General features: G+C 34.0%; 2 protein-coding genes across 4 annotated transcripts; both read left to right on the forward strand.

The window, feature by feature from the left end:
• The first annotated feature begins 22,767 nt into the window (after window positions 1–22,767).
• Window positions 22,768–61,965, forward strand: LOC143226704 (uncharacterized). 3 transcript variants are annotated; one of them, XM_076458042.1, is made up of 12 exons: window positions 22,768–22,978; window positions 31,704–31,778; window positions 33,083–33,261; window positions 39,889–39,998; window positions 40,787–40,869; window positions 47,618–48,005; window positions 49,246–49,359; window positions 50,282–50,517; window positions 52,006–52,124; window positions 52,898–53,011; window positions 53,606–53,679; window positions 59,623–61,965. In XM_076458042.1, the coding sequence occupies exons 1-12, from the start codon at window positions 22,883–22,885 to the stop codon at window positions 59,814–59,816; spliced, it is 1,782 nt and encodes a 593-aa protein (XP_076314157.1). In that variant the 5' UTR covers window positions 22,768–22,882; the 3' UTR covers window positions 59,817–61,965. The 3 variants fall into 3 exon arrangements, with proteins under 3 accessions (XP_076314157.1, XP_076314166.1, XP_076314175.1); XM_076458051.1 differs by having other exon boundaries at window positions 49,249–49,359; XM_076458060.1 differs by having other exon boundaries at window positions 47,633–48,005.
• A 10,553-nt stretch (window positions 61,966–72,518) lies between these two features.
• LOC143226712 (uncharacterized) lies at window positions 72,519–88,192 on the forward strand. The gene is made up of 3 exons (XM_076458075.1): window positions 72,519–73,162; window positions 79,627–79,765; window positions 85,836–88,192. The coding sequence occupies exons 1-3, from the start codon at window positions 72,854–72,856 to the stop codon at window positions 86,078–86,080; spliced, it is 693 nt and encodes a 230-aa protein (XP_076314190.1). The 5' UTR covers window positions 72,519–72,853; the 3' UTR covers window positions 86,081–88,192.
• Window positions 88,193–144,179: the final 55,987 nt, after the last annotated feature.

Here is a 144,179-nt window from a genome sequence, read left to right on the forward strand (position 1 = left end):
TTATATTGCATTGGAACTAATTAGTGGTTTCATTATAATGAAAAAGAAACAAAATGTAGCTCATACATTCAACCTTTAACAATATTTTAGAAATGGAAAATTTTAAATGTAATTACAAGTACGAATCTTCTCTAATTTTAGTCAAAACTGAATCTATCTTCTTTTCATCAAAATCGAGCACACTTTAGAGTTAATTAAATAACTAAAATTAAATCATAAAACATTAGTGCACCGTCTTTCAAAAATATTTTGTCAAAAACATTAGTTTAAAGTCCATTTTTTTACTTTAAATCATTTTAAGCGTTCTTTGTAATTTTAATTTTCTTGGTAATTGCTTTTAATTGGTGATTTTTGTGGTGAACATGTAACAATTAGTGAAGTTTATCCTAATTGTGTAGACTGTATAACCTCGATGTGTTTGCTTCCTGTCCTATCACCACCAAAATGCACTTTGCAAACTGGGCTGTAGCAGAGCTAAATAGTTTGATTTGGTGTTTCATGGCGCAAAGCAACTGGGCTATCTGTGCCAGCTAAAAAGAGAGAGTTAAATGTCGTTATTCGGTGAGTCAAGAGTAGCCTAAAATTGATGGTGAGCGCTTTGATTATTCTAATTCTAAATTATCAGTTGTATAGCTTTGCGCCAAAATTCTGAAACGAACAAATCCTTCTAACGCAACTTGGAGAAATGAGTACATTAAAAAAGTGGACTTGACTGAAAAAAGCTCACCTCGTTGATCAGTGATAATTAAGTTGTCAGATTTTCATTGTTAAAATCCAGGGTTGTTTCCCCATAGTGAGTAATAGACAGATAACCTAACCTATTATGTAGTTTTGAGCTAAAACAAACAGGTTCAAAAATAATATATGTTTAACACTGATATCGAAAACAATATCGGATAACTAATGCTATTTAGATAATCTGCTTGTGTTTTAATCAATATGACGTGATAATTAGGGAGCTCGCTTCGTAATCTGATGGTGAGTTCCATTACACTATGTAAAAAAAAATTACTTTTTCTTGTTCTTGGGCAGAAAGTGTTATTTCCAAATTGCTTATGCTTAAAGTAAATGGAATATACCTATTTTTCTCTTCAAACTTTGCTTTTGTGACCTGGGTAATGAAATTTTCAAACTTACCCATTTTCCAGAACATTCCAGATAGATTCAGTGCTGAGTAGCTGATAGTAAATTTTCAAGAACTTTCTAGAATATTGTAAAACTTACGAGAATTTTCAAGAACCTTTTAGAATTTTCTAGAACGTTTACAGGAGCTCACCACCCACCACTTCATTTTAGTTCTAGCTGTCTAAGTGAACACATAGACCTAACTGATTTTATGAGAGATGGCATCAAGAAGCTGTAAGCATTCTCCAGACGTATTCTGCTATGTATGTGGCCAATTTATCAAGATAAGAGCGAAAAAGTAGTCTGTGACAGCATCTGCTAAAATGTGTGAAGCCTACAAGGCATATTTCGGTATGCTTGTCAGGGATCAAGACAAACCCTGGGCACCTCATTTTACCAGTGAGCACTGCAAAAAAAAAAAAAAAAACCAACAACAAAAAACTCTAGAAGGTAAGACGGACAATTTTTGCTTTCTTGAATAATAAGATTTTATATTATACAAATTTTAGACCTTTTAAAATTTAAATATCTTTTAATTTATCTTTTTAAATTTCCAATAGTATAGAAAAAATACCACATATAAATTATTTTGCATGAACCTCTTACACATTAGTTGTGGATGAAATAAATTTATTCTTCATAATAACAATTTTATTTTGCTCTTTTGAAGGATGATATAGAGGGGAAAAGAGAGCCATGAAGTTCGATATTCCAAGAATTTGGCCTCAACCCACTGACCACTCAAGCAATTGTTACTTCTGCATGGTGGACCCTTCCAAACGTCTGGCTGGCAAGAATGCATCTGCTACCATGTATCCAGACCTTCCATCATCCATCGCCCCAGTGCCACACTGCCCTGAGCTCCCTGTACACACTCTGCCAAAGAGAAAGCACTCATCCTCGGAAGAGAGCAGCAAATCAGAAGAGGAGGTAGACGTTGAAGATCCAGATTACAATTTCAGAGGTGCAGCTGGTGAGAGAAACCCAAAGATACCTCAATGACTTGATCAGAGAGAGATCTTGGTCTAACAAAGTCGAATGCAGAGACTGTATTTGAGGGCTGATACGTGAAAGTGATTTACATTACAGTCGCAAATTTCGAAAACCTACTCACTTTTTAACATTTTTGTTCATTTTTATATAATATTAGTATAAATACATGTAAATCTTGATTCATATGTTGTTTTATTCAGATCTTATGTAAATGAAAATGTGCAAATTTGTCAGTTTTTACATACAAAATAGGTTAATTTCTAAATTTCATTTTCCAGATCACAAAAGCAAAATTTGAAGGAAATAATGGCTATTTTCTGTACTTTTACAACATAAGCAATTAAGAACTAACACATACCATCCAGGAACAAAATTTGTGTTATATAGTGTTATTATTATTATTTTCTTATTAAGAGAGTTTCAAGAAATGGCAGTGGATGATGTTAACTAATTGCTTTCTCTGCTAAAACGGGAACGGCTACCACAAGGAAAGACAGAAATCACCAATGATGCTTCAGAATCTAAAATACCCCAACAGTCAAGAGTGGCCTCAGAATTTAAAAAAAAAATAGTCTTCCACATATACAGTTAATTATTGGTTATTTTTGTTGATGTTGAAGCATTAATAGCATAAAGTCTTTTTTCACAGTGTTCAGTCAGTAAAGCAAATTAAATAAATATTCCTATTTGTGTGATTAATAATTATTTGGAATTGTATCTTGCAAAAATAAGTTAAAATTTAAGGTGCACTTTAAAGATACTTTCTTACAGTTGTCATAAAGTTTGTTTTGAGTTTTGCATAAAACTACACAAAACTATCTGCGCTATCCGTTCCTAATTTAGCAGTAAAAGACTATAGGGAAGCAGCTAGTCATTAACACTGACCACCAACTCTTAAGCTACTTTTTTACCAATGAATAGTGGGATTACTCGGAACATTATAACGTCCTCACAGCTGAAAGGGCGAGCATGTTCAGTGGGACGGGATTCGAACTCTCAAGTTGTAAGTTATGCACCTTAACCACCTTGCCATGCCAGTCCTTTGTCACAAAGCATAGAACCTAAAGTTTTCAATGAATAAAAATTGAGATCTATAAATATAGGTATCATATGTTTCTGAACAAAACAAACAAACAAACAAACAAACAATATTCAATTAAAGAACAATTTATTTGTGCATAGAAGTGAAGTAAACTTACATTTAACTACAATGAAGCAATATACTAGTTATACTTTTAAATAAACAATAAAAACATTTTACCCCAAGTATTTAGTGTTTCTTTCTTGGACGGTTTTTTTACGTGGACAAGAGTAAATAACCGGGAAGAGGTCCTATGGTCACCCATCCAGAATTTAGAGCATTGACCAGTGGGAGATCAACCTGTTAGCAGCATCACTATCTGCACGGTAACTTGTAATTGAACTTTTGCCCCAGAACTCGTTTTAATTACCACTATAATAACATCTGAAAGGTCCACAAGAGTTGATCAATTTCAATTCATTGTTATTTCCGTTTGTCAAGAGAAATTGTATATTGTAAAGCAGTGCAGTTTGGCTTTGGTTTGGTTTGTTTTGAATTGCGCGCAAAGCTACACGAGAGCTATCTGTGCTAGCTGTCCCTAATTTAGCAGTGTCAGACTAAAGGGAAGGCAGCTAGTCACCACCGCCCACCGCCAAGTCTTGGGCTACTCTTTTACCAACGAATAGTGGGATTGACCGTCACATAATAACGCCCCCATGGTTGAAAAGACGAGTATGTTTGGTGTGATGGGGATTCGAACCCGCTACTCTCAAATTACGAATCGAGTGCCTTAACCACCTGGCCGTGCTGGGCCTTGACTCCATTATTCACTTCTGTGCAGCAGATGTTATTCAGGGTTATAAACTTTATTATAGAAATTAAAATACTATTGTGAAGAAATTTTATATTTTGTTTTTTATTATAACTCATCTTATTTTAGCCATCTGATGTCCATGCTGCATGTGCAATAATGGCTGACGCTGCACTTTCCATTGTAACACGTTTCACCAAAGAATTACAACGTCAATTTTTAGATCATATATCTTAACACTTTATTCACATATCCTATGCTGTACGTGGATATTGACTTTTAAAATTAAATTTAAGGAGATCAAAGTCACAAAAGTCTACTGGAGCTGCATCAGAATACATGACTTGTATGTGATTGACTAAGATTACTGTCATTTCAATCTATTCTTCCATTTTTTTCATGAAGACAACTTCTAAATTGAGTTGCAGCTGAAAGCTTGTGGTCTTTTGGATTGCTTATCATTTTAATAATGGTACAGGAAGAAATACCTTGCTTTAATTCCATGTTATATTAGCATATACAAGTTATTTTGTCCCTAAGAGGTTCAGTGGTAAGTCTGAAGGTTTACAATGCTAAAAGCCTTACTGCGATACTCGTGGTAAGAAGAGCACAGATAGCCTAATATGTACCTCTGTACTTAATAACAACAACAATAACAAACAATTGTCATTATACATTATTGTGCAAAAGTGTTAGGACAATAAAATGTTTTGTCATTCTTTCATCCCACTACAGAATGTAAATTTCAACATTATGGTAATGCTTCACTGATCCCTGTTGACAATTACGTGAGCTATGGTGAGAACACTTATCGTTTTTTCGTATTTCCGTACACTTGTACCAAGGATGTATCATAATGGATGTGCTCAAATGAACATATCTATGAAATTTAAAATCTGAAATAACTGTCATGGTACCTCCCGCACTGTTTTAATAATATAGAAAGAAGCTAGCATAGGGTAACGGAATATGCTAGGAGAAATAAATTTAATAGCACACCAAAAATAGACCTCAATAAAAACAATGTTTAACACTATATATTAAGTGTTCTTGTCATGCTATGAATCCAAAAGCGTACAGAACTGTCAGTAGAGCAGAGAGTTAGCAAAACAGCCTTACATTATGCTGGTCGGGCTCTCCGACAAATTGTTGTAGACTTTAAATGTACCCTCAAAACTGTCAAGTATATCCTAGATCACGAGACCGAAATAGAAAATTTGAAAATAGGAAAGGAGGAGGCAGTTTTTGGGACAGATGGAAGATTGTTACTAATCTTAAGCAGTTAACAATCTTTATATTGATCTTCAAATACTGCCAAGATGCTGAAACTTGCTAGAAAGTACAAAATCAGACTATTGGTGATTGGAAAAGAGTGTTTTGGACAGATGAGTCCAAGTTTAAAATATTTAGTTCAAAGCGTAGGTTGTACATCCGGCGGAAGAAAGATGAAAGATCCTTATCTCAATGCATAGCACTCACCAAGAAGCATGGGGGAAGAAGTGTGATGGTTTGGGGATGTTTCTCTGCTGAGGCAATAAGGGATATTTGCAAAATAGATGGAATAATAGACCAGCACAAATACCATCAGCTGTTGATCCGATAATATTAATGTTAAGAATTTTTGTTTATGCAGCTTTCAGTGCAGATAGAAGGTTGCCAATGATCTTAAACATGAGATAAATGAATATATATTAAATGATAATAAAGTGTCCAGACTTATGGGATGAAAAAGACTCAATGATAATGATTAATATTTGTTTACGTAGCAGTTAAAAAAACTCTACTTTGATCTTCAAATATTGCCAAGAGACTTAAATTTACTGAAAAATTCAAAAGCAGGACTATTTATAATTGCAAAGAGGTGTTCTGGATGGGCGAGTTCAAGTCTGAAATATTTTGTTCAAAGTGTAGTTTGTATGTTTGGTGAAGATGGGAGAAAGGTACTTACCTCAATGTATAGCACCTGCCATGAAGCATGGGAGAAGCAATGTGATGATTTAGGGATGTTTTTCTGCTAAGGTGACAGGAAATATTTGCAAAACACATGGAATACTAGACTCGCAAAAGTGCCATAAAATACTGATCCATTAGAGTATACGCAGTGGTTTGCATGTCGTTGGTAAAGGATTCTAGTGCCAAGATTATAATGACCTCAAACACTCATGCAACTTATGCAGAAATTATGTAGCTAAAAAAAGAAGCTGCTAAGATCATTCAAATGATGCAGTAGCCCACAGAGAGCCTTGATCTCAACCCAACTGAGCAGATTTGGGATTTGATAGATCAAAAATTACTTCCAAAGAAGCTTTATGGGAGTGTATTAGAGATATTTGGAGTAAAATCCCAAAGGATACTTTGACTAAATATACTGTAACAATGCCTCAAAAACTGTCTACAGGTATTAAAGCAATAGGTATTAAAACAAAATATTTACTGTTTGTTGAACTCAAGCACTTCCACTAAGTTTCTGTTGTGCTAAATATATAATATTTATAAAATGTTGATGTTTTACTTGCATTTTTCCTTTCATTGTTCTTTGAAAGTTGTCTGAAATATAATATTTGATTTTCTCTTAATATTTTTACACTGTAGACATTGGGTTTCATCATTCATATAAGCACTTAAGTGAACTCACCTTCTGAACAAAACTGTCTAATACTCTAAAACAGGGGTCACCAAACTACAGCCAGCGGGCCGGATACGGCCCTCGAGGTCATTTTGTCCGGCTCTCCAGCAGTTAGCCGCTAGGAAATAAAAAGTGACATTTTATCAAATGTCCGACTGTCATAACAAAGTAAATCAAACCGATGGTCGCTTTAAGCTGGCAAACGCAAGACGTTACGATAAAAAGAAACAAGGCTGTCACGCGCAATTTTAACCAATAGGAAAATTCTTCTTTTGTTCTTGCTGCCCGTTTATTCATATCGAGACACGTATCTATGAAAGCATTAGGATTTCGAAAACAAGTACAGACTTAACTCTCATCCTATCGATTCGTCTTGTAAATTCAGCGGCCTAGGGTTACCGCTTCAGCAAGCTCATTTCTCTTAGTAGTCGGGTTATGCGCTTTTCGTAACTCATTCTTAGGTAAGTGTCGTAGCAAAAGTACGTTTCAATATATTTTGTTTGTGCGTTCTTGGACCAGTACAATACTTTTCTCACAGCGTTCTGTGATTTTCATTTTCAGATCCTGTTTTTTTTTCACCCATCGTTATGGCTGCTTTTAAAAGAAGAAAAGTGGACTCTGAGTGTCGTGTTTTCAATGAAGAATGGGAAGAAAAGTACTTCTTTGTGGAAACAAAAAACCAAAAAGCTACTTGTGTGATATGCACCGAAAGTGTTGCCGTTTTGAAAGAGTACAATCTTCGGCGTCACTATGAAACAAAACATCTATCAAGATATTTGAAATTTTCAGGAAAGTTCCGTTCTGAGAAATTTGAATCCATGAAACGTGTTTTTGAATCTCAAAAGAATCTCTTTACAAGAAAGTTTGCTGAAAATGAATCTGTCACTCGTACAAGTTACAAAATAGTGCATAGGATGGCAGAGCGAGGAAAACCTTTTACTGACGGCAACTTCATCAAAGAGTGTATGATGGAAGCAGCAAATGAGCTGTGTCCTGAAAAAGCCAATTACTTTGAAAGTATCAGCCTTTCAGTAACTTCAGTTGTACGGAGAGCAGAAGAACTTAGAGAGAACATCGCATTACAGATACGCCAAAAGCTAGAAACTTCCTATGATATTCTCTGGCACTGGATGAGTCTACTGATCTCTCGAATGCGTCACAACTTCTCGTGTTCATATGTGGAGTTAATTTGGACTTTCAGATCACGAAAGAGTTGACATCAGTTTGCAGCATGCACGGAAGAACAACTGGAGAAGACAATTTCAGGGAAGTGCATAAAACTTTGCAAGACTATAACCTTCAGTTGAATCAGCTTGGAGGTGTAACAGTTGATGGAGGAAAAAACATGGCTGGAGTAAAGAAGGGTCTGGTGGGGCTGATCAGGAAACAGTTGGAAGGTCTTCAACTCCCAAGTGCTCTGTTTATACACTGCATCATACATCAGCAAGCACTCTGTGGAAAAGACTTAGATATTTTTTGCGTACTGAAACCAGTCATTTCTGCAGTGAACTTTATTCGGGGTCATGCGCTTAATCATCGTCAGTTCAAGACGTTTCTTAAAGAAATTGATTCGAATTTCTGTGACTTGCCTTATCACACGGCTGTGAGGTGGTTTAGCTTGGTAAAGTCTTGTATCGTTTTTATAAGCTGAGAAGAGAAATAGATATATTTCTTATCGATAAATATACAGCCGATCCACTTCTGTCGGATCCAACCTGGTTGTCAAAGTTGTCAATTTTGATTGACATCACATGAATGAATTGAACTTGAAACTTCAGGGTGAGAATAACTTTGCCTGTGTTCTCTATAGAATCATTAAAGAATTTCGGAGAAAGCTGTCATTGTTTGAAGCATATTTGGAAGAAGGAAACCTCTCTCATTTTCAGTGTTTCAATGAGTTTCATGCTGGAATCACATAAGATGTCAACCTGGAGTTTCAGAAGAAGATTATTGGTGATTTAAATAAGCATTTTGTAGAGAGATTTTCGGATCTTGACAGAATCGAAAGTGACATTCTCCTTTTTCAGAATTCTTTTGATTGTGTCATTGATGACGTGCCAGTGTAAATTCAGCTGGAGGTCATCGATTTGCAAGGAAATGACTTGTTGAAAACAAAACACAGAGAGGGGCAACTTATTCAATTTTATAGCTGCATATCTGAAGATGATTTTCCAAAGCTGAAGCAGTTCGCATCTGGTGTGGCACCAGTGTTCGGAACAATTTATGTCTGTGAACAAACATTTTCAAAAATGAAGTATGTGAAGTCGGTACATCGATCAAGGTTGACTGATGAACATTTGAAAGCAATTCTAATGATTGGATGCAGCAATTCAAAACCGAACATTGAAGATATTTTGAAAGCCAAACGCCAATTTCATAAATCTCACTGACATTTTTGCGACTTAGTGGAATTCAAATATGTACTCACTATGTGCGATGTGACAATTGTTTTTGCTGATGTCACTTTCTTTGATAACCTTTTGGTAGATAAAAATGTTGGTTGTATTTCTGTTTGTTTTTTATTATATGTGTATATTGCATGCTACTCCCACATGGCTAATGTGGCATCCTAAACTTAGTGTTAAGTCTTTTACAGAGGGCTTTCGTTCTAGTTATGAGTATTGAACATAATGATCATGCGGCCCGCGCTTCACATTCCCAAGTAATCTGGCCTCCTGCGAAAAATGTTTGGTGATCCCTGCTCTAGAATACAACTGTTACTTTATAAAAATAATCTAACTCTGTGAATCAATGAGAAAACAGGTATGCATTTCAGAGTTATATTTAACAGTGCATCAAGCTTTGTTTTATAAAATATTCTCAAACAAATATTAGTTGTACATTTCATCAACAACAGGAACTTTATAAAATTAATAGACGCCTCCAAATATATCTGAAAGTCACAAGAAAGTTCTTTTAGTACTAAATCAGTTGGATTTTACAAAAGTACTTATGGTTATTCATATAATATTTTATAATAATTAGTAAATTAACTTTCTTTAGCAAGTGTGGGTCAATAACGTAAATATACTCTTCAAAACAAGAAACGCAAAAGGGATATTTTTGTTATTTTAAAGAGAAATATATGTAATAACGTTACAAGCTCAGAGTATGTGATGTTACACGTGTTAAGGGACTGATTGTCAGACCAAAATGACAATAAAACTTGTGCACTTTGAAAACGGAGGAAAACATCGGATTTTTTTCCAAAACGCATGCGTGTCCAATAAATTTGTTTGAGAGATCTGAATGTTCTGCAAGTGCAACATGTGCAAAATCCCTATAAAAGTGACGGGTTTTCGGTTTCCATAGCTCAGTGTTAAGCCACCGACACGCAATACAGTTACGCCAAGACTGACTAAAGCACAACGCAACAACGCCATTGGTCACTTGGAAGCAGGCGAATCTCGATCAGATGTTGCCAGAGCTGTGAATGTCCACCCAAGCACCATCACAAGGCTATGGAATCGTCACCAACAACATGGATCAACTCGTGACCGTCCACTATCTGGCAGATCTCGTGTGACCACGCCCGCACAAGATCGCTACATCCGGTTACGTCACCTTCGGGATAGGACCACCACTGCGACGTCTACTGCCTCAACCATACCAGGGCTGCGTAGGATTTCCAATCAGACCGTACGCAACCGTCTACGAGATTCTTAGGCCTCATGTGCAACCCATCATGGTGAACATCAACGACGTTTTTCAACATGACAACGCCCGTCCTCACACAGCCCGACTCACCACTGTCTTCTTGAAACACCACAACATCAACGTTCTTCTCTGGCCCTCCAGCTCACTAGATTTAAATCCCATCTAACATCTTTGGGACGAGTTGGACCGACGTCTGCGACGGCGACAACCTCAACCGCAGACTCTACCTCAGCTTGCAGCAGCTTTGCAGGCTGAGTGGACAGCCATTCCACAGGATGTGATTCGTCATCTCATCGCTTCCATGGGCAGGAGATGCCAAGCAATTATTGATGCTCACGGGGGGGCATACTCGTTATTGACGTTAAGTGACGTTAAACTTCACCTAGTGAGCGTGGACTTCACCTTTGCAGACTTTGGATGTTCAGCAGTGAATGTGCAAAGTTTCACACATGTCATACAGAACTACCCGGAATAAACTCGTTAGCAATTTGTCTCATATTTTGCCTTTTGCGTTTCTTTTTTTGAAGAGTATATAAATATATATGTGTGTGTTAAAATTTTCATTGTTAGCGAAATCTAAAGGTTCCCAAGATTATAGTTCCCCACTGGGATAGTGGTAAGTCTATAGATATACAACGTTGAAATCAGAGGTTCGATACTTCCCAGTGAACACAGCAGGTGTGTTCATCGAAGTGACTTTGCTATAAGAAAAATATTCACACACGGAACACCGAAGATTATGAACACAGGATTTGTCAATTTTCAAGCCCTTTTGATCATGAAATACCAATGATTTGGTTAGGGCAACTGTGTATACAGTCTGTTGAAACTGAATCCACTTTACAGTTACGTAGACTCGGTCAACTTGGGGAAACTTAACAAAAGAGCTGATAAAATAAACATGTGATGGCCTTAAATTCATCAGTAAATTTAATTTTACTTCACAGCTCCCCCTATACTACCGGTTGTGTACGTTTTTTATCTATTGCTTGAGCCCTGTGTGCAAAATGTCTGTAGAAAGTTCTGTCTCAGTTCTCATATAAAGTTATTTATAACACCAACATCTTAACTCCCACGCTTTATACTATATAGGAATGCATAACAATGGAAATTGAAAAAGGGTCTTGTACATTTAGTTTTATTTACTTCCACCAGAATGTGTGTGTGTGTGTTTTCTTATAACAAAGCCACATCGCGCTATCTGCTGAGTCCACCGAGGAGAATCGAACCCCTGATTTTAGCGTTTACTTCCACTACAAGCAAAGCCAGTTGAATCTTTTAGTTCTACATAGATTTTCATACATTGTGTTTAAACAAATTGTAAACATTCACAGTTTTAAATTTACAGGTGAAAGGTTTAAGAGCTGATGGAGACTGCAGGTTGATAATTTATATGGTCGATTTTTAATCAAGTAAGCACATATTTAAAAACAATTGTTTGTTTGTTTGTTTTTGAATTTCGCACAAAGCTACTCGAGGGCTATCTGTGCTAGCCGTCCCTAAGTTAGCAGTGCAAGACTAGAGGGAAGGCAGTTAGTCATCCACACCCACCGCCAACTCTTGGGCTACTCTTTTTACCAACGAATAATGGGATTGACCGTCACATTATAACGCCCCCATGGCTGAAAGGGCGAGCATGTTTGGCGCGACGGGGATGCGAATCCGCGACCCTCAGATTACGAGTCACACGCCTTAACACGCTTGGCCATGCCGGGCCATTTAAAAACAAAGAACATAGTTATGGGTAACACATTTCGACATACAATACGATTTTTGTTTTTGTTTTTTACATAAATGCAAGTAATTTTCAAAAATTCTTATAGTGGAGACGCTTTATGTTTAACGAAAGTGTAATTTTCCAAGAAAAAAGAAAATTTGTATTGATGTATATTTAAAATTTTCCAGATTAATAATTTGACAGATTTTATAGCTTTATCTTTTCAAAAAATCTTAATCTAAATTGAATATAAAATTCCAAAATGGACAGTTGGTTAGGGCGCTCTACTCTAATCTGAGAGTCATGGATTCGAATTCCCGTCACATTAAACATCCTCTCTCCTTTAGCCGTGTGGCGTTATCATGTGCGGTCAATCCTAAAATTCACTGGTAAAAGAGCAGCCCAAGAGTTGGTAAGTATGTGATGATGACTAGCTGCTTTCTTTTTAGTTTTAAACTGTTAAGTTAGGGACGGCTAGCGCAGATAAACCTGATGCAGCTTTGCGCGGAATAAAAAAGGAACAAATCAAAATTAATAATTAATGTGTATCTTGCCTGGTGAGTTGTAATAAGATTGGTTTGTTTTGAATTTGGCGCAAAGCTAAACGAGGGCCATCTGTGCTAGCCGTCCCTAATTTTGCAGTGTAAGATTAGAGAGAAGGCAGCTAGTCATCACGACCCATCGTCAAATGTTGGGCTACTGTTTTATCAACTAATAGTGGGATTGATCGTAAAATTTTATTTACGCTTATAAACTTCCATGAAGGAATAGCAAATGGAACATTCCATAAATGAAACTACTCATCAAAACAAGCCTGATTTACTCATCAAGGACGAGATGTAAACCAAGCATGAAGACGAAGGACGAAAAGAGTGGAATGATCAAGGTTACCAAAGAAGGAAAGGAAACAGAGATAACTAGATAATTACAAAAGCCACTGCTGAGCTAGTCAGTAAGGACAACCAAAAGGACTTGACATGGAGTGGTATGAATAATAGTCAGGAAAGGAGGATGAGGGACTAGAGACCAAAAGAGAAGTAGCTTGTGGTTGTTGTAATGGCATCGATGCAAACAGTATCCCACTAAAATCAAAGCCATTGGGAGACAACAGGAATGAGAGACCACTTTACTGGAAGGATTTTGTTTGGATGGGAAAGGTCATCTGTGACAAGATTGAAACACCTGCAACGTGACATACAATTATGTGGATATTTTGCTTGTGGGTCAAGAAAATGAGATACAACACATAAAAACATAAGGATCGAGAATGGGTACCACCTTGGGGACTGAGATAGATAACCACCGTGGAAATGTTGGGACGAATCATGACCATATAATGTCTGGCCAGATAAAGGAAATGATACAAAGTCTGAGATACAGTTAGAAGCTCCAAAGTGTTGATATGATAAGACTCCTAAGCTGTAAACCAGCACTTCAAAGCTCCCTGTTGATCAATCCATCTTTAGATATAAGATTCATATCCAAACAGGATGAAAAAGTGGGACACCCGCTGATCTGTGGATCCTGACCAACCATTATAGAGCCTGCAAAGGATCCCATGTAAAAATCCACTGATCGTGAAGAGCCACTGAACAGCTGACATATGAGCCTGAATAAAAAGGATTATGGTAGCCACAGAAGAACACAGCCCCAAAAGTAATAGCACATCAGGAGTTCGAATTTGATTAGCCAGCCCATTCAAGCTATCTCCTGGAGCAGTTGAAGTGTATAACTTGTTCAGAATGAACTAAAAGTAGCCAATCATCCATATAATATTGAAAACGCGACCCAAAAGCATGACAATGATGAGTAAAAGTTCAAATGATTCAACAAAAACATATGGGGCCAAACCTTAATGGGAGTTTGTAAAACTGATAGCTCACTTCCTTGATGGACAAATCAAAAATATGATTACGACTGCAGAGTTACTTGGATATGTAAGAGAGCATTCACGATATCTTGGTCATCCACATACCTCGAGTAAAACCCACATGAGGGTGAGAGAGAATTCCATGATAAAAGAGGGAGAATGAGAAGTTGAGTGAAGTGGAACAAATCTATGAGAGACTGCAAGTCACCAGTTTTATTGGAGATTGCACATAGTCTGGAATAAAACTGAGATGAGTCACAGGTTCAATGGCCTGTCAATGATGGGATCCTGAGGGAGAGGACAGGAAATGAGTACCTATGAAAAGTAAGCGTAGAACGAGATTGTAGTGAAAGTCCATCTGATAGAACCGAAATAACCCACTGATTTGTAATGAAAGATCACCAAAGGAAAATAAATTCTCACAATCGAGCTCCCACTAAACCTGAATTCACTTGGCAGTCACTGATACTGTTGGCGTTGTGTCAATTTACATGAAAGAAAATGATGAAGTACAAAATTTCTGGAAGAAATAAAAGGTAAGCATTGCGGACTGAAACAGGAAATGGGACTATGAGCTTCTCGAGGTTTTCACTGTGACAAACAATTTACCAATCAAGAAATGGTTGAGGATTACGCACGTAATTTCAAAGTGTCATGATTGATAAAGACCACCAAAGAGAAGGGGCAATATGTAAATTTCTGAGTTAAGTGGGTGGTAAAGGAACCAGGGAAAAGGCCATATTGAGACACACAAGTTCTCAACAACAGAAAAAAACACGTGTGCAAGTCAGGAATCGAAGATGACAAATGATGCTGCCCTCCATAAACACTCAAGATATTAGTGCAGCGCTTAAGATAGATGATGTATTGTAAATAAATACCATTAGAATAAAGTAAGATTAAGACGAATATGTGAAAACTGGATATTGGTTAAACCTTGCAGAAAATCAGAGAGTATCCCAAAGTTGATAAAATAAGCCTCAAATGCTAAGAACAATCAGCTTGATGGTATACCAAATCAAAGTGTTTATTAGTCCATGAGGGGAAGATATGCTCGCACCCTCAATCAATTGGGAAATAAAATGCCCCACAAGAAATTTAATCTCTAGAGAAGATGGAAAAACTAAATAAGGAGAACTATCATGCAACATGAGAGTACAGGAATAATAAGAAATCGAGTAAGCGGATAAAACTTGAGAAATGATATCTAAACACACCTTTAAGGCCTAGCTGATTCCGTAGATGGGGCACAGGAAGACGTGACAAATTTGATGGTAGAGAAGGATATTAAAATCTTCGTTATATTGAACAGATTTGATATGTTCTTGAGAAAGTGCAGGAGAAGGTGGTTGACCCATATGGTAACCTATTTCCTGGTAAATAATCACAGACAAATCCAACAACAGGTGACCACATCTACCACGAATGAAAAGGTGGTTTATAAGAAGTGTGATATTCAAGTGGTAACGTTGACCTCGAAATTCATGGTAAATAATAAATCGAAAAAATTATTTGATAAATGAATACAAAAGTGCGAGACAAAAAACAAATAAACAAGAAAACAATAAAGATTGGATAGTAAATTTAAAATAAAGATGCCCGTTGCATAGTAAACAAATGCTTAATAAAAAAGATCACTTCGGAAATATAACTATTTTTATAATTAGGAGCATGCTAAAAAAATTCAAACGTCTAACAAAGTCGTGCCAAAAAAGAAATGATAGTCTAGTATAACTGAATATAAATAATATGCGTAACAAGAATGTGCAGCACTTTTATTGGTGAAGGGTTTTGCATGATAATTTGTATGAGAGACTCGTTGGAAACAAATATTTCCAGTGGAGAAGTGGTAGAAAACTTGTGGTATGCGTAAAAAACATTTTTGCATATAGAGGGCAGTACCAAACGTAAATAGCTGTTGTATCTCAGAACGGCTGGTATGGGTATTAACACTTTTACTGATAAGGAGAGAATAACGTTTCGACGTTGACTGTTCAAACACTCTCTCTTTGTTAACCTAAAGATGACCTAGGAAGGTCGAAACGTTATTCTCTCCTTATCAGTAAAAGTGTTAATACCCATACCAGCCGTTCTGAGATAATTTTTATTTCAAGTGGGTTTCTCGTCATTACAAAAATAGCTATTATTGGTTAACCTGAAGATGACCTAAGAAGGTCAAAACGTTGTTCTCTGCTTTAATTTGGTAAATGTGTTAATACCCATACCAGTCGTCTTGAGATACATTATTGCTTCAAATGGTTTTCTCGTCATTACGAATTAGGAGAACAACTATTAATGTGAATGGAAGTAATACATAGTACGGAAACAAATCATTGGAACGAATAAAATATGTATATTTGTAATAATTAAGTCATTATGCAAATAAAATAAATAAATTTGTATTTTTTCTGTTTGAGGTTGTACATTTCTCATGTCCACTTCCGTGTTTACAACTTTAGTAATCTTTTTCTTCTACAGAAGGATAAAGTGAAATATTGTCAAAGTTGAAAGTATTATGCAGAAAGTGTCAAAATATCTTGTTTTACATTTCAGTATCTAGTATATGACATTTACTTAACCTTTGTTGGAAAATTCGGAAGGATAGTGACCCAAAACTTATTTTCCAGTTATATATTGGTATTTGAAAGAGAAAGAAAGAAAATGTAATGTAAAATTTACAAAAAATCAGTTTAATATCATATAATCACTCAACTGAATATTAAAAAAAAAACCCAACAAACTAATGGAAGTACAATAAACATTAAACAAAATACCGTCATAAAAAAAAACAACAGGTGAACGACTGATGAAGTGATATATTTAAAATAAAATAATACTTGCTAATTAATTAGTGCTATGTTCCAAAAATGAACTTTTTGTCTTTAATATTTTACTACTGATTAGAAATTTACTTTTCAATCACTATACTATTCTTTTGCAACTTTTCACAAAATGTTAAATCTTCATTCTTTGGGCTCAGTCTCCGAACAACTCTCGTACAGAACCGCAAACTAAAAATCTAGTACTAGTCAGAGTACCTATCTTATTCAAGTTACCACACTTTTCTTCAAATTTAAATGCAGAAAAAAGCTCCTGATGTACATATTACATTTAAACTTACCCTTGGCCAGTTTGTTTTATCATTGTGTATTTTTCATAGGGATCGCCCACAGAAACAATACCTTTTAACTTTTCCATAATTTCGTTTTCTTTCTCTTTGACGAAATATTATAAAACAAGAATTAGTACATCACACAAATATGCATTTGTCAACAAATATTATTTATAATGTAATGATTGTTGTATAGAACATTCGGCATTACACTGTTAAAGTTATGTGTGAAGTTCAATCTCTTACTTAGACAAAGAATCAATGTCTCATGTTTTTATTACAAATAACACCTCTTATATTATTCTCTGATGTTAGTGCAACAGAAAGCTAATTAATCACCATAAAAAATAAGAAAGTCTGCACAAATAATCCTGACATTTAGCTCGTGCTCCAGTCAACAATAAATAATTCCACAGATAATCAGTGTTAATTGGGTTCAAACGAAAGTGTTTTTGTTTTTTTATATAGTCTTGTTTTATTGACTAAGGGATTCTCAATAAAAACATTACATTAGACAGCTTAAGTTAAAATCTAACCAACAATTCGTGAAGAAGTAGCTGGCATAACCAAATAGCTATCGATACTGTAAACACTGCATAGTAAAATATAAGGTTGCTTAAGTTATATAAATAGTCTCTCCTTCAGGGCAATCTTGGTTGCATCTTTTGTAGTCGGGAAATCTATGTACCTCAGAAGGGCTGGTGTGGGTACTAACACTTGTTAATACCCATACCAGCCATTCTGAGATACATTTTTATTATTTTAAGTGGGTTTCTCGTCATCAAGAGTCGGTATATCTGTCAAAGAAAGCAGGTTGAAAGTTGTTAAGTAACCAGATCTGTAATTTTCTTAACGTGGGTAATAAATCATCAGTTTCATACACGTACCGATATAACAGAAACCCGTAGAACCAACAACTGCAATTACATCAGGGCAAATACACAGTAACTGTGAAAAATTAACACTGAAGACCTACTTCTTTAATTACTGATTCCACATCATGTTTAAAGATGCAGTTAATTAATGACAGAATCAATCTTATAAAGACACACAATATCATCTTTGTTGCTCTAATTTCACATATTTTTCACAGTCAAATACTTCTGACAAGAGATAAACAATCAAGCTAATTTTTTATTTAGAAAAGTATAAAAAAAAAGTATTTGTTGTTCATGACAGAGATTACTGTGGTTTTCAGTTTCCAGCCGACGTTGTTTTTATAAGCTATTTTATAGTTGTATACTTTTGTGTCAGATATATCATTTTGAGAAGAAGTGTAGCCATGATAAGTGATGTAATAACCGATTGGAAAAATTTAAGAAGCTTATGTTTGAAGCAGCCTGATTTAGTTAGTTTGATATACATTGAAGCTAATACTATCGCTATGTCACAAACAAAAGTAAATATCTTTTCGAGTGATAGCGATTTTTCTATCCACTGTGAATGAATAAAAACTATTCGGCTAATATCGTACATATTACAACAAACCGCCACGACTACCTGTACGACTATCAGCAAACATATGTTGTTCTTATAAAATGTTGAACAGAAGATCTGTTAAAAAACGAAAGCATTTTCACCAAATGTTATTTTGCAGCATACTTGATAAGTTTTTTTTATTTAAGAAAGCTTAAGGTTAATAGTTCCAGTTCCTAAGGTTTTACACTTATCAGTATCACGTTTCTGCAATGTGAGGTAGTTACTGATTGTGGTGAAAAGATACAACTAATTGTTTAGAAAAAACATTTACTCTAGATAAATAAAAAGGAATATATTTTTATTCAATCAACGTCTTGTTTTTGTGGATTTATCACAGTTAATACACATAAGTATTTGATATTAGATTATTCGTTAAATTATAAAAATGCTTGTAATGTTCTATTTCTCAAGTCTGTCGTAACAGGCATGTGACAATGTATAAAATATTTTTATCGTTTTCTTATTGTACTAATATTATATTTGGTTTAAAACTGTGTAGGAAATTACGCATGGTGGTTGTTAAAAGAGATAAAAGAAAATGTTGAAGGTAAAACCACCGAGAAGTTAACTACATATAGTATTAATATATCTACTATTGTCGATACAACGTTGCGGGCAATGCCCTTGTTCAGGTACCACTAACTGATCAGTAAATCCTTAAACGAAAATATCCTAAATCGAACGCGTATAACAATACTTAGAAAAATCTGTAACAATATGTGTGTGTGTATAAACACATAGACACAAAACCTCTCCACATATATATATATACACATACATATACATAAATGTATTATACATACATATATAACCATATATGCATTATAATTTTTAAAAATGAGCAGAGAGATACATAATTCACTGTATAAAGCCATTTAAGTGTGGGAAAAACTAAATATAAAAATATTACAAGAAACTAAAAATGTTCATTTAGTCTACTGAGGTGAAAAGTTTCCAGGTCAAAAAACGTTTTTCTTGTAATTTACCGCTATGTTTATTTGTAGGGGCGTTCTTCAAAATAAGTATTTTGAAACGGTCAAGGGTATGGTTGTGCAAATTGAGGTTTATCTGTGTTACAATTTATTATATATCTGAGATGTTTTCGGGTACGTTCTGCTAATAATCTACTGGTTGCACAACTTGAGCAAACAATAGAATACATGACGCACTTTGATGTGCAATTATAATGATCCTTAATGTAGAAACTCAATTTAGGACACTGCACGGATGTTTGCACGGTATGATGGCCCCTTAACACTACTTTACGAGAGATGTATCATGACGTTGTTGGAACCTTCACGGTTTGTTTGTTTGTTTGGAAATTTCGCACAAAGCTACTCGAGGGCTATCTGTGCTAGCCGTCTCTAATTTAGCGGTGTAAGACTAGATGGAAGGCAGCTAGTCATCACCACCCACCACCAACCCTTAGGCTACTATTTTACCAACGAATAGTGGGACTGACCGTAACATTATAACGCCCCTACGACTGAAAGGGCAAGCATGTTTGGTGCAACGGGATTGAACCCACGACCCTCAGATTACGAGTCGAAAGCCTTAACCATCTGGCCATGCCGGGCTATTCATTATGTAAGTAACTTCCATTCTTCATTGTTTTAAACGCATGACATTTCTGACTCCGTCACTACCATTCCTGGATATTATTCTTTCTATATCTTCTGATAAAATAACAGCTAGTTTTCAGTATAAACCTGCAGAAACCACAACTGTTTGCACTTTTATTCCAGCCATCCCGTACATGTAAAAAAGAACAACTACAAAATCCCAGTTCATTGAACTGCGTAAAATGTATTGTGAACCCAATTATTTCAATCCCCGTTCAACAGAATTGGAATAATTTATTCGTTGACCGTAAGTACTTCATAAATATTCTGAAACCAACAACACCTCTCAGCTCAAGACCACAACATTTCATATCTCACCGAAATAAATTCTAAACTCTCTGTACCAGGCCACCTATTATTCTTACATACTACATTATAACAAATAAATTAAAGGCATTATTCTTCAGAATTTTCACATTTTAAAATAATCTAACACCACTAAACACATTTTTCCATGTCCCTCCATAACTTCCTTCCGTCACGATATCAATGTTGGAAATTATATTGCATAATAGCCTCAAACTTCAACAGACACATATTTTATTGTAGGTAGCTGTCCTTGTAATAGAAAGTGCTATAACACATGTGCTTACACTGACCCAAGAACATCAGTGCAGGGTCCTAAATCGAGTTTTTACATTAAAGATCAATATAACTACACATCAAAGTGCGTCATATATTCTGTTGTTTGCTTATGCTGTGCAAACTTATATATAAGAGAAACCAGTAGATTATTAGCATAATCTACCCGAGAACGTCTTGGAGATATAATAAATTATAACGCAGATAAACCAGTCACCTGACACTTCAATTTGCCCAACCATTCCCTTGACCATTTCAGAATACTTGTCTTGAAGAAGGCCCCAACAAACAAACATAATCGTAAATCACAAGAAAACAAAATAATTTTTGACCTAAGAACTTTCCACCCCAACAGATTAAATGAACTTTTTAAGTTTTTTTTAATACTTCTCGCTTTAGTTTTATCCACGCTTAAATGATTTTTTACAGTGAATTATGTGTCTTTCTATTTATTTTTTAAATTACAATGCATATATGGTCATAGGCCCGGCATGGCCTAGCGCGTAAGACGTGCGACTCGTAATCCGAGGGTCATGGGTTCGCGCTAAACATGCTCGCCCTCCCAGCCCTGGGGGTGTATAATGTGACGGTCAATCCCACTATTCGTTGGTAAAAGAGTAGCCCAAGAGTTGGCGGTGGGTGGTGATGACTAGCTGCCTTCCCTCTAGTCTTACACTGCTAAATTAGGGACGGCTAGCACAGATAACCCTCGAGTAGCTTTGTGCGAAATTCCCAAACAAACAAGCATATATGGTCATATATGTGTGTGCGCGCGAGTACGCATGCGTGTATATATCTGGATGTACCTATATATGTGTATATACATATATATATATATATATATATATATATGTACAAATATATATATGTAGGGAGAGGTATGTGTGTGTGTTTATATATATATATATATATACTTATACAATTTCCTATTGTTTCAGATGTTTATAAGTTCTGTTATACGCGTTCGTTTCTGACATTGTCACACGGTGTTCGATTTAAAATGTTTTCGGTTACGGATTAACCATTCAGGTAGTGACATCTGAAGAAGAGCATTGCCCTTGACGTTGTATCGACAGTTGTTTATGTACTGATATTATAGTATAGTTATAATAATAATTATGTAGGTATACAAACATATCACAAATAAAATATAAAAATAAAAATAAAGAGATCGATAATATGTTTTATGATTAACTGAAAACGCTCTAAAAATAGAAGCTGCTAAGAAACGAATGTTTTATGAATAGTGAGTTAGTTAGATGTACCACCCAATTTTTTTGTTAATTTTGGATTTTTATTGTTAATAAGTAGAGCTTACATAATCAGTGATGTCGAGAAACCCACTTGTTGAGAAATTTATATGCAAAAAGGGACCCAAACGAGCCGTTTTTGCATATAAAAGAGCTTACATACATTTTGTCTAGTTACAGATAGAGAGTTTGAGTGGGTTGTCTGTGTTTGGGGTTCCGTCTTTCTATAAGAAGTGTTATACTGGAGGATTTTGGTGTCGATCATGCGTACATAACGTAGTGATGTGTTGTGAACGTGTGAAAAGGTCTTCCGGTTTCTCCTATACATGCTTTTCCATATATATTACAAATGATTTGGTAGATTATGTTTTCGATGAGGGACATTTCTCCTGCTCCGTTTTCTCTGTATTCGTATTGATTTTTGGCATGTTTTACGCTTTAGAATGAAATTTGTTTGTTTGTTTTGGAATTACGCGCAAAGCAACGCTAGGGCTATCTGCGCTTGCCGTCCCTAATTTAGCAGTGTAAGAATAGAAGGAAGGTAGCTAGTCACCACCACCCACCGCCAACTCTTGGGGTACTCTTTTACCAATGAATAGTGGGATTGACCGTCACATTATAATACCCCTACAGGTGAAAGGGCGAGCATGTTTGGTGTCACAGAGATTCGAACCCGCGAATTACGAGTCGAGTGCCTTACCACCTGGCCATTCCGGGCCACGTCTTAACAGAAAAATAAATAGTTGTTGTTGTTTGTTATTAAGCAATATCAGCTTTAATTTCTCACATTATACGATTTAAACTAAAAAGCTTTAGAACATTATTTTTTTATGCTCTACTGTTTTGATTTCAAGCATGTATTTTTTTTTTTTTGTTATGCTAAGTCATATTGCTTTTGACCAGACGGCGTTAAAATCGCAGTTAGTTATTTGGATGGAGTGTTTACACTCTTAAAAATATTTAGTTATTGATTTGTTTAATATTGATTAAAAGCCGTTAATTAATACGGCTGTAAGAATGGTTAAAGTGTTTTTAAGGCGTCTTGACGAGAGGCATAAAGATATTGAAATACCTAAAGGGAAAACCACGATAGGAAGAGGGCCGTTACTTGCTGTTAGTGGCTTTGTAGTTTGTTTTTAATATATATATACTTTTATATTTTTAAATTTTTACAAACAATTTTTTTAGTGTAAATATAATAACTAGAATTTATTTATTATTTATACTACTAATAATGTTAGTATAAATATAATAACTAACATTTATTAATTTATTCTGAAATCTACAAATGTAATATATTTGCAAATTGTTATTTATTGCTCCACACTAAACACAGTGCTGGTTAATTGGGAAGAATTTTAATGAGTTAACTTAAGAGTTTTACCGTATAACTAAAAGTTGATCACATTTTTTCTTTTGTGGAAAAAAAAAAAGAGGCTTTTTATGTTATTATTATTGACTTAAGAAGGATTGAGGTAACACTAACAGAAGACGATATGGCCTGTTGAAGTTATCATTCCTTCAGGCCTTACTCATCAAAATGGCATGAAATGAACCAAAAGCATAAACGAATATATTTCAAATCCACATATATCAAGTAAGAGTTTATTATAAGTCAAATAATATAGTAGCAATATGTACTACATAATTAAACCATTTCACAAGTTTGTAACACAGAAATTTATTTATTCATTTTGAATATAAATCAGCATTAACTGAACAGACATTGTTTATCTATAGCATTTTTATGTTCCATAAAACTTTTTAAAATTATTTGATACCCAAGTGCATAGTCAATTACAGTTTAAAAGAACATTGTTCCAGATAATGGTTACCTTTACATTAGAACTGATTCCTTTGTTGTTTTGTAAGTTTGTTTTTACCTTGAAGATTATTTGTTGCAAATAATTTTTAATGCTGTCTATGGTATTGTACATTAGTGTGTTTTAGTTAAATTAGGTAGGATTTTATACTATGACTAGTGTACAAATAAACTTGTGCAATTTCACTTCAAATTGATTGAGTAACTCAATGTATATGGTAACTAACATTAATTTTGATACTTCACTGAATGATTTGTACTCCCCCAGTTGAAAAAAGCAACTGGTTTGTTACTAACTGTTTACTAATAATAGTATATGACTAATGTGCTACTCTAGATTTTGATTTTTCTTTATCATATCAGAAATGCCTCTAAAACATTTGAGGCAAATTATGAAAGGCTTAAAACTTTTTATTTTACTATTTAATGAAACCCCTGGACAATATCTTTTCATTCTTGTACCTATGGCTGTAACTTTAAAGAGTAAAGTGAATAGGGATATAATGAAGGGTAAATTTTGAACTTCAGACATGTAGAATACATTACTAAATGGAGATTTGAATCTTTGATAATACAAATTTGCATAATTTAATGATGTTATCACCATAACTACCAGTTTTTATTTAAGTGAAAACTATTTTATTTTTCATGTAATCCATATAACTGAAATTAAACATTCACATACAGTTAAGAAATGTTATATGAAACCTTCGTGTTTGGGATTTGTCCAGTCTATCACCTGTAGAACTGGGCTTTTTATCTTACCAGTATAAGTAATGTGTCATTTACAATTGGCCAATCCATTGTTATCTTTCTCCTGACTATCCTACTGTCACTCATTTCTCCTCTTTCTTTGCCTGGCTGTTCAATAGTAGATTAGCTGCTTTTATTGTTGGTTATTGTGTGGCCTTGTCAATACCTCAGGGTATTTACCTCTCCAGTTCTTTCTCCTTTGTTATTTTGTTCTTCTCTGTAGATCCTTTTGTTCTGACTGGGACTTCAAAATCATTCTGTTCATTATTACCTGTGATTTTTTTAAATGTTGGTACTTTTCACCTTTGAACTTCCTTTTAAAACCTATTTCTTGTTACTGTCACAAGTAGTTGCCGTCCTTTGGACATTTATACTTTCAAATTTTCCTGTAACTTCTTCCATTGCTCTTATATTTTTCTTTATCTTCATTAGTCTTCTCTCCTTAAGACCTTGGCTATTCAGGGATTAGAGGGGCTTGTTGGCTCCTCTTAGTCAGTAAAGTTACGTTCCTTTTGAAGTTGAAGGTCATTGAGGATATACCCATCTAGGTTGCTCCCTATTCAACTTTGAATTTTCCAGAAGAGTTATAGTTGAGAGGGATTTAAAGAACATTTCTGAGTTGGAGATTTTTGCAGATTTGTCCAGCCCAGGTTTTTCAGCAGTGTGGTGAATCTCCACTTACAAAGATGAAATTATGGTCTCTGCTAATGTTCTGATATTGAAGTTTACATCACTTTGTTCTCCTGGCACAGTCAAAGCAGGCTATCTGAATTGTGAGAAATGGCCATACATTCACAACCCTCTCGGATGTTTCCAGTGTCAATGGTTCGGTCATTCATGAACATCATGTCATGGTTCTTTAACATGTGCTTGTTGTGGTGGCAAAGACCATGATGCTTACAAGTTCAAACTGGAAGTACACTATGTTAACTGTAGTAGTCTACATGCCTCTTACTCTATTTCCTGCCCTAAATGGTGGGAGGAGAAAGTGGTGCAATACTTGAAATAATATCTTCTATCCAGAGGCTTGAAAATTGTACCCCACTCCATCTCAGACATATGCTCCTGCACTCTGTTCCACTGCCACAGTGGAAGTGCAGACAGATCTCTCAGTGCTTCCATAGAATTGTTTGCAAAACATCTGAAAAGTATTATGCACTCCATGATTAAAAGAATTGAGTAATCTACATCTACTTTTATTTCTGTCTCCACCACTCCTTCCAATGACTGCCCAGTTCTACTTCCTTTGGTTTCAGGTTTGGGTGTTTCCTTGGGTCCATCCTCTTTGGCAGCCCTGAGAAGCAAAACAATTATTCATTCATGCCCTCAGTTGTTGGAATCTTTGTCTACAGACAGAGACCTACCTATCTGACTCAGGGCAGGATCTATGGAGGTTGACAGGCCTTTGTTCAATAAAGAAGAAAAAGCATGGTTAAAAACAGAAGGGCTCTTCACCCCATTCTCCTTCACATAAATAAATATGGCCACTTTGATCCAGTTGAACTGTTGGGAAGTTTTCAGTTGAATATAAATGACATAAAGGGTTTGATGGTATAGTTATAATAATAACACATCTCGTGTCAGTCACAATACAGTCACCACTTAGCAGTTTCCTTTGTACAAAAATGATTGGTTGTGTGATGGACAAGTGCTCATAGAGGGGTGGCACAGCTGATTGATCAGCAGGTGCCCACCCTCTCTTTGCCACTCAATACACCCTTGAAGGCTGCAGCCATCCATATTTTATTGGGTCATACTATCACTATATTATCTCTATCTGGCTTCAGAAGAGACCAATGATCAGTCTAACCTTGATGCCCTCATTGAGCAGTTACTGTCTCTCTTCTTAATTCTCAGAGATTTTAATGGACTCTCAGGGATGGTTTTGATATTGATGAGAGAGATATTTCCATGGAACATATGCTCCTGGATCTCAACCTTTCTCTCTTCAGTACTGGTTCTTGTACTTATTTTCATGCACCTAGTCAATCTTTTATTGCTAATGATCTCTACCTGCTCCCCTTCATTTTTTTCTTACTTTTCTTGGAAGGTTGACAATAATTCACAGGGCAGTGATCATTTCCCTGTCATTTTGAGAGATATTGACCATGGTTGATGCCATTCAACCTGGGTGCCTCAATGAAAGTTGGACCATGCCAACTGACTTTCTTTCACTGCTCTCTCAGAACTTGAGCTTGCTATCATTTGTAAGCTGTTGACAGGCAACTGCATGGCAGCAGTGACTGACTCTATTGCTCAGGCAGCTGCTCATTGTATTCCTAAAACCTCAACACATTTTCCACAGTATCTTCATCTGTGGTGGAATTCTGCCTGCCATATGGCACAGAAGGCTTAAAAATTGGCTTGAGATACCTTTCATAGCTATCCCATACTTTTAAACTGCATTGCTTTTCAGTGGGCCTGTCCACATGCTTGGCAAGTCAGATGTCAAAGCCAGAAAGAATCTTGTATTAAATACACCTCTAGCATCTCTTCTACCATCAGTTCCATAGCCATATGGAACAAGATTTGAAAGATCAGTGGACAATACATTTGTACCACTTTCCATTTTGCTCTCTGATGGCAAGGAAGTTGTTGATGCAAAGAGCATCTCCAATACTCTTGATGAAGACTTTTTTCATGCATCTAGTACTTCTGCTTCATTCCTTACCTTCTTAGCCATCAAGACATGGGCAGAGTGATTGCCTCTTTTTCTTTTGGGCTGATCATCTCTACGGCTGTAATTATCCCTTTATGCTGGTGGAAGTAAAGCGTGCTTTTCATCGGTCTGGCAGTACCTCAGTTGGACCTGATGATATTCATTATGAGATGCTGTGCAATCACTCTCTTGCCTCTTTTGCTATTCTCCTGGTTATTTTTAACTGGATCTGGTAGGAAAATATTTTTCCTGATGCTTGGCACCATGCTATTATCTTTCCTTTGCCTTAGCCTGGGAAGGATTTGAAGATTCCTTCAAACTACTGTCCAATTGGTTTGATGAGCTGTCTCTGTAAGATTTTAGAGAGGATGGTTAATGCTCATTTTGTTTGGTTCCTCAAATAAAACAACCTCCTCTCTGCAACCTGGTGTGGGTTCCAATGACAGTGCTCCACCATAGACCACCTGATTTACTTGAAATGTCAATCAGGAAAGCATTTCTCAAGAGACAACATCTGGTTTTTGTATTTTTTTATCTTGAGAAAGCTTATGATACAATGTGGAGATATGGAATCTTGAGAGACCCCCACTTGTATGGGTTGAGTGGCCATTTACTCATTGTTATTAAACATCTTTTTAATAGACTGGCAATTCAAGTTTGTGTGGATTCGACACTTTCCCATTTTTTTCTCACAGGAGCTTGGAGTCCCTCAGAGCTGAGACTTGAATGTTACACTTTTCATTATAAAGATTAATGCCATTAGTAGACAACTCTCAATAGAGTTGGAAATGGTCTCTATGTCGACGGCTTCCACATCTCGTGTCAGTTGTTGAGTGTTGAGCATGAGGTTTATTGAGAGGCAGCTACAGATTGCCTACAATAGCTTACTGATGTGGATCACAGCAAATGGTTTTACCTTCTCTCACTTTAAAACTGTGTCCATGTACTTCTGCTGCCAACAGGTATTCACCCAGATCCTGAGTTCTGTCTTAGAGAATCTGTGCTTCCCATGGTCCCTGAGGCAAAGTTCTTGTGACTTATCTTTAACTGTGAGCCACACATCAAGCAGCTATGTGTCAAGTGTACAAGGACACTGAACATCTTTTGTATCCTGTCTTCTACCTCTTGGGGAGCTGATCAATGTTCCATGCTAAGAATGCAGTGTGCCCTCATTTGATTAAAACTGGACTATGGATCTCTGGTCTATGCTTTGCCAGGACCTCAGCCTTGAAGATGTTGGACTCTGTTCACCATCAGTGGCTTTGGCTCTGCACAGGGCCTACCACACTTCTCCAGTTGCAACACTGTCTCATGAATCTCCTTCACACCTTTGCTGTCTTTATTGTATGCATTAAAACTTTGACCCTTACCACAGCATACCGCCTGGGGTTGTGTTTTTCTTCCTCAGTGGGCCATGCTTCTTCAGAATAGATGGTGTGCCATTTTTCTTTTTGGCCTTTGTATCCAGGCACAGTTGGATGAATTGAGTCTGTCCTTGGATAACTGTGTCTACTGGTCAGCCCATTCCACCATGGTTAATTATCATCCCCAAATTTGAATTTTCTTTGAGTCATCTAAAGAAGGCAGATACTCCTGAATGAAAGTACTGTCTTCTGTTTGCTGAACATTTTTGAACCATCTTTCCATTCTCATTTATACAGATGGTATGAAATCAGGTGATTTTGTTGGCTCTGCTATGGTCTGTAGTGATTTTGCGGCTGCACACAGAATTCCCTCTACAGTTTCTGTGTTCACTGCTAAACTGTATGCCATTTCTCTTGCATTGGATCACATAGAAGCTATGCATTACATGAACCTGTACTATTTATACTGACCCACTTAGCTCTTTATTGGTTTTGGAATCACTTCATGTTAAATTTTATCCTGTTATTGTTGATATTAAAAACTTATTGGCTCATTTCTCTTTATCATGTATTTCAATCTAAATTTTCTGCATACCAGGCTACGTCAGTATTAGTGGGAATGAGCTCACAGCTAAGTCTGTCTGCTCTAGTGCTATAACTACTGTGCCTGTCCCATACATGTATTTTCTACACCTTTGTCCTTCCTCTGTCTGTGTACCAGAGAAACAAGTCTTGCTTCAGTCTTTGGTCTCTTTTCCATGGGTTTTGCCCTGCCTGTACTTCTGTTCCTGACCTGTGTGAGCTCTTCATCTGGTTGTTTGTTTATGGTTTGTTTGTTTCACATGTTACTCTCTATAGTTCTACCCTGTTACTCCATTCTTTCTTCTAATTACAGTAAGTTTTTTTTTCCCAGGTTGTTCCATTTCTTTCTTTTGGTTTATTTGACCTGTTTTATTTCTTCTGGTGGACTGGGAACTCCATGTTTTTTACCTATCCTATCTGGTTATCCCTTTGAGTGTATTGTAATTTGTTCCTTGTAAAATAGTCTTCTTATAACATCAGTCCTCTCTCTCCTGGCATCCGGTCTTCATTGTTCTGATTTTTATGCTATCTTTTGTCATTTCTAATGTTTTTTTTCAGTATTTATATCTGGTATTCATTCCCCACACTATTGCTGCCTGAGTAGGTTGTTTTGCCCTTTCTCCTGTTTCCTTCCCTTCATTGTCCCACCTCTATTCCTATATGTTTCCAGATCATCTCCTTTGTCCAGTTCATTTCTTGCTCTGTTGCTTGGCTTGTATTGTCTCCTTTTGTTGTTATTGTTCCTGTTTCATGGTTCCATTGCATTCCTCTTTCCTTTACCTTGCTCTTATTATGCTCATGGGTTGGTTTGCCAGACACTTGGAATATTTTGATGTCTCCCTAGCCAATTGCAATTTACCTGTTGTGTCTTCACACATAATTCAACATCTCACTCTGTGTTTTGCTGCTTGTCATTGCTGTTTTTTGAAGGAGATAATTCAGGCTGGTATGTGGACAACTCCCTATCCTTTCTTTACTCTTTCTCTGCACAACTTTGCTGTGTCTTCCTTGGGGAGATATCTTCCACCTCCTCTGGTTATTCTTTACACATTTGTTCTCTTGTGACTGGGATAAGTTGTCTTTTTTCCAATTTATTATTGTTTATACATTATATTTCCTACCTTGTGGCTGGTGTTGCCTGGCCAAGTATGCTGAATTTTATATCTTAGCACTGGAGATGCAGTGGTTTTGGAAGAAAACTAGACACTCTTCTGGTGATGTATATATACCTATATGTCACATTTTTTTATCACTATATATATATATATATATATACATCCCGAAGACCTGTTGACATGTTAAACATACATATATTACAGAGCATACTAAAAGTTGAGATCTAAAAAGTATTGCACACATTTAGGAAAAAATAGACTATTTTTTGAAATGTTTTTATCTGTCTCCTAAAAACATTGCAGAAACCAGATAATCTAACTGTAGTATGATATTTTGTAAACTACAGTTATTGTATCCAATTCAGTCTAATTGGTTTATATTTTTGAAGTTTTATGTTTATATGATGTGGTATAGTTTCAGCATCCTGTGGAACTAATGAAATTTTATTTAAATGAAAATATGAACTATGCATTAGCTAAGCATTTAGCTATTCAGTCAAGAAACATGGCCAGATATTTATTGTTTAGCTGAAAAAATCTTCATTATAAACACATTTAACCTTTTAATTTTGACTTTAGTGTAGTAAAATTTGAATACATATAAATGTTTTTAAACATATTTCAAAAATATATGAATTGTATTAATAGCATCTATGTGTTAGTGTGTGATATTCAGATTCATTGGTTTTGGTAGAAAGTTATAAGTATCTGCAACATACAGCATATTCAAAAACATTAAGTGAATAATTTTGAACATGGAAAGAAACTGTCTAGCTTCAATATTTGTTGCTTAGAAACTGGTAGTTGGAGCTTGAGAAAACACGGGAAAAGGCCTAAACAGAAATCATAGTATGGTAAAAACGTAATTTCATGATAGAAAAAAAAAATCTTAGTTTGTGTAAATGAACGGTGGTTTTTCATTATACCTTTCATACTACTTGCACAAGTTGTTGTGCGTTTCTCCTCTAAATGCACATGATTATATTTCAGGAGGGCATTATACAAATATAAGCTCCACTGAACATTTATTGTGGTATGAAACCATTGTTTCATTAAAGTTAGAGAATTAACAGATATTTATGAACTTTCTACATTCTGCTTACAAGAAATCCAGTAATTAATTATACAACATGTGCATGAAAATTTGAAAGATGTATACATCATTTATATTTATAGGAATGTGAAATTAGAAGTTGTTCAACTGCAACATTAATATTTAAACATTTAACCATATATTGTTTGAAAACTATGTAGACATATTTTTTTCTAAATAAAATTTTTAATGTTCAGTTTTCATTTGTATTAATCTTCATAATGTTTTAAGTGTAACTATTGTTGTTAAATATAAATAAAAACTGCCTGAAGCAAGTGGCTTATAAATTAGTATGTAGTTAGATGACATGTTTAAAAGTCATGAAAAATATTGCACAGCTTATCTTGTTAATTTGTGTTGCTGAGGCTTACATAAAGTTTTGTAAAAGAACTTTACCAGAAGTTTTTGACATCAGAAATTGACTGTTTCTGACTGTTTTCTTTCTTGCAGTGTGGAGATAAAAAAGTGTCACGAAACCATGCCATTCTTGAAGTGGGTGATGAAGGGGTAGTAAACCTATTAGCTGTAAGTAATAACAATTTTTTTCAGTTAAAGGATAAATTGTAAACATAATTCCAATATGTTTTTTAGTTTCAACTGTCTATTTATTGACGTATATGTACTATTTGAAACTGAAAAGAATTGGAGATTACACAGTTTTGTTTATAATGTTATTAGATAACTAAACAACTTTGGATTTGACAAATTTCAGAGTTCTTGATTAATAGCAATTACAGTGAAAACTGTAGCTGTTATTATAAACAGTAGAGAAAGAATGTGTTGGTTTAATTTTAGGATTCATACCTTATTCCAGGATTTGGTAAACTTTTAAATGGTAAAACTAAGGTTAGAGTATGTGTAAGTAACAGTGTGAATTAATGGGAACATAATATATAACCTCTTTATAAGATGGCCTTATGTTACCTTATTTTATACCTGATTCTTAGTTTGAAATTACAAATTGGAATCTAATACAGAGTAATGTATGTGTAGCAAAACAAGGATTAGATTCTTGTATTTGTATAATATGAATGTGCCAAAGCATTATATCATTGCACTGTTGGATATTTTTTCACTAAATTATTTGAACTAGAATCAGCATTAAAAATATGTGAAATTATTAAATTTTTATACATGTGACGAATGAATTCCCAATTTAAAGTTAAATTTTAAGGTAGCATTAAAAGAAAGCTTTTGTCAAAAAGTAATTTTTGTAATATTCTAAATGTTTTAGTGAGACATTAAGAAAAATATATTATTTTTTGTAATATTTAGTTTTTATTTTGACATTTAATAATGCTTTTTTATTTTGTAAAGATTAACACAAATCTAGCGTCTAAATCAGAAAAGATGATGTGTTTTCATATCTTTGTACACAAAAAAGTTAATGAGCTAGTTTTTCAATAAATGATTATAGTCTGTAATCTTTCATATTTTTTGTTTGCCTGATTGTAAAACTTAAATTGTTGTTAAAGTGATGTTGTTTGGTATTGTATTTTTTATTCCTATGATTCTTTTTACTTGTATTGTGCTGTGTGTTAAGTGATAGCTGTTTAGTTTTAGAACATGTGTTACGTTTGTCACCAGTGATGGTTTAGTGAATAAAGGGATTATATTCATAGGTTAAATATCCTCCTATCACCTCATCTGCTTTTGTTTTCTAACAACATACTATATTGTGAATGATGGCTGTTTTAAATGTTGATGTATATTCTTGTTTTTATTTGTTTTTTATTATGTAGCTAACTAACCACAATTGTAGTACTATAACTGATGTGTTTGTTCTATTTTAGTCTTTCTTTGGCAAATCTCTTTTTTTTTTTAAACAGACCCATGTAAATCCTTGCTTCTACCAGCCCCAAGCTAAAGGAGAGTTTCGAGTTCTTAAGAAGGATGATAAAACCCAAATTCTTCCAGGTGATGCATTCCTGTTGTTACCTGGCTCATTCAGATTCAAAGTGGTTGTTAAAGAAGATAAGAAGTCCACTTCGAAAGAGGTTAACAAAAAGTTCGTAAGATGTATTGCTTTAATTTAGATATTGGGAAATTATATTAAGATTTGAAACCTTTCAATGATAAAATTCTCTACCGAGGTTTTGTCTAGGTAATATAGAGAAAAAACAAGCTTTAAAGAATTTAGTGTGCACCAGGAAGCTTCAGATTCTTCAGGGAAACAATAGCCATAAGTAATCTGGTAATTAAGTGATTAAAATTAGTCAGACAATAGGCATAAATAATCAGTTACATATGATCATGATGTTACTATGAGTTTGAACACAAACAGTAAGACACTCAGTCTTTTTGATTAATTTGTCAATTTTTGGTTTTATCAGGTTCAGTTATTTATAATTATATAATAATTACATTATTCTGCTCATTTAATCTTGGTTTAACTTTATTATTTTTTACACCTTCCTTGACTCTTCTCTCCTGTTCTTTATTAGCTCTGGATAAGATTTTAAACTTTCCAGAAACAACTGTTTCTTAGCACCCCTGATTGTCTTTAAGGTCTTGAGAACTGAAAATTTAAAATCAAATTATTTACCAAGAATTTGTTGTTGTTTAAAACTTTTCTATGGGCTAATTACAACTAAATAGCTGCTTGTAGATAATTTTTTCAGCTAGCTCAGATGTTGTTGTTCTTATTGATGTTATGATTTAGTTTTCTTTAAGGTTTTTATTTCAATTCCTTAATCTTAGTTAGTTGTGGAATGGGTGTAGACTACTTAGTGGCCCTCACTCTTACTTCAAAATTATAATTAAAAAAAAAGCTTTACCAACAGATATTATAAATAAAGTTATCCACAGTTACTTAAATAGGAGATTCCTTCCAATGTCATCCACAGAGGAAGTAGGAAAACAAAAACTACTTTTGTTTTACCAAATATCAGAAAGCATTTGAAATAAATAAAAATCAGTTTAAAAAAATTGATTCATTGGAATTATCCACAATCAGTATTGAGATGTATATTTCAGCTAGTGCATAAAATAAGTTTTTTTTTCGTATAGAGATTGGATGTGTGTGTGTGTATATCAATCAAGCATTGAAAGTAATATATCAGTATCACTTTTCTAAAGGTATTTTATGTTATATAGGTTCAACCAGGTGGGTGTTAAAACATGTACAAGAGCTTGCAACTTTGAGACCCAGGTTGTAATCAAGTATTAAGAGACATGGTGACATGCTATACAGTTGCAATGAACCCATAAACAGAGAAAAATGATAAAATCTGGGATGGGGCTAATAAAAAACATGAGTTAATATTAAAAGAGAGTCTGTTAATTGATAGACTTAAATTGAGATTAAATGAACAGGAGAGGCAGTTGTTCTATTTCTAAAGTTGTAAGTAGTATAATTTTATATTCATTTGTTTATATTCCTATGCAATTAATATTAGACAATAATAATAATATTAAAGAAACATACCACACAACTCAGTGTATGGTATAGTTTTTATTAACTGTATATTGCCAAAATCATAATGAGGCCAAGAAAGATTATCATATGGTTTAGATTTTTTATTGTATTTTAAAGGTACCCTTATTAGTTTTCCTTTTAATTTTTATGGCATGAAGTGCTTCAGGTGCAAGTAGTATATTAAAATGGTTATGCATTCTAATCTTGCTGTCATGTGATCATGCTCTGTTTGACAACGGTACATCTTGACATCAGTCTTTCATCATGGTTTTCATTGCAAAAGCTTCAACATAAGGTTCTGATATTCCAAAGCACACTTTTTCCTACTTCTTTTAATAATTTATCTAATGTATTGAAGATGAGGGTTTATCAGCAGCTTGATTTCACATAAATCCATAAATACAGCATTTGGAACTTGAACACTGCATCTTTTTATAGAATATCATGAATATCAGTTTCATTCATCAGCTGTTTTGAGTTACATGATGTTGAACAGATATTGTGGAAGCATTTTGTGATTACGTGATTTGTGTTGGTTCTAGACAGAAATATTTCTTGATTATGTTGAGTGTTGCTGCCTGGTACATGAGGATGACTTTCACCACTGATGTTTTCATTAGTGAATCCTCAACTGTTTTTATGAGAAGCCACACTTTGCTTACTATGTCTGTTGTATATATTGTTTTTTCTGGATAACTTTGCTGTTTGAAGTTGATGTATATTCATTTGTTTTCTAGTATCATTAAATACAAAGGAAATTCTAAATCCTTGATCTGAACACACCCCTTGTAATTAAAATGGCAATATATTTTTGGTGGCACTGTAATACTTACGAATGCCAAACAATGTTAATGTATAGTTTTGATAATTGTTATTCCAACATGACTTTATATTAGCTGTGTTTTTTATGTGACTTACTGATTTGGATATTCAAAATTGTTTTGATATTATATGCTCAGTCCTCTGTAAATATGCATAGAGACTTACTAAAGTGCCCATGTGCTTTGTGCATGTTAACTAATTGTAAAATGTGCCATTCCATTTCAACTACAAGCACACAAGGCAGCTTAAGGAACTTAAATAAGAAAAGCATATTGTTTTCTCTTAAACCTCTCTGTTTTTTGCATTTTAGAGAAGGTTTTATGTAATCATTAGTTTTATTCTTTATAATAAGAATAAAAAAACATATTTTAATGCTTTCCTTAATGAAACATTAGTAGGTTTGAGTAAGTATTTGTGTTTTTTGTAAATCAGGTGGTGAGATGGTGGTGTTTTTTGACCCTGAAAAATTTATAATTACATTTTATACATTTTTGAGACGTCCTGGAATTTTGTTCTTGGTTGAGCATATGAATCCAGTAGGTATGATATATCAAAACTGACTTTTTAAAGATGTTTATCATGCATGCTTGTTGGTGGTAGCATTGTTCTATGTTATTTTATATAATAATGACATCAAAAAGAGTTGTTACTGTGATTCATGTTTTTTGATTAATTGTTGTATTAATGAAACTAGCTAATTTCCTGTGGTGCCAGTGCATTAAATCTGAGTGTGATGTATTCATCATGTCATATTTGCATCCTGAGAATGGTGAAAAATAAAGTTCTCAGTGAAAGGAAATGGAGGTGAAATAGGAAAATCATGACTCTTCTTGCAAAACTACATGCACATAGGATAAAAAATTTGCACAGTTGAGGGTTGCATATCTTATAATAAAAAAGTTTTTTCAGTATCATATAAGCAAGTGTTCCATTATAGTATGATATGAAATAAAATAGATATCTGATACTGCATCTAAGTTGGGAATCAGGATATTTTATATTTGGTAGAAACTGATTTCAAGAGATATATTGGTGCCTATCTCTTTTGTCTTAAGTTTTCATTTGATATATATTTTTAACTTAATTGTTACTTTCTTGTGTCTACCATGTGTCTTTCATTTAGTAATCTGTAAAATGATGATTGATCAATAAAAGGAATTTCTTGTTTCTGTAATGAAGGATTATTTGACCAGTCAGAAAAAAGTGAAATAGATTGTAAACCAAGGAATAAACAATAACAACAGGGAATAACAGCCAGATGTTTTATTGTAAACATTGTTCATGGATGGATTTGAGAAGTTCATTTGTTAACAATTTTTAATGGGAACAGTTCTTATTAAAGAGTCAATCATTAAAGTCTTTTTATTTTATCTTGGAGTCTGCATGAGGTTTCAATTTATTATGCTACTTCTTAACCAAATGTTATCATTAACATTTTTGGTAAATCAGTCTCCTTTTAGAAACTGTAAAAACAGCTGCAAAAACTCGTAAGATACACTAATAATCTTTGAGGTATTCATTCTTCTTACTAAGGAACTAGTCCTTGAATCTCTTCAGATATCCAACCAACAGCTTGAAAATTATAGTATTATTAAAGAACACACCCAACAGATAATCTTCACAATAAGGAACTCAAATTTCTTTACCAACACAACTTAATTTGAAAATGAAGTTAAGTGCTATAACCTTTACATTATAATTTTGAATAAAACACCTTTGAACCAGCCACCTGAAACGGGTTTGGTTATGTCCGTGATACATTTATAATATAGCTACATTACACATAAAGATTACAGAATTTAAAAACACTTGAGCAGACAACATCCAGCAATACAATTAACTACAGAAAAATAAGATAAACACTCTTTTCTATATGTGATTGTATTAAGGCACACAGCTCACATCTTTGATAAGTAGTCCACATATATGTTTGTAAATACTTCTACTACAGACCAAAATCCAATGATATAAAGATGAATAGCATAAGCTGTCTAGTTTCAAATATGAACAACCTTTGTGACACAGATAATGCTAAGTAGAAAACTCATCACTTCAACACTGCTTAATAAATATTCTAAATGCTTGATGAAGAAAGAAACAACAAGGATATGCAAACAACATAAAGTCAGAACACTATTCAGAAAGTGCAATACCAGACCACATAAATATTCTTTGAGGTGCTAAAGCAACACTTACTACATCTTTTGTGTGAGGGAACTGTAATACATTGGACAAACAAAAGGAGCAAAGGAATTCAGAAGCATAAGAGGCATATAAAACTATAATATTGATTTTTATGTAATAGCACAACATGCAGAGAAGTTCATACAGTAAAATGAATTAACATTAAAATAATGGGACATGAATCAGAGACACAAATAAAGCCTTCCATATCCATTAACTGATAACACACTTATTCAGCCTGTCATAAAAGTTGGTAAAATCTGTATACACCTCCTGAAACCATTTAGTTAGTTGTTTAATTTAAGTCCACATGGGATGAGTGATTACATATGAATGGATTGCATACCTGCCTTTTTAAGAAGAAGAATCTGGATCAAATCCTGGTTTGTGATACTAAATACAGTCCTTTTGAAGATTACTTCTAGGTAGTGTTAAGTTTGGTATTTTTTCAGGCTTTACTGCCATGGTTTACTTGTATATATATGTGCTCTATTAAAAGTTATGAGAAAACAATAGCTTTTTGGACAAAAGAGTCATTTGTTTGAATACAAATATGTTTGTTCTTTTGTTTCTTTCCTGCTGTTCGGTGTGCTTATCTAGTTGTGATCTAAAATCTAGGGTTAAATGTTTTCTTTGTTCTTAATAAGCGAGACTAGTGTATTAGGTTATTTTTGTGCATGACTATACGAATAGCACTGTGCTTGTCTCCTGATGGGTTAAAAGTTAAAATCTGGAGTGAAGTTCTATGCTGTGGATAGAGTACAGATACTACATTGTGTAACCTTAAACGAAGAAAAGTACAATGCAGTGTTAAAGTTTTGGTAATCTCAATCTAGTTAGTTTATAACTTCAAGTTGGAGGGTGTGTTAATAGTTTTAGATGGACTACTTTTGTTTTACTTGTAGTTTATGTTATGTGGAATGCATATTAAAGTTTTTCTTCATTAAACTTGGGCAATGCAATATTAGGTAGGCCTTGACATGTACATCTACAAATGATACATTGTTGTCAACATTATGATGACCTTAAGAATTTGCTTAGCTGTTAATTATTACTTATTAGTTAAATCTAGATATTTTGGAAATTTTATAAAAAAAGAGATTGTTACCTGAAGCATACTTTCATCTTGATGTATTTTAAAATAGAGTTGAACTACAAAGTTTTGAATGCTGTTGGGTAAGTTATTTCTTAATGTTAACATGTGTATTGTCATGTATTAATTTTTGTAGAATTGCTGATGTTATTCTGAAAAATTTATATTAATTTGAATAAAAATTACTTGCTTCAACCAAAGTGTAGCTAAATATACATCTATTTTAGTGCTATAAGCTATATTTTTCTAATGCTCATTTTATTCAAATAAAATAATAATAGGCACAGGATAAAAATAATATTATATAAAGGAGAAATTTCATTGTATATTTGATAACTGTTAAGCCTCTTTGTATCGTATTTTACTTTGGTGCTGTGCAACAAATTGCAGAAAACAATGTGAATTTCTTTTGTACAGGTCTAAATTTAAAGAGATACAACAAATCCAGAAAATCGTTATTAATCTTGGAAAGGAGGTGAAATTATTTCATTAAAAGGTCTACAGAAATTCTTCAGGAATATTCTTCACTTAAGACTGTTTAAGTATTCTGGATATAAGCTTGAGTATTCTTGATATTAAAAGTTCCATTATATTAAACATGGATGAGTCTTCAATAATATTACTAGTAATAAGTGATTAGGTATCCAGTTTTGTGTTACATATTATATATATTGACAATGACAAGTTTTTATCTCTGTGTACATTAAATAAATAGACTTTTCTCTTATGTTAAACTTTTTTCTGTGAGCTTTCAGCCTTTTACCAGAGCTGTTACTCATGTCCAATGAAGGCTTCAGTAAGAGGGCTGAGAGTTTGCATTAAAAGTATTTTAATGTAGTTAAAAGTCAGTGTATAACTTCTACATATTAAGTTACTTACGAGTCTTAAACAACAGATTTTACCTTTGCTGCTTTCACTGAACTTTAGGTTTGTTTCATAAAAAAAGTCAGAAATCAGTAGGAATAAGTGTAAAAATGTGGTTATGTAATGCTTTTTAGGAAATATAGCACTGTGATAAATTTGGAAGAATGTCTTGTATTTTCACTTAAGTAATTTTGGAAGCATTGGTAAATTTTGTTCAGTATTTAGATCTGTAGTTTTTTATTATTGTTCTGTAGGACCAAGAAAAATGAAAGTTTGAATGAATATTCTCATTCTGTTATGCCTGATCTCTCTAAACAACCTAGTCAATCTAGTGAAACAGAAAAAAAGGAAGGTAGTTTTCAAGGTAAGTTGATTGCATTTTAACTACATATGTAACACATTTAATATAATTTTGACAGGTGTTTGAAAAACTTTACTTCCCACTGAAAATTTTGTAACAAGTTCAAGAACAGTGTGAATGTTAACACTATTAAAATAATAAGCTAGAAATAATAAAAACATCCTGGTTGAAATCATTATTTACAAAAAAATCTCAAAAATATGAGTGAATTATGTGTGTGTGTGAAGGTATTTGCATGTACAAATGCCAGTGTTAAAAACTGCTATCATATTAGTTTGCTCCTTAAGTACATTTTAATGTTCATGTTTGTTTTCTTGGTCATGTTAAATGTTTTAATTTATTGATAAGATAATTTGTACAAGTTCAGGAATTTCCTATTTAAGCATTTAAATTTTTAAAATGCAAATACAGTATATGTACTTGTTTGTCTCTTAGGCCATATCTAGAGATTTAATTTCTCAGATGAATTTTAGCATCTAGAAACTGTGATTGTTTTAAGATTTTCAATGGATCAGAAACATAGAAATCTATGATGTAATTTTGGAAACTCAAATGTAATTAAAAAGAATTGTCTTATCACTCATCATTTAAATAAATACTACTAGACATGTACGATAAACCTGTACTGTTAGTAATATTTCTTTTAAAGAAACTTAATTTAGTAGCATGTCCATAATAAATCAGAATAAAATTAGTTTGTTATGAGCTTGTAAGTGATAAACTCAAGTGTTTGTTGTAACAAAGTATTTGTAGTTTAATGATCTGAAGTATTTGTCTGTTTGTTTTTACAGAGAAAAAGGAGCTAGAGGGAAGTAAAGATGATCTGAAGCAGAATGGGTTCAGCAAGCATCAGTCAGATTCATCATTAAACAAGGTAGTTTGTGTTTGAGAGTGTGGTTAAAAATCAAAAGTTTTGAGAAAAGTTGTAAAAAGCATAGAAAAATATTACTTTTTATAAATTTTAACATGAAGTTTATAAGAAGAAATTCAATTGGTTATTGAATATATTTATAATCCATTTTACAGTGATAAAATCTGAATAAAGAAATATGGAAATTATAAAAAATAATCACAGAAGTTTAACAAACTGTAAGCATGATAGCCAATTTTTTGCAACAAGGTGTGAAAACAATTTTACTTGGATATATTTTTTAAAAATATAGAAACAAGTAAGATAATATGCTTTGAAGAGAAATCTAGATGCAATGGTTTGAACATTGATTTATTTTTATGACCCTTTATCACACTAATAACAGCTAATGATGTTCAGTTACGTGCTTTTCTGAACCAACTAGTGATTAGTTTCTTAACTGGAATGTCACAGGCATGTGGAATGATCTTGAAATAATTATTCATGTGCAGTGTTACATGCACTGCTGATCCTGTTAGTATTAATTAGTTAAAATTGTGATGTTACATGTACACTAATGAATCATCTTTTGATAGTTACACAGTTTCAGTGTTGCATACATTGTTATCCAGCTTGTTACAACCTTCTACAGACCTCAATTGAAATTTAATTAAACTACTTTATTATCAATACATATAGGTAACTGTGACATTTAACCTTGTTCATAAACCAATTTTTAATGTTATATAAGTTTTAAGCTAATACTTTTATAAGGAAATATTTGAAAAAAATTCTCAATCTTTCATTGTTTGAGAACTGTGATATTTGCTCTCTTGGTCTTCCCATTTTTCTAATTTATTTTCCACCTCCCTCAAAGCTAGAACATTAGACCCACTTGTCATGCCCACGGGTCTCTTTCACAAATTGCCAGTAGTTTTCTTTCACATTTTATATTATATTGTTTATAACCAGTGGAAAACCAGGGTTTTGATTTATCAAATGACATATGTTCTTTTCTGGACAGAAAATTGTCTATTTCATTTCCAGTTCAAACTTTGTTTCCACATGAAAAACATTGATTAGCTTAGCTGAGTTTTTCATGGATCTTATCTATCTCATAGTTATATAGCAGAAAAAATATGATAGTTGTAGAATGTTGTGTGCTTTTTAAGTTACTGTTCTGTGTTCTTGGTTGCAGTTTTTGATTAAATAAATTTAGTGTGGTAGTACCATTAACATAAAAAAAAAAGGTTGGCTTAAGTTTCATTGGCAATCAACAGCAAATAAATAGAAAACTCAGGTAAGTATTGTGTTTCTTGTTTCTCGTGTATTTTTTATGCATTATTACAAAGGTAACTAAAATGTAAAAATTAAAACTTGTTATTTCAGACAAGCTTAGATTAGGTAATGTGTATAACTATAATAATTCTATGAGGTATACTTGCAAGCAGCTTGTGCATTATACAGTATGATAGAGTAATGTGAACTACATATTTGTCAGTGGATTTACAACTTGTATTGCAGGTGTTTTAGTTAGATACAGTAATTTTAGGCATAAATAGCTGTACATGGTTACCAGGTTTAAGCTATTTAGAATAAACAGTTGTGCATTCCTGTTAAAATTTACCATCATTCAATAAAGAAAATAGGATAACTTATGATTATTTCCTAATTTTTTTATGGTGGTTATGAGGTCAGTTAAAGAGAATTTAGATTATTTTTTTCTGGCTTCTTCTTTTACCAGGTCAGCCTCAGTAGATGATCATTTTGAGCATCCACCTCCAGTTCCTTTTCTGCAGTTAATTACTTAGGTTTGTGTGAGGTTTTGTGAGTCTCTTCTATTGCATTTGACTTTACTTCATCCTTATTAGTAGAAAGAATATAAAGTGACTTCTTTGTTTTTCCTCCTTCTTCTGATATTGCTGTTTGTGCTCAGTTATGTGATACCTATACCTTGTTTCCCACATGTATTAAATCAGCATACTTTAGCTCATAACTGCCAGGAGGAGGCCTATTTAGATTCTCAATGGATGGATCTCCTTTTGGACTTGTGGGGATTTGGCTTGAAATCTGTGCTCACCTGAAAGAGATCACAGTTTTCTTGGATTTGTCTTACTATTGTGACTGTCCTGAGGTATTTATCTTCAACTTTTGTGAAGATGAGTTGGGAATTTTGCTGATGTATACCTTGGTAACTAGCCTTCCATTCTTTTTTTGGTTTTCTGGCTGATTTGTTGTTGGGATTTATTGGATAGAGATGCTTTGTTAGGAAGGGTTTATTTACCATCTTCTGCCCTCAGGAAGTTACGGGAAACTCCTTTTCTCTGTCCCATGTTATTTGCTGGAGTTCCAAAAATGTTAGAATCTCAAATTGATAACACTCATTTACTTTTTTCTTTATCATCATTAGCTTCTCATCTTTTGAGCTCTAATTTGGGAGTATCAGTCCATAGTGCTTCCCAATCCCCCACTTTGGTTCCAATATGAGTGTCCATCCATATTTTTGAGGATTTTCAGCTTAGCCAGACTGATGACAATGATGTTGGTGACTATCCCATGGGCAGGGGAGAAGTGGGAGCATGATTACACCACTTTCTGGAAATATGGAGTTTTTTCACCAGGGATTCTTGGGCACTCCTTTTTTTGGCTTCAGGACTGGCCATTTAGTTTTTATTACCTACACCATTGTCTACTCAACCTGTTGCTTTTTAACCTCCAGTAGATTTACAGCAAGTGAAGCTCCATTCCCACGTCATAAGAGAGTTGTTAGTGAAAAAGGCAGTAGAAAGGGTTGATCAAATTGTTCTGGGATTTTATTCTCATTTATACATGGTATCCAAGAAGACAGGAGGTTGGCATCCTATAATTGAACTATCTTGACTTAACCAATTTTTGGATCCTCATTGCTTTGCAATGGAATCTTTTCTCATCCTACAATGGCACTTTGCACCAGGGCTCTGGATGATCAAGTTTGATGTTACTGATACTCATCTCCATATTTCCATAGCAGAATCTTCCTGGAGGAGTCTCAGGTTTGTGCACAAGGGTCAGGTACTAAAGTTCAATACTTTTCCTGTTGGTCTTGCATTAGCACCTAATGTCTTCTGTAGAGTTGTTCAAGCCTTTCCTCATCACATTGTTATATGGATGACTGGCTCCTTCTGAACCCATCCTGTCAACTGTCAGAACAACACTCTTTGATTCTCCATTTAGGTGTGTTTTTCAATATTTACTTAAGTTGTGCTCAACTGACTCCTCTTAGGTTTCAGTCCATAAAAAGAGCCATCAAGCTTTTACCTCTGTCTTTTCTTGGTTCTCTTCTCTTTTTGGGATGTGGGTATCCCATGAACCTTTTATTTCTTTGGAATGAGTACACAAGAGGTCCCTTTAGTGGTCATGGTGTGATTAATGGATCATACTTTCTGGTCATATGGATTATCCTATATTATTACTCAGAAGCAACATTGCCAGCTGTGAATGGTGGTTGGTATGGAGTGACATTACTATTTGAGTATCAATTTTATCACCTTGTCTCAAGATCCATTCTATTCACATCCCTTGGTGTGGATTCATGTACATAGTGAGGGGACCTGTCAGAGAAGGTTCTGTTCTTTCAGTTCACCTCCTCTGGGATCTAACCATCCACCCACGGGATCGTCGTGCATGGTGACCTGTGAAGGGGAGGAGAGGATCCTGGTGGTTGAGGGGTCCAACCCTTACACACCACTTTGTCCTTGAATTCCTGTAAATGAGTGGCTTTGGGACATCTTGGTGGAAACATCCACCACAAAACACAGTGAACTCTTCTTGTATTCATAGGCCATTAAGAATATACCCATTGAGGCTACATCCCATGCTACTTTGAATTCATTGGGAGGAGTTATTGTTGAGAGGGATTTGAAGAACACCCCCAAGTCATAGATCCTTTCTGGTTTCTCTACTTAAGGAATTTCTGCAGTAAGGCATATCTCCACTCCCAACAATAAAATTATGATGCCATTCAGAGTTCTAATTTTGATGTTCACATCACTACGTCCATTTACCACCTTCAAAACAGGTTATCTAAATTGCAAAGTTTGGCCATATATTCCAAACCTTCTCGGATGTTTCCAGTGTTAGCAGTTTGGTCACTCAAAAACATTATGTTGCAGTTCCTTGACGTGTACTCATTGAGGTGACAAGGACCATGATGCTTATGAGTGCAAAATGGACCCTTATTGTATTAATTTTAGTGGCTCTCACCCATCTTACTTTTGTTCATGCCCTAGGTGGGTGGAAGAAAAAGATGTATAGCTTTTGAAAATGGTTCATAACATTTCTTATCTCAGGGCTCAAAAGTTACTTTCTATCATTCCTTCTTGGACATGTGCTGCTGCACTCCCTTCCACTGCTACAGTGGGAGTGTAGACAGCTCTCTTCTTGCCCTCATTCAATCAAAACTTGACTATGGGTCCCTGGTCTATGGCTCTACCAGGACCACAGTCTTGAAGATGCTGGACTTCTTTTATCATCATCACAGGCTTCGGCTCTGCACGAGAGCTTTCTGCACTTCTTCAGTCCAGAGTTTGTACACAGTCTCATAAGCTTTCTTTACACCTCTGTCATTTGCAACTGCCTTTACTGTAAGCTTTAAAACTTTAATCCTTACCACAGAATCCCATCAGGCCATGCTTTTTCACAACAGATGATCTGCAATTGTTCCTTTTGGCTTTTTATCTAGATGGAGTTGGATGAATTGGGTCTGTCCTTGGATGACATTGCTGTTTCTACTGGTCAGCCCTTTCCACCATGGCTTATTAGCATCTCCAAGTGTGACCTTTCTTTGAGTCATCTGAGAAAAGCATTACTCAGTTGGAAGTACCGTCTCTTATTTGCTGAACATCTTTCGAACCATCCTTCCATTTCCATTTAAACAGATAGTTCAAATGATGTGATTTTGTGGGCTCTACCGTGGTTTGTTGTGGTTTGGTGGTTGCACACTGAATTTCCTTTGCAGTTTCTGTGTTCACTGCTGAATTGTATGCCATTTCTTTTGTCCTGGATTACACAGAAGCTAAGCAGTACTCAAATTGTACTATTTGTACCAACTTAATTAGTTCTCTTCTGGCCCTGAAATTACTTCATGCTAGTTCTCACCCTGTTCTTGCCAATATTAAAAACCTACTGGTCCATTTATCTTTAACATCTACTTTTGTCTAGTTATTCTGAATACCAGGCCAAGTTGGTGTTTGCAGGCACAAGCTCGCTTACACTGCAGCTAAGTCTGTCTGCTTTGGTGCTATCACTGCCGTGCCTGTTTCCTGTTTAATACATGGACTCTATGGTCTTGTATTCAAGGATTGACTCTGTGTCAGTTGGCAGTTGACTTGGAGTGAGCAAGGTAATAACAATATTTTGGCCATTTTGTTTCTATAAGGATTGGAAGGAGGAAGTTGTCCAAATGAGACTATGCATTGGTCACAGTTATTTAATTCATTTTTTCTTTTATGTAGGGCTGATGCACCAACGTGCAGTCTGTGTGACACTCAAGTCACAATAGCCCCCATTTTACTGTTGTGCCATTGTTATGACTCTGAACAATGGCACCATTTTAGACAGATTTTGTCCACGTTTACTTCTGATGCTGGATAGTGTCATTGGTGATGGTGACACTGTCCACCTTACAAATGTTTTTAATTTTTTGAGAGCCATTGGCCTTTTTAATGTACTTAAGTTTTTAAATTAAATGCTGGACTTCATTTTGTTTTAACATGATTCCTTTTTACAAATTTTAATAATTACACTTTATTTTTAATTTTTACCAGTTGTTTTGTGCAGATAGCCTAGTTGCTTTGTGCCATAAAATGCCAACTGACTAACCATCTATTCACAAATGCATTTTTCAGGGATGGGGAAACTTATTTTCATGGTCAGGAGTTCCAGAGTACTTGGACAGAAGATAAATCTACTCTTCATATAAATGTTCTTGAATTTCTTGTAGTACCTCAGGCAATGGTTAAAGGTCTGTCTTTCTTTCTTGAAGGGAAACATTGTCATAATACATTCCAACAGTTCCATGGTTTATCTCAGGTTTCTCATCAAGGAGACACATGTTCTTGAGACTTTTCTTTTTTGTACCTTTGATCTTCTCCACTGGGTTCATTCTCATCATATCAGTCTTTCAACATGTCCTAGGAATGGTGAATTTAATTGCAGAATGTTTGTCTTAACCCTACAGGATTCTTTTGATGGAATGAATGCTGTCATGAGGTTTTTCAGTGAATTAGCTCTCAGTTTAGGTCTCCAATAATTGATGTCCTTACAACTTATTGGAATTATCAACTCAGATGTTTTGGTTTCCAGTATCTAATTCTCATGCATTGGCAGTAGATGCATTTGGTCAGGACTGGATAGGTTTATGTCTGTATGTCTTTCCCCCAATATAACTACTGCCCTAGGTTCTGACTATGGTTCTTTCTACTCCCTGTTGAGTTCTCTTGGTTGCTACTTATTGGCCAGCTCAAGTAGACAATTTCAGGTTGTGACATTTAGTTGATTATTTGTGGCATATTTTGTACCTGACTTTAATGTAGGATAATTGTAGATTAATCAGTAGGAGCTATCATTATTGTTTTCTAAATGTTCATTTTTGTAATTTATGAGCCAAAGAACCTCTACTGCCATTTTGTTTTTGATGTGCAGTTGCGTTAACTTTTTAATTGTAATGATGTAACTTATATAAATGTTAGTAACATGTTTTACTGAAATAAATAAGAAAAAAGTTTGACTTTAGGATCTTTGCCACCAGCAAGATGTATCACCTACAATGGAAGGAGAAGAACACGTACTTCCTGAAAATGAAACTATTTTGCCAATTTCCCTGAAAGCTGTTGCACAGCCTTCTTCCATGAGTAAGTCAAGTCAACAACCGTCTTTAGAGAGAATGGTACCTTTTCAGCTATCTCCCGAAAAGAAATCGACTTCCACATATCTTGAAAATAAAACAGTTCCAGAATTATCTCATGAAGGGAAGCTGACTACACTGTTTTCTGCTGAGAAAAAGGATGTTTTACAGTTATCTAAAAGAAAGAGAACTTTACCTGCTTGGTTGGTACAAATAGCAACATCACCAACAAGGAAATTAGAGACTAAGAAACCTGTTTTGAAAAAGAAGGAAAATGGTAATGGTTGATACATTTAATGATGTGGTTTTGAATGACAGCAAAAAATCAAATAACCAGTCAATTTATATGATTAATTTCAAGAAGCTTAGTTTTAAGTAGACATTTAAATATAGCATATTCTTTGGTTATATAGTACCTTAAATTAAATAATAATAATAATAATAAAAACAAATAACTAAATTAATGTGTTGCTAAATAAGTAAAGATGTGTGTTTGTTTGTTTTGGAGTACCATGAACTTAGGAAAATGCATTCTTAACCAAATAACATAATGTGTGCTTTTGATTAATTTCTGAAAATTTAGCTTATAATGATCACACACTTATTCCATTAATTAATAACCTAAAATCAACATGAATTTGGAAAATGAACTATTCATTTTGGACAGAATTGTTGAGGAGGTGTTAAAGCAATTGATCCTCTTAAACTTTTAATTTTGCTAAATATATTCTCTGAAGGTTCCCTCACAGCATTCATGATAACAGATGAAAGTAATGTAAGGAATTTTATTCTTTTTCTTATTCAATGTTATTATCTATTTAAGTACATGTAAATTAGTTTTTAAAGGTCTTGTGTAAAATAACAGGACAAGGTTTAAAAACCCTGAAGGCACACTTTCTCAAAGTATTCTGACTTTTGAATTTTACTTTGTAGATTTGTTTTTTCAGGTCTTAACTTACTATATATAAGTGAATTATGTATAGTAATTATGAGTCAATCTCTTTAATTGAAAGCAGGATACATTATACAAATATGTGAAGACAATGGTCATTTAGGCTTTATCTCAGTTACAGTCTTTAATTTCTTATACATCAAAAAAATAATCTTTGCATCACTATATACCAGTTTTTTGGGTATTTTGATAGATTAATCATGTAACTTATTATATCAAGAAACTGAATGATTGTTCGTTACACAAATGGTAGATTCATGAGTGTATCCTGGAAAATCTTTCTAGGGTACATATGACCAAAGATATATTTATTATTTTGTAATTATTGAAAACATTGCAATAATGATAACTCAGTTTAACATTCAGGCAGTATCTTTGGAAAAATAAAACAGATTACTGTGTGTTCATGTTTCACCTCAACAGTGTTCTGAAATAATAATTATATAACAGTTATTTAGGTATTTTTTGAATGTTCTTCTAAAAGATTACTGTTGAATCTTGATTGTAATGACTTTACCTAATTTCCTTTAATGACAAAAAATAATAGTCACTATAATGTTTGTAGCAGTCCCATCTCATAATACCAGTCCAAAGTACGAATTCAGTGAAAGTGAAGAAGACAAAACTCCAAAAAGAGCTTCAAGAAAAAATCGACAATCTCGGCAAAAAATATCTCTGGGTAAGTTATTCAGAGTAGTTTCATGTAAAGGATTATTTTATCAAATATTGATCAGAAAAAAAGACACAGATGTTTGGTGTGGTGACTGTATAAGAACACACTGTTTTGACTTTAGTTTCTATTTGCTGTAAAATTTCTTTCACAATTTTGGTTTTGAATGGATAAAAACAAAAACAGCTTGACTTGTTAAGAATTTAAAGAATTACACTTTTTTAAGTAATACATTGTTTTTTAAAATTGTTAGTATTTGTTTGAGTAAGTAACAAGTAAATAATGTGTAGTATGAATCTCATGACAGAAACATATTGATTAGAAATTAATAAAACATAGCACCAGATTGATGACTGTAATAACCTATTAGAAACTGCATGCAATATTTGGAAATAAGTAACACATACAGTACCAATTTTACTATAGTGATACACTCGCGAACAGTTATAGGTGATATTTAAAAATGAATAACATAACCAATGTCCTGTGATAGTAATGTCTTACAAATTATAGGAACTTATCAGAAATAAATCACATGTAACACTAATGTCATGTTATATATAAACAGTAGGTAGCAGTGAGAAGTGAAGCATATATAGTGGGATTCTCATGACATTAATACATTTGTTAAAAATTGAAGGTTGCATTAAGTAATAAACTAAATATAGTAATAGTCTCTTGAGAATGCAGTTTCTGTTAGAAGCTAAAAGTAGAAATGAAGAATAGATAACATATAGTTATAATTTTGTGGCAGCAACAGAATTGTTGGAAATGTTTTACAACATTTAGTGATAAACAAATCATCATAATATTAAGAATTGAATACATTACTCAGAAATGAATATATGCAGTACAAGTTTTGTGACAGTAATAGTTCTATCAGAAGTTATAGGCAGTTATCAAAAATAAGTCACTCGTGTTATTATTCAAGATGATTTTATTGTGAGTGATGAAGAATGGGAAGAAACTGATAATAGAAAAAGAAAGAAAAGTGTAAGGAAGGGAAATGACTCTGGTAGTGACTGGGAAGTGGAAAACAGAAAGAAGAGATGGAACAAGGAATGTAACTCGAGCAGTGACTCTGGTGGTGGCCATAAAAAGAAGAAAACCTCCAGGAAAGTTATTAACACCTGTGCTAGTAACAGAGACATTATTTCAAAGAAAGTAGTAAGTATACTGTAATATCAAGTTCATGAGTGTCAAGCCATTAATAATTCAAAGAACAGTGAAGTTAGATGTCGTAAAGTAGTTTCTCTCATCTGGCATTGAATTCCTGAATAAATATTAGCCATTGATTTTGGTTTATAGCATTTAAGGCACTCTTAACAGAGAAATAGTAAGTTATAACCAAGTCTGTATTTCTTTGAGTGTTGAGTTAGATTGTTTCAACTTAAGTTTTGCCATCAGTTTATGGTTATTAGTTGTACTTATTCCAACAGCAGGCATATGCTTAAAAGAGTGACCTGAATTGAAAATTTATATTTAACTATTTGTAGAATTCACTTATTCATAATTTTGGCCAATTAATATTTAAGTTATATGATTGGACAATGCACAGTAGATTAGTTTCTTTGACTCTTTTAGCACATAACACAAGAGACTCAGACAGATTGTGTTGCCAATTGTCTGCACATTCTACTTTCTTTTCTTTTTTTTAATAGTAGGCTTTTGGACCTGGTGGCTAGTTTGGTATAACACAAAGGGTCATATAAAGGTTTATTTAGTTTCTAATTGAATAACATTAACAGTACACCAGTGGTATATGATGTAGTATTTACTGCTCATTAAGCCAATATTGTCTACAGTCTAGATTTAATTTATTTATTAAACAGTATAAGCTACATTTCATTTGACTTACTGTTTTTGATTTTTTTTATATTAACTATACTACACATTTAAAATTTTATGACAAATATTTTTATTTTCATTCCATATTCTTTATTGTTCATTATTAAATAACATTAGCTACCATATTTAAAGTTTACAATTTGTTATCTTGTTTTATTCCATTCACAATTTTTTGTTTAATAAAATTACTGACACTGTCTGTGAACAATGTACTTTCACTTTTTCAACAATACAATTTCACTCCCACTTCATGTAGAGCTTCTGGAATAACAGCATCTAGTGTACGTGGCTTACAATTTTGTATTGAAAAAGGCTACATATACAAATATATTACAATTTAAAAAAAAAATTGTTGTCGGTAGATTTGTTTGGGTTTTCTCGTAGTTGTATGAGACCTTTTGCTCAGTACTGAAGGTCATTAGGATAATTGAGATACAGTATCCAAAGTCTAAAGTATTTATGAATAGGAATGCAACATCAAAAGTTAGTTTATTTTAAAGCAAGAGTTAGTGATCGTGGAGGGGAGACATTGTCCTGGATCTACTGATCAAATTTACATGTATTGAAGTGTTATTTACACTCTTCTTATGGAAAGTCATTTTGGATGCTGGAGAGTAATGTCTTTAACATTTTTATTGTTATATAAAACACATGTATTACCAGCTTAAATGTTATACAACATTATTTCTTTAGTGTTTTTTGTTGTTATTGTTTCAAGCATATTATGGTTTGTATTAAAGTCAATAATAATTTTTGATTTTTATGTGTATCAAGTGCTAAATATTTCTGTCTTTAACAATGACTTAGGCAGGAAACCAGAGTTTAGGAAGTCAAAAAGGTCTTCTCAGTCCAGAGACAAATGATGAACTACTTGCAGGAAAACAGAAAAGTAGAAAATCTTGTAGATTTGGTGAAAACTGCTACAGGTTGGTTGTAATTTAAGATTTATTATTAGACAGGAAAGCTCCTGAAAAAGGTTTTTGAAATATTGAATACTGTCTGGAACATTCTCAACATTGTATCATACTTCCACCTTTTAGGCTTTTTGAATAACTTTATTCCTGAATAAGACAGGCACAGTAACCTAATTACCATCCACAATTATTGGTTGCTTGTTATAAATACTCTGACATTGGAATTTGAATGAACAATAGATTAATAGAACTTGTAAGTTGTTATTTGAAAGTAGCTGTTTTTCTTTGTTAAGTAGTGTGAGTGTAAGCAGAAGTTAAGAAGTGGGTCTTATCTGTGTGGTTAAATTATGAAACTGAAATTTGTGCAGCTAATCCTTTCTAATGAGGTATATTATAATGAGGTCATCTTCAGAGAATATTATGGTTGTTAGAAATGGATATTTTGTTATTTATTCTAGTAAGGTACTTATGATGAGACCATAAATAAAGAATGCTGTGTTTGTTTTATCTATAATAAGACATTGTGTTGAAGCCATTCTTATGGAATGTTATCATTAGAGACAGGTATATTTAATCTCTCACTAGTAATATATATTGTATTTTGGCTGTTACTTGCTAATACTATGATTATTAGAACCAGATTTTAGTTTATTTTCCTATGTCTCTTATAAATTATATTGTGAAGAGGTTATTCTTATAGAGTGTTGTGATTACTGAAAAACATAGTGAATTCTAATTCAGTTATATCTTAAATGACCTGAGAATAATTTTTTTTTTATGGTTAGAAAAAATCCACTGCATTTTGAAGAGTTCAGTCACCCTGGTGATGCAGATTTTGTGTTTGTAGATGAAGCAGAAGATGTTAGCAGTGACAATGAAGACAGTAAACCTGACTATCAGTAGGAAGTAGACCATTATCAAACTTTGATAACTGATTAACTCGACTAGCTGATTTTTAAAAATTTGGTTCAGAAATTATATTTTTATACTTAAAGAATGTCTAACTGCACTTAAAAGAAACAACAGTAATGATATGTTGAGCTAAAGTTATATCATTTCTCATAAATTTGAGATAGTATATAGAAAAAATTTTTTTGACTAATAATAGATATATAGGCATTTAAATTAAATTTTGAATAATGCATTTCATAGTAATATTCTAACTTGGTATGTTCACATTTACAAGCTATGATAACTTTGTATTAACTGTATAGCTAATGTTGAATGAATACATTAGTGCTAAACAAAAAAAACAAAAAAAAGTATTAAGAAAGAACATCAAACTTGAGAAGATCGACCATTATATGAGTTAGAAAAGTATTAACTGAACCAGTTAATGTTTATTATCACTTAAAAACTATATTTTTAGCTTTCTTCTAAAGGTTAAATATGTTACAGGATATGAGGCAAACAAAATAAAGTTTTAAGTTAATTTTGGACAATTTTTTTGACTTTTAATTCTACAAGTTTCTTGATTCTTTTGTAAATTTTAGGAATAATTTAAAACAGAAGAAGAAGTACAGCTATTCAAAGAAGAATAGACCAAAACGAAAGGCAGCAAGAAAAGGTGGTATATAGTATTACCAGAATAGGATAAGCTTTTAAACCACTTCATTGTGGTATTTTGAACAAAAGAAACCTAATGTGAAGTTAGTTGAACACTTTAATTAAAAGTATATATAGATCATTAATGTTAACCAATATAAGAGGATAATTGTTATTGACTTAAGTACCATAAAAAGACATACCTAGTGGTATCTGTTGGGTATTACTTGTTGGAAATGAGGTGTATAATAACAGATTTTACTGTTATATTTTGATTGTTGGGCAAGTAATTTTTTTTCCCCGTTATTTTTTTTCTGGTGCTGAAAGAACACTGGAGAATCACGGGTTGTGATAAGTTATATGAAAGGTTGCATACATTTGAACAGAATTACATATTTTGAAAATGATAATGAAGCTCTAAGCAATAGTGAAAAAAAAGTGAAATATATAAACAATTACAAGTAGTCTCATGTCCACAAACATTTTAATTACGTGACATTTTTTTATCATTTGATCACTTTCATACTAAGTATCAAGAACACACTAGGCTGTATCAAAATATTTAAATGAGTGATTATTTAACAAATGTGTTACTGAAAAGGGAAAACATATATTACAAAAACAAGTTAAATGTTCAAAAAATCAAAATTGGTTACTAATTTTTAATTTTTTGTATTCTTACAAAACAATTTTTTTCTGTTATGAATGCACCAAAATTTAATGGTGTAAAACAAACAGAAATTGAAACTGCCTTTTCTTTGAATTTCTCTTATGTAGAATAATGAGAAGAAACTATTTTGTTTGTAGTATGAGTAATCATTAACTTTTCATATTATTATTAACAATCATTGTCATGACTATTTTTTGTGGTGTGAGTAATCATTGACTTTTCATATTATTGTTAACAATTATTGTTATGACAATACTGACAAATGTATCTTTACATTCTGAAACTTAGCAGATATAGTCAGCTCTAACAATACAAAAAATTAGTACTGATGTTTGATCAGTAGTGATGTATATTGATTGGTGTACCATTTCTTTTTCTCCACTGATTTGCAACATCTATTATCATTAGTGGTATGTAAACGATCATTTTCACTCTAATTACTCTACAGTTGTCTTATCACATATTTATCCATTTTTACATCCTTCCCTAGGGATTTCTAGGAAGTTATTCAGGTTATACAAGTTCCTGAAAATTGATAGCTGTAGAAGTCTAACATGCACGCTCAAACATTTAAACGTATATATTTAAACCTTAAACCAAAGCTATACACATAACTACATATTTAATTTACAGACTTTCAGTCACACACACACACACACACACACAGAATAACAAATATATTTTAATTAATGTAACACTTTTAATACATTGTTTTTTCTCTACAGTAAGAACCAAATAAAGATTGACTACCGGGTGTAGGAAGATACAAAATGATAAAAACCCTGTAATACAAAGCCTTGTCTCTTGATAGACGTCAGGGTTTTGATCATTTTGTATCAAGATTTTTTTTGAAACCAGATGCTTTTCTAACATCATAGCTCAAGGAAGAAGGAATAGTAAGAATTACCAAAAGCTTTAAAATGTGGTGTCTGTGATATTAAATCCAGAGGGGGGACATTTCAATTTTTAAGAGGAACAAGTAGATTTTTTAAGGTATTTTTCATGGGTGAGGTATTTTTTAAAAAGTTTCATATCCTGTATTTAAATGAGAAAGAGTGATTAGAAGATCTTAGACTGTTTTTTCTGTACCATTTTCATGACTTCACATTGTATTCATACAGGTTATGAAAATCCCAGAAAGTCATGGAATTTTACAAATAATGTTTTCAGTACTGGAAATCTTTGGTTTTTATTGGAAGGTTTTAGAAAAGCTTGAAAGTTGAACCGATATCTCTCACATCTCAATTTTTATTCACAATAAGGTGTAGCATTGTGTTTATAGGAAAATGTAGTCTTGAAAATTATGACTTGTGAAATGAAAAATAGGCTGACTTGGCAACATTTGGCTTTGAATGATGTACCTCTGTAAGTGAACAGGTGTCATATGACTGTTGGCATGATGTTGTGAACATGAAATAAGCTCTAAGCATGAAATTGCTAGTAAGATAAATAACATGGAAGTTTTAGGATTTTTTAAATTTTTTCTTTAGCATAAACACTACAAGAATATTTAACAAAATTTCTAACCTAAATTCATGATCAGTTATTGCCTAAATTCTGAAATGATACTTACCCTTCTCACATAATAGCTTTTCTTGTTCAGTGAATTTTTTGCTCATCACTAGCCTTGATATTCATTCCCACCTACCTTCACATATTTCCAAGTGGTACATCTGTACTGTAGCATGCAAATAAGCATGTGACAATGCTCTAACAATAAGAGTGTGACACATAGCTGGCCCTCTGTACTGTACTTCATTTTTTGATTTGGCATACTGCTCTGCAGAAGCCTTTAGTTTTTTTTTCTTGTGCTTGATTTTATTTTTATTTTCAAAATTTTAAGAACAGTTTTTTTTTTTGAAATTACATTAACTTAATACTTTGGAGTTGAGATGAAAATTTCCACTTTAAATGTGTAGCACGATGTGGTTTTGCTGTAGGAAAACACGCACCTTGTGAATTACCACCTCTTTCATTTACCATGCATTTCTGGGTTGCACCCATTGATGCTGTTATATCTTCTTCTGCCTCACCTCAATATAGTTTCTTAGGTATTTTACTTTTTTCATTTATTCTTGTGTCCATTACATTCTGGGGTCATCATGTCTCATCCTCTAATTCTTATGCATTAGGATATCGTTGATTGGAATTCCCTTTTTTTAATTCACAGGATTTTGTTTTTGAGTAAAGTGTAGTAAAGCATCTCACCCTGATGCTACTTTAAGTTTTTCCCAGGTCTAATTTTCCTATTTCTGTTTAACCTTCATTTCTCTTTTGCACTATCTTTCTTCTGTCCATTTCTTTCATGAGGCTATCCACCATTCCCCAAAGAGATTTTCAGTGGATACTTGTGTTCTCCTTTTTTCCAGATTGGTGCACTCATCTTCCTTCTTTTCTTTCCATACACACTTGATTTCTCTATTGTTGGGATCTCTTGGGTAGTGATATGTTTTTATCTCCCATGTACCTGCTTGCTTCTTACTTGTGTAATCTTCCTGGGTCTTTATTTTTATGCTGATTGGTTTTATAAGATTTTCTTGAGTCATTGGAGTCCAGGGTTGAGACTGCTCATGAATGTTCCTTCCTTTATTCATTAGTCTCTTTTATTTTGTGGCCTTTGCCTGCTCCCCTTCTCTTTCCTCCCCTTTGCCTGTACATTTCTCCAAGGTTATGATGACTAGCTTTCAGATTAATTGTTGCCTGGCTGTTTAGGAGTGGTTTGTCTGTGTCTACCATTGCTGGTTTTTAAACAGCTTTATCCATTACCTTCTGTTTTTCTTATTAACCATAGCATTTTTTCCTCTCTTATCACATCCCTCTTATTTCACTCCTATTGTCTCCTTTGTTCACCCCATTGTAAACATTTTTTGATTGGTATCTCAATGTGGTTCTTTGTGCTCTTACCCAGTCTTTTTTAGAATTCTTGGCTTCCTGTCTCTTATGCTACTTGTCCTTGAACACCTATTTTTGGCTTCTATTTGCTTGTTGTTGTTGTCAGTTGGATGTCTTCACCCTTGATATTACACATATCCTTTATCATAGTACCTATGTTCTCCTGTATCCAAACCTTAGTTTTTTATGGTTTTTCTTCTGTGGTTTATGTTCCTGCTCATTTATCTATTGAAACCCTTCCTCTACCTGAGACATTTCTCTGTGATCCTTGAGGTTGGATTTGCCAAGTTATTCAATTGGCTTATTCTTTTTTGTCTTCCAGATCCCACCTTATTTTCCTGATATCCTTGCACAAGATCCATTACCTTACCGTCTCTCTGACTGCCCTCTTCTGTTCCTTGTTAGGGGAGGTCATTGAAGCTGGCATGTGGATCATACCACTCACCTCCATTATTATTGTCTTGTCCTCCCCCTTCCTTCAAATGAATTGCGGTAATCCTTGCTATTTTCCAGCTTATAACCACTAGGGTGTTGAACCATGGAGATATCCTCTTGAGTTTCCTCAATTCCACACAGTTGAGAACAGGTAAGTGGTCTTTTGTTGGTGTAAATGGTGTGAACCTTTCTATTTCTGTGGAACAGACATAATTTCTTGACACTTCCTAGTTTTAGACTGGAGATGATCCACCAACTACATTTCACCCCTCTGGGTGAGATTTTGTATCCTACTGCCACCTGGATGTTAGTTCTCAGGTGGTATGATGTTGGATTAGAATAGGACCAGCTAACATGTGGTTGTTTGGGACCCTCATCCTACTGCATACTGGATAATAAATTCCCAATGCTGCCAACTTTGTATTGAAGTTGCCCATCATGTTGCATTATCCCTTCCTACTATTGCCTAGATCCAACATCTAGATGGCAACCTGTTGATTGTGTACTGTGTCTGCACACACTTGCTATGGATAGGATGACAGAATGGAAGCCATTTTTTCTTCTGCTTCATAGTCTTGAGATGAAAATGTTAGAGACCCTTCTCCAACTTTGGACTGTAGCTGACCCACCAAATATGGTTGGCATGCCATAGCCATTCTACATCAATTGACATTTCAAATTATGTGTTGGATGTGCATATTTTTTTCCCAGTTTTGCAACAAGTATTTTCACAGTGGATGAAGATTATTGTTGAAACAGGTATGGTGCAGTCACCCACAGGTGAGTCCCTCTACATTGAGGTTTTGCACTTCATGGGCCCTCTCCAGTTGCTTCCTCAAGGTTTCTCATCTAGATAAATTTTGCACTGGTCCCTCCACCAGTTCATTGTGAGAGGAGGTAGGTATCAATCAGAAATACATTTCCACTGTAGGAAAATTATAGCATTCATTAATGAAAGGGGAAATGAAGATAAAAATGACAACAATAAAGGAGGATGAGTGTTATACACTTAACAACCTTCCATGGAATAATTAAGTATTTACCATTAAAAACAGTCCATCAGTGTGTACCTTATATTAGTCACCTGTTATATATTTACCATGATCATTCTGGGCCAAGATATTCCAAGTGACATTTTTAACCCTGCTACCAACCTTCAGATGTCAAGGGACAATCAAGACTGTAAATATAATGTTATGACACATGTTACTAATACTGTTTTCTCTTTGTGTTTTTATTAAGTTTATTTATACCTAAATCAAGTAAGATTAAAAAAGTTATTCATGGGTTTACTTGTAATTATCGTACCCTGTGATGATTGGTACACGTAGCAGTATCCTTTACAACAAATAAAATTCTTCAGAATAATTACTGTTTTAAATATTATTAAAAATGGGTTTGTATTATCATAAAATGAAGTTTGCAGGATAAACAATACATTGAAATATAAAGGTTTTTATCAACCTAAGAAGATTTTTTGTTCTGTTAAAAGCTATTTTTTTAGGTACAATTGCAACAGTAAACTGAGAAAACATTTAGTAATAACGGAATGTAATTACATGGGAAAACTTTGAGATGTACAGGGTAATGAGTGCAACTAGGCCTTATTTTGTTGTTTGGTGATACGTGAAGTTGTGGTAAGTTGAAATATATTTAGGTGAACTATGAATGACAGAATTTGTTAATAATTTTTTTTGCTAATCTGAGGTAATTTAAAATTTATTTCAACAGTGTACAGTAGCTCCATGTTTCTGTTATTGCCAAATCTTTTGTACAGCTGTTGATGTATTTTCATAACATATAATAAAACATTAGTTATTGAATTTTGATGGAGTTTATATTTGTTAAAACCACTAAATTGGATACTTGAAAATGACAGTGCCAAATTTCTTTTACTGATTAGTCTATGAAAACAACATATATATATATAAACTTGTGCATTTTTTAATGTCTTGTATTTAATTTCAGGTCGAAAATGGCATGCTGAGAATGAGAACAGTGATCAAAACAGCTTGAATTTAAATAGTTTTCTTGAAGATGATTCTGATATGAATAAACATGCAGAATCAGACTCAGACTGGAATCCAGGTGAGGACAGTGATGAAGACATTGGCAGACTAGTAAAAGAAGCTGAAAGTTTCACAAAAAACAAACACATATAGATTGGAAGTCATTTTATCACCTACGATGTTTTTTTGTCTTTATTACAAATACATAAAGATTAACTATGAAAACATAACTAATTAATACAAGTTTTGTAAATATTGAGGCTACAAGATGTATGCTTTTACCTGGGTTATTTCATCTTTCATTTGTAAATGGTAAGTTGAAATATTGTAAATTACACAATTATTACAAAGTTTTATATTTTAAGGCTTGTAATATGTAAAGTAAAAAAAAAAAATTTGAAAAGCTAAAAATAAATAAAGTTCAAATGTTACCAGGATGGAATACTGAGGAACATTCTCTTCATAACAATGAAATATTTAAATCTTATAAATGTTGATTCAGTAAAAGCAGAAATATGCTTACAAAAATAAATTTTATTTTCTATGCCTGTGCTACAGGAGCAAAAATTCTCTGTATCTGATGGTATCTGAAACAGCTTCTCTGATTAGAAGGATAAAGTAATTATATTTTTTTGTTAGTTCTTATGCTGTTGGTCACAGAAGTAATATAATTATGTCGGGTTTTACAGAAACAATATAAATATATTGATTATTTAAGAGAAAATGGTGATTGTGGTATTCAGTAGTTAAAGAAACATTGTGATTCTTGGTTTTTTTTGCTTGCATTATTTAAAGCATTCTGCACATCTGAATTGTAGATATTTTCTGAATTCTTTGTTTCTACAATTTAATATTAAGTTAAAACTCTGTACTGTATTACAGTATTATCTATGACAAAAGAACAACGTATAAAGGAACTATATAATTTGATTTGCATTAAAGTTTATGCCATCTGAGGAACTCCATAATTAAGCACCAGGTGGCTCATAAAATACTTGGAAATAGTCACCACTTTATCAAAAATAGCATTTCAGCATGTTTGCTGTTGGAGAAATGTGTGATTTAATGTAACCTAAGATATGAGTAGTTTGTACCCCTAATTAGGTGTTAATATAATTTAATGGTTTATTTACCCGCAAAAGTTTGGGTTTTCAAATTATAAAGGAATAGGTAAAACTGAGTGATATACGGGTGTTATGAAGTAGTGTCTTGTACATATACCTGTCTTGGCAGAATTTATCTGAGAAACAGATTAATAAGACTTATGGTGTGTAAGGTTTACACTTGTTATTGAAGCTGTGTTTAGCCATGTGAAACAAGTATAAAAATTCTTAAAGGGGAAGCTGTGTCTTTAACGAAGTATATAGAAAATAATCTTTATTTTAGTGCAGTGTGTGTTTGCTATTGTGCTGTATATTTGTGAACACATTCTGTGACTTCCAAGTCTTTACTCTGACAAGCTGTTGGTAGGTGACAGTACTGTGTTTTCAGCCAGTTTTTCAATCAACAAATCTTGTGCAAATACAGTTTAATAGGTTAATTATATGACATTGCTTTAAAACAAATGTCTTGAGATAGTTAAATTAATTTTGTTGTATTTTGCATTTTAACAGTTCTGTAATTACTCATCTTTGTTGCTATTTTACTAAAACTTAATTCTTTTATTAGAATTTGTTAATTTCAAATACTTTTAAGATTTGAATGCAAATAAAAGCACTAACAGCTTTATAAGTATATATAAAGTACTTAAAAAACTGCAGCCAAATAGCCACTTTTAGTTATCCTTTGATTAGTTTCATATGGAATTGTTATGTGGATGGAAACATCTATTTTGTTTAATGGTATAGTTTTAGGATTATCATGGACTTCTTTTTTTCAAATGGCCTTCAGAGAATATAAGAGAACATTCAAATAATTCATTACATTTTAGTAATTCTCAAGGCTTTCTAAAAATATGATGAAAAACAGTTATCACATAACTTTTGGTTACCTTTTAGAAAATGTACGTATGTTGGTCATCAAATTTTTTATTTTTTCCATTTACCAGAAAGGTGTGGCTAGCTTGATAAATGTGCACATCTTGAGAATTTATTGAAATAATTTGTTCCTTTTGTCTGTGCTTGTATGATAAATAAAAGGTTCAGAATTCTCAGTGGAATCAAACAATTCGTTGTTGTTTTTAAGTACATTTGTTACAAGTTTTAAAGAGTGTATCAATAGATTTAAGAGTATAGATGATATGTAATTAATCAGACATGATGTATGTGTATACAGTTGCCTCATTAAATTACTTGTTTTACTGGTATTATAGCATCTTTATTAAATGTTGAAATTATTTTATTTAAACCTTACATGAGTGAAAACCATACATTTTAAACATCACACATGAAGTTGTTTCCTTTAACTGTTTTATAGTTGATATTTTTGTTAAACTGTCAAACTAAAACAGAAATATACTTGGCCTAGAAATTTCTTAACAGTGAGTGCAGTGTGCATTTAATTTTAAATTTACTTGTGCCCATCTCCTTATGAAGAATTAATTTGTTTCAATGACCTTCTTAAGGTCATCAAGGGTATACGTTTTTGAATGGTATGTATGTGTTATAAGTTTTAAAAACCTTTTTTCTTTCATTTAGACAATATTTTAAGTGTGTATTGACAAAAAAATGTATTTAGTTTTTGAAGTAACAATTAAAAATACCCCTTTGATGTAGTAGACGCTATCTTATCTCTCAAAAACAAACTAATCATAAGATGCAAAGAAACAAACGTTGATATAAAAGTAATTTGCTGTAATTAGTTTTCCTTAAAAATGATTAGTTTGAAATAAAGGAAAATTCTTGGTGTGCCAACATACTAGAATAACAGCTTTATCTGAAAAACAAAATCTAGAAGTAGCAAGGACCAAATTAAGGTGAAAACTTGTCCTGAAGGAAACTAAAAATAAAATATTGTAAAAGTAAATGAGAGACCTATTGTTGTACATTGTTAGAGTAAAGAAACATGGAACTCGAGCAGTAGTTTTATACTTAGTAAGAACACGGAAAATGAAAAGAAAAACCCTTTCTGTTTTTTAAACATGTAGTGAACAGTGAGAAAAGACAAAAGAAATACAAGCAGTAGATTTGAACTTAAAAGTGAGAAGTAAGTACAGTGAGAGAAAAGCCAACTGACGGTATAAAGTTGTTTTATGCTAGGAATAGTAAAGCAACGTAAAATTCGAGCATTGGTGTAATAATGCAAGCTAAATATATAAACAAAAATTAACTTAAGAAAGTAAATTTTGAACTAATGAAAGAAATCGTGTATTAAAAAAAGCTGACAAAAAGTAAGTACTGGATTCAAGGCTGGATCTAGGGTCTTATTGGCTCTAGGCTTTTCAACTTATAAAGGCCCCCTCAAAACAGAACCTTTGCGTGCAATACATATATAGTCATAGTTTGCTTGAGGCCTACTAATTTGTGCGAAGCCCTGGGCTTCAGTCCGATAAATCCATGCCTTAGTCCGGGGTTGAGTGGATTGTCAACTCTACTGTTGCAATAATGGAAGGATCTTCACAATAATGGAGATTTGAATATGTTAAAGTCTGGGATTGTCGTACGTTGTTATGAAACGAAAGACACAAGACGTAACATGAAATTAAAATGAAACAGTTGAAGTAAGATAAAAGTCTGATTTTAGCGGTAAGACTGGTGTATGATGATGTTAAAAGTGGCATTGACCTATTAAATTTATAAATAACAATCCGTGTTTAAGTAAAAGCAATTGAAAATAAAGTAGATTTGAGAACGAACTAGCATGCACCATCAACATGATACATGAAACAAAGACAAGACTTGCAATGGGTAATGAATGAATCTGGGAAAAAAAAAAAATAAAGATACCCAGTCAGCAGGTACGAGAAGAAAGACAAGACCGTGGTGAATCCCAGATGTACGTGTCTGAGTCTGAAAAAACAAACAAAACATTTATACTTATTGTTCATCTTTCTGCAGCTGGTAAATCAGAAAACTGATTCACAAAAGCCTGTGGAAATCACTGCTTCACGTGATAGTAGCCACAAGTTAAAGCATGATGACGTAATATAACTAAGCCATAACAAAACAGAGGCCTTCCTTGTTTGGACTGTTACAGAAAGCAACAACTATGGCCTAATTTGGCACGTGATCCTGACTGGATTTAGTACGTTTTGAACTAGTGAACATGAGATATACGTTATTGGAAAAGGACATCATCTTATTTGTAAGATGCCACACTGGTAATAATACTTGTAAAGAAATACCGTACTTTCAGAAATATCTAGGTTTTTTTTTTTTTTTTTGTAAATGCCCAAAACTAGCGTATTCAAGCTATTGCGTTTTCTTTAAAACTAAAGACACTTCGTGTTAATATTGAAAATAGTAAAACATGCTATTAATATCAGATAAAATGTTCATTCTAACGCCGGAACTGCTGATAGATATGACTTAAAACTTGGCGGAAGACGTATCTTGATTATTTGTCTTATCTTTCAAGAACAGTCTCCCGGTGGTACAGCTGCAAGTTTTCGGATTTACAATGCTGAAATCAAGGATTCGATTTCCCATGGTGAACACAGCAGATAGCCCGATGTAGTTTCGCTATAAGAAAACACACTTTCAAGAACGAATTATAATATGTACGTAAATTGCCTTCTCTAGTTTAGTTTCTGTATAACATTTGTGGTGTTATGTATATAGTGTTGTAATATGCGTGGTATCTTGAGTTGTCTTATCCTATTTACTTTCAGTGTTTTTCGTTTCAATATAATACTAGTATCAACATTTAAGATCTGTAGCTTTCGTTAATACAAATATTATGGTGCGATCTGTGCTACGAAACTTTGCCCTTCAAAATAAACTGGAAGTAATTAGTTGTGTGGTTTTGAAAATAACCATGGCCATTGTAGTTTGACGTGTGTTAAATTCATGTATTATCCTCTAGTCGTACTTGCAATATTGATTGACGTGAGTACTTTTTAATGTCTGTCAGTCTTACTTGGTTGAGTAAATACGAGTTTAAACAAAATGAAGCCCAACTTATGTCCTTTTATACTTTCGTTTCCGTATCTCTAGTGTTGTAAGTATAGTGTTATAATATTTGTGGTGTTATGATACGTTTGGTGTTATATGCATGGTATCTTGAGTTGTCTCATCATATTTACTTTTAGTATTTTTCGTCTCGATATATCACAACTATCAGCACTATGTTCTGTAACTTTCTTTAATACAGATATTATGGTTCGAACTGTCACTTCTACATTATCTATCTTCGTCCATTGCCTTATTAGAAAAACAACACTGCAGTTTTCGTTCAACACACGTAAAGTGGTGTGACCACTGTAACATATATTTTCTACAAGTATCTGTGTGTTATCCAACACAAAGTAGATTAAATACGGATAACATAACTAGAGGGAGACTTATGATTTAGAATACAAGAGTTTGATCAGAGTGTTGAAACAGCGTACGAAATTAATTGTGAATACTATTCTAATAGGAATTAATCGAAAAAGTAGAAATATTGCTGGTTTTATAAGTGCAAAAATGAAAACCTATCAATTTTATGTTGAAATGTGAGTTTTACCAGGAGAAAGGAAAGTAACAAAGGTTACCACCAAATTCGTATAAAAACACAGTGAAATTTACAAATTTTAGTCATGTGGACCATCATTAATACAATGGAAGCAGCTATGGTTTTGATTGATTTGATGACCCAAGGGTTCTCCGCTCTTACAGCGGTAAGTCTTTTAAAACGCTAAAATCAGGGGTTCGATTCCTCTCGGTGGACTCAGCAGATGGCCCGATGTGGCTTTGCTATAAAAAAATACACACACATATGACCCAAGGATAATATCTGCATCAGTCTCAGTCCGTAACCAGTAAAAGTCTTGTTTTTCAGGTTGGATACATGTATCCTGTTGACGCAGAACTCGAGCACAGGTTTATTTTCAATGTTTTACTTGTTCTGTTGGTTATTTCTAGAACGAAGTATATTTCTGTAATACTTTGTTTTTTTTTCATTTTGGAAATAGGTAAGTGCTTAAGCAAGTTTCAATATTTAGTTTTCTCCAAGTGAATTTTACGTGTAAGTTACAGATTTTTTGGTTCTCGTATGGGAAAGATGTAAATTTTATTTAACAAACTGACTTTTTTTTTCTCAAATTCAGAAAATAACTGCGGTAAATCATGCCTTTAGTATACATCCGCACCAGGTTGTGTTAGAATTGTACGTAAACATTGTCTGACTTTTGTTCTTTATGTTTGACATTCGAAGGATAAATTCAATACTCAGCTATCAGAGTTTTGGAGTATTAGGATATTTCCGGATCTAGTATTCGAAAAGACGAGTTTAGTAAACTATTATGAGAAATAGAAAGAAGTTTCGAAATAAAAATGAGTAAAATAATTTTTTTATTGGCTAAATACAAGTAATTTAACAATAGCTGATCGTTGAATAGTTGCATTGGAGTTAGTTAAAAATGATACGAACTGTATTAATAATAAATAGATAAAATATGTTGTGGAAGAAAACATAAAATTTTATCTGCAGAGGAAATTGGTGAGGGTTTAATTGTAAAAAGAATGAGTCCACGAGATCAGCAAGCCAAGAAGCAACAGATAGAAAAATTACATTGAGGACGAGACTTCACGGGATAGTTTCACTTGCAGGTTTCAGAAAAGAATATGATTGGAAACTTCCACACTGCTACTACAGCCTCACGTAACTGAACAATCAAAATGTTGGACCACATACATCGAGAATGCCTTATCTCAACGTGAAAGTCGTAAAACAGTCCTGTATACACAAGATAATGGAGAATACCACACTCTATGTCATAAATTTCAGCTTATTTGATCGAATCCTGTTATGAACAGTAACACTTAGGGTGGAAGTGGTACACGACCTCTACCGGATTTAACATATTCTGAATTATATTCACTATGTACGATGCATTTCCTTCACTGTTTCCCAAACTTTATCGGACTAGATCCCTAATATTATGAATATTGATATAGCTGACTTAAGAAGTTTAATCCACACAATGCGACTTTTAGAAAACTAAACAGATGAAACTGCAATGTGATAGGTAGGATGTTACGAGACGATCAAGTTAAGAGTCTGGAGTTATCATATTGCCGAAGCACGTCTTTTAGAAACAGATGTATATTGATCTTTTAACACAATCACTTGTAGTTTACTCAGCGTTCGGGTGTCTCAACGGTAAGCCTGAGGGCTTATTTACAGTAAAAATCGGTTTTCGATAATTATGGTAGACAGAGCACAGATTACCCATTGTATAATTTTGTACAAATCAGTTCAAAGTCAGCATGTACAAAAGTTTATTTTTCTACATTGGAATGCTTTTAAATTATCTGTAGATATTTATTTACTGTTGGAAATAGTCTTAAACAAAACATAGACATCATGTTTAAAATAATAACATAACATCTCCTAATAAATAAATTTTAAAAAATCTTAAACCTATCCCTTATCATTCATATGCTTATCAAGCTTTCTTTTAAGCTCACTTAATGTTACTGCCTCCACAACATTTGAAGGTAACGCATTCCAAACGCCAACTATCGTGCTAGAAAAATAAAATTGTCTTAGCTGAAGATGCCTTCTACCGTGTCATAGTTTATACTTGTGTCCCCTAGTCCTACTATTCTCACTGTTTAATATGAAAAAAAGACGATGCATCAACGTTATCAATTCTCTCTACAACCTTAAATACTTCAACCAGATATTCCCTAAACTCTTCTTTTTCAAGGAAAAACAATGTGAGAAATTTCAATCTTTCCTCATATGAAAACCGTCACATCCCAAGTACCACTCTGGTAACCCTCCTCTGAACCATTTTCAACAATTCAATGTCTTTTCTAAGGTAAGAAGCCCAAGACTGAACACACTAATCTAAATATGGCCTATTCAGTGACTTATACAATGAAATTATAACTTCGTTAATCTTACATTCAAAATCGTTGTAGATACAACTTAAAGTCCTAATTGTCCTACCACTATCAACATCATACTAACTGGATAGCTTAAAGAGATTAATCAGCCATTACACCAAGATTCCTTTCTTTCATGACATTGTTAATATTATTCCCATCCAAATTATACTTATACTTCAAATTATGATAACACACATGTATTATCTTGTATTTATTATAATTAAAACACATCTGTCATTTATTTGCCCAACTCACTAAATGATCTATATCCTTATGTAAAGCAGCAGCATTCTTTTAGCAGCTAGCAACATCTAAAATTTTAACATCATCTACAAATTTAAATAATTTATTGATCATTCCTTTATCGATGTCATTGATACAAAACAAAAGTAGCAAAGGTCTTAACACGGAGCCCTGAGGTGCTCTCCTTCTAACATTAACCATTCGTAACAACACTGCTTTCGTCCATCCAGCCACTCGTCTATCTATTATACGCTACATTTACAGAGACAATTTGTTTTGTCTTTTGTGTGGCACCCTGTAAAATGCTTTCTGAAAATCCAGATACACCAAATATACACTCTCACTTTCATCTAAATAAGCAGTAATGTTTTCAAAGAATATCATAAAAGTTTGTAAGGCAATATTTTCCCTTAATGAAACCATACTGACTAACCAATAACATTGTAAACTTTGTTAAATTACTTTGCAAAGCATCTTTTATCAGATTTTGGAAACTTTTCACACAAATGATGTATGACTATGCAAGGACTGACAAAAAATAGTAGCAAGTGGCTTACATATTCAACTTTTAACGTCAAAACCCTGGAGAACTATCCACTGGTTCAACGTTTTTTAAACTTCCCAACTGTTTCTTAACATGCTCAAAACTAATGCAGTTCTATTATTCGATCTTGTTTTCGTCTATGAAATGTCTGTCCAAGATGTTTAATACTACTTGATAGTAAAAACCGAAGAAAAAAAAAACTTAATAAGTTAGCGATCTCATAATCAACTGATACGAGTCATCCTTTATCATATATCAAGGGTCCTATCTCCATCCTAATAGTTTGTTCACCCTTGATGCATTTACAGAAATTCTATTTATTATTTTTACATTTTTAACCTACATTTCTTCATACATCCTTTTTGATGTCCTAATTCCCTGTTTCACCAACTTTATGATGTGCTGTAGTCTATTAAACCTACCGTCGTACCAGTCAATTTCAATTTCTTAAATTTATGATACTTTTTAAAATTTTATCTCTTATTCTCTTTGTGAATCAACCTGGGTTTTTACTTGCAGCTACCACTTTCTTTCTCTGAGGAATATGTTTACCTTGAATATTTAAAAGTTTATCTTTAAATATTTTCCTCGTCTGATCAGTGTCCTCAACAAACTCAACAACCCAATTCATAATTGATATTTATTACCTTTTGGAAATTTGTAATCGAAATATCATTATTTCTTATCTTTCTATGCAGCAAAACATTAAACCTAATCGAGCATTGATCACTTGCAATCAGATGTTCTCCGATTTCACCTTCTTGATCATTTCTAAATTTGAAGTTAGCAATATATCTAAAATAACATTGTTTCTAGTAGGTTCCTTGAAGAAGGCATCTTTAACTGTTTCCAAAAACCTTTCTTCCCTTCGTTTTGAAGTTAAAATAATCTATAATTATAATTTCATTAACAGCTGAAATCTCAATTTGTATCATTAGTAGTTTATAAAAAATTCCCACCAAATGCCTTTTCCATTTATATCCACTAATAGAAACCCAAATTAATTCAATCGCCTTGCTATTATATTTGTTATTCTCAACTTTTACATGTTATAACTCACATTTTACTAATCAAACCCCAAGCGTGATAAGGCGTGCGACTCGTAATCCGAGGGTCGCGGGTTCGCATCGCCGTCGCGCCAAAACATGCTCGCCTTCTCAGCCGTGGGGGCGTTATAATGTGACGGTCAATCCCACTATTCGTTGGTAAAAGAGTAGCCCAAGAGTTGGCGGTGAGTGGTGATGACTAGCTGCCTTCCCTCTAGTCTTACACTGCTAAATTAGGGACGGCTAGCACAGATAGCCCTCGAGTAGCTTTGTGCGAAATTCAAAAAACAAACAAACTAATCAAACCCCCCCACCGCCCCCAGTTGATACACTATCCCCACTAAATAACCTGTAGCCATGTATTTAAAAGAAACTTTTGTTATTAAATTAATCCACGTTTAAACATGTTTCAATTGCAATTACAGTAAAATCCTCCATCCCTACTAAAAGTCATATATTTTATTTCTTATACTTTTAACATTACAATATTAACAATTAGGTGTACCCGTATAATCTGCTTTTTTTATCTTCTCTATTCCGGCACTCACCACTGTCTTGTCTTAGTTTAAAACCTTTCTTAACAGCTGATTTAACAGCCCTAGAAAAGAACCCAGCACTAATTATATTTAAATGTAAGTCATCCATTTCAAAAAGTCCCTTCTTCCATTGAACTGATCCCTCAAGTCCAAGGAGCTAATATTCTTATTCTTACATACTAACCTAAGCCTAGCATTTAGACCTAATGACCTAATTATAACTTCATCCACACAATTAATTCTGTGCAGTATCCCTGACAAAATAAAGTTATGGCCTCTATCAATCTATTGTACTTATCAATTATCTCCTCTGACCCACCCTTCCCCAGATCATTAGCTTCTACATGTATAACAAAAATGCTTCATTTCTAATAACTTTACTATATCTCTTGCTTGCTCTGTCAAATATATCATACACCTGTTCCACTGGATAGCATACTGTAATTATTTTCTCCCTATTCACCCCACAGACTATCCTTTGATAGTCAAAGAATTACCTATAACTATAACCTCATTAATTTATCATGCACATCCTTTTCTACCCTTTTGTTTTCCTTCCCTTCATTAGTTTCTTGTCTGCAGAAGCAAAGGTATAAAATTTGTGCTCAGTAGAATAGAAATATTACAATGAAATTTCCTACTTTTAGCCCAAATATTACGCTTTCTAACTTCCTGAAAGTTATCTGCCCTAAAACTTATGTTATTCTTAAAATACTGCTGCCATTTCCGACAGTCTACACTTCTCTTTATCTATCGTCTTCATTTTAATTAGGATAGTCCCCAACTTACAAACTCTACATTAAAATTGCACTACTACTCTCCTTAAAAGTATATGCCAGTCCCGAGTTCCCAAATAAAACCAACCCATTGCATCTATGACCTCTAACAAGTTGTGAACACGTAATCCCTACACGAGTCTTAACTACTGTATTTATACTTATAGCCTGGAAATAAACATTCAATACCAAATACCATTAGCCTATCGTCAATAATGTTGAACAACATGAATGTTTTAGTGATGTTATGCATTTCAAAGAAATGTGAATGTATTTCTGGTTGTCTGAAACGTAACAAGTGCATTATTTACTTATAATTTTTTTATATACCTTAAATCTGTATGGTAAAGCTCAACGGAAGGGAAATTATTTGCTCGGACATTGCTTGTGTTTCAGTAATTTAAAACTAACCCAGCGAAGCATCAATGTTTTGTTGTTGATTGTTTCCTTAAGAATAGTGGCAGGTAACATCTTTTAAAACGTTCATAAATTGTAAAAGAAAACAAAATCTTTATTTTAGGTTTCCGATTTACAGAAAAATAATGTAATTGTTCTATTACGACAGTTTTAATTAATGCTATTTTATATTAGATAATACGTGTTGTTTCAATAAAAATTCTGAATATAACGAATCTCATTTCGAATGCAGCATTTTTAAAATTAATTTTCAGAAGTCAAAATATTAAACACAGCTCTATGCAGAGGTGGATAAAGAATATATATACATATAACACAAGAAAACTGTAAAAAACATCACATTTAGCAACTCTTCACATACGTAGTTCATTCGTACTTTTAAATAGTGGTTTTCATTGTGATTTAAGGCCCGGCATGGCCGAGCGCGTAAGGCGTGCGACTCGTAATCCGAGGGTCGCGGGTTCGCGCCCGCGTCGCGCTAAACATGCTCGCCCTCCCAGCCGTGGGGGTGTATAATGTGACGGTCAATCCCACTATTCGTTGGTAAAAGAGTAGCCCAAGAGTTGGCGGTGGGTGGTGATGACTAGCTGCCTTCCCTCTAGTCTTACACTGCTAAATTAGGGACGGCTAGCAGAGATAGCCCTCGAGTAGCTTTGTGCGAAATTCCAAAACAAACAAACTAACAATCATTGTGATTTAAAACAAGTCCTTGCTTTACAGAAGTGGTAAAACCACTTAAAGGTTGCATCATGCCAAAAATAACGACATCTAAGGGAAGATAAACACACTTACCAATCTCAGTTTTCTACGCGATGAATTCAAGCAACTGAACTGCTATTTTTATAGTCTGAAAAATTAATTTACGTTTCGCTTGTTAATATATACGTAACAGCTGAAAACTAGGAGTTGATTAAATGGTAAGTATTTCATTATTAGATTTGTTTTACATAATTTTAGAAGAAAGGAAGAACTTAAAAGTTGATTACTTATTCTAGACTTCTGTGCATGCTCATCTATACAACAATCATAAAAACAATCAGACGAATATCCGGCTGTCGTTCACTTTCGGCTTGTGTCGGAAATGTGTAATGTAGGCAAGTTTTGATATCTAAAGCAATCAGAGTTTTTAGTTGATCACTGCTGCGGTTTTACGAGGCTGAACCCTGAGTAACAAAAATATCTACATTTCACTCAGGTTAATTAATTTTAGTGTTGCATCTGTGGCTAGTAATGTTAATGAGGTTTGGAGAGCGAGATCGACAATTTCCTGCAGTTTTAGGTGTACTAATCACGTTTTGTTCAGACCCAGTGGGCACGTGCACAGATTGAATACTTACTTTCACTGCGATTACAAAAGCTAAAGGCTAAACTTAGTTGGATTTACTGTATCTGAAGTTACATCTAGTGGTGTGTTGGGAGAAGTACTTAAATTTAATCAGAACCGCTCGAAATCGATCTGGCTATATCCGACAAAAATTATAGATATACTGTAGTACTGAGTTACATGCAAGGTATTAATCCGGCACGAAATCCATTTTCGTTTTGGGACTAACTAGCAAAGTTTATTTTCACTGTTTCTATAACGTTGGGTTACTTTCAACGATGGCTTATCTTGAGTGTAGGGCTCTTTGAGGCAAAACATCGTCACGGGAATGATTCAGCATTTTCATGTAGCTCTCTTTTTCGTCTGCAACTTTTCAAACTTGATGTTTTCCATCAGTTTGAAATCACAAAATTTTTCAAGTGACACCTTCCGAGTTGTTATATGGAATAAAACACAGAACTCTGCCTGGACCAATACGGTGATCAGCGCTGTTGCATGCGTTGCTGTCTGTGGCAGCACGAAGCAGTGTGTGGCTGTTAATATCGTTCCCCGAGGGGAAAGTCTTGAATGTAAGATCCTGAGCAGTTTAGGAGGAGACCTTATTGAACATCCAGGAGCCAAGATACTTGTGGCTGAGGTAAGGCAAGTTGTGTGATCTTTCCTCTAAAGAAATAGTGATAGTCCAGTGTGTTTATGTTAAATATTTTAAAAATTTAATACGACATACACATATTGTTTCTTGCAATACAAGATCCTCGTTTTGGGATTTTATTGTTTAGCATTCTAATAAAAACTGAAGTGTGGATAACAATATTAAAATTACATCTTTGGTTTAGGGTAGTATTCATATCAAAACAAAAGTGATGATACGTAAACTTGCAGTATTTCTATAAAACGAATGTCTGATCACAGTAAAACTACATTAAAAAAACTTCGATTATTATGCCAATTACAAAATATATTTATTCGATTTTATCCTTCCACTTATGAATATGTTGTATGTATATATTATACAAAGCTCGAAACACTTCATTAGAATAAACGACCAGGAATCACAGTACTTTACAATGATTAATTTTTGACGGCTCTGAGATTCAAAATGTGTTTTGAAATTTATTTTTCAAAACCGAAAACGCTAAGAATAGTTTAAAAACTACCTGGATGTTTTCAACTTACCTACTCAATTGCGTTTCCTCTCTCTAGTTGTATTACAATGGTCTAAGTAACGTTTAAGTTAATTGTTTGTTTGTATGTTTTGAATTTCGCGCAAAGCTACTCGAGGGCTATCTGCGCTAGCCGTCCCTAATTTAGCAGTGTAAGACTAGAGGGAAGGCAGCTAGTCATCACCACTCACTGCCAACTCTTGGGCTACTCTTTTATCAACGAATAGTGGGATTGCCCGTCACATTATAATCTCCCCACGGCTGAAAGGGCGAGCATGTTTGGTGCGATTGGGATTCGAACCCGCCACCCTCGGATTGCGAGTCGAACACCTTAACACGCTTGGCCATGTCGGGCCGTCGTTTTAGTCAATAAACTGCATCTCAAGACGGCCAGTATGGGTATCAAAACTTTTATTAAAATAAAGTAGAGAACAACGTTTCGACCTTCTTAAGTCGTATTCAGGTTAACAAAGAGAGTTTGCAAACCAAGAAAGTCGAAATGTTTTTCTCTACTTTATTTTAATAAAAGTTTTAATGCTAATACAACTCGTCTTGAAATACAATTTTACTTCAAGTGGGTTTCTCGTCATTACGAACAACTGCAATTTGTAAACACAATGGCATTGCACAAATAGCTCAGTGATGTCGAGAAAACCCACTTGTAGAGAAATATATATGCAAAAACGGCTCGTTTGGGTTGAGAAAATATTTTACGTAGAAGAGCGAACAACGTTTCGACCTTCTTCGGTCATCGTCAGGTTCACAAAGAAAGAAGGTAACTGACCGGAAGCTGACCACGTGTTAGGAAGGGATTGTGTAACTGAGTGTTGGAATGTAGAAGGCGGTGTTAGATGTTTGAATATATAATTTTATTTTATTATATTTAATATAGGTATAAAGGCGTTCCTTTATATTGGTTTATTTTGGGTTTAAGTTGTTGTATAAGTAAGGCTTCTTTAATTTTGCGTTTGTTTATGTTTGTTTCTTTATTTAGTATTTGAGTGTTTTCTATGGTTATGTTGTGTTTATTTGACTTGCAGTGTTCGAAAACGTGTGAAGGTGACTTTTTATGTTCTTTGAATCTGGTTTCCATTTTTCTACTTGTTTCTCCAATATAGAAGTCATGGTAGTTATCACATTGCATTTTATAAATAATGTTGGTGTGGTGTTTGTCAGTGTAGTTTTTACATTGTATAGACCTCAGTTTTGTGCCTGGTTTTTGAATAAATTTGGTATTAACTGGAATGCCATATTTGGTTACTAGTTTTTGCCAAATGTTTATTATTTGTCTGCTGATGTCGGGAATATATGGTATGCAGCAGTATATGATTTCGTGATTTTTTTGAAACGTGAGATATATTTACTTTTGTTGGTTGATTTTGCTTTCTGTCTAGGTGTGTGCATATAATGTTTTCTACGGTTTGTGGAGGAAACTTATTGATGCTGATGAAGTATTGTTTTATTTTGTCTACTTCATCGTTAATTTTATCTGGTGAGCATAGTTTTATGGCTGTGTTTATTTGGTTTCTTAGTATGTTGAGTTTTTGTTTTGTTTCATGTGCTGAGTCCCAAGAAATGTATAGTCCAGTATGAGTGATTTTTCGGTGGATTTCTGTTTTGAATTCTGTGTCGGTTCTTGTAATTTTGAGGTTAAGAAATGATATTTGATAGTTTTTTTTTCTTTTGACATGTGAAGGTAATGTTGGGATGTATAGAGTTACTGTGATTGAAAAAATTAAGTGTGTGTTCTGTAGATATGAATCCTGCAACCGTGTCGTCTACATATCTGTACCAATATAGTGGTGGATGTAATGCTGTGTTAATTGCTTATGTTTCAACTTGTGTCATAAAAATATTGGCTAGAACTGGTGATACTGGGTTGCCCATGCTTAGGCCATTTGTTTGTATATAATTGTGGTTGTTGAACATGAAGTTTGTCTTTATCGTGGTGAATTCTATGAGGGTTGTTAATTGGTTGCTGGGAATGTCTATAGTTGGGTTAGGGTCACGGATATAGAGTTCTAAGGCTATCTTGCAGGCTTCAGTGGTTGGAACTTCTGTAAAGAGGGATATAACATCGAAACTGGCCATTAAGGCTTTGTGATTAAGTTGATTTAGATTAGACTTGAAATTAAAAGAGTCTTTGATGAATGAGCTGGCTGATGTTACATATTTGGAGAATGCCCATGCTATGTATTTACCAAGATTGTAATTAAACGATTCATATGTGGACATTATTGGTCGTAATGGACAATCTGGTTTATGAGGTTTTGGGAATGCCGTATATTTGTGGTGTGCGTGAGTCGGTTTTACGTAGGTAGGAATAAAGTGTTTGTGAAATTGTGTTAGCTTTTTTCATTTTTAGTAGTAATTTGTTTAGTTGCGTCTCGTGTGTCTTTGTTGGATTTGTGTGTATTGGTTTAAATTTGTTCGGGTCTGATAGGATGTTCTTCATTTTTTGGATGTATTCATTCGTGTTCATTATGACTATGGCGTTACCTTTATTTGCTTTTAGAATTTTTATGTTTTTGTCTTGTTTTAGGTTTTTAATGGAATTAATGTCACTTTTTGTAAGATTGGTTTTTAGCTTTCTGTTCTGTGAAATTATGTTGATGGTTTTGTGAGAAAATTCTTTGAAAAAATCGTTTGAGATGTTGTTTTTAGGTGTTTCTGGAAAATATAATTTTTTTGTTCTTTTTCTGACAAAAGAAAGAAGACAACTTAGATAATTTTATTGACATCCAACAGCCAAACTTCCCAGGTAAAACTAAAAATAATAAACATTTGGCAAAAACTAGTAACCAAATATGACATTCCAGTTAATACCAAATTTATTTAAAAACCAGACACAAAACTGAGGTCTATACAATGTAAAAACTACACTGACAAACACCACACCAACATTATTTATAAAATACAATGTGATAACTGCCACGACTTCTATATTGGAGAAACAAGTAGAAAATGGAAACCAGATCCAAAGAACATAAAAAGTCACCTTCACACGTTTTCGAACACTGCAAGTCAAATAAACACAACATAACCATAGAAAACACTCAAATACTAAATAAAGAAACAAACATAAACAAACGCAAAATTAAAGAAGCCTTACTTATACAACAACTTAAACCCAAAATAAACCAATATAAAGGAACGCCTTTATACCTATATTAAATATAATAAAATAAAATTATATATTCAAACATCTAACACCGCCTTCTACATTCCAACACTCAGTTACACAATCCCTTCTAACACGTGGTCAGCTTCCGGTCAGTTACCTTCTTTCTTTGTGAACCTGACGATGACCGAAGAAGGTCGAAACGTTGTTCGCTCTTCTACGTAAAATATTTTCTCAACCCAAACGAGCCGTTTTTGCATATATATTACAAATAGCTGTATTTTATCTGCTGTTCTGTCAGCAAAATGTTCTTTATTATACAACTAAAGTTTAAATCGTTGTCGTCAAAAAGGTTTTAGCTTCCCATTGCACTTTCGGCTAACCAGAAGGGATCCGGTACTCTCTAGGCCTAGAAATTTAGCACTATATATAAATATAACAAAAGTGTGATATGACATATAGTACATAATGAAAGTGTATTAGAGATGTATAATTATGATCAACCTCGGATTAAGGCATGGGCTTACTGGGCTGAAGCCCAGAGCCTCACACTAATTAGAGGGCCTCAAGCTATGACTATAAATGCATTGCACGTAAAAGTTCCGTCTCGAGGGGGCCTCCATAAATTGAAAAGCCTAGGGCCAATAAAACCCTTAATCCGGCCTTGATTATGATGACCATGTTTAGCAAGAAAGGGAAAACAAAGTATTTAAATTGCCTGAAATTATTCTGTGAACTTTCTTTCTTTTCAAGATTTTTATACAGCTAAGTTATAAGTATTCATAGAAATAACGTGTTTCAAATATTAAGAATGACATTTTAGATTTGTTCTTCCGTTTCACAAGTTTTTTTTGTCGCTACTGCCAGTTACATTTACGTAGCGGTGTTGAGACGCCCTCGAGTAGCAGTAATTCGTAGGTGTTAGTTAGCGGCATTCTCACACGTGTTGTAATTTCTATTAATCTCTTGAGTGACTTACTTGATAAATATTCATGACGATAAGAACAAATTCAGGTCAAATTCAACAATCCGTGATTAAAAGATTTAGTAAACACGAGTATTTTTACTTTGAATGTTAATTTCGCAAATTGGATATATCTTAAGTACTTTTTCAACATGGGGAAATTTCGTTATAAGATGTGACTGACTGATTACTGAACGGTTTGGTCCACTCAAACAAAATTGTAAATGCTATAATAATTGTAACAGTTTAGTCAAGAGTAAGTATATTTGACATTTCATTTTAATTTCAATTATCAATATAATTGCTCAGAGTACTGGCTAATAACATTATGTATCAAAAAGAAACATCTTTACTACTAGTGAAAATGCACAGTTTAAGAGTAATTCAGCGATACTGATTCTAAAACTTTGTTGAAAATTGGTAATCACATCAAGTTTTTGAGTTTTAGTATATTTATTCAAAACATTCTGATATATTGTGAGGAAAATGTTCATTATGTAGTTTTTCCATTAGTGCATCAACATTTGTGGAGAAACACAAAATATGTTGTATTGAGAAGCAAGACTTTGATGGCGAATTCAGTAAATTTAAACTTATTTTTGGAATAATAATTCCAATGCTGTAAATAAGAGCCACGTAGTTCCCGGTGCTGCTTGGATAGAGACAAGTCACGAATCAGACTAATTAGGTTTTTTTTTTCTGTGATCAGAGGAACCACTTTATGTCCCAGGAATTGAAATACTAAATTAAGATGGTTCATTGTCTTCTTCACAAGGTAATGTTTCCGTTTCCTCATTTGCTAGTGGGTGTGGTACTGAAAGACCATCCTCATGAGGTACTAGTTTCATTGCAGATGCAATATTTGAATATTTAATGTATTACTTAGTTTTGCCCGAATATTCAGAAGCATTAGTCACGATAAATAGCTAATTAACTAGAAGGTATTTGGGCTCACGTCATCTCATGGGAACCATAAACGGTACACCTATTTTCTTATTATTCAACTACTCTGTCAAGCCAGATGTACAAACTCAGATGGAGCTCAATGGTTTTCTTGGTAACCAGTTTCGCACCCAAAATATTACCTTAAGTATAATATTTTTCCTTCATAAAACAGTAATGTTTCGAACTTTATTTGAACTGGAGGTAGTCCGTATTTCAAATGATTTTTTAAAAATATAAAATAATAAAATTGTTTATATTTACAGAACTATAATTTAAAACCTTGACAGAATTTGATTATATATCGGCAATGATGCTAGAGAGAAGATCAGACTTTGTTTTGATCGTGCGTGGAGCAAGGCAAAGTGACCAACTGAGTGAGTGAGAGGCTTCTGAAAGAAAGAGGTTTCTGACTCCTTTTTTATACTCATTCGAGGGACTTTTCGAATGTTTTAGGAAATTGAGCACGTAAGGGCTTCGGGAGGAGCAGGTGAGCGTGGAAATGAAGCAAAACTGGTATAATTCACTATTGTTATATTGAGATCAGATGACGTACATAAACAATATGTTTGCTATTTTACACCTATACAATACAGTTATTACATTATCCAAATGAATTAAATTTCACAGCGTAATTATACTGCACTGAGTTGATTGCATGGTATTTCGCACAGTGCTGATAAAGTATTGAGATATTACAACAACTCAAAATCCAGAAGTGAATGACAAATTCTGACTACATTTTTGAAATCATTACCATCAAATTTCACTGAATCACTTGGATTTTCTACAATTACAATATTTTGGTGTCAAAGTGTAAATTTTGGTATCAACCAGGTTAACTTACAAGTGTTTTTAAAAGTTTTTGTATGTAAGGATAACCGTAAAAGACATCGTTTTTATCTTTGAAGAAATATATCAAGACTTGTGCAACTGCTACCTGTGAAAACAACGCCACCTGTCGGGATATCCAGCCTGAAATGAAGGATTTGTTAAAAGCCTTTAGTTGTGTTTGTCCATGTGGATATTGTGGCGTTTACTGCGAAAAACGTAAGCTGAAATTGAGTTTTTGCTTACTGTTCATAATTCTCTACTTTATACCAAACACACGTAAATTATTTATAACAATAACGCTTTTTCTTTACTTCAACTTGAAATTAATTTTAGCGTCTGTTATCTGTAATATCGCTAACTTTAATTAAAAACACAAAACAATATTTGCCATAATAATAATACGTAAGAATCAAGGAGGCAGAATCGTAGACAGCAAAATAAGACCTTTATTAAAGACAAATGAGTTATATACATTTAATCAAAATGAAAGTAACCGATAAAAGTTATGCTGAACAATATACATTTCTATTAACCACCCAAAATAACAGTTATCGTTATAACTAATAACAAATTTTGCCTTATACCTTAATCAATAACGTTAATTAACAACATATACCTTCCACCTCAGTTAAAATGGTTATTGTTTAAACGTTTACCATAGTATACAAAATGTATGAAATAAACTCCTAGAGTTCTAGTTTCTAAGCGTTTTACCTCAATAACTGATAATTACTTGAACTAACTACGGTTGGATGATAAAAGACAGACTGTTATGAAGGATGGCGATGTTAATACAGCCACATATTTTCACTCTGTGCACAGGTAGAATACTTACTAAACAAAAGTAGGAGTAAGAATACACCTGTCTTGCCCAATACTTACTAAACAAAAGTAGGAGTAAGAATACACCTCTCTTGCCCATTAACTATGCACTTTATGGACAAAAATTCTATTAACTCAGAAAAACGCTCAGTTTAATTTCGCTACGACATTTAATTATCGAATTAGAATTTAAATATTTCAGACGAATTTGACTAAAACAAGATATAAGAACACCATATTTACGTTATTGCACCCTTGTAGTAACTTTCTGCTTTTAAGGAGAAAAGAAACTTTGAAAAATAGGAACACAATTTACCCTATACAATCAAGCTTTGATTCTCTTTCATTATTTTATAGTAGTTAATATTTTATCGTCTCTAGTATACCGTAATACTTCGTACTCTAAACCAGGCCACGTGAATGTTTATCTTAAGAGGTTTCCACCTATTCTAGGTCGTCCCTCTCTCGTTCTTAAACTTGTTTCTCATGTTTTGTCGACTTAGTAACGCGTGGCTAAAAATGCATTTTGCAGCTTTGACATTACACGTATTTCACCTTTTTGGCAAGTTTGCAGTTCAATAATTCATTAAATGTGAAATGCTTAATCACGTTAGTTAATCTGATTTATTAATTTGATCAGGCTACAATGATTTTTCAAGTATTTACAGTAAGCCAACGGAGATCGGATATTAATCGTTGTTTTGGTTAGTAGTCTATACGATTATCGAGTTTAATTATTAATTAATAAGTGGGAGAACTCAGTTGAATAGATGACACACCAGACACTATAAGGTTCAGGATCGGACATTACCAACAGAGAAATAGTTCTTTTCAGGAAATTGAAATGAATGAAATTGATTAGTAATTAGCATTTAATTTTACATAAATTAACGTGACTGTATATCATCCTTAACGTGAGAACCGCAGTACCCCCAGGTTCACAGTTTTCCTGCAGAGTGATCAATTCGGACCCATTTTGTTTCAAGGATACCAAGTTATAGAATCAAGACATAAAGAGCGCACAGCAACTTTATTAACGTATACTAACCACAGTTACAAAATACAAGACAAAATAAAACGGGGTAAAAGAGAAAGCTGGACTAGTAAGAGAGCGAACAGAAGTAAAACTTTACAGAACTTTTTCTCACCAGTCCAGTATTTTACTCTTTCACAAGGAACAAAACAAACTGTAAAATTTAAAACGAAGACAAAACCAAAACCAAAGATAAAAAGTGAAACAAGAAACGATTAAAGTGAAAACAATGTGAAAATCACGTCGTATTAAATGATCTAAACCATAAAATAAAAGCCTAACAAGATTTCTAAGTGTATTGAAAATTTAATAATGAAAAATCTGCTAAAAAAAGGAAAACTTGATTTTTAATACCTATAAGTACAATAATATTAAACAAACCGAGGTTGCACACACTATTTTTAATCACGTGATCTTCGTTCTTTCAAACTAAGATGAAAGGGCAAGGAAATTCCCAACTTGGTAACAGTTCGCAAACAGAAAAAACAAACGGTTTTCTGTTTTGAAACATTACGAGCTATTTGGCCCGTCACACCAAACATGCTCGTTTTTTCAGCCATGGGGACTCATTTTTACGCAACGGAAGACGAACTGTGAATCCTATATATCCACAGAGTCATTTCTTGATCCAACATATTCGATGTGATCTTATGCACGGAAAATACGTAAACAAGATTTAATGTTGTTTCAGTGGCAGACGTTTACTCTTCAATCTAAAAAACAAAACCAAACAAGATTATTACAGTACACGCTAAATGTCAAAGTTCATAATACATAACTACGAACGATAGTTCATTCTCATATAAGCTTTCTATTGAGCCCATTTAATTTTGTTTTTTTTGGTAGCCATGAAACTCGTACTGGCTAAATCGTGTCTAGTATTTGCGTGTTCAGAAGTCAGATTATCATTCTCACTCTAACTACTTGTATTCCTTTTATTGTTAGATTATCGCATGTTTTTATTTGTTTGTGGAGAATAAATTGGTTGTTAGAATTTAGTTGCTTGCGAGTGAGCTTTGATATTTTGTAACTGAACCTTTTATTAATAACATGACTGCGCGTAGAATAGAGCCTCGCTAACAGAGGCCTGGCATGACTCGCAATTTGCGGATCTTGGATTTAAATCCCTGTCATCTAACATGCTTGCTCTTTTAGTTGTGAGGGCGTTATAACGTGATAATTAATTCCCTGTTTGTTGGTAAAAGAGTAGCTCAAAAGTCGGCGATAAGTGGTGCTGTTTAGTTGCCTTCCTTCTGGTCTGTTACTACTAAATTAGGGACGGCTAGTACAGATAGTCTTCGCGTAGTTTTGCGCAAAAATTGAAAACAAAGAGGAGTCGATGGCTATAATTTCAACGATACAAGTATCTAAAAGAAGAAAAGTGTTCAAAAAACTGTAGGATTTAATTTGCTAGAGACAGAAATGTTTAGGTTCTCTCCTTTAAAATAGGTTCTTATTAAGCACGAAGTTACCCCAAGGGTTTCTAGCAGTATAATTCCGTAGACATATTGCTAATTTACTAGGGGCCATATCTTTGGTTTGTTTTGAATTTTGCGCAAAGATAAACGAGGGCTGTCTGTACTAGTTGTCCCTAATTTAGCAATGAAAGACTTGAGAGAAGGCAGCTAGTCGTCATTAACCATCGCTAATTCTTGTGCTACTATTTGACCAACGAAAAGTGGGTCTGACAGTAACCTTATAATGCCTCCACGGTGGGACGGGAATAAGAATCCGCGATCCTCAGATTGCGAGTCTAGAGCCTTAACCATGTGGCTAATGTCAGGCCGGCGCCATATGAAAAAAATTAGGAAAATAAAATCTAAATACTATGGACAATAGATAATGAATTGGTTTGCACTGTGTATTGAAAATAACGAATACGGTATACACAAAGTTATTTAGAATATTGCAAGGTGGGGCTATGGCCTGGCATGGCCAAGCGCGTAAGGCGTGCGACTCGTAATCCGAGGGTCGCCGGTTCGCGCCCGCGTCGCGCTAAACATGATCGCCCTCCCAGCCGTGGGGGCGTTATAATGTGACGGTCAATCCCACTATTCGCTGGTACAAGAGTAGCCCAAGAGTTGGCGGTGGGTGGTGATGACTAGCTGCCTTCCCTCTAGTCTTACACTGCTAAATTAGGGACGACTCGGTGCAGTGGGCTAACAACCTACTCACTTAAATACTTGTTGAAGTATCCGCAAGCGATTGCGGCCCTATGTTCCTAGACGGAATCTAATGGTGATAACTAACTAACTAAGGTGGGTCTATAGCTTTTTTGGATTTAAATAAATCTCACATTTGTAACATATGTATATGAACTTGTAAAAATTATGGGATTATACCTGTCATTAAATTGAATGTAAAAGTATGGGATGATTTTTCTTAACTGGAAGAATGTTCTGATTGGCTAGATTTGTTTGTACTAGATAACTATGGCTTTAATATATTTTATATCCTAAATATAAAGTGTTGCTTATGGTGCTGAAATCTTTGATTAGTGTGAGAAAGACTATGAGGATTGTTACTGTCCCAAATCAATCTTCAAGTACGTATCATGATTCTATATTTGTGTTATGATTTGTAGCTTATACAGTGAACCAAATCTAATTCTAACTAGTGGCTTATTTTTAGTACCAGACACTAATTAGCTAATATCCTATGTTTCAACTGATAATTTGATGCTTTCTTAGAGGAAAATATACTCAGTGGCCATTTTATTGGGTATATTTGCTCTTCAAATAGCCAAACAGCGAATCATTTGGCTGCAACTCAATATATAAAGCATACAGAGATGGTCGTGAGGTTCAGTTGTTGCTCGACCATACATTAATATGGGGAATATGCGTGATTTAAGCGACTTTGACCGTGGAATGATGTTTGGTGCCAGATGTGGTGGTTCCATCATCTCAGAAACTGCTGGCCTCCTAGGATTTTCACGCACTACAGTCTTTAGAGTTTACAGAGAATGGCGTGCAAAAAAATCCAGTAAACGGCAGTTATGTGGGTGAAAACACGTTATTAATTAGAGAGGTCAGAGGAGAATGGTCAGACTGTTCAAACTAACAGAAAGTGTGCAGAGGGACATTCTTTGAACGAACAACGCGTCAACCTTGAAGCTGATGAGCTACAGCAACAAAAGACCATGCTAGGTTCCACTTCTGTCAGCTGAAAACAGGAAGATGAGGCTACATTGGGCATGAGATCACCAAAACCGGATGACTGGAGATTGGAAAAAAGGTCGCCTGCTCTGACGAATCTCGATTTCGGTTGCGACTTGCAAATGGTAGGTTCAGAATTTGGTGTAAACAACATGAATCCATAGATCTACTCTGTCTTGTGTCAACGGTACAGACTGTTGCTGGTGGTGTAATGGTGTGGGAAATGTTTTCTGGGCACACATTAGACCCTTTAATACCAATTGAGCATCATTTGAGTTCCACAGCGTACTTGCGCATTGTTGCTAACTATGTGTCTCCCCTCATAGCCGTAGTCTATCCGCTTTCCAATGGATATTTCCAACACTGTTGATAGTGATTTCAGTGTACTCTAATGGCCTGTACAGTCCCCATATTTTGATCCAATAGAGTACCTTTGGGATGAGGTGGAACGGGAGGTTCGTAGCATGAATGTGTGGCCGACAAGTATGCAGGAACTGCGTGATGTTATTGAGTCAGCATGGACAAAAAACACCAAGGAATGTTTCCAGCATTTTGTTGAAACCATGCCGCAGATAATTCAGGCTATTCTGAAGGCAAAACGTGCTTCTAACTGGTATTAGATAGGTGTACTTAATAAAGTGGCTACTGAGTGTATGTAGTAGAAGGAGCCGGGTTTCGGTTATGGGCCTTCTTGTTAGAACGTTAAGTGTGTCATTCACTTTTCCTAGCTCTGTAACTTTGAAACAAAAAATTGCTTCACCAGAGCAGCTAAGAGGTATTGGGTCATTCACATTTTGTGAGGTTTGTTTGATTTATCATTTCTTTCCTTTTGCGAGAATTTTTTTTATTCACTGTGACCACAAATTTTGGGTTATCGCCTTCAGTAAGAACTTCACAGGAGTGTTTCTGTTTCTCATATAAGTTAAGAAAACATTAATCTGGCTACGTTAAGGGTTTTGACAACTCCTGGTGTGGTTTCAGTTTTCTTATGTAATTTTTCTAAGTTATTTCTTATTGTTTAGTCAGGTTATTTTATATTATTTTTGGGAGTAAAGGTCACAGGTGGGTTTCTGGTCAGATTTTGACAATTTTTGTCATTTAAAGAAGAAGAATCGTGAGATTATTAGTAATTTTAAACTTGTATCAATTTTAATTCATCATTCAAGCATTCTGAAAAACGACCACTAATACGTTTAATCCTTCATACTTTATTGACTGAATTTCAGAATAATTTTGTGTTAAAATGAGCTGCATAAGTGTTTTTGTCTTACAGTAAATTACTGGTCTCAACGTGGAGTAGCTATTGCAGAGCACAATATCCCATTTCCCAGCTATATCCAGTTCGATGGCTCTACAGATGCCTGCATAGAAGTATGTCTTCACACTCCTGGTTGCCAGTCTGCCGATTTTTCCACCAAGGACTCTACCTGCCTTCTGAACGACGTCAACCGGGATATGGAGGAGCTATCCAACTTTAAAGGATTCATATATCTGGAGCCTTCCTGCATCTGTAATTGATGTATGGCACCCATCAACTAATTTTTAGAGCAGTTACAGTTATGTGCTCATATATGTATAGGAGTTTGCAGTTAAAATAACATATTAATAAAACTGGACGTACGTTACTATTAGACTGACCAAAATTTAAAATTCAACAAGTCAACCAGCGGCTAGGACTGTATGTAAATTTAACAGTTTTTAAGTGTCTGTAAATTTGTATTTTTAATAGGAATCAATAGCTAATTTTTCACAGTTAAATAAATTTAGCAGGTATTCAGTTTACGTATCTGACTAACCACCTAGCAGATATTCCTGATTTAGATAACTTAGCAAATTTACTAGGCTAATCAATCAGTTATCTTACGTATATTATGAATGTTTAGATTAATCAGTGAGTAAGATGAAATAAACTAGAAAGTAAGTTATCTTACCACTATTAGTTACTAAGTTGTTCTAGAATGCTTTAACAGATGTATTAGACTAACATATAGTCAATATATATGGATTAGCTTATTTATTCGGTTAAGTAAATAATAACTGTGAATGTAAATGAATAAATTTATTAACAAACGAGTTTTTGACACAGATATATAAGGTTACACAAAGTAGCATGTCTTTATAGACCAACGAATTATCGAGATCAAACTAATGGTTAAGAGTATACAGGCTAGCAAATCCATCCTGCTTGTCTAAATCAAACTAGTAAAAATTGGTGATCATATATTGCAATTTGATAAATGGGTAAATCGAGATTGTTTAATGTATTTAACCAGTCAAACACCAGTTATGTTTACAGAGGTTAACACTCAGATTTATTAAACTTACATAGTTAACCAAGAATTATGTATATTTCGGTTACTAAATTCGTGTGTTGTTGCATCTTGGCTAATCAGGTCTAAACGGATCACTAAGTTTATAAAAGTCACCCAACAGTTATGTTAGTGGATACTTATTTATAAGTTTAACCAAGCATTAATTATTTAAAGGTTATAGAATGAAACCATGCTACTAAATATTAAGTCTGCATGTTTGTGTGAGGTTAAAGAGCAGATAAAAGTATATGGTTACAAAATTAAAACAGTCATCAGATAGCGTTTTTATAGAGTCAGTCGAAAGTTAGTTGTGTATATTTATATATACAGTTAATGGACTTAGTGTCACTAAGACTGGCTGATTTTAACTTAATTTATTTGTTACTGTTAATAATTAGCCGCTGACTCCTATACACTTAAAACAAACAACAGCAGAGAAAACAAAACACCCTGCAACACCTACCCAATATCTGATTGTCAGATTTTAAAATTGTTATGTTTATACTGTTGAAAACACAGACTTACCGCTTTTGTAAAGCAATTACAATTTCTACACAGCAATGAAAAGCCTAACAATAATACACTTATTTTAATAGAATATTAACATAGTTGCTTATAAAATACTTTTTCGTCGACCTATGCACTTTTTAGATGAAAGTTTGATTAATCACCAGGCCACGCTGCTTGCTCATTAAATTATTTAAGTAGATAGATAATTAATTAGTAAAGTTTTTAAATAATCGATAGACCATTGCTTATTTATTACATTCCTTTAGAGGAAGATAATTAATTAGACAAGTTTTTAAATAATCGCTTGACCACATTGCTTCTTTATTAGATTCCTTTAGTAGGTACGTAATTAATTGGTCAAGTTTTCCAAATAACAACTGGACAACAATGCTTGTTTATTATATTATATTCGGTGTAAAAAATTAATAAGATAAATATTCAGCTGATCGCCAGATCACATTGCATATCTATTAGATCATAACATAATTAATTTACCAATTCATAGTCTTTTCATATAAACTTCCAACATTTCTAGATTTTTATCATGAGAAACACAATAATAAAGTTTTCAGCTTCTTTGCCCACATTATAATCACCAAAAGATTTAAAGCTTCTTGCTAAACTAAATTAATTAACACAATTCCGTGAATGTTTTACAAAACTTAATAATTTCTAGACACTAATAAGAGGTTAAATGTCAGTTCTAAGAATTTTTACGTTGTAGTTGTTCTATTCATTATCAGTATTCCGAAAAATAAACATTTACAGGTAAATCTGAAATATCTCTTAATAAAGAACATTAAATCCCGAACAGTTGTAATTTTATAATGATTTATAAAACTGGGGTTTTTATGGGCATAACACAACACAAACTGTGTACTTTGTAAACATTTCTATCTAATATATGTTTAGACCACCTTTCTCTATGATGATCGCATGGATTTAGTTCGACATAGGTTCCACAAAATGCAAGAAGATGATTGGTCATCGTAGAGTTTAGTTTGCAACTGGTTTACAGATTCCGGGCAGTAGTTACGACGGTGAATGTGATATTCAAAGTCATTACAAAAAAAATACTTAATTGAACTTAACTTTGGTCATTGTACTGGCCAAGGAAGACGATCAAAATGCTATTATATTTTTCATATCAGTTTTAAACGGTTTGAGCATTAGGGTAGAAATGTAGCTCTGTGACAAGGAACAGTTTGACCCCGAAGAAGAAAAGTCTATCTTTCGCAAGGGTTCGGGTTAGAGGGTATCGTATAATTGTGTTATGTTGACTTCTTGAAAATGAGTGTCTTTTTAATATCCTAATTGTTAATTGTATACACTCTGGGTGTTATTATCTGAGGTAAAAGAATAAAAGACCTTAACCCCCTTCCACAATAACGTTTTCCACCCCGTAACTTCATTTCGAAGACCTGTCACTGTCGAAACAATACTAGCATAACCAATTGTCTCACGTGGACTTACCTCTGTTTTTACTTTACGTCTGCAAAGAACAATAAAAGAAAGAAAGGCATCACAGTAAATTAACACTTTTCACTAATTCCTTATTCACAGTTTACATTCTAAGCACCATCGAAAATATAGTTTATTACTTGTATACAGTAAATTACAACTTTTCAGTAATTATTTGTTCACAGTTTACATTCTAAACACCATCGAGGGTATGGTTTACTACTTATATGCAGCAAATTACAACTTTTGAGAAATTCTTTGTTCACAGTTTATATTCTGAACACTATCGAGGGTATGGTTTACAACTTGTATGCTATAAATTACAACTTTTAAGTAATTTTTTGTTCACAGTTTATATTCTAAGCACCATCGAGGGTATGGTTTACTACTTGTATATAGTAAATTACAGCTTTTCATTTATTCTTTGTTCACAGTTTTCATTCTAAACACAATCGAGGGTACGGTTTACTATTTGTATATAATAAATTACAACATTTCAGTAATTCTTTGTTCACAGTTTACATTCTAAGAAACATCGAGGGTACGGTTTACTACTTGTATTTAGTAAATACAACTTTTCAGTAATTCGTTTTTCACAGTTTACATTCTAAGCACCGTCGACGGTACGGTTCTCTATTTGTATATACTAAATTACAACTATTCATTAATTATTTGTTCACAGTTTACATTCTAAACACCATCGAGGGTATGGTTTACTACTTATATGCAGCAAATTACAACTTTTGAGAAATTCTTTGTTCACAGTTTACATTCTAAGCACCATCGAGGGTACGGTTTACTACTTGTTTTTGTAAATTAGAACTTTTCAGTAATTCTTTGTTCACAGTTTATATTCTGAACACCATCGAAAGTACGGTATACTATTTGTATATAATAAATTACAACATTTCAGTAATTCTTTGTTCACAGTTTACATTCTAAGCACCATCGAGGGTATGGTTTACTACTTGTATATACTAAATTACAACATTTCAGTAATTCTTTGTTCACAGTTTACATTCTAAGCACCATCGAGGGTATGGTTTACTACTTGTATATAGTAAATTACAACTTTTCATTTATTCTTTGTTCACAGTTTACATTCTAAGCACCATCGAGGGTACGGTTTACTACTTGTTTTTGTAAATTAGAACTTTTCAGTAATTCTTTGTTCACAGTTTATATTCTGAACACCATCGAAAGTACGGTTTACTATTTGTATATAATAAATTACAACATTTCAGTAATTCTTTGTTCACAGTTTACATTCTAAGCACCATCGAGGGTATGGTTTACTACTTGTATATACTAAATTACAACATTTCAGTAATTCTTTGTTCACAGTTTACATTCTAAGCACCATCGAGGGTATGGTTTACTACTTGTATATAGTAAATTACAACTTTTCATTTATTCTTTGTTCACAGTTTTCATCGAGGGTAAAACACCATCGAGGTTACGGTTTACTATTTGTACATACTAAATTACAACATTTCAGTAATTCTTTGTTCACAGTTTACATTCTAAGAAACATCGAGGGTACGGTATACTACTTGTATTTAGTAAATACAACATTTCAGTGATTTGTTTTTCACAGTTTACATTCTAAGCACCATCGAGGGTACGGTTCTTTATTTGTATATACTAAATTACAACTATTCATTAATTATTTGTTCACAGTTCACATTCTAAACACCATCGAGGGTATGGTATACTACTTATATGCAGTAAATTACAACTTTACAGCAATTCTTTGCTCACAGTTTACATTCTAAGCACCATCGAGGGTATGGTTTACTATTTGTATGTTGTAAATTACAACTTTTAAGTAATTGTTTGTTCACAGTTTACATTCTGAGCACTATCGAGGGTATGGTTTACTACTTGTATGTTGTAAATTACAACTTTTAAGTAATTTTTTGTTCACAGTTTATATTTAAAGCACCATCGAGGGTATGATTTACTACTTATGTATAGTAAATTACAACCTTTCAGTAATTCTTTGTTCACAGTTTACTTTGTAAGCACCATCGAAGGTATGGTTACAACTTGTATATAGTAAATTAACTCTTTTCAGTAATTCTTTGTTTACAGTTTACATTCTAAGCACCATCTATGGTATGGTTACTACTTGTATTTCGTAAATTAGAACTTTTCAGTAATTCTTTGTTCACAGTTTACATTCTAAGCACCATCTATGGTGTGGTTTACTACTTGTTTTTGTAAATTAGAACTTTTCAGTAATTCTTTGTTCACATTTTTCATTCTAAACACCATCGAAAGTACGGTTTACTATTTGTACATACTAAATTACAACATTTCAGTAATTCTTTGTTCACAGTTTACATTCTAAGCACCATCGAGGGTATGGTTTTCTACTTGTATATACTAAATTACAACTACTATTCAGTTATTATTTGTTCAGAGTTTACATTCTAAGAAACATCAAGGGTACGGTTTACTACTTGTATTTAGTAAATACAACTTTTCAGTAATTCTTTGTACACAGTTTACGTTATAAGCACCATCGAGAGTATAGTTTACTATTTGTGTATACTAACTTACTACTTTTCAGTAATTTTTTTTCACAGTTTACATTCTAAGCACCATCGAGGGTATGATTTACTTGTATATAGTAAATTACAACTTTTTATTAATTTTTTGTTCACAGTTTACATTCTAAGAACCATCGAGGGTATGGTTTACCACTTGTATGTTGTAAATTACAACTTTTCATTAATTCGTTGTTCACAGTTTATATTCTAAGCACCATCAAGAGTATGATTTACTGCTTATGTATAGTAAATTATAACTTTTCATTTATTCTTTGTTCACAGTTTTCATTCTAAACACCATCGAGGGTATGGTTTACTACTTGTACATACTAAATTACAACATTTCAGTAATTCTTTGTTCACAGTTTACATTCTAAGAAACATCGAGGGTACGGTTTACTATTTGTATGTTGTAAATTACAACTTTTCAGGAATTTTTCGTTCACAGTTTACATTTTAAGCACCATCAAAAGTATGATTTACTACTTGTATATACTAAATTACAACTATTCAGTAATTCTTTGTTCACAGTTTACATTCTAAGAAACATCGAGGGTACGGTTGACTACTTGTATTTAGTAAATACAACTTTTCAGTAATTCTTTGTTCACAGTTTACATTATAAGCACCATCGAGAGTATGGTTTATTACTTGTATTGAGTAAATTACAACTTCTCAGTAATTCTTTATTCGCAGTTTACATGAAAAGCACGATCAAAGGTATGGTTTACTACTTGTATATAGTAAATAACAACTTTTCATTAATTGTTTGTTCACAGTTTATATTGTGAGCACCATCGAGAGTATGGTTTACATCTTGTATATGGTAAATTACAACTTTTTAGTAATTCTTTGTTCACAGTTTACTTTGTAAGCACCATCGAAGGTATGGTTACAACTTGTATATAGTAAATTAACTCTTTTCAGTAATTCTTTGTTTACAGTTTACATTCTAAGCACCATCTATGGTGTGGTTAACAACTTGTATTTCGTAAATTAGAACTTTTCAGTAATTCTTTGTTCACAGTTTACATTCTTAGCCCCATCTATGGTGTGGTTTACTACTTGTTTTTGTAAATTAGAACTTTTCAGTAATTCTTTGTTCACAGTTTTCATTCTAAACACCATCGAAAGTACGGTTTACTATTTGTACATACTAAATTACAACATTTCAGTAATTCTTTGTTCACAGTTTACATTCTAAGCACCATCGAGGGTATGGTTTACTACTTGTATATAGTAAATTACATCTTTTGAGTAATTCTTTCTTCAAAGTTTACATTCTAAGCTCCTTCGAGGGTATGGATTTCTACTTGTATAGAGTAAATTACAACTTTTCAGTGATTTTTTGTTCACATTTTACGTTCTAAGCACCATCGAGTGTGTGGTTTACTACTTCTATATAGTAAATTACAACTTTTCAGTAATTTTTGTTCACAGTTTATATTCTAAGCACCATCGAGTGTATGGTTTACTACTTCTATATAGTAAATTACAACTTTTCAGTAATTGTTGTTCACAGTTTACATCTAAGCACCATCGAGTGTATGGTTTACTACTTCTATATAGTAAATTACAACTTTTCAGTAATTTTTGTTCACAGTTTATATTCTAAGCACCATCGAGTGTATGGTTTACTACTTCTATATAGTAAATTACAACTTTTCAGTAATTTTTGTTCACAGTTTATATTCTAAGCACCATCGAGTGTATGGTTTACTACTTCTATATAGTAAATTACAACTTTTCAGTAATTTTTGTTCACAGTTTATATTCTAAGCACCATCGAGTGTATGGTTTACTACTTCTATATAGTAAATTACAACTTTTCAGTAATTGTTGTTCACAGTTTATATTCTAAGCACCATCGTGGGTATGGTTTACTTTTTGTATGTAGTAAATTACAACATTTTAGTAATTCTTTGTTCACAGTTTACATTCTTACCTAAATATGCCACTTCTGGCGATCACCGTTATTTGGTGACTAACAAATTCTTTTTTTTTGTTAGATAGACATCCTCAATAGACTATCATGATAAATATCGTTGAATTGTGAATCAAAGAAACGATATTTGATTTAGAATGTTTCTTCTTGAAGAGTACTTCTACGTTTTGGGTATCGAGATATTTTTGTTCCTACCATCTAGCTTGTTCACGTCTAGTAATATAAGTTAGGTCTATAATATTGGCAGACTAACAAGGAGGTTACGTGAAGTGGATCTGAAAGTAAATTGATTTAGTGCGAGATTGAACAACATTTCTGCGTGTGTTTAAAAGTTGTAGTATTACTTTTATTAACACTCGAATGTTTAATAGGAGTTTTGGTTTATTTGAGGGTGTTTTATTTTTACAAGAGTGATATTTCCTTTTGTGTCTAACTAAATAGCTGAGCTTCTTGTTGTAGATTTGTGCTGTGCCCAAGTGGTAGAATAATCAGTGATAACAAAGACACGTGAAATTGGAGTTTCATAAGCGAAACTTGTTACCAAGAAAAATCTTACAAAAATCCGATATTATAATTCCTATGACGAAAGACACCATACTTGACGATGTATTATTTTGAGGATGATAAAAGTTTAGGTATTTCGCCAGAACTAACAATACCAGCTTCATGTGTATTTGGTAGGTTTCAGGCATATTTTCATGGCCGTTTATGGGTGAAATAAATTAATTGAAACAGGTATGAACATTACGTATCAGCATTTTGAAATTAAACCAGAAGCCTTATCTTCAGTCAAAGATGCCATTTCGAACGCACTCGCAGTAATAAGTCGTGAAGGCCCGGCAGAGCTAGGTGGTTAAGGCATTTGACTCGTAATCTGAGGGTGACGAGTTCGAATTCCCGTCGCACCAAACATGCTCGCCATTTCAACCGTTGGGGCGTTATAATGTGATGGTCAACACCACTATTTGTTGGTAAAGGTGTAGCTCAAATGTTGGCAATGGGTGGCAATGACTAGCTACCTTCCCTCTAGTCTTACACTACCAAATTAGGGACGGCTAGTGCAGATAGCCCTCGTGTAGCTTTGCGCGAAATTTTATGCCACTAGTACACATTTTCCATACAAACCTATATATGACCAAACAATAAATACTATTAGAAATATAAATAAATAACAGAGCTCAATTACTGACTGCTTTAGATTTTTTTTTGTCTTTGATAGTTCATCGTTGCAGCAACAAAGGCTCAGAAATTTCGGAGATAGCAAAGAAACAAAGAAGCGGGGGTGAGACATATCTGCTCCTGTTGTTGTTGACAGTTACTAGTTGTCTTAAGTCTCCTGACAGCGTTAACAATAGCAGCCTGTACGGGCTGTTTGTTAATCGTAAAGCTGCGCATCAGAAATGCGCGAGGATTCACTCAAGTGTTCATGAGTGACTGTAAGAAACACGAAACTTAATCTATGATTCTATTCACTGAGTTATACCGTTTTCCAGGGATTCCATTTCTCATCAGAAACAAATCCCTCCTTTAAAGAAAAGAATGACAAATAGATAACAACAAGAACACCAAACTAAGCTCTTTATACTAATGAACTGTGTATTGTATGTGTAGTATTTTATGTGTATTTTACCTCATTACATGTAATCTATATTCGTATAGGAAGAATATGTGGTTCTGTTTACTGATTGAATAGTCTACAAAAGTTACTAGTCAAACTGTTTGAAATCCTTAAACCAGTATTAAGCCTTTGTCCAGAGGTTTGATTCTCTAAAAGAGCTCTGGATTTGGGATGTGTCGATTCGGTTTCAAATCCATGTGATGCCACAAAAACTTCTCTAGTTTTAAATTGTAGGTGCGTTACAATTGTGACACTCATATCCTTAGATTGAATTTTGGGAGGTAGGTGCTGTTTAAAAGTTATATTTATTCTGGTCAATAGCTGAAAATTATGAACAGCGAGGACTAACGTTATTATCTTCACTACAGTTTCTTTTGGTTTATTTGTTTTGTGTCCTATGTCTTTAGTAGAGATTCAATCCCCAGATTGTAGTTTGTAAGCCCACAAACGAACCACCGACACAACTTTAACAAAGATAAATAATAAATAATTACTCTTTATAACTTTTACATATATAATATCAATATTTAAATGTTTATGTGTTTATACATATATTATTCATAGTAATAGGGTCCGGCATGTCCAGGTGGTCAGTGCTCGAAACTCGTAATCTGAGGGTCGTGGCTTCGAATCCCCATCACACCGAACACATTCTCTCTTTCAGCCATGGGTGCGTCATAAAGTGACGGTAAATCCCTCTATTCTTTGGTATAAGAGTAGCTCAAGAACTGATGGTGAGTAGTGATGACTAGCTGCCTTCTCTCTTGTTTTACACTGCTAAATTAGGGACGGCTACTGCAGATAGCCCTACTGTAGCTTTGTGCTAAATTAAAAAATCAAACAAACAAACAATTAGAGTAATAAATAAACCAAATGTGAAACTGGATAGTGCAGTCAAAATTTGAATAATTTATTTCCTAGCAGAGTTTTCATTTTCGTTTTCCTGTGGCTTAAAAAAATTTAACTTGAGAGGGCCTGCAATCTATTAGGCGAGACAACAACTTCTGTCTATTATCAGCATATTATATTTGCTTTTTATCTATTCAGGTGTTATTTCTGTGAAGATTGAAAATTATTATCAACATTTAACACGAAGGCAGCTGTAACCTGTGCCTAACTCATACGTTATAATGTTTAATTAAAATGCTACATGGCTACTATTAGAGAAATGTTTGGTTTATGTTATGTGTTTCAGAGGAAGTCATTACTAATCCATCAGCCAGTACTAAAGCTATGATCTATACATTTTAATTTATGATTTATAAGTCAGTAACTTCACACAAAAATGAAATGTGTTCATTTAGATAATTTGCTACCCTTTTTATTCCTTACAAGATCGATCTCATTTACCGTTTAGGAGGGATTTCGTTCGTATTTACATTTGAATATACAACTAGTTCGCAGGTAACAGAGTTTTAAATTCCACTCGGGAGTTGTTTCATCTTTCGATAGAAGTATGTATTAAAATAATGATTCCCATTTGAGATAATTTCAAATTGTGGCTGAACTACATAGCTACCACCAAATAAAGCTAAAATTAAATAAGCTACATTGCTAGCTGCTGCCATCTGTGGCCGAATAGAAAAAGTAATGATAGAAACCGTCAAAACTTTGTCTTGGAGATACTCATCTATTTCTCAGAAAATGTAACAGGTACCAGTTAAAATAAGACTGAAACTTAAATGTAAGAAGACACCTTGTAAAAATAAAGAAATGTTTTATAGGAGACATTTTTCTGCCATCTACTTAGAAACCTTTTTTTAGTTGTGATGTTAACATTTTTCCGAAACCAACTTGCAACTTATTATTATCATGATAAAAAAAAAAGTGCATTGATGATGAAAATACTATCAACTATGCACCAGCATAATAAATACTAGTAGTAATTAGAAAAGAAAAAGATTACTGGAGAAAATGAACAGATATAGGTCGAAATTATAAAACTATTTTATTTCTTATTGATAATAATACTGGTCATAAAAAGATATATGAGAATAGTTAGTTATCACCAGTAGATTACATCTAGGAACATAGGGCCGCGATCGCTTGCGGATTCTTCAACAAGTGAGTAGGTTGTTAGCCAACTGCACCGAGCCGTCCCTAATTTAGCAGTGTAAGACTAGAGGGAAGGCAGCTGGTCATTATTAGCCACCCACAGCCAACTCTTGGGCTACTCTTTTAGTAACGAATAGTGGGATTGACCGTAACATTATAACGCTCCCACGGCTGGGAGGGCGAGCACGAACCCGCGACCCTCAGAGTACGAGTCGCACGCCTTACGCGCTTGGCCATGCCAGGCCTATGTGAGAATTAGGGTTATTGCAATTTCTAAGCTTCTTCTTTGGTATACTATTCATTTGTCCGTTGTAAGGCGCTGATACGGAGTTAGAAATTTCTCCTTGCTTACGTTTGTTCGTTTACAGTTAAGCACAAATCTATACAATGGGCTATCTGTGCTATGCCCACCACTGGTATAGACACCCAGTTTCTGGCGTTGTTAGTCCGCAAAAATACTGTTGTACTAGTGTGTGGGAGTGACTTTTGGTTAAAATTTTTATGTTTTGTAAAATTTCAAAGTTGTTGTTCCTGTGAAACATTTTAATGCTTCGTCCTAGCAATAGTCCTCGCTTGTTGTTCTACGGATTTATAACGCTAAAACCATGGGTTTGATTCCCCTTGGTGAGCTCAGCAGATAACCCGACGTGGTTTTGCCATAAGAAAAACATACACACATACACACACACTTGTTGTTAAATTCCAAGAAAGGACCACTAATTACTTTCGATTTCGTCTAGAGTTATGAAAGACTAATATTTTCTTTTGTGAATATTCTACACTTTTTTGTTCTAGTCGTTTTACGTAGCTATTGAAACTGATACAGACTCAGAGATCTGATGTTGTCAGACTCTTTTACCATACAGATTACTGGATTCGTATTGAGGCTAACTCACTGGAGACACGGATGGCACATGTTATTAGATTCATAATGAGTTCAATCCACTACAGACACGGGTTGACCGAAAAGATGGATTGCTAACTCTTCATTTGGTGTAGCTTCCCAGTGGCACAGCGGTATGCCTTACAACGCTAAAAACCGGGTTGCGATACCCATGGTAGGCAAAGCAAAGATAGTCCACTGTGTAGCTTTGTGATTACTTTCGAAAACCAAACAAATAAACGTTTACTGTTACGTATTCATACGAAGAGCTTCATATTACGAATCTTCAAGAATTGGGATTCTAAGTGATGGGGTCCGGCATGGCCAGGTGTTTAAGGCACTCGACTCGTAATCTTAGGATCGCGGGTTTGAATCCCCGTCGCACCAAACATGGTGGCGTTATAATGTTGCGGTCAATCCCACTATTCGTTGGTAAAAGAGTAACCCAAGAGTTGGCGGAGGATGGTGATAACTAGCTGCTTTTCCTCTAGTCTTACACTACAAAATTAGGGACGGCTAGCGCAGATAGCCCTCGAGTAGCTTTGCGCGAAATTCAAAAACAAACGAAACGGTCTTTAATAGCATCGTTTTCGGCAATGAAGCTTATTTTATTTCATTTTTTTTTCGATTAAAGTTAATTATTGAACAGACTGTTCAACCGACGTTGATGCCTTCTAGTTATATAAATATTGTTTGATATCAAGGTGTTATTTTTGCCCAGCAATTTATACTGTTGCCATAAAATGATATCAATTTTCTGTTGGAACTTAGTATAAAAGTACAATAAAATAACTTTTACATTTGGAAAATCTGAAATGAATGTCCAAAGAGAATAACAGAAAAATAAAGAATCACTTGTGTCTGTAACTCTAAATTGAATGTCTAAAGGGAAGATTGAGAAAAACAGTTTCTTTACCATGATAGTTTGAATAGAATATCCAACAGACGAGGATGACAGAAATTTAGGTATTCCAAGATTCAGAATGGACTAAGCTCACATTTAGTTGATCTTTGCAACAGAGAAAGAGTCGTGGATCTATTATTAAAAAAAAAGTACAGTGTTTTATTTCACGTGATATGGAAGAGACAAGACACGTTGTGAAGTTGGATAAAAGCAGACTCCATATTTACATAGAAGACAAAAGAATATATTTCGTTTGAATTTTGCGCAAAACTACACGAGAGCTATCTGCGCTAGCCATCCCTAATTTAACAGTAAAAAACTAGAGGGAAGGCATCTAGCTAGTAATCACCACTCACCGCCAACTCTTGGGGTATTTTTTTTACCAAAGAATAGTGGGATTCACCGTAACATTATAACGTCCCCACGACTGAAAGGGCAAGCATCTTTATTGCGACGAGGATTAGAATTCGCTACCTTCAAATGACAAGTCTAGCGCCCTAGCCACCTGGCCATGTAGGGCCATTACAAAAAGCCTTTTTCATCTAGAAAGCCTGAGCAAAATATTCCACAGACGAGAACAAGAACATGAATAGTTCCTTTCGAAATATTGTTATTAATGTTAAACAGACAAAAGTGGCAGAGGAATCTTAATCATAAGAAAATTATGAAGAGATATCCAATAAACAAGAGAGCTGGACATCTTCCATTTGGAAGAACATAAAGTTTTTTTACCAAACAAAGAAGTGGTTAAGTAAACGTTCAGAAGTTGCTGGAGTATCAGATGGTTTTACAAGGCCAAGAGAAAAGTTATTTTTTGATGGTTACAGCATGCCTGTAATCAAAGAGTCGCGGATATGAATCCCCGTCACACCAAATATGCTCGCTCTTTGAGTCGTGAGAGCGTTATAATCTGACGGTTAATCCCATTATTCGTTGATAAATGAGTAGCCCAAGAGTTGGCGATGGGTGGTGATGATCAGCTGTCTTCTCTCTAGTCTTACACTAATAAATTAGGGACGGCTAGCGCAGATATCCCTTTGTAGCTTTGCGCGAAATTCAAAACAAACAGACAAACGATCAATACAGCATGCCAAGTTATCTGAGCACGCAGGCGCGGTTAAACTCACTTATGACCTAGTTCCTAAATTGTATTTTATAGGAATAAACGGTAGTAGTACGCTTCAACAATTATGCATAATGTTAGGTAATAAACTAAGCGACGATGTCTCTTGTTTACACACAATCCAACAGCGTAAGTTAGATATGCACACATGTTCACAAATGTTCTGTTTCATGCTCAGTTCATCATGATGTTCTTGAGAGTATTAAGAATCGACGATTACGATTTTTCCATTGTTTCTTATTCCTTGCACCAACTTTTCCAATCAAGTTTCTCATCTCTAAACCATTTTCTAATGTTATCTAGCCAGATGAGTCTCCGCCTGCATCTCGTTTGTCTTCCTTCCATTTTCCTCATCTGAATTTCTCCCAACTCTCCGGCAGAACCAATTATATGCTTGAAAAAGCGCGTCTTTTCTTTTTCCTAAACATATCCAACAGTTGTGTATTTTTGCTATTTAGATGTGTTTTATATATAGCTGTAAATCTGTCAGAGTTAAAATTGCTAGGTTTAACATTATAGTGTTACATCCGGTAAAAATTCAAAGTTCTCTCATTTTTCTTACTCTTTATCACAGTAACTTCAAGGTAGGTTTCGTTCCACTCAAATGTACCATTTTTTCCTTTTTTCGTTACTCAGGATAACATTAGTTCCTATGCGCTATTTTCTATCAACCTGTTGTGTTTTCCATACGCGACGCCCCCCGCTAGTATGGTAGTATGTACACGGATTTACAACGCTAAAATCAGGGTTCGATTCCACTCGGTGGGCTAAGCAGATAGCCCGACGTGGCTTTGATATCAGAAAACACACACACACTCCATACGTAACTACTTTTTGTGTTTATTTTGACTCCTCAACCTTCTATCACACAACGAATGTTTTATACTAGTTTCTTTATTTGGAATTAGGCACAAAGCTACACAATGCGCTATCCTTGCTCTGCTCACGATGGGTGTCGAAACCCGATTTATAGCGGTGTGAGTCCGCAGACATACCGCGGTGTCGCTGGGGGAAGGGCTTTCTATTAGTTATAGTCCTTTAACTAAAATTCATTGAATTTTCACCAGGATAATGACGTGAGCTGTCTACCAGTCTACCAAATACTTACCAGAACAAAACGAAACCAGTTAATAAGAACTGTCGTGAAGTTCGTGTTTAACTATTAAACATTTTACCGTTACGCGCCGTGTTTCCTAGGAGCTAATATATGTACTTTTCTGAAAGAGATCACAGTCAATCTGTTTACCTTTACACACTGATTATTAATTCACAATGAAGGTTGTTTTTTTTACTACAACTGTGATAAACCAAATGTAATGGAGGTGTTTGTTATGAGAACAATCCCTGGTATATATATCGTGTAGTATAACATGAAAGGACTTACTTCATTGTTGTATATTTCATATGTGAGATACGTTACAGGAATAAATAAACACATATGATTTTTTACCACTTCTGGCAGACTAATTTTGAAGTAGGAAGCTCCACTAGGAACATGAGATAGAAGTAAGAATCGCTAACTGTTACCAGAGAAATGAAAGTTGTTTTCACGGTCTAACCTGTACAGTGAGATGGTATAAACAAAATGGACACTCTTCCTCTAAATCAACAAGATAATATACTTATCCTCTAGTTGATATTTATCATACATCTATATGTTATTTTTTTTTAATTTTCAAAACCGTACGTTGATCCATCAGTTCATAGTGATTTCAAGTGGATTAAATGAAGTTACCGAACTGAAAATTCGTTCGAATGAGTAAACTTTGGAAGATTAATTTGTATGGTTTCACTTGTTACTCAACACTTTACTGCCTTATTTTTGTTACGGGATATTTTATGTTATTTAAAATAACAAAGATAAGTGCCATCACATATTTTCATATTATGCAAATACTTATTTTTTCAGTTTATGCAAGAATATAAATTATCTATTCGAGATATTAATTCGAAATGCAGGCATGTAAATATGCACTTTTTTCAAACACGTTTAAATCTTCTTAATATTCGTAATAAATTGAAAAGGGCTTTTCAAGCATATTGCTATATATATTGAAGAAAATACCTGGAATATTTGTCTTCTGGAAAACGTAAGAAATAGCAAAAAATTGAAAGATAACTCTAAGTAGCTATTAGAACTTGGAAAATGTACTTGTAACAAAGCTGAAGGAAAGATAAAAAATTAAAATAACTGGGTTTCAGATATGGGAGAGTCTTTTAAAGCCCACTTTAAACAGCAGGTGTAATAGTTCAACTGTTTCCTATGAGAATCGAGGCGATAAGATGTATCTCTCTGAAAGTAACTGAGAAATAAGGAACGAGTGAGGTAACAGGACATAGCTCTCCGAACGTAACTGACAGTAGATAAAGAAATCAGTTCCATTAACTGTAGTTAAACTTATCATATTAATTCAATTTTTGTTAATATGTTTTTGTATGAAACACATTTTCTGTCATTTATTTTACTGTTGACCAGTAAAGTTAAAGTGTGTGGTGTGAAAATCCATCTTTCGTGTTTTGAGATTTTTTAAAAATCTGACGTTGCTGTTAACATCACTAGTACTAAACCGTTTGTTAAAACAAATGTTTAGAATTAAACACAAAACTGCAGCATGGGCTAACTGTGGTCTGTCCATCATGAGTATCGTAACCCGGTTTCTAGCGGTGTTAGTCCCCAGACAAACCGCTGTGCCTCAGGAGCAATGAAACAAATCACTAACAACATTCATATCCTTCGACATTTTACTACTGTAATTTATATATTTAATTTATCATAAGTTAAACCGCATTAAAAAAAAGTGTTTTGAAGAGAAAAGTAATTTGCTGTAGAAAATGAAAACATTATTAATTAATAATGATGGATATTTCTCTCTTTTTGAGTTGATAAACAGTCATTACAGTATAAGAAAAGCGTCTAACTTATAATTTGGCCTAATCATCTTCGTGCATAGCGTAGTACGTTTACAAGTATGAAAACTAGATTATAGGTGTATGTACTACTGGAAGAACAGTAAAGCATGTGCGTTGTTAAAAAATTATTGTTTGTTTGTTTTTGAATTTCGCGCAAAGCTACACGAGGGCTATTTGCGCTAGCCGTCTCTAATTTAGCAGCGTAAGACTATAGGGAGGGCAGCTAGTCATCACCACCCATCGCCAACTCTTGGGCTACTATTTTCTCAACGAATAGTGGGATTGACCGTCACATTATAACACCCTCACGGCTGAAAGGGCGACCGTGTTTGGCGCGACGGGATTCGAACCCGCGACCCTCAGATTACGAGTTGAACGTCTTAACCCAACTGGCCATCCCAGGCCAAAATTATTGTGAATGTACGTGCATGGTTGTGTGTGTTAAAATTTAAACCTTTCGGACACATTCACGTAAGATAGTATATATTTTATATACCTATAACCTTAGGTAAATTTCTAACTCTTAAACATTACGTATAGGCATTAGAATCCAAAATTTAGTATAGATATTAATTTTTATTTTAAAAATGTCCAAAACCATGTAGGGTTAGAATACCTAGCTTCGCTCTTGTAAAGTAATAAGTGTCAATTGTTTTCCTTACTGTTCGTGCACAACAAAGTTTTTGCTTCTTGAACACTGTTGGGTGTTCCTCATAAATTTTTGGCTGCTGATTAGGAAAATCACATCCAAATTTGTCCATCATGTACCGTTTCATCGAAATCTTCAGTTTTGCTACAATGAAAAAACGATATCAGGCAACTGGAATCCGTCAATGCTTGCTGACTACTATTGGACACTGCAACGTGATGAACCGGACATTGAATACAAACGAAAACCAGGAACAAAACACTTTTAATTATGTTGAACTTAATAGCCTATAGGAACATAAACGCAATTAAATATGTTATTGTCGATAAACAGTTAACTGTCTATTTCTCAGAGTTCCAACGTGATGAAGCAAAACCAAAACTATATATATTTCTGCATACCCACCAGGTACCTGTCACAATCAGCAAATACTTTTCAGGAAGCAAAAATTTTCAAAACAACTGTTGTGCAGTGTAATGATTTAAATAAATAAATAATAAACTTGTAGCCTATATAAACCTCTAGAGGATGGAACAATTATATAACTAAAGAACAGTGACCCAAGAAAAAAAATGAAAATGTTTCCAAAAGCATTAAATGTAACAGGATCAGTAACCACCAAACTTCTTGGAGAAAGTATAACGTTTTTAGAAACAAATGGCGTTTGAATACCAGTTTTTATCGTTCATTACTAGCCAGTAACAAATAGCATGCCCATTACAGGGGGAATGATGGTAATACGATAATAAGCTGTGTCCACATTAATTTATTAGCTCTTGAGAAAAACAAAATAATGAAAATTTCATCTCCTTAAAATTTTAACATGTAATTGATCATAGAAGGAAGAGCAAGCCACCAAGTTACTAACAGTACCAAGCAGAGGTAACTTCACCACTCAGTATCCCGAAGAAAGTGACCAACTCGTTTCATATGGTTCCAGCTGTGTCTTGACTCTTAAACATACTGTTATGATACTCTAATAGATTACCTCCAACCAAAAACATATAAATACAACTTTAAGGCCAATGATTCTTTGGGAGGTTACGACTAGGTAGTGGAGTTATTGCCGGAAATTTCAAGGTATATATTTATGTTTAGCTATATATGTATACACGTCTAAAGTTTGAATGCATGTGATCAAATCTTGTATGTGTACACGTTGGTACTGAAGCCTAAATCTTAGTATAATGTTTCAAGATTTTATTTGGGATCTTTAAACAAGAAAAAAGAAAACAAAGAAAAAACACCCTAGAATACGTGAATAAGTTAAAATAAAATATCGATACGTGCGAGGAAAAACAGAGGAGTGCAATTTTATTGGTTCAGTGTTGGTTTTAGAGATGTAGTTCTCAGATTCTCACAGATACTTAACTAGTGCTCGTATTTGACTCCACCAAACAATACTAACGACACTACAGCTTTCACCAGGTTACCTTTCATGGAATGGGCAACCACCTGATGCTGGATCCTACACACTTTTTACAGGCAATAAGAATACGTAAATTTGTAAACATGAATCAAGATTACTTTTGGATCCGATTATAAGGCGAAGTATAGGAGTGAATGGTTTAGGTCGCAGTAATTATCTAAAAAAAATTTGAGTGGATTATTAATTTAGTTGAATATTTTCATTTTTTTTATAAAGTTTTATTTCTGAAAAAAAAAACACACACACCCAGAAATGAAATCTACTGCTATAAGTAAAGTAAATAAAAACACTGAAACTTTTTCATCACTTATCGCAAAGGAAGGGCAGATATACAAAATATAAATGCTAAGAAACCTCTGTGAGTATAATGAGGCAAACCAATATAGTGCTGTAAATATGATATATGATGTGAATTTGGACTGTTTAAAAAGGTTTCAAATAGATAATTTGTTTCATCCTTATTACCTCTTGGCCCGGCATGGTCAAGTGTGTTAAGGCTTTCGTCTCGTAATCCGAGAGTTGCAGGTTCGAATCCCGGTCGCACCAAACATGCTCGCCCTCCCAGCCGTGGGGCGTTATAATGTGACGGTCAATTCCCACTATTCGTTGCCAAAATAGTAGCCCAAGAGTTTGCGGTGAGTGGTGATGACTAGTTGCCTTTCCTCTAGTCTTAAACTGCTAAATTAGGGACGGCTAGCGCAGATAGCCCTCATGTAGCTTTGCGCAAAATCAAAAAAGAAAAAACATTAGTTACCTCTTACGGTAACGGACGTAGCATGTATATATGTATCCAACAGCGTACGTGATCGAAATATTCACAGTATTATATCAGTTTGCCTCATTATACTCGCATAAATTTCTTCACCTTTGACCCTTGTATTATAACCCCTTTTCAACTTGTTTTGCTTAGATTTTTGAATATGCTGTGAATTACCGTATGATGATTTTCTAACACTAGAAACTAGTTCGAACATTGAAAACTGTGAAATTTGTATCATGGTGGTAAATTGCAGTGTTTAAAACACTTTTGAATTTACTTTTTTACAGAAGTAAAACTGTAAAAATCAAAATATTCGAATAAAATCATAATCTATATGAAAGTATGATATGTTGAAGTAGCCAAACAAGGTAAAACGAATTTTTGATATGATCTTATCTTATTAGCACATTTAAAAATGTTTTTTTCACAACAGCATCTCTTCCGGAAGAGGTTTAAACGTTTTCGCCAATTTTGACCATTAAGTCGAAACGGGTTTTAAAAATTAGTACTTTTCCGTGTTTTTAATAGGATACTATTAGAATATTAACTCTGACGCTCTGTCACTGACTTTTGTAGTTCTCTTTTGAGAATGCAACAAAATCATGCGTGTTAAGGTTGTAGATATAACTGACGCTACATTTCTTTAGATACAGCTTATCTACCAAATACAGGGTGTCCCAAAATGAATATATCAAAAACAAATTTGAATAACATTTGTAATATTTGAGAAAACAACACAATTCAAAACAGAATATCTTCTAAGTACTCGTTAGTTTAATTTTATTTAATTAATAAACCACTACAAACCTGCCACCAACCAATCAAATTCTGAGAACACTTTCTATGAATACAGTTACAGAGACGGACACGAAGTTTCAGCTCCTCAGAGTCTTTACTTTTTAATTTCGCGCAAAGCTACTCAAGGGCTATCTGCGCTAGCCGTCCCTAATTTAGCAGTGTAAGACTAGAGGGAAGGCAGTTAGTCATCACCACCCACCGTCAACTCTTGGGCTACTCTTTTACCAAAGAATAGTGGGATTGACCGTCACATTATAACGCTCCCACGGCTGAAAGAGCGACATGTTTGATGCGACTGGGATTCAAACCCTCGACCCTCGGATTAGGAGTGGAACGCCTTAACTCACCTGGCCATGTCGGGCCATTCCTCAGAGTCATTTGGTTTTTTGTGGAATCATTTTTTTCCCAAAGTTGATAACTCGGGGTAACGCTACATGAGATGTCAATTTACTGAATAACAGGGTTAGTTTTGAAATCTGAAATAAATAGTAATAATAAATAACGTGAGTAATAAAAATATTAATTAATTTAAAGAAAACTTACAAGTTTTCATATTATATTTTTGTTCTGAATTTTGTTGTTATCCAAACTAATCAGACCCGACATTAAGGCACTCGACTTGTAATCTGAGGGTCGCGGGTTCGAATCCCCGTCGCACCAAACATGCTCGTCCTTTCAGCCGTCAGGGCGTTATAAAGTTACAGTCAATCCCACTATTCGTTGGTAAAAGAGTAGCCCAAGAGTTGGCAGTGGGTGGTGATGACTAGCTGCCTTCTCTATAGTCTCACACTGCTAAATTAGGGACGGCTAGCGCAAATAGCCTTCGTGTAGCTTTGCGCGAAATTCAAAATAATTAGAAGTTATTCAACTTTCTCTTTGGTATATTTGTTTCTGAAACCCCTTGTAAATTTCTATCCCCAAATCTATAACATCAAGTAAATATTATCCCATTAAATAAACATAATGTGAATTTCACATATGAGGAGAAACAGATGGATTATTCCTAACTCCAAAAACATATTTTCGACCTTGAGATGGAACTTAATATAAACCTAAATATAACATTTAAATTATTTATATAAATGTCATGTTTCATACTCATGATCCTATCTTACCAATTCTAGTAGACAGTGGGTATTCGTAACTAGTGTACTAACTCAAGATGTTAGACATCTTCGGTAACATTGCGCTAAACTTTTCAAAACAACTACCAGCGACAGTGACGTGGTAAATAAAACGGGTCGAATAGCGCATATCGCGTTTAGTGAGAAAATTAAATCACAAAAATTATGAAATTAACTGTTTTATTAAATATTTAGATAACACTTGCCCGGCATGGGCAAGTGTGTTAAGGCGTTCGACTCGTAATCCGAGGGTCGCGGGTTCAAATCCCCGTTGCACCAAACATGCTCGTCTTTACAGCCGTCGGGGCGTTATAAAGTTACAGTCAATCCCACTATTCGTTGGTAAAAGAGTAGCCCAAGAGTTGGCAGTGGGTGGTGACGACTAGCTGCCTTCTCGAGTATCTTTGCGCGAAATTCAAACGAAACAAGAGACAACACTTTACTGGTTAAAGGTCATGGAGAAACACTTTTACTGTCTTTAAGAAAGTGTTCGTATGTTAATAAGTGTTGGTATCTTTGTTAACTATTTTTATATGATAACATTTGAGATTTAGAAAAAAATGACTATTTGTTTCTAACATTAAAATATGATTTCTAAGATCGTGGACTGACCACAGGAGACGAACAGTTTTGTGCGTGTGTGTTTGTTTTCTTACAGCAAGGCCACATCGGACTATCTGCTGAGCCCACCGAGGGGAAATCGAACCCCTGATTTTAGGGTTGTAATTCCGTAGACTTACCGTTGTATCGGCGGGCTACACGAACAAATGAAGAAAATTACCAAATTTGGCCGATCGTTTCTTGTAGCTGTTTCACAACTGATCTTTATCTCTTATGGATCACCATATTTATTAATGTCAAAAAGAAACAAAACAAAAACACCTCTAAGCGGATTATATAAAATTAATTTCGTTCCATTCATTCATTGTTGTATCTATTAAGTAATTAAATTAAAACAATTTCTGGACTATTTTTTCCTTATACATTGACATGGACTATTTACATTTCCTAGTACTAAAGTATGACATACATATTGATTTCTCGCTCCAAGTATCAGATTTTACTTCTCATTTTTACTTATTTATTGTCTTTTTTTCCCTAAAGGTGGCAGCCAATTTGTTGGATAAAGGGAAAAAACGGCACTGATAACAAGATCCATTTTTTATAACCTATAAGTCAAAAATCAATTTGTTCGCCGAAGACGTTCCTTTTTCTTGTTCCTGACACATAAGAAAACCCAGCCGTATCCTCATTAAGACTCAGTGTCACAGCCTCGTCAGTTGTGTTTGTCACGTGACAGTGCTGTCCTTAGAACACAGCGTGATGAATCACTGGACACTTTATAGTGACCGTATGACAGCAACAATGGTTCCTATCATGTGTCTCGCATCAGTCATTTCTGTATAAATGTGTTTAAGTATATCTACAAACAACGTTTTCAGACACTCGTTCATCGATCTTTGCATTATATATCCATGTTTTTTTATTTATTTATAAGTATTGAACATAATCTGCTGGTATTATGTGAAACATTATACCTCCCTTAACAACATGGAATGTAAGGATTTTCACAACAGACCAGTAATATAATCGGGCAGTTTTTTTCATATGTGTATATACGTTTTCCTGTGTATGGTACAAACAACTAAAATATCTGGTGAAATCTGATATGTACACTTCTTCATTAATTCTTTTACACTGTTGTGTCTTGTGGGATATATTGTGCCTTGTCTGGAGCTTTAATTTCTGTAATATCATGGATCTTGTCACAGTTATATTTCTGTGGTATCGCGTCTTGTTATCACATTTCATTTTTATGGTATTTATTTATTTTTTATTTTATCTCGTAACACAGTTAAACACGCCTAGGCATTAAAGTAAATATGTTTGATCTTTGAGAATCTACTATTTTTACCTTGATTTTGGTCAATTTTCATTGATTAAAACTACAAAGATACTACGCTATATGGATACAAGCATATCGAACGAAGGCGGTCTCCTACGGGTACTCATTATTATTGTAATTTTTTTTTTATATTTGCGTAAAGCTACAGAAGTGCTATCTGCGTTAATCGTTCATAGTTTAACAGAATAGGACTAGAAGAAAGACAGCTAATTACCAATACCCACCGCCAACTCTTGAGTTACTCTTTTATTAACGAATGGTGGGATTGATCGTGACTTACAACGCTCCCACGACTGAAAGGACGAGTATGTTAGGTGTGACGAGTATTCGAACCTGTGAACCTCGGCTTACGAGTCGACCGTCCTAACCACCTGGGTATGCCAGGCTTTTTACTCATGCATACGATAATTGTAATTCTCACAGAACATACCTAGTTCTTAAGTTAAGAAGTGCCATTAATGTGTTAACCAAGATCACGAACTATTCAGTAGCTCATCAGGGTGATAAGTGTTACTCTCACAACAATAATAACCTGCGCTGCTCGCGCACACCACCCGCTAAAGATAAAAAACAAACAAAAGTACACACATCTCCTTCTTTGGATACTTATATTGATCTTAACAAAGAACACTCGTCTAAAATTACGCGAAATTGTATGTAAAAATATTTGTTAAAATCTTAAATCTAGAAGAAACGAAAAATTAGAGGAACGTATGTAATAGAATAAAACTAATCAAGAACGACGTTAAAACTGATATTTTTAACATGGTTGATGATTCTCACGAAGACAGTAAGAAGGAAGGAGATATAACTGATGAAGGAAATACTCCGAGTAATATTAGTTCCAAAGAAAGTCGTAGTTCTTTTAAAGTTGATGACTAATGGAATAACAGATGTGATGAAAAATAGCTGTGGAGACAAATGGAATATCACGAAAGACAAAATCGAACACTTGAAATGTAGCTACAGCCTCTAGCTGATAATATTAGAGCAAAAGCAAGCAAAATCATGTCAAATTAGTATTTAAAGGGAAGCACCTGAATAAATGGAATACTATAACGCTTTCCAAATTTTAGCAACTATTATGAAAAGTGCCTTTAAAAACATTTCTGAAGGTTTACAATTATAATTTTAACTCTGAAATACATCATGAAAATTGAAACCAAATTAATAGATGAAAGTGAGTGGAATAAGCAGAAAGATATTTAAGTTGCCGAGAAAAGAAATTTGGTAAATCGATTACTAGATCGCAAACTTGACTAATTAGGCATCTAGTTTTAAATGAAAGAAAATCAAACAGTTACTCATGAGCGACTCATGATTATTACAAAAAATATAGAAAGATGTATGCGCGTGATTAGTAACTGATAAAAAATAAAAATAAACCGTTAATTACGAGGGTAGGTGTGGGCGTGTGTACTGAGCAGAGTCTAAATGTGCTTGGTGTGCGAGAACGCCACATAACCCTTAAGCTGAGCCCAGAGTACTTTGGCTCAGGTGAGAGTTCCATAAACATCACTGTGTGGTCAGTTGTTTTTTCTTGTACTGTTTGGTGATTACTGTTTATTTTGAGGTGATGAAACTAAATGTTCGATGACCATACCAAAGGACAATGCTTGATGTGGCAGTATAGCTATGAATTATTGTAATCTTACAGTAACATACGGATTTTGTTTCATCTCATTTTATTTTAAGAAAGAACGAGTCGAGAAGACTCTTTTTATGAGCGTATTAATTTCAATGGTGATTTTGAAGGAATTGATTAAGAGCAGTCATACTGGCTATCAGTGATTGGTTAGACTAAATCACGTTTATTGCAAAACCGGTTTATATTATGTAAAAATGTTATCTTTTATTGGTCAGAAAGAATGTCATAGATGGACAACAACCATATTCTATAAACGACAATCCTGGATTAGTATGGCTTTACATGCTTGTTTATTTATGAAATAACTACTAAAGCAACCTGCCGCTGTTTCTATTTTTAAACTGTGACCTAAAAGAAAGGCAACCAACCGAATGAACTCACTGCCAAATCTTAGACTAATTTTTTACCATCGAATTGACCGTCACGTTATAACACTCATGCTGCTGAAAGGGCAAGAATATTGGGTGTTGGGTTTCGAATTTGTGACTCACCGACTGCGAGTCGAGTGCCTTAATTACTAGCCTGTGCTTAAGTCCTTAGATGTTATGACTAGCAGGTAAGTTACTTTTATTATAATTGCTTGAAACATATCAAACAATAGGTATAAATAGGTTTGCCTATTGAGCTAATTTCAAACCACTGTTGCAGTAAAAACAAAACAAAACAGTCAAGATCCAAAGTTTGGATCAAAATGCCATGACCAAGAAAAGCTTATTCTTAAGCCTTACGTCTTTGCAGATAACTAAGTTTATCTTGTTGATCAATGCCAGTATTTTTTATACATCTTGTTTTCCAGTTATGATAATCATGTTTTACGTTATTAAGTCCAGCCTACATATTTGTTTTGTCTTGTAACTCCTTTCAGATACTTTAGGTTTTTAGCTATCAGCTAATTTATAGAATTTCATTATGCTTTTTTAATTAGCTTATGATTTTAATTGCTTTTTGTGCGGGAAAGTATCATTGTTTAATTGCTATAACTATATTTTACCTTGTAACTTTCAGTTCTATCTGTTACACGTAATGACACGAGATGGCTGCACTAGACATTACATGCGAAAGATCGTCAGTTATGTTATAACTGCTATCATGGTTAGGATTTAGGACTAAAGAAAAAAGTGTTAATTTACGCACCATGGGTTCAATATTTTCAAGTAAAATCCTCATCGTCATCAACTTAGAGAAAAGTTATATCTTAAGACCGATGACGGTCTGGCGTAAGCTATAAAGATAAGTTTATTGGTTTACTCTTAACATACGACGTTCTTACATTAAGACTTCTTATTAGAGTGAAGGCGTTAAAGTTACCTTATCTGTTGACCATAAAATTCCGGACCTTATCGATTCTATCCACACAAAAAAGAAGAAACGTTAGTGATGTTTTTCTTCACGAACATTACATATATATAAGCAAGTGGTGATAAAATAAAGTTTTACGAGTCGGATTTATTTTTCGTTTGTAATGGAAAACGAAAACAATCTCTTGGTGTATTTTGATAAGACCTGTATCTAGACCTTTTAATGAAATGAAGACAGTTGTAAGTTGTGGCATACTGATCAGTAAATCAGTAAATAAGTGTATTTTGAAGTGTTACAAAATAAAATTGCTGAAGAACAAGACAGAAAAATAATCGATTGTTTGTAGTTAAACACATAGCTACACAATGGGCTGTTTGTGCTTTGCTCACAATGGATATCGAAATCCGGTTTCTGGTGTTGTAAGTCCACATTTGTGTCGCTGTGGGGAGGGGCAGAAAAAATAATTTAAGTCTAAGTTAGTATATATCATTTAGATGTAATGACTGTATACAGTACAGCAGTTGAAATAAGGTGTAATGACTGTATACAGTACAGCTGTTGAAATAAGGTGTAATGAATGTATACTGTACAGCTGTTGAAATAAGGTGTAGTGCCTGTATACAGTACAGCAGTTGAAATAAGGTGTAATGACTGTATACAGTACAGCAGTTGAAATAAGGTGTAATGACTGTGTACAGTACAGCTGTTGAAATAAGGTGTAATGAATGTATACTGTACAGCTGTTGAAATAAGGTGTAGTGCCTGTATACAGTACAGCAGTTGAAATAAGGTGTAATGACTGTATACAGTACAGCTGTTGAAATAAAGTGTAATGAATGTATACTGTACAGCTGTTGAAATAAGGTGTAGTGCCTGTATACAGTACAGCAGTTGAAATAAGGTGTAATGACTGTATACAGTACAGCTGTTGAAATAAAGTGTAATGAATGTATACAGTACAGCAGTTGAAATAAGGTGTAATGACTGTATACAGTACAGCTGTTGAAATAAAGTGTAATGAATGTATACTGTACAGCTGTTGAAATAAGGTGTAGTGCCTGTATACAGTACAGCAGTTGAAATAAGGTGTAATGACTGTATACAGTACAGCTGTTGAAATAAAGTGTAATGAATGTATACTGTACAGCTGTTGAAATAAGGTGTAGTGCCTGTATACAGTACAGCAGTTGAAATAAGGTGTAATGACTGTATACAGTACAGCTGTTGAAATAAAGTGTAATGAATGTATACTGTACAGCTGTTGAAATAAGGTGTAGTGCCTGTATACAGTACAGCAGTTGAAATAAGGTGTAATGACTGTATACAGTACAGCAGTTGAAATAAGGTGTAATGACTGTGTACAGTACAGCTGTTGAAATAAGGTGTAATGAATGTATACTGTACAGCTGTTGAAATAAGGTGTAGTGCCTGTATACAGTACAGCAGTTGAAATAAGGTGTAATGACTGTATACAGTACAGCTGTTGAAATAAAGTGTAATGAATGTATACTGTACAGCTGTTGAAATAAGGTGTAGTGCCTGTATACAGTACAGCAGTTGAAATAAGGTGTAATGACTGTATACAGTACAGCTGTTGAAATAAAGTGTAATGAATGTATACATTACAGCAGTTGAAATAAGGTGTAATGATCCTGTATACAGTACAGCTGTTGAAATAAAGTGTAATGAATGTATACTGTACAGCTGTTGAAATAAGGTGTAGTGCCTGTATACAGTACAGCAGTTGAAATAAGGTGTAATGACTGTATACAGTACAGCTGTTGAAATAAAGTGTAATGAATGTATACTGTACAGCTGTTGAAATAAGGTGTAGTGCCTGTATACAGTACAGCAGTTGAAATAAGGTGTAATGACTGTATACAGTACAGCTGTTGAAATAAAGTGTAATGAATGTATACTGTACAGCTGTTGAAATAAGGTGTAGTGCCTGTATACAGTACAGCAGTTGAAATAAGGTGTAATGACTGTATACAGTACAGCAGTTGAAATAAGGTGTAATGACTGTGTACAGTACAGCTGTTGAAATAAGGTGTAATGAATGCATATACTGTACAGCAGTTGAAATAAGGTGTAGTGCCTGTATACAGTACAGCAGTTGAAATAAGGTGTAATGACTGTATACAGTACAGCTGTTGAAATAAAGTGTAATGAATGTATACAGTACAGCAGTTGAAATAAGGTGTAGTGACTGTATACAGTACAGCTGTTGAAATAAAATGTAATGAATGTATACTGTACAGCTGTTGAAATAAGGTGTAGTGCCTGTATACAGTACAGCAGTTGAAATAAGGTGTAATGACTGTATACAGTACAGCTGTTGAAATAAAGTGTAATGAATGTATACAGTACAGCAGTTGAAATAAGGTGTAATGACTGTATACAGTACAGCTGTTGAAATAAGGTGTAGTGCCTGTATACAGTACAGCTGTTGAAATAAAGTGTAATGAATGTATACTGTACAGCTGTTGAAATAAGGTGTAGTGCCTGTATACAGTACAGCAGTTGAAATAAGGTGTAATGACTGTATACAGTACAGCTGTTGAAATAAAGTGTAATGAATGTATACTGTACAGCTGTTGAAATAAGGTGTAGTGCCTGTATACAGTACAGCAGTTGAAATAAGGTGTAATGACTGTATACAGTACAGCTGTTGAAATAAAGTGTAATGAATGTATACAGTACAGCAGTTGAAATAAGGTGTAATGACTGTATACAGTACAGCAGTTGAAATAAAGTGTAATGAATGTATACAGTACAGCTGTTGAAATAAGGTGTAGTGCCTGTATACAGTACAGCAGTTGAAATAAGGTGTAATGACTGTATACAGTACAGCAGTTGAAATAAGGTGTAGTGCCTGTATACAGTACAGCAGTTGAAATAAAGTGTAATGAATGTATACTGTACAGCTGTTGAAATAAGGTGTGTCTGTACAGTACAGCTGCTGAAATAAGACGTTATGACTGTATACAGTACAGCTGTCGAAGTGAGAGGTAATGACTGTACAGCTGATGAAATGACCATGAAAGACTCTGGTTGGGAAAACACTTTTTTCCTATTTTGACCTTAAATAAGTTTAAAAAGGTTTTTTTTTAATATTTCAAACAGAAAATCAACCAGGAATTCAAAATGTGTTAAAAATAAAATTTTCTGATATATATACACAAGTAAAAGTATATGTTCTTAGCATGTGTGCATTTTTTGATAGCAAAGCCACATGGGGCTATCTATTGTGTCCACTGAGAGAAATAGAAACCTTGATTTTAGCATTGTAAATCCGAAGACTTACCGATGTACAAGCGGGCTGTCTGTAGTGACGCCAAAGTTTAAAATAATCTGTCACTTTAAACTGATTCATGGACTTCTAACTCTTAGTTGTGTTACACTCTTGGTTTCACTCAGAGCCAAAGCTCTGACTTACTTATAGCTTGAAGAGTAGTTCAGTCATGCTAAGACTTTTTCAACAATAACATGTAGTAAATCTTCACTTTTGTTCTTTATGTTAAGTTACATTTTTAATAATAGTATGATTAACTCCTAACAATTTGATGTAGAATATCCTGTTTGGAGAAATAACATTTGGCATCAACATTATTCATATTTGTTCTCTTGCCAATTCAAAACTAAATATTTAGCTTTGTTTGAAGGGCCTGGCATGGCCTAACGCATTAAGGCGTGCGTTTCGTAATCTGAGGGTCGCGGGTTCGCGCCCGAGTCGCGCCAAACATGCTCGCCCTCCCAACCGTGGGGGCAAAATAATGTTACGGTCAATCCCACTATTCGTTGGTAAAAGAGTAGCCCAAGAGTTGGCGGTGGGTGGTGATGACTAGCTGCCTTTCCTCTAGTCTTACACTGCTAAATTAGGGACGGCTAGCGCAGATAGCCCTCGAGTAGCTTTGTGCGAAATTCCAAAACAAACAAAGCTTTGTTTGCATGGATAGTTTTTCAAACACAACGCGGGAAACGGCCGTCGTAAACGGGAGACAGATGAACCACGACTCACAATACGTGTGTATAACAGTTCCTTGACCAGTGATTTTTTTGTATATTGTTTGACGGAAATGAAAGGAAAACTTTTATTTCAGAAGTTTGTTTTGCAGTTTGTTTATTCGTTCTTTGAAACGTTCATTTTATATAAATGATAGTTTTCTTTTTATCATTAGAAATAGAGTTAAGGTACTTAACTCTTTAATGGAGTTTTTTTAATCACTTTTTTGGTTTCTCAGATTTGTATTACTCTAATGCATTTTCAATTGTTAGTTAAAACACTTGCCTTTTAAAACCTACATATATGTACACACTTTAGTTCGACTATGAAACGTTCCACTTAAGTCGTTGATGCTCGCTAAATCCTGGATAATTAAACATATGCCTATCATAGTAAACCGGTTTCTTGTTCCTTCATACTTTTCAAACTGCAGCCTTAACGTTCTAACTGAAGCGTGGTAATAATTATGGACAAAAGAAAAACTAAGGTTTTTTTTAAACAGAAGTTGGAATTAATTATAAAAAATAAAACAGCTCACACATTGTTTTAACTCAAGTTGGTATTATTTTCGAGAGAATAATAACTAATCAATAAATGTTCGAAATTAAGTTATCAAGACCATGAAGAAAAGAAAACAGATACTGTCAACGATTTTAAGTAAACTTGTTATATTTAGCAACAGAAGAATAAAATTAATCAATATTTAGACAAGAAAAGAGAAAACAGTGGTTTTAACTAAAGTTTCTCGTATCATTAACAACTGGAAACAGATCAATTTATCAAACATTGAGTGTATTAGTTCAATTCTTTAAAGCTTTATTATCTCTTTAAAAGAGCTGTTCTACAATTGAGGATTTAGTCCTACTTAGTGAGGTTGTATACTATTCTAGTTTTGACCAGAATTTTTACACTGGGTGGCCAACCCTGACGATAACCCCTTTCATTCATCAAGGGTAGGTGTCGTCATGCTCAGCCACCCAGTGTAAAAATCCTGGTCAAAACTAAAATAGTAATCTTAGATTTATTTTGAATGAGTATAGAGCTTGGGTCTACCTCGGAAACAACACGCAACAAAACTCTACTGCTGCGAGAAACTGGCAACAGGTACTGCAGCCAGAAAGATTAGTGGAGAAAATAGCGAGGAAAGAAGGAGTTACCAGAGTAGGATGAGAGATAATAGACATGATGGAGCGAATCAAAAATAAGACTGCTATATGTACGGGTAACAAAATGGAAGGGAAGAAGTTAAGGATTGCCAGATGACGGTTACGAAATGTTTTACATTGATGAAAGCGCAATAAGAAATAGGGTAGGCATAATGTTAAATGTAATTCTAAAGGTACATCTCATGGAAATCAAAAGAATAAATGAAATATTTATGAGTGTGAAAATCGTAATTGGGGCTGAAGTGATAAATATAGCATAAATATCACACCGAGGAGGTTAGGAGAAAGATAAGAAAGAATTTATAGAGGCTCTTATCTAATAAAGAACATTCCTTAGTCAGAGTCAACAGTGTTTAGGGGTCACCTGAATATCATGTAGAAGGAACGCTTTAATGGATCGTGTAGCGAACAAAAGTAAGAACGAGATAGGTTGGTGAATGTAGCTGATGCTTTAATATGTATATTATCAGATAAATGGGAGGAAGATCTTATTACTTACAGAGTGGATAAATAAAACTGATTATGTGCTAATAAGAAAGAGAAACAGGAGAGCTATAGTGAACTGTGAAGAGATTCCAGGAGAGGCAGTAGTGACCCAACAAGAACTATTGGTGGCAAACATACGTTTAGGAAAAGAGAAGGATTAGGTGAGTAGCGAGTAAAAAAAATGGACATAAGGTTACCGGAAAAAATAAAATAAGCAAAATTAGGAGAACATGTGCAGGGTGAGAAAGAACAGGTCCAGAAAGCAGAAAGTAAAATAGTAAATAAGGAATGGAATAATATGAAACTAGAATGGTGTTAGCAGCAAGTAAAGTTTGTGGTGTCACGAAAGTCTCAAGGGAGAGAGACATAGTGGTGGAACAAAGAAATGCTACAGACAATAAAACGAAATAAATGGCAAATAATGACAATGAATATGTAAGAGCTAGATATCGAGAATACAAGAAAAACTACAGAAAATAATTTTCAAAGCAAAATGATGGAGGGCTAACTATATAACAGTAAAATCAAAAGAACATATTAGATGTAGAAATGAATATCATAAATAGCAAACGGAATTGTATTAATTATAATGAAAACGACATTAAAAAGAGATAGAAAAAGTATTATGAAGAACTGATGAGTGTAGAGGATGAGAGAGAGATTTAGAAGAAATAGAAGTAGTGGAATGACCAGTGGAAGAAGTCAGAAGGTTGGACGTGAAGGAAGCCATTGACATCATATAACTTTAGAAAGCGAGTGGTCCATTAGGAATAGTAGTAGAAATGGAAGGGGAGAATATTGATTTGGTATGGCAGCTCTTGCAAGAACTATGAAAATAAGAGAAAATATCTTCAGAGTGATAGAATATTATACTTGCCCTATATATAAACTAAAAGGTGACACACTAAACTGTGAACGTTATAGAAGCATTAAGATAACATATCTTAAAAGTATTTAGAAGGTTAACATAGGAAGGCAAGTTGTGTAGAATAATAAAATACAATTTGCTTTTGTGTTTGGGGATGGAAGAGTGAATGCAATATTCATAGCTAGGCAGTTGCAAGAAATGTTTTTAGAGAAAAACAGACAGCTATAACTGGTGTTTGGTGGGTTTAGTAATATCATACAATAGGTGCCTCGAGACATTGTTTACTAATATCTAAGGAAGGAGGGAAGCCCAGAGGAGATTCTAAGGATACAGAAGACAATGTGTAATGAAGCAAAGACAGCGATAAGAATATAGCAAGAAAAAACCTGAAGAGTTCGAAGTAAACGTTGCTCTATACAAAGGGTTGGATTTAAGCACTTTCCTGTTTCTGATAGTGATGAAGGTTTTGAATAAGTAAACAAGAATAGGAATGTTTCGGGACCTCTTGTTTGTAGATGATGGATGTTGTTATAACAAATGAAACAGAGAAAGAAATGGAGTAAAAGTAAACACCGAGGTAATGTTAAGCAGCAAAGGGAAAGAGAAAAGTTGCAGATAAAAGATAGCGATGACTTTGACAAAAATAGTCAAATAAAGTTAGGTATCTGTGTTCTAACAATATGAAAGATGAAATTTCAAGATGGAAGAAAGGGAAAGACGAAGAGCTGGATGGAAGTGTCAGTAGTAATTCTTGACAAAACTATACTGTTAAGCCTAGAAGCATAACTAACAAGACACTCTAGAACAGTTCTGGTTTATTCACTTCCCTTTTAGCGATAATGAACAAGGTTGTAATAATAAAACAGTTCAATCTATTCAATTATGGGTTATATTTTACCTTTAGGTTTGGTTTGTTTTGAATTTCGTGCAAAGCTGCACGAGGTCTATCTGCTCTAATTGTCCCTAATTTAGCAGTGTAAAACTAGAGGGAAGGCAGCTAGTCATCACCACCCACAGCCAACTCTTGAGCTACTCTTTTACCAACGAATAGTGGGACTGACCGTCACTTTATAACGCCCCCACGGCTAAAAGGGTGAGAATGTTTGATGTGACAGGGATTCGAACCCGCGACTCTTGGATTACGAGTCGAGTGCCTTAACCATCCGGCCATGCTGAGCCCTTCACCTTTAGGAAAGTATAGTTGAATATTTACTTTAAATAGAAAACCTCAAACATCGTTCTTAATATGCTTCAAGTAAGATAACTATAGTATAGTCAGCACTCTAATATCGCGGGTTCGAATCTCCGTCACATCAAATATACTCACACTTTCAGCCGTGGGGGCATTATAATGTGACGGTCAATCCTACTATTCATTGGTAAAAGAGAAGCCCAAGAATTGGCGGTGGGTGGTGATGACTAGCTGCCTTCCCTCTAATCTCACACTGCTAAATTAGGGACAACTAGCGCAGATAGCTCTTGCGTAGTTTTGCGCGAAATTCAAAACAAACAAACAAACAAGTACTCTGACATGAGATCTTTGTTTGAGAAAAAATTCCAACTGATTTCTTTTTATGTTTAGGGATTCTTTGTCATTCACTCTACGGTATTCCTACTAATGAAATATCAATACCAATCATTTTGAGTCTATAAATGTGACTGATTTTCTTCTTCTTCTAAAATACTTACTATTGTTTTATTTCATAATATAATTTAATATTTACCTCTATATCTTCATTACTATTTCAACTGTTTTCAGTTCATTCCAAATTTAGTTAGCAAATAAATGGACACTCGATTAGAAAATTTTAGTCCAATGAAAAGGTGATTATTAGAGTTTAATTTTTGGAGCATTAAGCTGTCTGGTGAGAAAATGATAGCGTTGGTTGGGGATATGTGGGCTTCCTTACATCAAAGCCAGATGGGGTTATCTGCTGAGTCAAACTAAGGAAATCGAACCGCTGATTTTTGCGTTGTAAATCTGTATACTTACCGATGTAAAAGCAGAGGACGCGTTAATATATATTGTATATCTAAATAATGAAGTTAAACGTGTGAGAATCATGATATTTTAAAGAGTAATTGATAACAAAAATCTCTATCCGTAGTCATCAAACAAAGTAACAGAGTGAAGGTTTGGTTTGTTTAGAATTTCGAGCAAAGCTACACGAGCGCTATCTGCGCTAGCTGTTCTTAATTTATCAGTGTAAGACTAGAGGGAAGACAGCTAGTTATCATTACACATCGCCAACTCTTGGGCTATGTTTTTTACCAAGGAATAGTGGGATTCACCGTCACATTATAATGCCCCCACGGCTGAAAGGGGGAGCATTTTCGGTGCGACCGGGATTCGAACCCGCGACACTCGGATTACGAGTCGAACGCCTTAACAATAAGTAGATCGATACTGGTGCAATTGTTATGTTTGTTTGTTTTTAATTTCGCGCAAAGCTACACGAGTGCTATCTCAGTTAGCCGTCCCTAATTTATCAGTGTAAGACTAGAGGGAAGACAGCTAGTTATCATTACCCATCACAAACTCTTAGGCTAATTTTTTACCAACAAATAGTGCGATTGACATTATAACGCCGCTACGGCCGAACGGACGAGTATGCTTGGTGTGACAGAGATTCGAACCCGTGACCCTCGAATTACAAATCGAGTGCCTTAACCACCTGGCCATACCAGGCATAGAGTGAAGGTAGTGAGTGAAGTGAAGAGCAACTTGAGAAAGAAACTGAAATGTAACAACTATAAATCACTTTCTCTAACCTTTACTTTTGTGAAGCTGACTTTTATTTTAGTTTCATAGACACACTCACACATATATACATTTTATATGTTTGGATCTTGGAGATTTTATAAGGACATGTTAATGCGCAAATGTAAGAAATTTGCGTAGTTACTAGAAGTTATGTATGTTTAACGGACAGTTAAATTACGTACGCCCGGCAATAGTATTGCCTATTAAAGATAATACCCAAAGGATATACAAATTCTCCATAATATGTTTACACTTACTTGTAATATAATATCATACGTTAAACTAACTGTTTTTCAACTGATATATGGAGAGATGTGCGATTTCACTTATCCATACGAAACCATATTTTATGAAAGCATTTAAAATAGCACAGAAAGTGTTCATACCCCTGCGACGTGAGTAGGTTTTCCTCATAACTTAAAAAGTATCACGATTAGGAGAATGGAAGTATAGTATATTATAAATATTATAATTTTATGTAAATTGAACGCCAAATAAACTGTTTATGAACAAATAACCAAATATAGGAGGGGCAGAAAGTGTTCGTGTGTCTAATTTAATGGTCAATTGTGTAGCCTTTCAGGTGAATTATGGCCCGGCATGGCCAAGCGTGTTAAGGCGTTCAACTCGTAATCTGAGGGTCGCGGGTTTGAATCCCGTCGCGCCAAACATGCTCGCCCTTTTAGCCGTGGGGGCGTTATAATGTATTGATGAATCCCACTATTCGTTGGTAAAAGAGTAGCCCAAGAGTTGGTGGTGGGTGGTGATGACTATCTGCCTTCCCTCTAGTCTTACACTGCAAAATTAGGGACGGCTAGCACAGATAGTCCTCGAGTAGCTTTGTGCGAAATTCAAAAACAAACAGACAAAAAAAATCAGGTGAATTACTTGGCGCAATCTCTCCTCATAGCCCTCCATGATCGTTTGACAGTACTCGACTGGTATTTTCTTCTATTCTTTTTTACAGAAGATCTCCAACTCTTGCAAGTTTTTCGGATGACGCTGACGAACCCTGGTCTTCAACTCATGCCAAACGTTTTCTATTGGGTTGAGATCAGGTGACTGCGATAGTTAATCCAAAACGCTTATATGGTTTATCTGCAACCAGGATTGCACATATTTTGATGTGTGCTTAAGGTCATTGTCCTGCTGGAAGATCCAACGACGCCCAAGCCGCAAGTTCCGAGCATCATTCTTGATATAAGTGCCTAATATATCAACGTACTCTTCTTTTTTCATGATTCCGTTGACGCGGTGAAGGCTGCCTACACCAGAAGAGATGAAGGAACTCCATAGCATGATCGAGCCACCTCCATGTTTAACTGTAGGGACGGTGTTCTTTAAAAAGATTTCGCTCCCCCTTCTTACGGAAAATATAGCGAACATCATTGTGGCCGAAAAGCTCGATTTTAGTCTCGTGTGACCAAGAATACTCTTCCAATAGGTAAAGGGTTTATCTATATGCTTTCTTGCATACCGCAAACGTGCTTCTAAATGAACAGACTTTAAGTATGGAGTTCTACGATTTGTTTTGTTTGTTTGTTTGTTTTTGGAATTTCGCACAAAGCTACTCGAGGGCTATCTGTGCTAGCCGTCTCTAATTTAGCAGTGTAAGACTAGAGGGAAGACAGCTAGTCATCACCACCCACCGCCAACTCTTGGGCTACTCTTTTACCAACGAATAGTGGGATTGGCCGTCACATTATACACCCCCACGGCTGGGAGGGCGAGCATGTTTAGCGCGACGCGGGCGCGAACCCGCAACCCTCGGATTACGAGTCGCACGCCTTACGCGCTTGGCCATGCCAGGCCGGAGTTCTACGAGGACGGCATGCTTTGAACCCAGAAGAGCGTAACATGTTCGTAACTGTAGAGATGCTTACTTCAACCTCAGTTTCCCTTACCAGTTTCTGTATGTCATTACATGTTAAACGAGGGTTCTCACTAACTTCTCTGAGAACCTTCCTCTTGGTTCTCTCTGGAAATTTGGTGGGGCGTCCGGAACGAGAGAGGTTAGCAGTTGATCCTGTAAGCTTAAACTTGGCAATTATGATTTGAACAGTAGATTTCGGCACATTAAGTTGTGTAGCAATTCCGGAAAGAGATACATGAGACTTGTATTTTACAATAATTCAGTTTTTTAAATAGCTGGACAGTTTTTTCCTGTTCACCATGATGACCAAGCAAATAATGACGGAGACGGCGCTAAATTGCCGGAAGTAAATATACTCTTCAAAAAAAGAAACGCAAAAGGCAAAATTTGAGACAAATTGTTAACAAGTTTATTCCGGGTAGTTCTGTATGACATGTGTGAAACTTTGCACATTCACTGCTGAACATCCAAAGTCTGCAAAGACGAAGTCCACACTCACTAGTTGAAGTTTAACGTCACTTAACGTCAATAATAACGAGTATGCCCCCCGTGAGCATCAATAACTGCTTGGCATCTCCTGCCCATGGAAGCGATGAGATGACGAATCACATCCTGTGGAATGGCTGTCCACTCAGCCTGAAAAGCTGCTGCAAGCTGAGGTAGAGTCTGCGGTTGAGGTTGTCGCCGTCGCAGACGTCGGTCCAACTCGTCCCAAAGATGTTAGATGGGGTTTAAAACTAGTGAGCTGGAGGGCCAGAGAAGAACGTTGATGCTGTGGTGTCTCAAGAAGACAGTGGTGAGTCGGGCTGTGTGAGAACGGGCGTTGTCATGTTGTAAAACGTCGTTGACGTTCTCCATGTGGGGTTGCACATGGGGCCTAAGAATCTCGTAGACGGTTGCGTACGGTCTGATTGGAAATCCTACGCAGCCCTGGTATGGTTGAGGCAGTAGACGTCGCAGTGGTGGTCCTATCCCGAAGGTGACGTAACCGGATGTAGCGATCTTGTGAGGGCGTAGTCACACGAGATCTGCCAGATCGTGAACGGTCACGAGTTGATCCATGTTGTTGGTGACGATTACATAGCCTTGTGATGGTGCTTGGGTGGACATTCACAGCTCTGGCAACATCTGATCGAGATTCGCCTGCTTCCAAGCGACCAATGGCGTTGTTGCGTTGTGCTTCAGTCAGTCTTGGCGTAACTGTATTGCGTGTCGGTGGCTTAACACTGAGCTATGGAAACCGAAAAACCCGCCACTTTTATAGGGATTTTGCACATGTTGCACTTGCAGAACATGCAGGTCTCTCAAACAAATTTATTGGACACGAATGCATTTTGGCGAAACATCCATTGTTTTCCTCCGATTTTAAAGTGCACAACTTTTATTGTCATTTTGGTCTGACAATCAGTGCCTTAACACGTGTAACATCACATACTCTGAGCTTGCAACGTTATTACATATATTTCTCTTTAAAATAACAAAAATATTCCTTTTGCGTTTCTTTTTTTTGAAGAGTATATTTTGCTGGCTAAATTCCAATAATTATGAACCCAGTGTCTAGTTCTGGAATGGTATAATGTAGTTTATTCGCCAAACTAAACAAAATTTTTACGGGAATATCAGTTTTTTTCACACGTTCTGAAATGTACGAACACTTTCTTACCCTCCTATTTTTGGTTATTTGTTGATAAAGAGTTTATTTGTTGTGTAATTTACATAAAAAATATGTAGATGTGTGTTAATATAATATTTATAATATATTATACATCTATTAGCCTAATCGTGATACTTTTCTAAGTTATGAGCAAAAAACTACATGGGACGCAGTTGTACGAACACTTTCTGTCGTAACTGTAACTGATACATGATGAAAACGATAAAGAAGCCAAACCTATCCAACAGAGGAAGAGGTGAAATATTGTTAAACATGGTTACCAAGATAACGTTTCTGTTATTGCTTTATTAGGTGTAGTTTCCAATGTAATATTTCTGATATTATTTTGTTGAACGTGGTTACCAAGATAATGTTTCTGTTATTGCTTTATTAGGTGTGGTTTCCATGGTAATATTTCTGATATTATTTTGTTGAACGTGGTTACCAAGATAATGTTTCTGTTATTGCTTTATTAGATGTGGTTTCCATGGTAATGTTCCTGATATTACATTGTTGAACAAAATAATCTCAGGAACATTACCTTGGTAACCACACCTAATAAAGCAGTCTTGGTAACCACGTTCAAGATAACGTTTCTGTTATTGCTTTGTTAAGTGTGGTTACCAAGGTAATGATCCTGATATTATTTTGTTGAACGTGGTTACCAAGATAATGTTTCTGTTATTGCTTTATTAGATGTGGTTTCCATGGTAATATTCCTGATATTATTTTGTTGAACGTGGTTACCAAGATAATGTTTCCGTTATTGCTTTATTAGGTGTGGTTTTCATGGTAATATTCCTGATATTATTTCGTTCAACGTGGTTACCAAGATAATGTGTCTGTTATTGCTTTATTAGGTGTGGTTTCCATGGTAATGTTCCTGATATTATATTGTTGAACAAAATAATCTCAGGAACATTACCTTGGTAACCACACCTAATAAAGCAATCTTGGTAACCACGTTCAAGATAACGTTTCTGTTATTGTTTTGTTAAGTGTGATTACCAAGGTAATGATCCTGATATTATTTTGTTGAACGTGGTTACCAAGATAATGTTCCTGATATTATTTTGTTAAATTTGGTTAATAAATTAATGTTCCTGATGTTGCTTTTTTACGTGTAGTTACCAAGATAATGTTCTGATATTACTTTGTGGAGTGTGGCTTGCCACTTTTCTGATGTTTTTCAAAACAGAACTCTTGTCCACGAGTTTAAAATTATTCTCTGCATCACTTCAACCAACAACAGATCTTTGAGGTTATCCATTCTCAAACATACGTATAACTGTAGTAGCCTAGTCTAATCATTAAGCGAAAGTTAATGAGTTTTTTTATATAAATGTGGTATTAAGTCGGGATCACAACTGAAGACAAGTTCAAGTACCACACGTATTGTAGAAGACTGTCTGAAAAATTCACTGACGACTGCCAATGTGAATACCTGCTACAATTTGACCCCTGTTGTGATATAAGCACATAAAACACTTGATATATATGAGCAATGCAACAGTGGCTGCATAGTTTCAGAAGATAAATTTTAACTTAAATAAATATCTAACAGTTTATGTTTCGAAAACTAAACATGTTTAAAACAAAAATCGAAGTTTCCTAATTAATTAATATCATTTTTGTATTTCTAGGTATTTCTAAAAAACTGTCTAAGATAATTATACCGTTCACATTCGGGAGACTATCATTGTTTAAGATAACTAGATTATATTTAACCAGGACAACAAATTAATGCGTATAACTATACTGCGCATATCTAGGAATTGTTAGTTTTCAAGATAATCAACTCATCAAAGTAACCGGGACTGAAAGCTAATTATTAAATCCACATAAAGCTTGGAAGGTACTGTTTATACAAACAGTTCCACAGTGTAAAACTGAAAGGGAGGCGCTGATACTTAAAACTATACCAGAAAAGATAAGGCGTTAGAAAACTAAGTGTTTATAATATTGTGGATTTTTAAATGCCATTTAGTTTTATTATTTTTATCGTTAAAAATTAAAATAGGTTTTATTTGGGAACCGGTACCAATGCACTTTAAATGAAGTTAATAGTGAAGATGTTCAATGTATATGTAGAGTTTGCAGGCTGGAGGTAAAGTTGGAAGTTATCTTAACTACAGTTGAGATAAAGAGAAATATGACCTGTGGGAAAGAACAGTAGGATTTCAAGAGATGCTTAAGCTTTTGCATGCAAGGGAGGCATAAGTTAAGATTACCAATGACATTTAGAAAGTTATAAAGGCTAATGTTAGGGTTAAAAGTTGTGAACGTTACTGTAAAGACCCTATTCTATCGAGCAACAGATTTCACACTATGGCTTATGTATAGAAACTATTGGAGGGAGGGGAAAGCAAAAGGAATAGAGAAGAATACGGATAATAAACTTAAAGTTTATATAGTTACAGGTGATTCTTTGACACGGCATGTGGTTACCAAAGAGTCTTTGGAGTAAATAGAGAGAAAAAGAGTTAGGTTATGCTACAGAGCATGTCTATAACTCTAGAAGTCTAATCTAGTTATTAAACGAAAGTTAAGGAGCTTTTTTATTTTATAAATGTGGTATTAAGTCAGGATCACAACTTAAGACAAATTTAAGTACTACCAGTGGTGGCGCCAAAGGGGTTTGGGGGGAGGGCTTGAGCCCCCCAAATGAGCCAAGTCCCCCAATATTGTTACATACATATATTCATAAAATATAGAAAACACAATCGTCGTTGTTGCTTAACAATTAACATCAAAGAGACATAGATCCGTAGAACTCAACGTCTTCATTAAGACGGAAGTATGTGTCATGCATCCCATATCAACATACTGAATGAACTGAAACTCATGTGCTGTATTGCCGCTCCCAGTGTAATGCCATTTTATCTTCAGCTTTGACGAAGATTAGACAACCACGTTGATTTCAAGTTACAACAAATCATCAGGGATTTTACTTGATAAACCAAAGGTTTCACAGGTATTTACCCATTAATTTCATTTATCGTTTATTGAAAAGTAAAACATAGCATGCATTTTTAAGTGTATTTTGTATAGGTCAAAACTATGAAGCATTTAGCCGGTGTTGTGTCCTCTGTGAGATAATTTTGCATTGAGTATCAACCATCCAAAATTGTACTGATGATTGTGGCATACATTTAAAATTGTGACTTATAATCCAATTAATGTTATACTTATGATTAGATAATAACCTTACATGTTAACTGAACAAATAATATTTCTAAAAAATTCTAGAATTAATTTTGAAATTGTCATTGAGCTATTTAGAAGTGCCTAATTTAATTTACTGTTGTAATTACATTATTGTAACAGGTGCTTGTCACACTTATAATAATAAGAACAATATCACAATCACAGTTTGCCCTGTATGAATAATGTGAACTTATGAAGAAAGCAGCCTTTCTGTGAAGGTCAACTGCAATTTAGACATTTTGTTTTGGTTCTACTATGACCATTCAATATTCAGGCCGCGGGTTTGCTTTATTCGAGCGCACGATTCCCGCTTTGAACGCCTTAAGCGTATGATCACCGAGCCGCTGACCATGTTGTATGCTCTGCATACGGCTAACGATTGGCTCAGCCCGATCGAGATCCAGATGCCAGCCGCACGTCACCCCCGCTCACTCCCATTAGCTGCCCACAGTTTCACAGCATGCCCTATCAAAGCTGTGCTTGTGTTCCCTAATTAGCCCTGTAATTTTACATTATCGTTACCCTCTAATTAAGTGCTTGTGCTATATGGTTAAAGATAAACACTTTCTCTAACAGTATTTCATGGATATGTTCTGGATGCCAGGAGACACACCTTCTATGCCATCATAGACAGGATGCTCAACGAGCTGAATAAAAGATTTTCCTCTGATGCCTGCAGTGTTTTGATGGGTGCAACTGCATTGAACTCCAAATATTCCACATTTCTGGACAAGCAAGCACTCTTAGGAACGGCAGCAAACTATGGTGTGGCAGAAGATGACCTTGCAGTGAAGGTCTACCAGTTGAACCGGCTAATTGCCAGGAAGAAAGACAAGGGGCAGGAAGTATTTACACTATTAGAGCTTGCAACCATGCTGGAGCCATATAAGGTTACCTTCATGGATCTCCACAAACTTGTATGCATTGCTGTGACCCTGCCTGCCACTTCAGATGCCTGTGAGAGAAGTTTCTCATGTCTGAAGCTTCTCAAGACATACTTTCGTAACAGCTGTGGTAACAACTGTACCAGCAACCTTGCTGTCATATCAGTAAACTCCAGGAAGGCAAAACAACTCGATATTGATACTGTTATAGACACATTTGCTGCCAATCACCAGAAGAGGCGCATTGTTTTGAAGTAATATTGACTATAAACACATCATGAAAGATAGCTAGCCTGATAGTGACCTTACTTTTCCGCAGAGTGTATTAACTTCACATTGGATAATTCGTTTCTGCTATGTAAACTATGTCTCTATGTTATATTTCTTTTGATTTGTAGCTTTACTCTTAATGGTATATTAAATGTTCAATCTAAGCTAATCTTGATTTTCTTTATTATTATGTATTACCTTAGGTGGAATTTAGGTGAGCTTCCTCTTTTACGTATATGCATATTTATATAAACAGATTATTTCTAATTTGTAATAATGAATTATTAATTAGAGTATGAGTTTTCAATGAAAACTGCATTGAAAACGTCGTTCAAAATAGCACACCTTTGTGAAATGTACCTTGGTATTTACATTATTATAATTTACCATCTATACTTCATATTGATGGCATTTTGGGAAGCCCCTCCACAGTTCACTTCAGCACCCCTCAACGAAAATATCCTGGCGCCGCCACTGAGTACCACATTTGATGTATAACACTGTTCGAAAAATTCGCTGACTCCTGTAAATGTGAATATTTACTACGATCTGACCTCTAGATTTTTTTAGAAAGATGCCTTTAATAGAAACGTGTAGAAAAGAAGTGGATTACTGTTCAAGATATTAAAGATATAAATATAAGAATCATCAGAGTACACTGGAGAATACTTTAAGTAAATTAGAAATAAGGAAGATATAACTGACAGAGCAAGAGATATAAAGAAGGGGACTGGCAACGATCTAATCGTTATTGTGTATCTATGGTTAACAATATAAAGAAGAGTAAGTCAGAGGAGTTAATTAATAAGTACAATGGGTTGATAAAGGCATTTAAAGTTAAATGTCATAAATTAATTGTGTCAGAGATACTGTAAAGAATTAATTGTGGAAATTAAATTTGGAGTAGGTCACTAAGACTAAATGCTAGGCTGAAATTAATATGTAAGGATGAGCAAGGTAATTGGTTGGACTTGTTGGATTAGTTCAATGGAAGAAAGGAGCTGTTTGGAATATATTGTTTATATTTAAGTAGGAAGGAGTCTGTCATGTTTAGAAGGGCTGTTTAACTCATATGTAACAGGAATTTTAAACTAGGACTAAAAAGTGGTGAGGACAAAGATAAACTAATTGAAACCAAACTGAGATACAGAGGAAAGTTTAACATAGGAAATCACTATAAAAGTAATTACAAGAGTAGGCTTAATTGTTATTACTGTAATGCTAGAAGTGTAAAAAAAACAACAGACGACTTTAGAGCAAAATAGGAATAACTGAAAGTTAAATGTAGATTATTTTTGACAACATAAATTGCCTTGAAATAGGCGGTTATAGGCTATTTAATAGAGACGGAGTATTGTTTAAATTTACTGGTATTGTAAAAAATTTAGAAAGTTGATTTAACAGGAAATTAGGACATTCAAAAGGATTTATAAAAATAAATTGTGTGAAAAGATAAAACTTAACAATAGGTATATATTTAAGTACATTATGGGTAAACAAAATGTTAGGGTAGGGTTAGGACCCTTGAGGAATGACAAATGAAGGACTGTATCCGATTATTATGAAATTGTTAGGTTATTACATTGTGTTTTTTCTTCAGTTTTTACTGATGAAGACTTAGCAGTTTTCCTCATCTTGAACAACTGATAGATTAAAACAAAGTTGAATAAAACATTTATATAAATTCTGAGCTTGTTAACCTAAAAGTTGGAAATTTAAAGAATGATAAAATTCTTGAGCTAGATAATATTTCTCTGAGGATTTAAATGAGGTTAAGGACTGGATATGTGAGCCACTTGCCATAATGTTTTGCAAGTCTCTGAACAGTGGACAAGTATCAACAGATTGGAATGAGCCAGTGTTACTCATATCTTTAAGAAAAGTAGTAGAAGTTGTCCCAGTAATTATAGACCTATTAATCTTGCATCTGTTGTGGAAAAAGTTTTGGAAAGTCTAATAAAAGATATTTTGCAATGTCATTTAACAAAGTTTAGAATTTTATCGGATAGTTAACATTGTTTTGCTAAAGGAAAATCTTGCCTCACAAAACTCATTACATCGAAAATGTTACTGCATGTGTAAATGAAGGTAAGGGTGTAGATTTAACATATTTGGATTTTGAGACAAGCATTTGACAAAGTGCCACGTAAAATGTTTGTAAATAAACTTATATTTATAGGTGTGGGGGGATAAGATAACTAATTGGATAGAAGAGTGGCTTGATGGAAGAAAGCAGAGGGTTGTTATAAATGGAGTTCAGTCAAACTGGATTAATGTTGCAAGTGGTGTACTGCAGGGCTAAGTTTTAGGACCACTGATCTTTTTGATTTACATTAGTGATACACATGAAGGAAAGATCAATGAATTACTTACATTTGCTGATGATATGAAGGTCTGTGAAAATGATGGTGCTGTTTTACAAAAGGATTTAGGTCATTTAGTGAGTTGGGCAAATAAATGGCAGATGAGTTTTAATTATGATAAATGCAAGATATTACACGGAACTATCATAATTTGGGATAAAGTATAATTTGGATGGGAATAACCATAAGAATGTCATAAAAGAAAATGATCTTGGTGTAATGGTTGATCAGTCTCTTAAGCCACTCAAGCAGTGTGTTGTTGCTAGTGGTAGGAAAATAGGATTTTATTTTGTATTTACAGAAATATTAAATGCAAGTCTAAAGAGGTTATAGTTTCATTGTAAGGTTAGGCCACGTTTAGAGTACTGTGTTCAGTCTTGTGCTTCTTACCTTAGGAAAGACATTGACTTGTTGGAAAGGGTTCAGAGGAGGGTTACTAAAATAGTACTTGGGAGTAAGGGGTTGTCATATAAGGAGAAGTTAAGATCCTTAAAATTATTTTCTCTTGAAGAAAAAAAGAGTTAGAGTGGATCTGATTGCAGTGTTCAAGATTGTAAAAGGAAGTGATAATCAGTGAGAATTATAGAACCGAGAGAAACAAATATAGATTTAGGCAAGGTAGTAGCTGTCTTTAGCTAAGACAGTTTTATTTTTCAAATAGGGTGGTTGGCCTATGGAATTGGTTGACTACAGATGCTGTGTAGGCAGTAATTTGAGTGGGTTTAAAAGAAAGCTTGATAGATATATGAATTCTAAAGGGTGGTTTTAATTTCTTTAATAGTTTTAGTTTAGCGTAGAGAATGGGATAGCCGAGATGAGCCAACAGATCTGTTTTGTCCCTTAACACTATGTTATCTTACATACAGTGGGCAGCACCACTAATAAGTCATGTCATTAGAGCTGCACTGACGAAAGGTAATATGAAAAATGATTACACGTGATTTGATGCGCGTATATGAAATCCGTTATAAGTTTTATATTTTCAATTAAAAATATAATTCGAGCTTTATCTTTGAAACGTTTACGTAGCTACGACTTGAAATGCTTGATCTGTTTTAAAGTTTATACAAATGAAAACTAGAGACTTGGATTCAACAGTTACCGACCAACATCATATGCAAACCTTCAATAGAAGATTTCACCATCAGAAAGCCTCATCAGTCTTTGAGGTATGGGTACTGTACCTAATATGACTGTGTTTTCCTCTCGTCCTCTATAAATGAATTCACCGCGGTATGTCTATATATATGTATATTGGAGAGTTTCTGCTCAACGCAATTTCACATCAGACTATTGGATATCATTAAGAGATATGAGGGAGAGGAACACGCCTTGTTAACGCATATCTAAAATTTAATTAAAACAGATGTATACACATGTTGAAGTTCAGGGGCATATATATACACAAATTTAAAAGAAAATTATAAAATCAAATTTATAGTTGAAAAAAAACTAACAGAAAAGCAGCTTACCTTGGTAATTATTATTTGTTTAAAGAAAAAACATGTAGAAAAGAAGCGGGTTGTTGTTTAAAATATTAGAAATAAAAATATAAGAACCATCAGAGCACATTGGAGGATACTTCAACTAAATAAAAATATAAGAACCATCATAGCACATTGGAGGATACTTCAACTAATTCAAAAGATAAGGAATTTCACACAATTGTACCAGCAATAAAAGTCAGGTTTGTTTGTCAGTTTATTTTTGTTTTCCTTATACGTCTTCTTCATTAAATATGTATATTGAATCATTCTTTAAATGCTTATATATGAAATAAATTATTCTTCAATCCATAAATGATTCCGTAAGGAATTTTAGTTTGTTTTGAATTTCGCGCAAAGCTACACGAGGGCTATCTAACTAGGTGGTAAAGGCACTCGACTCGCAATCCGAGAGTTCAAATCCCCATTACACCAAAAATGCTCGCCCATTCAGCCATGGAGGCGTTATAATGTGTCGGTCAATCACATTATTCGTTGGTAAAAAAATAGCCCCAAACTTGGCGGTGGGCGGTGATAGTAGCTGTCTTCCCTCTCGTCTTACACTGCAAAATTAGGGACGGCTAGCGCAGATAGTCCTCGTGTAGCTTTGTGCAAAGTTCAAAACAAACCAAACAATGGTTTTCAACCTTATGTACGGTTTTATATATCAGATTTGTCAAACATAACAAGTACTTCCCAGCTTATTTAACACATAACAGTCGAAGAAAACTTACTGTCCAACCTTCTTTTCTGTAATACTAACAATTTCTTATGATTAAGTTGTAAATGCAGATACTTTATAATACTGTTTATTTTCTGTGAGAGCATGAAGCAGATACTTTATAATACTGTTTATTTTCTGTGAGAGCATGAAAAAACTCTCATGTTGTAAAGATCTGTATTACTTTGCATTTCCTTAACAGTTTTAGCAAATGATGTAGAAATAAAATTATTTCTGTTTTATTTTCGCCTGTGCCTCGTGAATATTGATTTTAATATAAATGTGGTGCTGAGTAATATTCTAAAATCAAATGACAGTTTACGAATCAGATATATGCAATAAGTAGACATTCCATAAATTAAAGTTCACAATTTGTAGACATAGTTTCAGGTAAGGCCTTAAAATTTCTAGACATTCTGTAAGCGAACGCTCTTTAGTATGTAGACGTCCGAAAAGCCAAAAATCACAATTTGGAGACATCTTAAGTTAAAGCTGTACAATATGTTAAAAATCCGTAAGGTAAAACTATTAATTTCGTAGATATTCTATAAGTTAGAACTCTACACTATTTAAGCAATTGATAAATGTAAACTCTACTATATTCAGATATTGTATAAATTAGAACCCTAAAATTAATATATACTTTGATAACTAGAACTCTGTTTTAAGTACAGTTTTCTGAAGTGACAGCAGCTCTATAATATATAGTTTTTCCTGAAGTGAAAGGTCTTCAATAGATAGATTTTCGTAAAACTACAGCGCTAACAATAAATAAACTATTCCAGTTAATAGAGGACACTTCTGTGATATACGAGAACGAGTTTTGTTTGTAAGAGGGGAAAAAGTGATAGCTTCAGTTGCCAGAAAGTACCTTACTAGAATTTATTAGGGGGTTGGCTCCTCAACACAGTGAGTAGACGACTCTCTGTTACGAATAAAAATAGTTATTCTTGTAATTAATATTTTTCAAATAAAAGTTAAATTTAAAAACTTTCAATCATTGTTTAAAGAAAACAGTGATTTGGTACGAGATTGTGCGACATGATCAACATTCTTTAGAATTCTTACCCATGACTCATCCTAGGAGCCTTAAATAACTGGGTAGTACTTACATGGTTTCAATTTAAACAAGTTAATTCAAGCTTAAATCAAACCTTCTCAGCCTAGCATGTGACCTAGCTCACTAGGATCTATCTCCGGTTAAGGTTACCATAAAATCTTTTTCCGCCATCTATTCGCAAACTACAAAGGCGAATAACTGAAGTTGAAGCCAAATAAAAGTTTAATTAAAATGTAATGCTTAATTATAGTTCAAGAAAACTAATTACAAAATAATTACTTTGTTAATTAGATACTGATACGCAGATTTCTCTTGTTAAAATAATAATAATAAAAATAGGATCTGTGTTATAGTTGATTATATCTGCAGTTACGGATTTCTTGTTTCGTATGCTATTTTCCGGCTTTACACGTCAAATGACGTAATTATCTTCAAACATGTGTGCAGTTATTGCAGACATTGGTATAAGCTTCCGTTGAGAAGGAAACTAAACAAAATAACATTATTGTCTGTGCATCTCTGCTGTCCAGCATCGCGTCTGTTTTATGTCCACAATTCTTTTTGTTGTAACTTCTCTGTTTTTACTTTTATGTCTAATTTACCATCCAACATATTTGCTGTTTCTCTTACAGTATATTCTCTGATAAGTCTAGACTTTGTCTTAGTTGTTTTTTATTTCGCTCTATGGTGCGATTGGATTTTAATCTTTGTTGTATCCGGTCGCATCACCTACTACTTCCTGCAGATTTCTCTTTCTTGATGTTTCTTTTATAAACACATTTGTCCAGAGGGTAAAGAAGGTTTTATTTACTCCATGTTGTGGCTGTTAAACTTCACTTTATACGTTTCGTGTTTGTTACAGTATTAATTAACACAGTGTCTGTAAATTTCTGTGCCATTCTTCAAATAAGTGGGTCCCCGGTTGGTACAGCAGTAAGTCTACGGATTTACAATGCTAAAATATATTCCATTCCGTGGACTTAGAAGATAGCCCGATGTGGCTTTGCTATAAGAAAAAAAACACAAATGAGTGTAGTATGCTCCATTTTTTCTAATGTTACTTTTATAAACATCATTGGTAAGAATATTCAATAAATCTGGTTTTATTATACTTCATTCTTATATTTTGATTATATTAACTTATTTTGTAATGTTTAACTTATATATGGGTTTAGAATAAATTTAAATTTCCTCAGCTGACAGAACCTCGTTTAATATTATTGGGTTAACGGCCAACGTTAACAACGACGGTATGTAACCGATGAAACAATGCATTATAACGATTATTAGTAAGCACGTAAGAATAGTACATTTAATTGCCTATGCATTTTGTCAAATTGATTATTTTGTCTTAAATTAGTAACTTGCTGTTATCAAAAGTTAATATTAATTAGGTCTTTACTTAATTTTTCAAACATTAAACACAAATAATTCATGTTAAAAACTTACATTTTATAAAACAACGATATTTTTTACACTGTTCTAAAAACAAGACTGTTTTCGGTCTCAAAATTACAGTAAAATACAATAGCCTGCTGTACAAGGTAAAAAGGAAAAATCCGGCGATACTGGAACAGTCTCTTAACTTAAAATGTTTCCCCATATTTTACTGCGTTATCCTCAGGATTGTAATGTTTTGTTAAAGGAACACTTATTCATACCCTTACAAAATCATGCCAGCTAATATGGAAATTGATGATTTTCTAAAGGTATAAATATGTGTTATTTTTGCAAAACATTACACTCCAGAGGATGACCCAGGAAAATATGAAGAAATATATAGAGTTTATGAGACTATGCTAATTTCATCGGATTTTTGTTTTTATCCTGTGCGGTAATTTATTTGTATTTTATTGTAATTTTGAGACTGGAAACAGTCTCGTTCTTAGAATTGTGTAGAAAATTATTGTTTTTTTTTTAAATTAATATTTATCGTTACACACACACCAATGAATTTTAACAAATAATTTATATTTGTTTCTTTAATTTCGCGCAAAACTACACGAAGGCTATCTGCACTAGCCGTCCTTAATTTAGCAGTGTGAGACGAGAGGAAGGGAGTTAGTCTTCACCATCCACTGCCATCACTTGGACTACTATTTTTACCAACGAATAGTGGAAGTGACCATGCATTATAACGACCCCACGGCTGAAAGGACGCGCATGTTTGATGTGACGGGGATTCGAATCGAGCGCCCTAACTACCTGGCCATGCGGACCCATTAATTAATATTTAAAATTGTTTACAGAGAAAACCAAAAATATTAATATAATAACCAAAATAAACCCGAGATAAAGATTTCAATTTTCTGTTCCAGAACAATATGCGTCATAAAAGTTACAAGATTAGAAAAAAAAAATATTGAAAAATGTATGTTTTTAATACATTCAAGGAATATTATGAAATATTTTGAAATATTAATATTTTACAGTAAAATCATGTAACAAGTGAAGAGTATAGTAAGAAAGGCCCTTTATTGTTCATTAGTGTTCTGTGCAGCAGACTTCTTTAGGCTGACTGTTAAAACTTTTCTCGAAGAAAGGAAAATACCGTTAATTAGACTTTAAAAAACAAAACGAAATTTCTTTAAGTCGAGTAGAATCATGTAATTTTCTGAAAAGTCGTGTGAATGAGACTTGTCTGAAATAATAGGAAACTTCAAGTATGAAAAATGTTTAAGGTAGCACCATCAATTGTTCTTCTTTCAACGTTACTGTCTACTTAACAACTCGTTCTCGTTCATAACTAAAGTCGTCGCTTTAGACTTGCAGGATCATTAACAGCTGTATAACACAAAATTCCGTTTTTTGTACGTGCGGTAGTTACAACAGAACGAAGTAATTTATCGAATGCATTCCTTTTATATTTCATCACGCTCTACTTAACCTAATCGGCAGATTTTTTTTCTCCTCTATAGATAATTTAAAGCTCACTCATAGAGGGCGCCACATTGATTATTCTCAAGTCACGTTGATGTTGCAGCGTAGAATTAATCGCTTGCAATTAAAATATTTTATAATCCAGGACTAATATATATTAATTTTCAGGCAAATTGCTGAAATACAGGATCATTAATTAAAATAATTATAGAACTAGAATTATTAATTTATGAATTGTTGTAATTTTGAAAATAACCTGATGGAATTTAATTTAGTTGAGTTTTCTTATTGCTAAACAATCAAAATGATCCACGTGGAGAGTAAATTATCCTATTGTAGTAGATAAAGAATAGAAAAAAAGTTCAAGGCAGAAAGAGAAAAAGATCTACTATGATTGATAGAAGGATTCTGATGAAAAGAAAATTATGATCGAATGATAATTAAAAAAAGGAAGAGACTTAGAAGATGTAAAAATCTTTCTACTGCGATTGAACGTGATGTTGTTCTTAGTTCGATATATTTTACAAGTTGACGAAAAAGCCATAAGAATCAGTTATTTTCATTTAAACTGTACTGAAACAAATTTTAATAAGGCAATTTAATGTCGGATTTTTATGGAATTTGTATGAGAAACAAATCAATGATATTAGGAATAACATCAAATCCTGTTTTTTTAAAGCAGTTGACATACTGAAGCAGTTTCAAGATAAGATACTTATATTAAAAATTACACCTTATTTACAAAAAATCAAAAAAGACAGAAAACATGAGCTATAAAGTATATCAAATAACTTGTAAATACATATTAACTGGTTCTCAGATATCTGGTTGAATATTAAGCTAAAAGCAATAATTTGTTACTTATTAATTTTCTAGCCAAAGCAAGATGTTTATAACTAAATGTGAGTTTTTTGAGAAAATCAAATTGTTAGGAAACTACACACAAACTAAAGAAACCATTGCGATATACGTATAAATAAAACAAAACTGATAGTATGTGAAATGGCGCATTATTTTATTTACGTTGGTTATGGCTTTGTTCATCGTTTAGTTTATCGATGAATTTTTAGTTATATTAAAGTGCTAACTAACTTTTTGGCTAATCGCATTTATTTTGAATAAATGTGTACATATTATGAAATTGACACCACTTTCCTTAGCTGTGACGTACAGATATTACGAAGGTATCAAACGATTACGTACGTTTATTACCACATGAGATGTACCCTTGTGAACTGAGCAGTGAATTACCTTGCCATATGTATCATAAGTTGAGTCACAAGATAGCTAGTGAACAATATTTGGAGTGAATTTCGTTGCTTGTCACTCCATACTGTAATTAATATTGTATAAAATTTTGGTATATTGTGTTGCCATTTTTTGGAATTAGATTTGTTTTCCTCATGCTGTTTTTCCTGATTTCATTATTTGAGCCCGGCATGGCATGGTGAATAAGGCACTCGACTCGTAATCTGAGGGGCTGTGGGGGTTCGAATCCCCGTCACACCAAATATGCTCGCCCTTTCAGCCGTGGGGGTGTTAAATGTTACATTCAATCCCTCTATTCGTTGGTAAAAGAGTAGCCCAAGAGTTGGCGGTGGGTGTTGATGACTAGCTGCCTTTCCTCTAATCTTACACTGCTAAATTAGGGACGGCTAGCGTAGATAGTTCTCGTGTAGCTTTGCGCGAAATTCAAAATAAACTAAACCATGTGCTGTCACTATTTAATAAGTTATTTATTTGTTGAATCCTTGTAATAGTGGTGTATCATTTTAGACCGTTATAAGCAAACCTTTGTCTTTGTTATTTTATATTTTAGTTTTATTCTAAACATTTTATATAAAGTGTGTAAACTTTAGAAATATCCAACCTTTCAGAAAGTCAACGAAATAATTGTAGGAAAATCTAAGTCTCACGAAAACATTTGTTTCTTTGCTCCTGATAATTTGTCACAAGTTTAGAATATTACAATTTTTTGTGTGTGTGTTTGAAAATATATTTCAATGACTGTGGAAATTTGCTACATATCACAGTCTTCCTTTAACTTAGCGGATAATATAACAAAATTAATAGTTTATAACATACTTATAATAGTCGAGATGCCTTTATTTTTCTATAAGCATATAGGATAATCAAGTTTCGGATCAAAGGATCTAAAGTTCAAGGAATGTTTCAGATGTTAATTGTGGACTGTCATAAAAGTGATGTTTGGTTGTAATATATGATCCTAGCGGCTTTGTTTTTTGTTTTGGTAGGAAACGAAAGTCACTAAATTAATGACACTCATACTTGACTGGTAGGGGTTTCTCGTCTAGTCGTTTCGTCTAAATACTTGTGCATAAAGTGCCGTTAAAGATGAAAATCTCAGCTTGCCTCCTTACAGTTAATTAATTGAACAGAGAGATACACATGCAGATATATTTCGTTGGTTAACATTAGGTCCGTTACAAGTCATTTGCGCTGCACAAGGCAATAATAATGATTTTTATATTCGGGTGCTAGGTGAGTAAAATAAAATAACTGGTAATTATGTCTCGAAAGACAATTAAGTAACAGTATAAATATGAAGACAGTTCATACTGATGTATTTAGTTGTTGCTCAAAAGAGCCTCAAAATTAAAAGTTTATCTAAGAAAACTATTGTGTTCTTATCATCACATGTATTTCATTTCAGGAACCAAAATTTGAAAACAAATCTGATCACACGGCAGGTCACATTACTAAAGATAACGACAAGGAAATAAGAAAATACTAGATATAAATTTATAGAATGAAACAGAGGGAAATCAATAATTACCCAGTTTTTCAAAATATAGTGAGTGGATAATATTGTTGAACTTATTCACATATCAGCCTACTGTTAGCGTGAACACAAATCTAAACACTGAGTTAAAAACGAAGGGTAAGGCATTACCAACTAGGACTAATTTCTAACAGTAACATTAAACCTTTACTAATAACCGTAAGAAAACAAACTTTTGTTGACACAATTAAGAATCACGGTATATTTGTAAAAACGGCTCGTTTGGGTAAAATATTTTCTCAACCCAAACGAGCCTTTTTACATATATATTTCTCTACAAGTGGGTTTTCTCGACATCACTAAGAATCACGGTGTTTACATATGCTTGAAAAATAGGCAAGGAGGAGGACAATTTCGAAATAGGATTTATTCAGTATAAAGATTTTAATAATTAATAAAGTACTTTAAAAAGCAGGTTGTTATTAATATTAATACCAACACAACTATCAAGAACATTCTCACTTATGTATAAATAAAAAATCGGATAAAAAAATAGGCCTAGAGGTTAGTTTTCTATTTGCATTCTGCTAGATTTAATATATTAGTGACTATGATTAAAAGTTTCTGATGAAAAGCATTGATTCAACACGTGGTAAGTGACATAATTATTAACAAAGACAGTTTCTGAGAAAAAATAGAAAGGAATGAGATTTCAGCATCGATACAATGTTTGAGAAAACACTAAGAATAAACAAAAAGATTTCAACAGAGAGAAGTTGCATAATTATTAACAGAGACAATGTTTGAGAAAACACTAAGAATAAACAAAAATATTTCAACAGAGAGGAGTTGCATAATTATTAACAGAGACAATGTTTGAGAAAACACTAAAAATAAACAAAAAGATTTCAACAGAGAGGAGTTGCATAATTATTAACAGAGACAATGTTTGAGAAAACACTAAGAATAAACAAAAATATTTCAACAGAGAGGAGTTGCATAATTATTAACAGAGACAATGTTTGAGAAAACACTAAGAATAAAGAAAAAGAAAGATTTCAACAGAGAGGAGTTGCATAATTATTAACAGAGACAATGTTTGAGAAAACACTAAGAATAAAGAAAAAGAAACATTTCAGCATAGAGTAAGTTGCATAATTATTAATAAAAACAATGTTTGAGAAAAGACTAAAAATAACAAAGAGATTTGAACATAGAGTAAGTTGCATAATTATAAATAAAGACAAATTTTTAGAAAAGACTAAGAATAAACAAAAAGAGATTTCAACGCAGTGTAAGTTGTATAATTATTAACAGAGACAAATTTTGAGAAAACACTAAGAATAAACAAAAAGAAAGATTTCTATATAGAGTAAGTTGCATAATTATTAATAAAGACAATTTTTTATAAAACACTAAGAATAAAAAGAAAATGCGTTCTTGTTATTAAGCACAAAGACACATAAAGGGCTCTTTGTGCTTTGTCCATAACGGGTATCGAAGACCTGATTTCAGAAGTATATCTTCGAAAATATACTGCTGTTCCACTGGTTAGGGGGAATAGAAAGAATGAGGTATAGTGTGATAATGAATACTTAGTCTAGGTTAACATGCGATGGTTTAATTTATTGCAACTTCAAACACATTGGATACAACCTCACACGAGCATTTCCTTCTAACTTGTTGAATTAAAATAACTACAAGGTGTGTTGAGAAAAAAAAATTGTAATGTATTTTCCATTGTTTAATTATGCTAGTTGTATAATCAATTAAAATATGCCACTACTGTTGAAGATGCGTGTAACCAAGTATAACTTTCAGATTTTTCTTATCTTGTTCAGTGAGCTACTATTCTAACAGTTATGTAGGATGCAGATGTGGTGACACGAATCTTACAACGTGTAACTGTTTTAAAAACATCAGCTGTGAAGCAGTACTGTTCACATAAAGTGTTCTTCAGAGGATAAAAAGGATAGGAGTCACAAGGTTATGTCTATGCGGATTGGAAGAAGAAAGACTATATATTTGAATTTTGGAACTATATTGGGTTTTACATTATCATATTGCAGGAAAGTAACTTCGACAGGCGGAGTGATACTAACCTGTTAACAGCATCATTTTCTATCTTCAATTTACTTATACCTATCATATGAGAAAGAAAACTTTTTATAACAAACTTCATTCAAATCTGAAATAATTTGAACTATCGAGGATACGTTATGTATTTTCTTTGCTGAGACTAATACAAACTGATATTATTAGCTAGAAAGTCAAATACTGAGAGTCAAACAACTGTAAACACGTATACAAACACACAGAAAAATAGTGCTATTGTTTATACTAAATGCATTTTAAAATTTACCTTGCCTAAAATATATAAAAAATAACTAACATTTATAATATTATATATATGATAAGGTATAAGCAATATTACGAAATAACGTTAATCAGTAATTTATTTTTATTTTTATTCAATTTACTCATCAGATGATCAATCATGCGGTTTAAATGATTAGTCAATCGAGTCTTTGAAATATTTTGTGTCTCACACGATCATGTTTAAGTTGTTATTTGAAGCAAAGTTTAGGGCTTTTTGTGCTTTAAATTTTTCGTGAACAATGGATAGACTTCAAATAAGACATTTGGATGATTTTACTCATTTGAAAAGATATCGAACGAATTGGAGCCAGCAAATCACATGATGCTGTTGTGAATTGGTTACAAGTTGTTAGGTTTCAGGATATCGTAGGTTGTCAGAGGTTATCAAGGGTTGCTTTATGATCCCTTATAGGTTTCAATCATATATGTAAAATGATAGGAAGCTTAATGTGTATTCTGGTGTGATAATCAGTCATCAGAGGACTTACATGCAGGCCATTTCGCTCAAAATAGTTCGCCCACAATGATGCCTAGAATTGATCCATCAGACCAACGACATATTGAACAGTATTGTTTCTAAAGTTAAGTCTACTTTAACCCTGCATCCAGGTAATAGGAACGTATCTATTAGGAGTGAGTCTGGAACCAGGTTTAACTCTATTTTCATACTGAACGCGATGCATATAGCAATAGTGAAAGTATGTTGTAGACAAGAAGAAGTATTGATATACTTAACGTGAGTATACAGCCTGTGAAGTAACACTTTAAATATGGCACATTGTAGTGATCACACCCAACAACCCATTTTTTAATTCGCTTTTCCTTCAACATAAGCGACGGTGATTCTATCTTCATCATACAGGTCGTCAGAGGGGATTGACCTCCATTTCCACGTGACTCTAAGCTTTGTCCAACTTGTT

The sequence above is a fragment of the Tachypleus tridentatus genome, chromosome 1, assembly GCF_004210375.1.
Source record: "Tachypleus tridentatus isolate NWPU-2018 chromosome 1, ASM421037v1, whole genome shotgun sequence".
NCBI lineage: Eukaryota > Metazoa > Arthropoda > Merostomata > Xiphosura > Limulidae > Tachypleus > Tachypleus tridentatus.

Coding starts and splice junctions, on each gene's coding strand:
- LOC143226704 (XM_076458042.1), top strand. CDS start 22,883: ATGGTTAAAGTGTTTTTAAGGCGTCTTGACGAGAGGCATAAAGATATT. Junction 33,262..39,888: donor TCGAAAGAGGTTAACAAAAA/GTTCGTAAGATG, acceptor ATTGTTCTGTAG/GACCAAGAAAAATGAAAGTT. Junction 49,360..50,281: donor TCGGCAAAAAATATCTCTGG/GTAAGTTATTCA, acceptor TTATTATTCAAG/ATGATTTTATTGTGAGTGAT.
- LOC143226712 (XM_076458075.1), top strand. CDS start 72,854: ATGATTCAGCATTTTCATGTAGCTCTCTTTTTCGTCTGCAACTTTTCA. Junction 73,163..79,626: donor CCAAGATACTTGTGGCTGAG/GTAAGGCAAGTT, acceptor TTATCTTTGAAG/AAATATATCAAGACTTGTGC. Junction 79,766..85,835: donor TGGCGTTTACTGCGAAAAAC/GTAAGCTGAAAT, acceptor TTTGTCTTACAG/TAAATTACTGGTCTCAACGT.